This window comes from Mya arenaria, chromosome 14 (assembly GCF_026914265.1).
Source record: "Mya arenaria isolate MELC-2E11 chromosome 14, ASM2691426v1".
Classification (NCBI taxonomy): Eukaryota; Metazoa; Mollusca; class Bivalvia; order Myida; family Myidae; genus Mya; species Mya arenaria.
Window position 1 is genome coordinate 21,751,267 of NC_069135.1, and position 144,179 is coordinate 21,895,445.

Here is a 144,179-nt window from a genome sequence, read left to right on the forward strand (position 1 = left end):
GATCAAAACAAGAAAGGGTTCTTTAGACCTTGGAACAGGAACAGTCAAGCTAGGTCAGAAAATTGTGGATATCCTCCGAGAGATCGAAGAAGGTTCCACAATGATGATAGATATCAGAACATGGGTGGAAACAGAGCTAGGACAGGGTCAAGTTTTGATTTTGGACAGATTGATAAACATCAGCACAGACCAAGGGAAGGGGCAGGTTTCGATTTTGGACATTCTAATAAATATCAGAACTTGAGTGAAAACATGGCTAGGGACGGAGCCCATATTGATTTGGGACACAGTGACAAATATCCAAATAGAGGTCAATACAAGTTGAGTGAAGACTTTGTTTCTTCCCAGTGCGATAACAATGAAGCTGGCAGTCTTGTTAAGCTAAGTAGTTTACCTGATGAAAACAATAATTTTGAGCAAGTTGGTGGTGACTTAGATACATTACAAAAGAATGTAGGCAAAACACCCAAGAGGACTACAAAACCAAACACAATAGAAAGGTGTGTAAACGAATCCTTGGAAACAAATCAAAAATGGGTTAATAGAAAATCAGAAGAGCAAAAAACATCAAGAGGAAAATGGAAAAAACAAGATGTTCATTCCAAACATGAAAAAGTTGTTACTAAGGCTGATTCAACCTCTGAACTAGAGAACAAGACAAAATACAAGATTAAACACAAGAATATCAAGATAACTGATCTCAGACAAAAATTGACACCGAGTTCTGTTTTGATGCCTTTCATTGATACAAGATTTTCTTCCCTAAGTAGTGTTGCATATCCAAAGATAGATACATCCTTTGAAAGCTTGTCAAAAGTTGCTAAGCCTGTGATATCCTTGAAGAATAGAATTCTGGAATCTTACAAGCCATTTGAGTTGAATAAGGGACTTTTTGCTCTGACAAAGACTGATGGTAAGCTGAGAAATTATCATGAATCTATTGAACTGACAAATGTGAAAAACATCCTTGAAAAACGAAAGGGGGAAAAAGAAAAGAAGACTGAGAAGAAGTTTGGTAGTGATAGTTCAAGTGGAATTTCAGATCAGAAAAAAGCAAAAATTACAGTAGAAAAGACTGACATTCAGAAAGATGCCAAGGAAAATGATGCAGTTATCAAAGGCGTTCACCCTAAGCTAAGACATAAACATAACATTACATCAAGAGTTTCCTCTGAACCAGCTAAAAAGAAGCTTGCAGTAGTGTTGGAGAAATGTGACAAGAAAGACCCCACTCCACGTAGAAAAAGTAAAAAACGGGATCATATTGTAGATAGTCAGAAAGAAGTAAAAGCTAAGAAATCTGATGAAGGCCTTAGTGCATTACAGAAAGTTGAGAGAAAAAGAAAGTTGAAAGAAAAATCTTGCGAAGAGGAATCAGAAAAAAGGAAGTATAGCTCAAAAGGTAATGCAGATGATGCAAAAACTATTAAAAGACAGCTAAGTGAATCAGGTTTACTTAATACTGAGATGAAGAAAGCACCAAGCAAAAGAAGGGGAAAGTTTGTCCTGTATGATCCTAATACTGTTGTGATTAAGAACAAGAAAAGGAAAGAGAGAAAAGACAAGAACAGTTCTGATGAAATCATGAAAGGCTGCATATCAGCTAAGAGAGGTTTATACAACAGATGGGTACCAGATTGTGAAAAAGAGGAGAATATGACTGAAAGTTTAAGTATTTCTAAATCAGTATCAAAAGAAAACCCACAGGACATTGAAAAGAAACATGCTCTTAAACTGGGTAATGGATCAGTTGTTGAATTGGACACTCCGTGTACCAAGTACATACCTAGAAGACCTACACTAACCAGTGTTCCTACTCAGTGTATAAAGGGACCAATATGTTCTTCTGAAAGCTTCAAGAAAGGTAAAGAAAACAAGAAAAGTACTGAAAGAAGTGACAATGGATCAAGAGCAAAACATTTTGATAGCCTATCTGGGAAGGAAATGGTAGATGTTGGAAGAGAAATAGTGAACAATAATTCTAGAATGGGAAGAAGGAATGAGATGAAAGCTGCAGGTGAAAATGGATTTGAACAGGGGCTGGCTAAGAGGAAAGATGATGAGGGAGGCCTCCTTACTCAGATTAAGTCTCATCATATTTATCTAAAGGCTAAGCAGAAATGTCATAGTGACCAAAGAGATGATTTGCAAATGCTTCCAGCTTTAATACCAGTACTGGAGTTTGCTAAAAAGGATAACAAAGGAGATGTGGTGTTGCAGTCACCAACAAGCAATGGGATTCCAATCCAGTGCATAAATGCTTCTGCAAGTGTAAATTATAGCCCATCACTAGAAGATTTTGAAGCATACAAGAAATCCTTGAGTCTTAGGTTAGAAACGAAGATTCCTGAGGTATTCAGTCCAGACATTGGGCCTTCCTTAGCAGTTCAAACTAATGCAAGACCAGAGACTGTATCTGATGTACCAACCACAGCTGTTGAAGAAATGTGGTGTTCTGAACTTACTTCAGGAAAAGACTACATTGCAACTCCAATTCATGATGAAGAAGATGAGACAGCGGTGTATGAAAAAGTAAAGAACCTTGCTGATTTGAATGGAAATTTCAATGAAGATCCATATCAGTATAAAACAGATGAGAGGAAAGAAGAAAAGGATGATACTAGCTTAATGAATGACCCTCTTCTTTCACAAGTTTGGGATCAGGAAGGAGAATTGGGTATCCAGGTTTCTGATAGTTATGATAGCGTGAACAAGTCTGTTGTCTTTGGAATTGATCTTAAAGCAGATGGAACATGTAATGAGTCTTGTAGTACTATTGAAGCGAGTTCAAATGTTTCTGCCGATACTGTTCAAGAGGTTATTGAGGGAGATTTAAATTTGATGTCCGCTTCAGGAAATACTGAAATACCAACATCTAGTGATTTTGTTTGCCAGCAAATTCATGATATGCAAAATGCTTATAAAGAAGCGAATGGAAATGCTGAGACTGATGCTAGTCTGTTGCCGAACAAAGACACAAGTTACAATAGTATTGATACAGGGAATTCAGAAGGGCTAGATTTGACTGAGGAAGAGGAGAAGAGTATCTTTGAAGATATAGTTAATGGTTTGCTGAAAGAAGATCTTGTATCCGAAATGTCTACGTCACCAGAATTGTCCACTGTTGGGGATATTGAGCTCAATTTTGGAGAAATCACTGATCATGCTCAGTTTAATATGTATGAAAAAGTTGAGCAAGAGAATTCTCCCCCATTAGATGATGTTAAAGCTCAAGTATTAGATTCAGGACAACAGCTGAATTCTCAACGAACTGAGTACAGATCAGCAAGAGTTCCAAAATCTGGCAGGCTTCCAAGATTTGAGAAGAAATTCCCATATTCTCTTCCAAGAGCGAAACCGAAAAAAGCACAAAAATCTGTTTCTCATACAAAAGGATTGATAGAATCCGCTGAAAGATTCCTAGGAGATTTTGACCACAAACACAAAAGGGCATGTAGGGAAAATACGAGCTCGAAGAAAGAAAGTCAGAAAGAAAACCGGACACCAAGATCTGATGTGGTCGATAAAGTGGAGGAAATTTATGACAGTAGTGGAAGAAGAACTCAAAATATAACAAGTGATTCTGCAAAAGGCATAAGTAAGATTGAAAGTGAAAAGACAGAAGCAGTGGAAGAAATAAATAAGAATTTTGATCAGGAACCAGTAAAAGAAATTGTTAAAGAGCATGACTGTTGTGATAAGGAAAAGAAAAATGATGAGTTAAGTAAAGATGATTTAAAAGCAAGAACAAAGGTATCTATAAAACTGATCGCAAAGAAGAAATACATGAAAAAAGGAGAAAAACATGCTGGAAAGGTTACAGAAGATATGGAAAAGATCCATGTTAGCAAAGTAGACAATGTTCCTCAGAAAACAATCCAAACAAGATCCACTTCAAAGGAGCGGCCGAAAGAAAGACTTTCCATTGAAAAGAAGTGTAGCAAAATCAGAGAAAATGTTAGCAAAACGGGCCCAAACAGTAAGAGCAATGCACCAGAGTTAGGTGAACCAAAAATTCCAACAATAAGACTTCAAACAATCAAAGAGATTAGTGAGCATGGAAAAGTATGGTCTCTGAAGAAATTTAATAATACCAGTGTATCATCACCCTGTTTGGACACTGAAGGAGCAAAAGAGAAAACAAATTCTGGGAAAATAATGAAAAGGAAAGGAATCAAAGCAAACAAAAGTTCAAAGAATACCGATACGGAAACTGATGACTACAAGACTGATACAGATACGGAAAACAAGAACTTGAATAAGACTGTGCTGAAGGATCTGAGAGAAAAGAAAAGGAAGTTTTTGTCAGATCTATTGACCTGTAAAGTTTGTGAGATGAAAGCAGATAGTGTTGATGAAATGGAGAAGCATTATGTGAGCGCCCATCCTACCTGGTGTGTCAAGTGTAGCAAGCAGTTTGAAAGTGAGGTGAGTATCATTGTGGCGCTCAGTAAAAAATTTGTTAAAGTTTACAACATTGTTAAAGTTACCATTGTTATGTTTCAAGACTTTATTTCTCTTTCTTGTGATTGCAATATCATACAAAATCCCCCGGAATTTCGATCCATCCCCCGGTCTCCCGGCGGGAGATAAAAAATCCCCCGGAATTTAAAAAAAAAAAAAAAAAAAAAAAAAAAATTTGAATATGTCTTGCAAATTTTGAGACAACTGTTTCAAATGTGCTTGTTCTTATTAAATATATGAGTATTCATAAAATATTCCACCTTTAAAAGTATCAACATTAACATTTAACCGACAATGTTAACTTTAACGAAGTCCTGAACAATCGGCCGATTAATTAAAAAAAAGTCACCCTTTATATATTCAATGTGTGAAAAGCTCTTGGCTTTCAAATTTTCTTCTCTGATTAAGATACTTGGATTGTTAAATTATATATTAAGCATTTGGGACATGATATTTACATATTTTTGAGGAAACTTAAGCAATAAAATTGTGAGTTGAATGGGAATTGTATGGGAAATAATGCCAACATTTAAAAACTTGATCAGTCTTAAGAAATTAGCAAATAATAACATAAGTATATTAATAATATATCAAAATTGATTAACTCGATATTAAAAACAAAAAAATTCAATGACAATTAATGCAAATAAAATCATTTTTATTGCAACTTTGTCATGCAGAGAGGTATTTTGAAATGACTTGGTACATGTATTCAATACATAAAGACAACATGTTGGTGCAAAAGCCACATCCCTAACCTCTTCCTGAGGTCAAGGCCAATCAAGGCTTGTCAGATGCAAGTCACCTTAGTATGTCCCTACCTCTTACTTCATCACTTCTCCACACTTGGAACAAACATCATGTGGGCCGGCATATGCTTACCGGTATATTTTATGATAGCTATTCCTAAATGTAGACATTAGTAAACGCATAATCCCTTGAACTGTCCGGCACTTGGGGAGTATTTGTCATTTACTGTGACAGCTCTTGTTTTATATGGGAAATTATGTGCCATTGTAATATTCTTATAATTTCAGGATGCAATTGTTGTTCACAAAAAGCGTAACCATGACGTCATGACCTGCTGTACTGTATGTAACACTGTGTTCTGCTACAAGGCTCACTACACGAGACACATCTCCTCCGCCATGCATGAGAAAAACTTGCAGGTAAAGATGTTGTTTTTCTGGCCAATTTGTAGTCTGAAATTTGGCCGTACTCCCCATGCCCAAATTCTTTTTCCTAAATTTTCCTACTTGTAAAATGAGAATTCCCTTTTAAATAGGAAAAAAATCAATGCTCTCTTTTTCTGTTAGTAACAAACCTTTATATGAACATATCAGATCATCATTTATTTACCTGAAGATCATGGACCCATGTGGCCGAATATCATACAAAAATAGCGACAAGTACAAAACGTGTAAATATTCATACATATATATGTAGAATTCTGTTGTTGTTGTTGTTTTTCTAGAAAAGTTTCAAATTTAAAAAAAAAAAAATATTTCCCCCCGAAGAACATGACCCTGTTCACAATGTTGCTAAAAAATGCCTGTATATGATCTCGTTGGCATTAAGAGGCATAATTTGTAAAACCGTCTTATGATACCAGATATTTTCAGTTGCTCATGATTACAGACTGTCTCAAGACCATGTCTAGACTCGGACTAAGATAAGAATTTTTAGTAAATAATAAATTAATAAATACCATAGATGTATACCCTTTCCTATTAAATAAGATGTAAATAGTAGAAAAAACATATAATATATTAATCTATTTCAGCAATGTTGACATTATATAATAATATTATGCTATGCTATGCTAGAAGGAACGTTACAATGAAATGATGATTTGCAGTTTGGAGTCTTAGGTCAGAACTTTGATTGGAGAATTCTCGTAAACATGGGCCTTGGAGTCATACTAATTGAAGTCTGGGGGCCCCAAAGGGGGGCATATAGTAACCAGACTGATTGACTGTTCGTCCTCAAACTTGGTAGGCAGTTTGGAAAAGAAGCCTATTAAATCTGAGGTCAGTGAGTCTAAGATCAAGGTATTAGTGAACCCGAGCTGAAAATCTGTTACTGATCAAAAACTTGAGAACACTTCGGGCCTGAGACCTCAAACATGGTGGGCAGGTTGGTAATGACCAGCAGATGAACAGTATTGATATTTGGGTCATTGGGTCAAAGGTCAAGGTCGTCATGAACTTAAGCTGAAATTTCATTACTCATATTCATCAATAAATGAAGAATGTGTATGCCCAGAAACATGTTGACATCCATTTTATCTTGCATTGAATTATCATTTACATGTACATACTTTGTTCTTTAAAATTGTTTTATGGGAAGTTGTACATGTCACATACTCCAGGCTTATTATCCATTCATGCCCAAATACGAATGATTATCTGTCCAACATGGCCTTTCGAGGGTATTTGTCATACTCCTGTGACTGCTTTTGTTAACTTTTAACAAAAAAAGATGAGCATTAGCAAGTGGTATGATTAAAAAAGAACTAATAGATGGTAAATGTATAAAAAAGGTATAAAATTAAATTTGTGATCATTTTTAGGGCACAGATTTTGCATAAGCACACGACTGATTCCTTTTTGCTGATGATCTATCACATTCTGTTTTGCAGGATTATCAGAAGCGAAAACAGAAGCCTCGTTCGGCAGCGTTGACCGTCACAATCAGCAGTGAAGATGAGACTGGGTCAGATAGCCGCCATAGGGACGTCTACGTTATAGAAGATACGCCGAAGAAACACAAGGACATGATGGTTAAACCAGAGAAAGTGAAGAGCAAGGAGACTGGTGATGAGGGAGAACCATGTAAACCTAAGAAAAAGAAAAGGGAGGAGAAATCTGAAGTAACTGTTACAAAGAAAAAAAACAAAGTGGGTAAATCAGAGGTACATGTTACCAAGGAAGAGAAAAAGGTGAAAGATTTGGATATTCCAATAAAGGGAGAGACGACCGATGACGGGACATACTGTATACCATGTAAGAGGTATTACAAGAAGTTCTCATCACATATCAAGGCTAAATCACATTTTGAGCGAGTCGAAGTGTGGAAGATGGAGCATGGTTTGCTTGATGAAGATAGTGAGCAGGAAAGCCATGAAGTGATATCGCTGAAATCAAGCTCATTTGGCTCGCCTGTTGGATCCCTTGCTGAAAGTATTGGGGAGGATACATGTTCCAGTGAAACATCGTGTCCACCAATGGTTGACAAGGAGGTTGGAAAAGGAGCAAAGAAAGGAGGTTGTGAAACTGGAAAAGACGGTTCGTACTGCAGCATCTTCTCGAACATTCCTTTTAAATCATAAGTCACTTAGTATAACTTTGTCTGAAACTTTAAAAGGTAACACCCCATGGGTCAGACTTTTACAAACATTCCAAGAAATCCTTAAGATGTGTTCAATATACTCTCAAAACTGCATATTTACAAGATTTTTTTTCTAAAGCAAAATATATCTTCAAAACCTTTTAAACATTATCATTTCTATATGAGTTTCATTACTAGAATTTATGTATGTTTCTTAGTAAAATATCTTCTTGTTCGTTCAAAACTTTATTTAAGAATGATTTTGAAGGAAGTTAACCTTTGCTATGAAGACACTCTTGTCGGAATGATGTTGCGCAAGAAAGTGTGGTCTTGTATTGTGTGGGACAGCAGAGTGCTTGGAGAAACTGACTTGTCTGGCTTGGTGACTAACACCAGAGCCCGTTTCAATAAAGTTTATAAGGCTTAAGATTGTAAATTTCCAGGTGTAACTCTGTTTTTGGCATAATCTGCGTTTCAATAAAAAATTTGTACGGACAATTATTGTATAGATTCTGCCAATAACTTTACGGGTGTACCTGAGCAGTCTTAAGTAGCATATGGTTTACGACTAAGATATCTTATTAAAACAGGATCCAGATTCCCACATTCCAAGGCTGGGAATCAAACCTTGGTCAGAAGCAAGTGTGTTAACTGGCAAACTACTTGCAAGAAAAACAATCTGTTTTAATGGATTCTTAGTCAGAAGAAATAAACAAATATATGTTGTTATTGCAGGGAAACGGGAGAAAATCTACAAAGCAGTACAGAATGACGACAAATTAACCATAAGAATGAGGTCTGTATTCCGGTCACCAGTCTATGAGAACAAGTCATCTCTAGCACCTGTATCATCTTCATGGCCAGCAACTCCGCAGTCGTCTACAGTTGTTACACAAGCCTGTGGGGAGCAGTTTGTCAAAGGTCAGTTCTGTGCATCTACGCCAAATGAAGCTAATGATGGCTATGAGATGAACCAAGTTAGGTGTAGTCCGACTTTGCTGGTTAAGAATATTTCGTCTGAAGTGGCAGGGCAGGATAGACGAGTGAGTTATAAGAGGGAGAATGTGTTGGCCTCAATGACAGAGTGCGAGATTAATCTAGGTGATCCGAGTCAATTGGATGAACAGATGAGTGGGTTTAAGATCATGAAGAGAGATTATACTGAGGTGGAGGATGAGGATGATGATGATGATAATGATGATGATGATGATGATGATGATGATAATAAAGGTACTATGAAGATGGCTGAAGGAATTGGCGGTATGAATGATGTGGAAGGAAATGAGTTTGAACTCGTTCATTGCAAGATAGAATTACCGGATACTGAAGCTGATCCGATTTATGAAGGTGTGGATACAGATATGGCCATCTTTGTGGATACTAGTGAAGAGAACTCCAGAAATGATTCAGGTGATGGTGATTGTAATAATGAAGTGGTTCTTGAAGGGTTTTGTGTGATTGAGAATGTTGAGACTTTGACGAAAGAAAGTTTTAATCTGAGCAGCAACACCGCCAACACGATGATCATAGATGATGACAATTATGTTACTGTGGAAATAAGAAACCCTGAAAATGACATGGAAACTGGAGAAAATGACAATAACCTTGCAAATTCTAGTATTCATTCTGTGGATGTTGATATGGGAACTGAATCAATGGTTGAAGAATTTTCCAATAAAGTAGCGACAGAACTTTCCAACACGATGTCGGCAGACTTCCATTAAAATGTCTCTGTGCATTTAGCATTACATAAAATGCAGTGAGTTTAACATTGAAGAAGAGTTAACATTTGAGATGTTTAAAAAGTTGAAGATTTTTTATCTTTTTTTTTTTTTGCTTTTATATTATGTAAAAAACACTATGGTATCTTTGTTAAAGCAATGTTTTGACAGTTGTTTGATTTTTACAGTGTACAGCAGGAAGCTGTTTCAATTGTTTGCACTTTTTACAGTAGTTATTACAGCCTGGTTTTCCGTTGATTTATATTTTTTTGGTAAATGTTGTTGATTCCCAAAGGAAGTTCATCAAAGTTTAAGATATTTCATTGTTCTCTTTAAGAAAAGTTGCTTTTTGATAAAACATTTTGGCAAATTGGTTTTCATATTTTGTCTTAAGGTGCTCTTTTTTACTATATGCTGTATCTTGTTTTTATTGGTTGTGTTCATTTTATGACATATTCTTTTTTTAAAAACATGTCATTTACCGGTATTGTTAGTTTTGAATGGATAAAACAACTTGAGACCTATTTTAGTGCCAAGACTTTTATGTTTGTCTCCAAGATGATTTTAGTGCTTATATTATTTAACATGTATGTTAATGGCCTGGTAGTGTGAAAGTTGACTTTATTCAGATCCAAGAAACATAATTGTGATCCTTAAATAAAAATACAAGTAGTTTTAAGTTGAATCTTAAATTTTGTTTTGAAAGTACTTGTTTTGATTTTAGTTGAATAGGACAATTTTAACCACCCTTCTTATAGTATTTAAAAAACAAAAACTCTAGAAATATTCCTAAAAATGCTCTAGATATTAGAGATATTAACATCAAAATCCAAAAAAAATATGTACTGAAGAGATTTAGTAATAGTGTTTTAGTTTTTGTTCTTCAAATTGATAGCATTACTTGTATTTTTTGGAATATGATTAAATTTCATTTGTAAATTTATATCCTAATACTTGGCTGCAGAAAAATTCAGAGATATGGTCAAATTAGCCATTATTGTTGACTTGCAAAACCTTAAATCTTTGACCATTACCAGTACACTACCCCTCGAAAATGATCAGATATATAATTCATTTAAATCTTGGACTACTTTTTACATTAACAGAAGGCCTATAACCAGCTAAGCCCAAATTCCATATTTCTTTATTTATACTCTTGTCTGAGAAAAGTGGATGAAGTCCACTATTGGGGCATGTTTTGTTTTAAGCCACTTGTGTTCATGCTAGGTCAAGACTACTTGTGTTCATGCTAGGTCAAGACTACTTGTGTTCATGCTAGGTCAAAACTACTTGTGTCCATGCTAGGTCAAGACTACTTGTGTTCATGCTAGGTCAAGACTACTTGTGTTCATGCTAGGTCAAGACTACTTGTGTTCATGCTAGGTCAAGACTACTTGTGTTCATGCTAGGTCAAGACTACTTGTGTTCATGCTAGGTCAAGACTACTTGTGTTCATGCTAGGTCAAGACTACTTGTGTTCATGCTAGGTCAAGACCACTTGTGTTCATGCTAGGTCAAGACCACTTGTGTTCATGCTAGGTCAAGACTACTTGTGTTCGTGCTAGGTCAAGACTACTTGTGTTCGTGCTAGGTCAAGACTACTTGTGTTCGTGCTAGGTCAAGACTTGTAGCTGAGATTATTTTCTGTAATACTGTTATATTATTTGTAATTTTATATTGTTGTGTTTTTATTTGATCTGGAGCTGTTTTGTTAATAACCAAAAGCTAAATCCTTCAAACGACTAAGTCGTTTTTAATGTTGTTGTTGTTTTTGTTTTTTATTCTTTTATATTCTCCTTTAGTTTTATGTTTCTCCAAGTAAAAACTTGTAAAGAGACTCCTTTGTTGTGTTTTTTATATTTTATAAGAATTAATAATTCACATGTAGTAAATTTGGTCGATATCAATGACGTTAAAAATCACATAAAAAACCCTGAACTAGAAATGGGTCTAGGGGTAGATATTTTAAACATAAGGTTTTGTCATCATAGCAAATATTTCTGGTAAAAAAAGAACATACTACCTTATTATCTAACCATCAACATTTAAAAACATGCTTGTTGCAGTTCACCTTTTATCAATCACTAGCTAAACTAATAGCTCCTATTCATATAAACTTTCAAATTGTATCCAAACTTGTGAAAAAAAGATAATAGCGTTAAGCAAGCAAGAAAGATGGCATGAATATTTCGTTTCTAGCTATAACTTGAACCATGAAAAAGAGGATTTTAAAATAACTTGATCACCATCGACTGTGTGTTGCAAGACCCATGAGTGCAGGTCAATGGTCAAACTTACGGGTCATTGGTCAAACTTGCTTGCTACTTGCCATGGATTTTAAAATAACTTTGTACAAATGTTTTATCTGTCATGTCTTGTACAAGATCAATATTGGTATGTTAAAGGTCAAGGTCACATTAAAGGTTAATTTGTCAAATCCTAGCATTTGGCTTGTACGGGCTGTGAATTTGCCCTGTATGTTGACGGTACTTGACACGAATGCTAATAACCATAAGAAGCTTGCTGTGGTATGCAAGACCCATGTCCGTAGTTCTTAGGTCAAGGTCAAACTAAAGGCCCATTGGTAAATTTTACTTGTATTTTAACTTGTCCTGGCTGTAGCTTGGACATGCAGTGGAGATTTTAAAATTACTTAGCACTAATGGTCACCATGAGAAGCCGGTGTATCTTGTTCAAGACCCATCACAGTAAGAGTCAAGGTCACACTTGAGGGACATTTTGTTGAATTCCTTGAATTTTTTTGGCTTTTGCTGGCTAAATCTTTGCCCTCCTTTTGGGAATTTTAAAAACATATGGCACAAATGCCCTCCATGAGTAGAATGCCTGTAGCTTGAACAAAGCCAATAAACAATGAGTTCCATATTCATAAAAACACTGGGGGGTATTTGATTCAACAACCTTTCATAGAACTGTTTCATCATTTTTATTCAGTAATGGGCTTGACAGCATATATATAATTCCTCTTGTCTTTCTGTATGCCTATCCATCACTAATCTTATTATCCAAAACTTGACTACCAAAGAGTCAAACAACCCTAATTGTGCCATATTGTGTAAGCATCAACTACAATAAATCTCTTCTGTTTAGGGCTTCTTTACCCTCCTCGGACCTTGAAATGCAGATTTTCTATGTAATGGCATGATGCTGAAAAACACTCGCTGAAAGGCAGCTAAATTTAAACCACAGGAGACTATGACAACCTCTTGTACAATGAACCGTTTTGTAGGATTTATGTTCTAGAGAGCTCCAGAGCAAACAGCATCAATAATGCCGCCCCAAGACTTCCCTAAATGCCACAGAGGACAAGGATGTTTGTAATCAATCCTGTGAACAGTTACTGTCGGATGGTAGCTTCCAAGCAAAACGTTGAAGGAACTGCAATGCCGAGGTAAAGTGTCTGCAATGCCGAGGTAAAGGTGTCTGCAATGCCGAGGTAAAGGTGTCTGCAATGCCAAGGTAATGATGTCTGCAAGGCCGAGGTAAAGGTGTCTGCAAGGCCGAGGTAAAGGTGTCTGCAATGCCGAGGTAAAGTGTGTGCAAGGCCGAGGTAAAGGTGTCTGCAAGGCCGAGGTAAAGGTGTCTGCAATGCCAAGGTAATGATGTCTGCAATGCCGAGGTAAAGGTGTCTGCAATGCCGAGGTAAAAGTGTCTGCAATAGCATTCTCTTCAATTCAAGCTTCAAAGTATCTTAACAGAATTACGTAAGTCTGGTGCAAATTACCTAGGAAGAAATTAAACAAACTGGACACAATTTTAAACTATTTAATTAAATAGCAAGAACAATAAATCCATGACATTTATTACCCAACATACAGCCAATGCAAGTTTAAACATGATTACAATGTCAGCATAGATATTGTGATTCAAATAACGTTAATGTTGAGTGGTAAATTGTGTATAGTAAAGCATCAGATCGAATGCCAAGGACAAATATGAAGATTACTTATACACATGTAGTTCAGAAGTAGTTAGTGTAAACAGGTAAAGCAACAAAAAACATCCCTATTCCTGGGAACACTACATGGTTAATACTTGATGTGAAAGAAGTTTTTTCCTTCGTTCAAATTTTCACTGCAAGCGAAATTATGAAATTTCAACAATACTATTTCCACACGCTGAATTAGAAAAGTGAAGATTATGCAGAAATCAAACCATCAAATGATTAAATGACCTATAAATTGAATGTGCATATTTGGTTTAAGATAAAAATTCATATTATAATTGATTTAAAAAAAAAAAATGTTTTTGACTAACAAAAACACTGACTAATCGGCATTTATATGTAAATATTTACAATTATGGTAATTATCATTTGTTTTCCATCTATAGGATGATTATCATTATGCTTAACAAAAACACTGTTTGAACATTAACATGGTTATCACAGACAAAATAAAACACAATAGTGATAATATATTGTGTATTGTTCTTGAATAGTTCATTGTCTGACTATTAAACACATCCGACATAATACATTAAAAAAAAATCATAACAGTTCATAATAACAAAATAAAACCAGTGTAACTTGCAATTAATCGTTGAAAAAAAACTACTTTATGTTTTATAATAACAGAATAAAACAAGGGCAACTTGTAATTCATCGTTAAAATAATAATTATGGTACGTTTTATAATAACAGAATACAAGGGCAACTTGCAATTAATCATTGGAAATAAATACTACTGTACGTTTATTATTACCAATAAAAAATGGCAACTTGCAAATTCCATGGATGTTTATTTTGATGCCTAAATTGACAATATGTAACATGTTGGATGTCTTATCCAAATCAATTAAAATTACATGTGTATCATACAAGATTAGGTTGAAACAAATTAAATCCAAGTACATTATAATCCATTTTTTTTCATAAAAATTGGAATAATTGAAAGCATTAATTTTACTACAGATCATTTTAAAACATATATCTTTAATTGTATAAATAGAGACTATTTTATAACACATTATATAAAAACATGTGTCTTTAATTGTTTGAATCGAGACTACATGTAGCTTGCAGCATAATAATTATAATTACAACGGGCGATAACTATACAATATTTAAGTTGGAGTTATATATATTCGTATAACTTGTCAGGAAAGGGCAAATTGTCACTGTAAGTGTATGAAAACATTTTGAGGGGCCCTAATGAACAATCCTGATATTTATCATGAAACAAAAAACATAAAACACCAATGAACTTGACAATAATGCTATGAATCATACAGTTATCATTACAGTCAATGAAATATGAACTTGCGTATTTGATCACTTCTTAAAAAATTACACTTTTACATGTGCGTAAGTTCGAGGTATGAAGTAAGACGCCAACACCAAAGGTTACAAACATAAATGAAACGTGAAGTTTCGTATCAAAGTTGCAAAAAAGTTGCGAAACATTTCTCATACTTTTTCATGTATATGCATCTTCCAGTACAAATAGAAGTTGCAGTTGGACTTAAAGCAGCTGCACTCTCACAGACATACCATTTTTGCAACTTTTTTATTTTTTGTCGTGGAAAGATCAAATTTTTGCGTAAATATCTGCAAACCAATGATATAAGATTGCTGATAAAAAAAAATCAGATTGTAGATTTTAATATTTCCGTTCAAAAATTAATGTTTTATGGCTAAAACCATTACTAACAGTTTAATGAAAATGCAAGAACATCAATTTTTGAACTTAAATATAAAAATCTGCCATCTATTTTTATGTCATTAGTTAATATAACTGGTTTACGTACAAAATATATACCCAGGTATTATATTCACTGGCCTAATATGACCAAATTGAATAACGTGATGTCCTGTAATAATGATAAAATATAAAATAATATTGCTACTTATTTATCATTCGCTACGGATAAAAAAATGTTGCTTAGCATAATTAACATGTCTAAATACATTTCATGTATAGTTATAGTTCATACTTTTCTCCTCAAGATTAATTGTTGTAAAAATTATCTCATATTTATTTCATATCTATATTTCACTCTATTTTGTTGTCATTAAATGCCATCTAGTATGTTGTTTGTGTACTGGCAATGTTCTAATTGAATTTTTAATAAAACTTTGACTTGACTTGGTTTCCATGGATTTTTTCAAAAATTGGCTTGTTCCAAGACATAAAATAAAAAGTTGTCAGAACGTTCAATCTGTGAGAGTGCAGCTTTAAATTTCATTTGCCCAACACTGAATGTGTAGGCTGATTTTGCATACTTCATAACCAATGTGTTTATGTTAAAATGTGATAAATGAAAGCTAGTTTTGTACAGAATTACTCAAACCTGTTTGACCAAGATCACACATTTTTATGTTCTCTCAACCCTGGCCAGAAGTTGAAAGATATTGATTCTAACCATAATATGACGCAATCTATGAAAACCAGGACATAGGTGAAAATGATGAAAAATCAAGGCGTTTTAAAACACTGATTTTTTTTAAGTGTCACTTTGGTTTTATTTAACTATTTCTTTGTTATCCTTAAACATTCTGCGTGTGGAATCATAAGCATAACGTCATTTTCACCTGTGGCCTGGTTTTTGTGATTGGTTCACATACCTGAATCTCATACTTCCAAAAGTTATTTACACGCATGTAACCGTACAATTGGCAACCGCTGTAGTATCAATATACATGTACATTTCTATTCTTAATTCTACAGTTGGTAACCATCGTCTTTCAAATGAAAAATTATGAAAATGTTTAATGGCACTTAAAAGCATATACTGGACATCGTTGATTAACTCGGCTACATATGTCTTGAAGTACTTTTATTTTTACTTCATTTTTAAAACAGTCGAACCCCTTTGGCTCGAAGTCCTAGGGACCGGTGAAATAACCTCGGAAATGTTCACATTCAGTATGTAGAAATCGGTCCTTAACACCCAGTTCGAGCCAACGGCGAATTCGAGCCAACAGGGTTCGACTGTATACCAAGTTAGCAACTACATGTATTTACATAAGTCAAGGGGATAGAACTAAGTGTATAATCGGCGTTGAAGCTGTTGAATACAAAGATGAGAGCCATTCTTTGGTCAAGGTTTGAAGCTCAGAAAAATAAGAATAGTTCCAATACTTTCTTGTAATCTTATCATACAATTTCATGTAGATAAACACACTGTCCATGGCCTCAGCATTGAGAACGCTGTCACTGTGAGTACAAATCTTCAAAGTAATGCAAGATTTAACTGAAGGAGTTTTCCACACTACACAGCAATCAATTTGGAATTGCTAATACTTGTTGAAGTACACATCTGCTAAAATTCTTCTTGAGAAGTTATCCTTTCTATCAGAATTCCTCTGCCCAGGGATTTTGTTCGAGATAATGTTCGATGACCTCTTTCATGGCAAGGTTGGGTATAAGCTGGGATTGGTTGAGGTCTGTGCGTGTGACTGGGTCAAAGTGGCCTACTCTCTGAAATAAGACAGAAAAATTTGGATTTGTGTTCTACGTTATTGTACATATTTATCATAAATGAACGCACACTTATCACAAAGTATTTTCATTAGATTATCGTATTTGATGGTGTGAAAAGATATATATATCTGTCTTTAGCGATGAGATACATCAGTTTTTAAAATTCAATGTGTTGTCCACAACGATATCAATTTTATGTAAGTTTTTGACAATTTTCTCAATTTTTTGCAGTTGTATCATCTGAAGTCAAGTGTAACTGGTATGCTGTCAATTTCTTAGAGGAGATATCATACTCCACTGGGAATTAAACTTATCTTCTCCAAAAACTTTTTCGGATATGAACGTGAAGAGATATGTGTACCATCCGTATGTATGATTGGGCAAAATGTTACCTGTAAATGTTCAAGAATGTCTTTTTTGTCGTATGTAATTCCACTCGGCGTTATCACAGGATCGCGCATTAACTCAAAACTGATACGTCCACACAGACAGTCAGGAACGTCCCTCTTCTAGTAAAACAATGCAGTTTGGTTAGTTTCCCAGGTGAAATATATATACCAGTTATTTCCTAATCAATAAAAGAACTATCTTGTGGTTGAAAGACCAAAAAGTAATTAAGTAACATATTGAAAGGCCTAGTTTAAGGAATGTTTGGCATGACAATCCCCTGCTGTGTATCCCCTGATAATTGCACTAATGTCACAGAAGGGGCCAATTTCCTGTTTATTCGTTTATTGGCTAAGGGCCATTTAGGGTTCATTTCCATAATAAAACGTCCAAAACTGCACAGCAGGATATTCAGATTGGAGATCTGATAAGATTAAGACAATTAGGCAATTAGATTAAGATCAATACACAGAGGTTCACATAGTTTTGAGGGGGGGGGTCACTTATAGAAGGATTAAACTAGGCCTCTAAGACAGAATTGGATTTGTATACATAATTATTATGTACAAGTTATAAACTATCAATGGTTTACACATTTACTAAGGGTACCAACAAGAGGTGCAAAGAGTATGAAAATGCTCTTCTTTTCAGGGGTTTTAAACAAGGTGCATATCTTGACATTTATTAATGTCAGAGATATATGGGCTTTACATTTATTTTCATAGTGTCTCTGGCAACATCCAATCCAATCAAACCACTGTCAAGCTTTTTGGCGACCAATAAGAATTAAAAAATTATATTTAAACTTTCATTATGCTATGGCCAAAAGGTTTATTGTTTAGTTTCCTATTTGAGCCAAATTTGGTGGATGATTTAGGGGAGAACTGTTTAAAAATAAAAAATTAAGGTCAACTACAAATACCTATTAATTATGTAAAACACAGTTTAATAAATTTGTTCATAAACCAATAAATGTGTACATTATGTGTAAATTATTTCACCTACATATAATATAATAATTGCATAAATGGCTTCAGTTTTGAATTTATATGAAAAAAAACAAACTCATTTCCAACCCAGTCTGTTAAATAACTGAAAACTTTAGATTTATTTACTTCGCCTACAGTACCTGTCTTTTTTCTTCCACCTGAGCAAACAAGTCGTTAACCTCGGCCATTTTTCGATCCTGGAATAAAAAGTAAAACCAAGATATACATGTTAGACATATATACATTTATCTTCACACTTGAACCATTTACCGAAAGAAAGGTTCTTACTTAAATCTGAACAGTGTGAGTTCAAACAGCAATTTTTAGAAGAATAGTATATAAGAATATGTGAGTATATCATTCTTTATTTAATATGAAATTGTCAAAAGTTTGAGTCCTAAAACAAAAGTGTAAGTCCATGAGGGAATGCTGTAAATTGTCAAATGATTTTGTTTTGCACAAATACTTGAGTGAATTAGTCTCCCTAGCTTTATACGGTCAAAACTGGCATTTACATAAATATGGAATTAGCTTTAATAACTTAAGCCATCTATCAAAGCGTCAAAATGCCACAGGTAGAGATTTTAACAAAATAAAGGCAAAAATGGTTCTCACCCACATTTATTTTTAGCCTTGAACAATCTAATATTTAACTGGGGCGACCACTCTTTTTTTCGTTGTGTAATGTTTCAGATGTAATTTATCATTGTTACACAACCACTTTTTTGATGTGAAGTCATTCTTTTTTGGCTTTATACCCATTTCAAAGATGAAGGTAAATTTCCCCCTTTTAAGCTCCTTAATTCCTCTTAATATAATGCATAGATAATGTAGTGGGGTCAACCATAATGCAGCCAGTGGGAGCGGGCCAACCTTACAACTTTTACCCACCCACCAATTCTATTAGAGTATGTTACCTGTTCTTCTTCAAAAGTCCTTATGCTTTTATCACATTCATCATTCGACAGTCCCTCTTGCTCAGCACTCTCCATAACAGTCAAGCGACGCCTTCAAAACAAGTATGTACAATTTAAATAACAGATGAATTTATGATAATAAAAAGTCGCTATAAAATGAGCAGCTGAAATCGGTATTCTTTACAATAAAAATAGTTAAACCATTTTTACTCTGCAGTTTATCTTGAACTTTTTATTACAATGTCCAAATAAGTCTGCAATGCTCTTGTAGACAATAAACAAACAAGAGAGTCACACAGTGAATGCTCATCAACTTTTTATAGTTGAGCAAGGGGCATCACTCACCAATTATTAAAGCCAGAGCCTTGTTATACACATGCGCATTGCCTCTGGCTAAAGAAGAACCAAGTTATATTCAACATCTTGGAACGGTTTTTGAGTAATGGCAAAGTCTTTGAATGCCAACAATGACACCAAGGCAATCAAATTTGATTGGCAATAATATCTACATAAACTTACTTTTTCGAAAAACAGATTAAAAAAATAAATATACCTTACACCTAATAACATACAACTACCTTACACAAGTCATGATAATACAGACCATATGGGGATTCTGCATTTTGCACTGAATTGCTACACAAGTCTATACACATCTAGATACATGAAATTAAAATCGCAATTGAGTTTTTATGAATCTGGAGCTGAACTATCCAGTTGAAACTAGGCAGTGTAAAATGTGGAAGCAGGAGGTATTCATGACCATACCTTTCCATATCTTCGCGTATGAGCTTGTTCAGGTATGACTGCAATTCTATCTCCTGTTGGATTCGCTTTTCTTCCAGCTGGTTCCACCGTTTCCGCTTAGCATGTCGTAATGCACTTGTGATGTCATCTCCAAAGTTTTTCTTGGCATCTTTTGCAAGGTCATGGGCTAAAAAGAAAGCAGACTACCATAAAGGTGGTGAAAAACATGGATCAACTGGTTTTCATGTTTTTATAGCTGTTTCCTGGCTATGTTCCAACTACCGTATGCAAAAAGTATGTATTTTTCCCCAATTAAAATGTAAACGTTCTAGCTTACAAACTTATATAATAAACTCACATTAATAGACAAATTGATCGCTACATTCCTTACTGTAATTTTCTAATATTTTTACCAATTTCTAACGAATAAACATGTGCAAGTGAAACTTCAGAAAGGTATGATGAGCCATCTTACTGTAGCCAACAAGAGCACTGAACAAATAACATGTATTAATATAGGATGGACTTTTCTATTCTTAATACTGAAAACAGGAAATAAATTAATTCAAATTTAAATATGTTTAAGTGTGTGTACTACTATTAAGAGTGTTACTAGAAATGTGTTAAAACTTCCAAAATCGATTCCTTGGAAGTACAAAAACTTCCATAATTTTGAAAAAAACTTCCTAAGTAGAAAGATTGGAAGTTCAAAATATCAAGACAATGCGTCAATATTACTTTTATAGTCACACTTTTAATCAGTCTTTAAGTAAAATGAATTATTATAGTATAAGTCATTGAATTTGGTATGTTAAGGTTGCAATTTATATGTTTTTTAACATACTAGTTGAAAAATAGTGGAAAAAGATATCGTTTTCGGGAGACTTAAACTTTCACATTTCAGTGAAAAACTTCCAAAATTGATGGACAGGAAGTTTATACTTCCAGTTTCAAATTCTTAATGGAAGCCCTGTTATGCTTCATATGTATATACTACTGCATCATCATCATCATCATCATCATACACTGAATTGTTTTCCTGCTAAATGTTTTGCTCAAGATATATGACTTTAAAACTGCTGAAAATTTTATTTTTCTTAAAGCGTTGGTAAAGCTTTTAGCTTTAAAACTTCTATTTTCGAACATAAATAAAAAATCTTTGATCTGCTCTTTTGTCAGCAGTCTCATATCACTAGTTGTCAGACATTTACCTACACAACATTGGCTCAATCCAAGACAAAACATAAAAAAGGTTGTCAAACTGGTAAATCTGTGAGAGTGCAGCTTTTAAATATGCATTCAAGCAGATTTCAAAATGAACCGATGCATTTGTATACCAATTTTGATTATTTTCATAAAAGTCAAAAACGAAACCAATATCTATATTAATTCAGTGTTGTTATTTTATTCTAGCACAATCCATTGATTGTGGGTTAGAAGTTTGATGGTAATCATACTAAAATCATTTATTTACTGTTCAAATTACAAATTTACAACATTTATTACCCCTTTTTAAAGATGCAATTGCCTCATCGTGATGTAATTGCTCAGTGAGCGCCAGACCCATGAAGTAGTGTCCCTTTATAAGTAATTTGTCGAGCTCCAGCGATCGGCGACAATCTTGTACAGCATTCTCCCACTGTTTCAGCTTTATGTAGCAGAGTGCCCGGTTTGTAAAGTATGTCGCAGTGTATGGGTTCTTAACCTGAATTGAAGGAATAGTATAAACATTTTGATTACCGGTATAATTATTTTTTTCATTACTAAAAAGGGGGAACTTGATGATTATGTTGAGCACACGATGTTACAAATAACTTAGAAGCGAAACATTAAACAAATTCGCAATATCTAGTCTAAACGTAGACTTGTCATCTAGTACTACATGGACTTGTTGTGTTATTTTCTGAGAAAGTAAAATCCACATAAGCTAGGATGCATTAAGTCTTAGGAATTATACCGAGAAAAACATCCATATTATTTGAGTCTTAATAGGATTGTACTTACTAACAAGCACCCAAGCATGAAAAGTATAAACAACAAGTTTGTCTTTTAGACAAGCACCCAAGCATGAAAAGTATAAACAACAAGTTTGTCTTTTGAAACAAAAATCATGAATTCATTGATAAAGCCTCCCATAAGAAAAAAAACCTGGGCGCCCCTGATCCTAGTGTTAACAGGTATTTGATATTTATAAATTATCAGTAATGTATTTTTAAACAAAAAATTAACAGTACCTAATACGACTAAAGCTAACCTGTTTGTTACCCATCAAATAGCCAGAACAGCCTGTTGTCATATTTTTTTTTCACTTTCAATTATGTGAAAAAAATGAAAATAACATACAAATGGCAGATTTTTTTTTTACAATTGTTTTCCCACTAATGTTATGCTTTTAGCTATAACTGGTAATTCTGTGTCCTAACCCCTTACCTAGCCACAATAATGCAGGTTAACGGAACTTTTTAACATTTGGACATTCATCATGTTATCTAGCATAGAGTTGTCAAAACAAAAATCAGACTCTGAAGCGGCTGTTTATGTATAGTAAGAATCTTAACATTAAACAACCATAGGTTTTACGAATTATTAACAATTTCAGATTATTTTTTTCCTTAAGATGAATTTCATTAAGAAAACAAATGCATTTGAAATATTTTAGCGTTCTTTATTATTTATTGTATCTTTGAAAAGATGCACAAACAAATAACTGATAAACACATCCTGTATTAAGAAAAATCTGCCGACATACTTACGATAGCTTTTGAATAACAGCCTATGGCTTCATCAAATTTTCTTGCAGAGAAAAGCCGGTTTCCCTGCTCTTTCAAATCTGTGTCTGTCATTGTTATTTCGTTGCAATACTGAACTTTGTCAAAAAAAATAATCAAGACAAGATGAGGGATCAGCTATTAATATAAATGTATGAAGCTAACAATAATGATAAAACAGTTTGTAAGATACTGGGATGTATAAGAAATGTTTTTTCTACTTCAATCTTATCATGTCTGTCATAGAGATAATGAAGGTTAATACATCAAAAGTATTTTTAAAAGCTAGTCCCCAATAAAGGGAAATCACTCTGCAGGTGTTAAATTAAAAATCAACAAAGAAAAATGACAGAAATTGTTTTGAGGCATAGCGCTGTTCAGAAGAGGTTTATCACGTTTTGTTTTGTTTATCAAATGTCCTTATATGATATGCTTTTCCGCCTATTTGTGGAGGCTTAAGTTTAGACTCGTAATTCGGTCAAATTTGTTAAATAATTATTTTTTCAAGGAGCAGTCAACAGTTTTTGCAGTTTATTTTGCAAATCAAAATATATTAGGCAAAACGGCGCACGACATGTCGTCAAAAGGCACATCTCCAAAGTCGAACGAGTGCCCAGAATAAGATAATAGATCCATTATGAAGATTTGGTGATGAATAGCGATAGTTGAATAGTGATTGTTATTGATAGTTGAATAATGTCAGATTGTTACAAATTATGTTTGTCGAGGAGACTATGGGGCACAATGTACAACAACTGCGATGTTTCTATGCTCTCAATTTATTACTGCAAATTAATACATTTACCTATATATAGTTGATATATTGTCTTTGAGCATGCATATTATATTCACAACTTAAAAAATGAATGCCAGAACCGTGATTATGGGCGAAATTTCCCTATTCAGAGAAATTCATCATCTCCAAACTCATGTCCGCTAGCCTAGCTGTATTCAACTGCCAAGTTGTTACAATCATGTCACAATGAATATGTGTTTTATTAACTGTTTAATTAAACCTTTATAAATATATTAATTTATAAATGTTATTTGTTTCTTTTATAGCATTGGCGGCTCTGAGGCATTTTACAATGAGGCAATAGAGCAGGCAGCCAACTTCAACCTGCGTATGAAGAATGACAGGAAGATGCGGCTGCCTTTCTTGGACTCTCAAACTGGAGTGGCCCAAAGTCACACTGATCTGTGGCATTCTTACCGTCACAGAAGACCAGGTTGAGATTGAATGTGTTGTGTTTTTTATTGCTTTTTTTTAACATTTTATTTTATGGTGATGATGATGATGATGATGATGATGATATGATGATGATGATGATGATGATGATGAAGATGATGATGAAGATGATGATGATGAAGATGATGATGAAAATGATGATGAAGATGATGATGATGATGATGATGATGATGATGATGATGATGTGCACCTTCCTGCCTTCATAGAATTAAATAAATAATAAATATTTCTTTTGTTTTTATTAATAAAGAATATTTGTTTTCTGTAACATACTGAAAAAAGGTTTCTGTAAACATCATGAACAATCAATGAGTTTTATTTCGAGTGAACAGTTTGGACACGACTAAAACATTTTTATTAGAACAGGCTAGAGATCACTGAATCTGATTGTTCAATTTTTGCTCAATAAAAACTTTTCAGTTATTGGTAAAAAGTTTGGGTCAGTGCATTATACGAAACAGACATTTGAAAAAAAATAGGCCTTAGCGCCTTGTCCTTTTTAAAATTTGACTTAAGCCCAAGTGATGATGATGATTTATGCCTAAGTATGTTCCTCATTGCTCTAAACAGTCATTGAAATTAGACTTTTGGATGAACAAGCCCGAATTCATATGCTATAGCTTGGCATCAAATTTTTGAACAAGCCCTGCTTTATAAAATTCAGAATTTGAGCAAGCCCAGAAGACATTTTACCAGTGCAGGGCTTGCGGGCTTGTGTTAATTTCAACCACTGTCTAAAGCTCAAAAACCTTCACTGCTTACATTGAAAATGAAATTTTAAGAATAAAAAACACACACAAATGATACTGTTACATCTTAGGGAAGTACCCTGGCCAGATCTACTCCTATCCTGAGCGGAGATGGAAGAAGAAACGCCATTATTTCCTATTTCCCGAAGAACGAAACAACAAAACAGGAGACATTGAGACGGGTGAAGCAGGTTGGTTGCAAATGATTGTTTATGGGAAGGAAATGTACTACATTAAATTCTATAAATTTATATCGACCTAGAATTATTTTTTGTTTATTTCATGCTTTTCAGTGGGTTATAGAAAAATGACGTTGTATTAAAATATACTATCCTCACTCAAAAACGCTTGAAATCAAGTGTGTGGGCGATATCGATCAAAACATTCGATAAGACAAATGCATTTAATGTAGGGGAGGTAATTCGTCAGTAATTCAATTAATATAAACAAGAAGCCATCGACGACTACGATGCTTTATTTTGTAAAACAACAAAGGAGAAAAGGTTCAAAATACACAAACTGCGATCAAGCACGAGAATATCTAGCATTTATGTGATATGAGCGATTTTTATGCGAGAAATCCCGGAAATCCCTTGCTAGAATTATCCCTGTGTGTAAAACAGAGTGTTTATCAGAAAAAAATCCACTGTTTTTGATATATTTTAAGCCCGATTCCTCTATGATACATCAACGTAAATACACGTAGTGCTTTGGAGATAAATCAATAATGTGATATCTAGTATGACATCATTAACCTTAAGTAATGCAGGATTAGCAAATAAAAAGTGTATTCAATATCATTTTTACTCAGTTTTAGAGCATGAAATAAAAAAATGTTTGTGTCATTTTTGGATAAGAATATATTTCAATGCATGAGCACTAGAAGAAAGTAATTCTCTCATGTGAAAACCATTTGTGAAATATAACTTTGGTGCTCACACGGTGAAAAATGTTGCTGTCTTACACTGAGACAAACTTTTAACCATTGAGACTATATCTCACTCTGTAATATTTCCTCATGGAATACATCTATATAAGTTCCTTCAGTTAACAAACATTGCCAATGTCATAACCAAAATATACTGAACAAAACATCAGTTATATTGATCATTGTAAGGCCAAAAATAAAATTACATCTGGCTTCATTGAAATGCCTGATGAAATGTCAAAAAAAAAAAAATATTGTAAAATACCATAATGTAGAATTAATTTATTTTATGTTTTTACTACATTTCTGCTTTAGTCTTTATTTGACACTTTTTCTCCTAAGTTAATTCCTTAGTACATCATATTTGATTTGTTTCAATTTTTCACCCGGACCAGACTTATTTTTGGTTTTGGCCTAATGCACCAGTCAATTGTAACCACGCCCCCCCAGGTCCGGGGATAGCTGGGGAAATGGGCCGTGTTTTTACCTTTCAGGTGGCCCTGCAGTGCGGGGTGAATGCGGTGGTCTGTCTTCGCTTTAAATATAGCGGGGAATGGGCCTTACCTAGGGTCCCGGGGGGGGGGGGGGCGTGGTTATAATTGACTGGTGCATAACACATATAAACTGAAGGAACAGATTCAGTGTTAGCATTCTTATTTCTGGTATAGTGTTCAAGATTTGTTTGTAGAGCACTGCATATGTTTGTGTCAATTTGTATGTATATTTAATTTGTTTTAAAGTAGAATGCCAATTTGCTTATTTTTTGGTTCTGTCTGTTGTATTTTAAACTTATGTGACAAATCAAACTTTTGATATTCAATCATTATAAATGTAAAATATTCTACAGTCATGCTGTTATAAATGCATACTTTAAGAATGTAGTAATGCTGTTAACCCCTTACATTTTAAGATCACTGAAAATAAACCTTAAAACTGCACTGTCACAGATTGACCACTTTTATTTTTTGTCTTGGAATGAACAATTTTTTCATTAATGTCTGAGACCAGTGATATAAGACTGCTAAGAAAGTTCAGATCCCATTTTTCAATTGTTACGTTCAAAAACTGATGTTTTATGGCTAAAAGCGTTTCCAATGCTTTAAGAAATAATGAGTTTTCAATACAACAATTGAGATCTGTCCTTAAGTGAGTTATCTTATATGACTGAATTAAAGGCATTGATGCCAAAATCAGCTGAATCTGAGACAAAAAATAAAATAAAAGTCAATCCAGTTAATCTGTGAGAGTGCAGCTTGATTTTGCTGATAAAAATAATAATTATATGATATGTATGTTATAAAACATCTTGAGGGTTTTTAGTTCAGAGTAACGTTTAAAAATATATGTTCACGTTCATCTTTTTCAAATTCACCCCTCAATTTCTTTGTTTACAATGTGTTGTGATTTGTGTGTTTGTGTGTTAGATAGAAGCCTTCATTAGTTACAGAATCAGTGATTGGCGCGAGTAAACGCCGACCCAGGTCGGCTGATGTCTCAACCCCAGGTATAATGTAACCCATTGTTGCTGAATGCTGCCTTGCATCACTATCCCTTAAGACGCGGCTTAAATAAATTGTTTGTTTCCGGTTTCTGACAAAGCCTTTTTTAAGCTCTACTAGCCAAAGACCAGAAGAGCTTATGACATGACGTGGTGTCTGTTGTCTGTGTGTCTGTCTGACGGTCAATAAATAATTGCTTGTAAACTTGATACAGTGTTCAGTTTTGATTGCATCTCAATCAAACATATATATCTCAATCAAACTTATACAGTAGCTCGCTATCAATAAAAACTTGGTTCCTTTTTCAATCCAGCCAGATCAACCCATGCATGAATAGATTATGGCCCTTTAAATGCTGCAGCTCTTGTAAATGAGTATACTCTAAGGGAGACAACTTGTACAGAGAGATGTGTATTATTGTAGTGTTACTCTCCCTTTGACCTTTGTGAAAAACATTTGTTTCACTGATTGCTTCCATTTGAATGTGGGTTTAGTATGTTGCCTATTACTTTGGATAAGTGCTTTGGATAAAAAAATATTCAAAAAGTCCTGCCATTAGAGCATTGGCCCTCATGAGCCTCTTGATTTATTGTCTACAGACACTTTTTGTTCTTGCCATTTTTTTCTCTTACGGGCATATTTTCAAAATTTCTCCACACACTGACCCTCCTTTTCAGTACCCAGGTTATTGAATCAGAAATAAACAATTTTATTTTTTTGCCGAAGTTGCTTAAGCTTAAGTGACTAAAAAGTTTGCACATTAGAAATAAAATTGTTTTAGTTTTGAAAATTAAAAGGATTTTGTATTGTAGTAAGAATGCTAGTATTTAGAATTTCAGCGCTGTTGTTTTTATTGTCCACATCTTTCTGGGGAGAACTTATTATTTACAGTGTACATGTCAATTCCCTTATGTTATTGAGTTGTCTCTGGGCAATTATGGTCAATGATAAGGCTCCATTCCATGCTTAAACACATACTCTTCCCCCCAAAATAAAAAGAAAAAAAAGAAAAATTGCCCTCATTTAAGGTTTTTATGATTAAGAATCATTGTTTACCTTAATAGGAACAAACCTGATCCAAGTTTTTCACTTCCGAAGTCTTTCAAAAAAAATATTTAGCCTTATTGTTCCTTTCTATTTGAAATGGAGTTAAAATAATGCATTTTCCCTATCAAAAAGACCCTTACCTCCTTACAAAATCATTGGAAAAAAACAATGTATAAGATTTAGAGTCTAGGGATAAGATGTTTAATGTTGTTATGGGTGTCATAGTTTATGTTAGTATGTTTGTTGGATAGACCAGCTTATGGAAAATATTACTTAAGCGTAGGGTTTTAGCCAGAAACAACTATTAATGAAATAAATAATGTAATTGGAAATGTAACTTCTTCTTTAGTTCTATGACAACCAAAAATTTAATATAACAAACAGAAACTTAATCATTAGAATTTCACCTACCGGGGTATATAGAAAGTTGCATACAGGCCCTGATATGAAAGGTTTCAAATTCACTTTTATCTGCAATGCATTTCTGTGGTCTTTAAATCTACCCTGCTTTGAGAAGCTTGGCATTTGGGTGTGCATATAATTTGGCTTTGTTTTAGCTTTAATAGATGAGTAAGTACTAAATGTGTTTTATTATATCTGTTATAGTCTAACACACAATTGATACAAAATTATCATAGGTATTGAAAGGTTTGCTTATCTTACAGTAATGAAAGGTTTACGGAATCCAGTGAACAACTAGATTTTCTTTTAGAAATTAGAATATAAAATATTAGCAAATAAAACTGCATGAAAACAAATTATATTTCAGGGTGTGTTGCTTGTTGAATTTTCACCTTTTTCCTGGAATTTTTAACAAAATTAATAAATGAGCTATAGTTACAAATTTAGCTAGTTTTTAAATATCTCTAGTATTGAATAAGAAAATTGTTAAATAAATTAACTTTGCTAACGTTTTTATATATAAAACTAATGTTTTAAAAATATAACTTCTTTAATATTATGCCCCCCTTCGAAGAAGAGGGGTATATTGCTTTGCACCGGCATGTCGGTATGTCGGTCGGTCGGTCGGTCCGTCAGTAGACCAAAGCTTGTCCGAGTGATAACTCAACAATTCCTGGACGTATGGTCATCAAACTTCACATGAAGGTTGGGCCTGACCAGTAGATGACCCCTATTTATTTTGGGGGTCGTCAGGTCAAAGGTCAAGGTCACAGTGACCTTTAATGGTAAAATAATTTTAAAGCTTGTCCGAGTGATAACTCAACAATGCCTGCACCCATGGCCCTCAAACTTGACTTGGAGGTTGGGCCTGACCACTAGATGACCCCTATTGTTTTTGGAGGTCATCAGGCCAAACGTCAAGGTCACAGTGACCTTGAATGGTAAAAGGTTGTCCGAGTGATAACTCGACAATGCCTTCACCCATGGCTCTCATACTTGACTTGGAGGTTGGGCCTGGCCAGAAGATGGTCCCTATTGATTTAAGGGGTCAATGGGCCAAAGGTCAAGGTCACAGTGACCTGGAATGGTAAAAGGTTATCCGAATGATAACTTGACAATGGCTGCACCTATGGCCCTCAAACTTGATTTGAAGGTTGAGCCTGGCCAGAAGATTGTCCCTATTAATTTTAGGGGTCATTGGGCCAAAGGTCAAGGTCACAGTGACTTTGAATGATAAAAGGTTGTCCAAGTGATAACTCAACAATGCCTGCACCCATGGCCCTCAAACTTGACATGGAGGTTGGGCCTGACCAGTAGATGACCCCTATTGATTTTAGGGGTCAAAGGTCAAGGTCACAGTGACCTTGAAAGCAAACTCGACAATTCTTGGACCTATGGTCATCAAACTTGACATGAAGGTTGGGCCTGCCCAGTAGATGACCCCAATCGACTTAGGGGGTCATCAGGCCAAGGTCAAAGTAACCTTTAACGCAAAAAAGTTAACAAATCTTCCCCCACTGATATCTCAACAATGCCTGAACCTATGATCATTAAACTTGACGTGGATGTTAAGCCTGACCAGTAGATCACCCTTATTATACCCCCCAAAACAAAGTTTGGGGGGGGTATACTGGAATCGGGTTGTCCGTCTGTCTGTCTGTCCGTCCGTTTTTTTTGTCCGGGATTCATCTTTGTCGTTATTGAACAAATCTTTTTCAAACTTTCAAATATTAATGACCATGATGTAAACCTGTGCCTCCGTGGATTTGGTCAGAGTCGCATGATCCTGAGTGGAGTTGTGGCCCCTTAATGAGTTAAATTGGGCAAAATTAGCTTTGTCCAGGATTCTTCTTTGAAGCTATTGAGCAAATCTTTTTCAAACTTTCAAATATTAATGGCCATGATGTAAACCTTTGCCTCCATGAATTTGGTGGGAGTCACATGATCCTGAGTGGAGTTGTGGCCCCTTAATGAGTTAAATTGGGTAAAATTAGTTTTGTTCGTCCTACTCCTTCGTCATTTTTGAATGAATCTTTTTCAAACTTTTAGCCATGGTGAGAACATTTGCCCCTGTGATTGTGGTTGGAATCACATGATCATGTCTCCAATTATGGCCCCTGAATAAGTTAAAATAGGCAAAAATTATACAGCTTTGTCTAGCCTAATCCTTGGTCATTTTTTCTCATTTTTTCTATAAATCTTTTTCAAACTTTCAGATGTCAATGACCATGATATGAACTGTTGAATATGTGATTTGGTGCACCTGTATTAATCAGAATGTTTGCATGGCCTTAAAAAGACCTTTAATTGATTTTGTCCTTAAAAAGACCATCAAAAGTCCTGAAGTTAGGTGCATACAGGCCTTAAATTTGTTACAATATTCGCTTTGGTGGCCTACTCCTTTGTCATTTTTCAATATATTTTTCTCAAACTTTCAGCTATCCATGACCATGATGTGAACCTTTGTATATGTGATTTTGTGCACCTGTATTATTTCCTTGGTACTCATGTGTGGGGGGGAGGTGGTGGGGGTGGGTAAACAGAAATTGGGTTGGCAGACTGTCAAATTCACCCGTCCACCTTCATTTTGGAATATCCTGTCAGGAGTCATGACCCCTTTATGGTGAAAATGAGAGAAACAGGTTTGTTATCTCCCCTGAGGTGGGTGGGAGTGGGGTAATATTCGCTTTGGTGGCCTACTCCTTTGTCATTTTTCATCATGACCCCTTTATGGTGAAAATGAGAGAAACAGGTTTGTAATCTCCCAGTGCCATGGCAGTCCCTGATTCAGTAATAGGTATTCTAAATAAACTAAATAAATGTATTGCCTTGTGCTTTCTAATGATACCATAACTAAGGCCAGGGCAAACAACCTAGACAGGGAAGGGTTGGGGGGTATTCGTTAGCCTTTGGCTTACAGTTCTAGTTGATTTTAGGATTCATAGAGCCAAAGGTCAAGGTCACAGTGATCTTGAATGGTGAAAGGTTGTCCGAGTGATAACTCAACAATGCCTGAACCCATGGCCTTCAAACTTGACTTGGAGTTCCATCTGACTTGTAGATGACCCCTTATGATTTAAGGGGTCATCGGGTCAAAGGTCAAGGTCACAGTGACCTTGAACCAAAAAAACTTGTCTTGTGATAACTTGACATTGCCTGCACCCATGGCCCTCAAACTTGACATTAAGGTTTCTGGTGACCAGCTGATGACTCTGGATTTTGAGTTCATAGAGTCAAAGGTCATGACAGTCATAACACACTTCATCCTCACACTTTAATGGTCATAATCTTACAAATCAGCAACAAATCAGCTGTCATTTCGGTCCATGCATATTTCATTCAATTGTCCATATAATCCTGACAACATGGCGCTCAGGGGGGCATAATGTTTGACAAACTCTCTTGTTTTAAATAGCTTTATAAATATTACGTACATTTCTATTGTCTACAAAACTAATTTTCCACAGATCCAATTTTCAATATGTAACCTTCAACATGTGATTCATTTATAAACTTATTCACTGTCCATTCTCTTTTATATTCAGACATGCATCAAATAAGCACTGTGGAGAATCCAGCTGCCACGAGTAAAGCCGATGAAGAGATCCCTGATCTTAAAAGTGAGACGAGCAAGGACAAATGGTACGACGAATACGATGAGTATATGGAGCCGCCAGACGCCGGGGAAATGTGCGATGACCAGTCTGATATCTCGGACTTTGAGGATACCTACATTAAGAAGAAGAAACGAAAGGGAAAGGTAAGGAAAACATACAATGTACCAGGGTTCGAATTTAACTTTGAGGAGCACTCGCAAAATTTTGCGAGTGCATTTTCAGGCAACTCGCAAAATGACAAATCAACAATTTTATTATTTGCTTTATTCCCTTATTATATTGTCTAATTAAAGTAGAAATTAATACTTAAGACATATTATGAATATTGAAAAGTATCAATCTTGAGTGACTCGACTACTAGAACTTGTTGATGGCTTATTCTATTTGGGGAGTATGGAAAGACTCGTCTGATGCTGGCAGCTTTTTGATAACAAAGCTGTCCAATAATTTGACATTGTTCACTTTGTATATTTACCCTCGCCATCGGGTAATTTAATACCCATTTGACAAGCACGCTACAGATTTCATTAAGTCTATAAGTATTAAAAACAATAAAATAATAAATTTAAAATAAAAAGCAACAGTAAATGTAGCGTGGATACTTTGGACCATGAAATATATCATTCAACGAAGTCTATTCATTTTGACAGTTGGGCGGAAATATATTCGAAGGATGAGGGGGTTTACATATAGTGCGCAAAAGCACTAAATTTAGCCTATTTTTGAAAACCTACTAGAGCGTGACTCCGTACTGTCTTCTTTATACCGGTAGTGTAAACATGCCACTTATAGGCTGTTTACACTCGACTACATAGCGGAATTAAGTTCATGTTTATTCTACTTTCCTTTTAACATTTTGTGGTTTAGAAAAAGCCACTCGCAGAATTTTGCGAGCTTGAATAAAAGTCACTTGCAATTTCCAAATGTCGCTGGCATTTTGCGAGTATGCGAGTCTAAATTCGAACCGTGTGTACTCATTCGCAGACTTTCCAGCATTTATACATTTTCGTAAGGCCTCCTTTTTTCCTTCTTTTCGTCAATATTTATTATTATTCTAAACCCTTTAGTGGAAAAGTGCTGATTCAGTTTTAATTAAAAAAATATCTAAGGCATTGAATAATGCATGTTGAGATTTAAAAATGTTAAACTGTCCTTATTTTCCTTCAATTCTAGTTGTTATTAGAAATCCTACTTTTCCTACCTTTTTCCTGCTTTTCTATGGGACAGGGCTGGAAAACCTGTATTAGTATATGTATGTTCAAAATATTGTAGACCTATGCAACACTACTATGGTAATAAACAGATTTGGGGTTCATATTTAATGCGCAAATTAGCCGGTTAGCGCAGTGGTTAGCACACGCTTCTCACCTAGTTGCCCTGGATTTGACTCCTGGCCTGGGCGCATGTGAGTTTAGAGTGTGGTCACCAAGCCCGACAAGTGGATTGTCTCCAGGTTCTCCTGTTTCCCCCGTAACACAAGACCACACTCTCGCCTAAAATCGTACAAGAGTGATTAATATAATCTTGTAATAACTTGTTTCACCATCATTGTAAAATATAAAAAGTTTAAGACAAAGATCTTAAAATACATGTGCCTAGCCAAATCTATTGTGTCTTTCAAAATTATTTTTATTTTATTTTTTTACGGTGTATTTTAAAATCTTCAACAAAGTGAAATATATTTTGTGTAACAGGGAAGTACTCGTGGGAGGAAGAAGAAGATAGACAAAGAAGAAAAAGAAAAACTTGATGAGGAAAAGGAAAAACCTTATGCTTGTGAAGGTACGGTGATATATATTACATCCATTAGTATAAGGTTAGTGTCACGGGCCTGTTTAAATGAAATATCTGAGTTATAATCCTTAAGCTGCTTCAGATTCGTTTGAAACACTATAAAAGTTACGGGCAGAATCTGGACGAAGATATATGTTTGGGGGATAAATGGGGTTATGCCTGGAAATTAAGCCTTACAATCTATGTTGTAACAGGGCCCAGGGGAATGTTTTTATTGGACTGTAAAATTAATTCAAGTCATTAGACAATATAGAATAACGGAGGCATGTTAATAAACTTAAATAAATAAAAATTATATTGAATACTTCCTAAGGGAATATATCGAGACTGGGATCCTCATACATTTGTTTGTATCAGATTTAGCTTTTGATTGAGTTAATAAACAGTTATAATTGTGAAATATAAGGGTTAGTCAGTGTCAAATCATTGAAACTTTTTGCTTTCAAATTATAATATCACAAAAGTGATATAGAAAAATCTACAGTTTCTTCTGAATGTAATTTACGCCATATATGAACATGACGTGTCAGATTCTGCATCTATTAGAACTTTTCAGATAAATATAATTTTATCCGCATAATATAATGCACATTATTAAAGGCTACATGGCCTACCCTGACACAGGTGCTATTTCCATAATGATATACTAAGATTTCTATTAAGTCTAAGATTCTAACTAACTATTTGCTTTTTTCCTGCTGCATGAATTGCATGCTACAAAACGCTTCCAGGCCAGCTGAGCTACTACAACTATTTTTTTAAAGTTGTCTGATAGAGTAAGATGAAGTGAACCTATTAAAGCTGCACTCTCACAGATTGACTGTTTTGACCAAAAAATAATTTGTCCTGGAACGAGCCAATTTTATCAAAAATCCATGGAAACCAGTTAAATAAGTCTGCTGACAAAAAGATAAGATCGTAGATGTTTGTATTTAAGTTCAGAAATTGATGTTTTATGCATTTTTAGCTTGACTATTCGAAGAATAAGGAGAGCTATACTACTCACCAAAGCGTCGGCGTCACACCTTGGTTAAGGTTTTGCATGTAAACACCTTTAAGTCATTAAATATATCATGTATTGCATTGAAACTTTAGATATGTATTCCCAACTATCTAACCTACTAAATTAATGAAGTAAGATAACACTTATTTGAATATAATGCAAATTATGGGCCTTTATTATTTGACTTAGAAATTCTGGTTAAGGTTTTGCATGTAAGCACACATAGGTTAATATCTCAGCAACTACTTGATGTATTGCATTAAGACTTCATACAATAGTACTCAACCATCCAACCTTTCTTATTAACCAAGTTAGATAACTCTAGTTTGCATTAAATGCAAATAATGACCCTTTATTATTCGACTTAGAAAATCTGGTTAAGGTTTTGCATGTAAGCACACATAGGTTTATATCACAGCAACTTCTTGATGTATTGCATTGAGACTTTACACAATGGTACTCAACCATCAAACTTACTTAATTAACCAAGTTAGATAACTCTAGTTTGCATTTAATGCAAAATTATTTCCGTTTATTATTCAACTTAAAAATTCTGGTTAAGGTTTTGCATGTAACCACATTTAAGTCAATATGTCAGTAAATACATCATGTATTGCATTGAAACTTTAGATATGTATTCCCAACTATCTAACCTACTAAATTTATGAAGTTAGATAATACTTTCTTGAATATAATGCAAATTATGGGCCTTTATTATTTGACTTAGAAATTCTGGTTAAGGTTTTGCATGTAAGCACACATAGGTTAATATCTCAGCAACTACTTGATGTATTGCATTGAGACTTTATACAATGGTACTCAACCATCCAACCTACTTAAATAACCAAGTAAGATAACTCTAGTTTGCATTAAATTCAAATTATGGCCCTTTTTTATTCGACATAGAATTTGAATACATCATGTATTGCATTGAAACTTTATACACAGGCTCCCAACTATTCAACCTTCTTAATTAATCAGGAAAGATAACTCTTTTATATTATATTATTTTTGCCCCTTTATTATGTGACTTAGAAGTTCTGGTTAAGGTTTTGCATGTTAGCACACAAAGGTTAATATCACAGCAACTACTTCATGTATTGCATTGACTCAAGACTTTATACAATGGTACTCAACCACCCAACCTACTTGAATAACCAAGTTAATTAACTGTATTTTGCAAATAATGGCCCTTTATTATTGGACTTGGAAATTCTGGTTAAAATTTTGCATGTTACCACATTCATGTTTATATCTCAGGAAATACATCATGTATTGCATTGAAATCTAATCTAATTTTACAGTGATCCATGTTTCGCCAAAACTTTTCAATCCTTACACTGAAAAGCCGCGCAATAGTCGAGTGCGCTGTCTCTGTGACAGCTCTTGTTCTTAAACCGTTAGTAACGGTTTAGGCCATAAAACATTAATTTTCTAACGGAAATATGAAAATCTACGATCTGATTTTTTGTCACCAATCTTATATCATATCCAAGACAAAAAATAAAACAATTGTAAAAATGGTAAATCTGTGAGAGTGCAGCTTTAATGCATTTATGATCTTAAGTGTTCAACCTTAAACTCACTGTTCACTTCAGTATGTAACGCACGCTACAAGACCCGTCCGGGGTTGTCGTACCACTACAACCATTTCCACAATGGTATGATGGAACCAGAAGAACCAGAACCATCTCCCAAGTCCGTTGGTAGGTTTTGTAGGGTGCTTTTACTACATGTGTATATAAACCACGACCAGCAAAGATGGGTATTAAAGGAAATTTTTTAATTACAAGTTTTTCGAATCATATTAATTTTATCATGGGCCGATTGTTCAGAACTTTGTAAAAGTTAACGATGTTGTTAACATCATCATTGTTAACTTTCAAATCTTTACTATTCTTTTAGTTTAAAGATCCACTCTAACTCCCAAATATGATTCACCACAATTGATAATTTTGTTTCAATATTCAAAAAAGGATAAATAAATACCGAAAACAATGGTTCTTATGAAGGATTTGAAAGAAATGAGCATAAAACTCGGTTTTTCTACCATAATTATGAGACTATAGTAAACCGCAGTAAATCTTTTAGCTTTTTGCGCTTTCTGCTATCAAATACATGGTTACAATCTTGTTATCAGTAATTAATATTTTCCATAAATGCATTATTTAGTAAGTATATAAAAGTTTATCACTCAAAAGTTATGTTTGTATTGATTTTGAATAAGATTTTCATTTTAATGGATACATAATATTATGTGATCTGCAGTGTTTTTTTATCAATATTTGTAGTAGCTTTACTTGCTTCATTTAAATCTATGAGCACATCATAAAATAGTTCACCTTTAAAAGTTAACAACACTGTCATTGATTGCAATGTTTTCTTTAACAAATTTCTGAACAACCGGCCCTATATATTAAAAAAGACGCTTTAAATATCTTACAGTATTATAAACCTTTAAACTTGTTATTTGATTGGTGCAGCCATTCTATTCTTAGTCACCGGAAATTATGTCATATCCTGCTGATGTCAAATTGAACATAAGATCTATTTTTGGTTGTTGCGGTTTATATGTAAATGTATATTCTAGGGTTGTACTAGAGCAGTTTATTTTGTAGCAAATAGTGTTCTTTTTTGTCTGATCTTGAATAATGAATTCTGTATCAGATTTTAATGTTTGAAAGTCAAATGCCCATTTTTTTAAGATTGGAGAATTTTGTTGTTGAATCTTATTTGTCTAACGTTTAATTTGATTGTATATAGCTGTTTTTTGACAATGTACGTAATATGGAGTTAAGTATAGATTGATGTTCATATTCATAATCTTTTATAAAATTTATACTTGAAAATCTAAATTTAATGAAAAAAAAATCAGCCATTTCTTTGTTTATTGCAGAAGAATACTAACTGTCAACACCTTTGAGAGAAATCTTTATTTTTTAATATGGTCCAGATTTAATTTTCAAAATATGTTTGTCATGATGTTAAACTTTCCTTGTTTCGGTAGCTAAAACTCCTCCAAAATTGGAGCGTGAAGAGCCAGGTGAGTTTCCGCTCCTATGATGCACCATTGCAGTCAAAAGTCACATTATACCGTAGTTATGCCAAAATTGGGTGTTCTTATATCCACTTTCATGGTTTTCAAAATGAACCAGTAGCTGGGTAAAAAATACAGCTGTCTTTTTAAAACCAGATTTAGGAGGTCCCCAAAATATTCACCTACAGGGATGTAATTTGTCCGCAGATGCGTAGATTTTTGGAGATTTCATGGCTCCACGGACCCAAAAATAAATAATAAGAAGTAAAAAAAACATAATATTTTTTAAATCGATTAAAAAAAGGTAGCTTGCTGCTTTTGGTTTTTACTTCATTTGTTGTTTAATGTTAACACTCTAGTTTATTTAAAACTTGAAGCCTAGAATGTCCTTAAAGGGGCTTTCTTAAAAGCCAGTTTTGCTTGTGTGGCTTGGGGTTTTGACCCCTTTGACTCCCATTGGGGGCCGAAAGCAGGCCCGAAATGCCCCACAGAAATGTTTTCAGCCCTTCAGCTACCTGGTCAATATCCATTACCCCTGACTTAAGAGGTGTATATTTTATATGTTAAGATGCACCACCTCCAAATATAGAGATACACCTCTATAAAAATATAAAGATGTAGAGGAACCTAGGTGAAAGCGAAAAGGTTCTATCTGCTTCTTTATTTAATGTCACTTAGAACCTTTTCGCATTCACCCCTCACCTGGGTGCACCTGGTGCACATATATTTTTATCATATCATTTTGGTATCATTTGAAAGGTTATTGTCTACTGATTACTTATTATTATAGATAAACTAATTGCAACTTCTATTTGGGATCTTTATTGCAAGTAAATTAGGACATGAAATGTCCTTTCATGTCCTATTTTGCATTTTTGTCAACGCTTAAAAAGCGTGATGATAACATTTTTTCTGTAAAATTTTAACATATTCTTTCTCAATTCTCTTACCCTTTCATGAAATGATACCAAAATAATATAAGGTCACCCAGGCCTTCAAAATTCACATTTTTGTACATGTGACACCTTAATACAGACATGCAACCATGTAGTTAGTAGGACCCTGTATATTTTTCTTTACTTTTAATACAATGGGACTTTTGACTCAAATGGTAAATCATACACTCCTAGCTTGCTGACCATTGGTCAGTCTTAAGCTTCAGCTTAATTGACCACTTCAAACACTATTTTGACCATTTGACCAATCTGCTTTTTATAACGCTCCCACAATAACGATATTGTGAAGGGGGTATAAAGGAGTCATGTTTGCGGTCCACCATCTGTTCATCTATATATTGCAATATAAACCTTGTGACGAGAATCACCACAACAGTTCTTGGAATGGATTAACAAGCACAGTGAGAAATAATGCAAGATGTACATTTTGTTGACCTTGACCTTCCAACTTAGACATATATATTACATAAAATGTACCAATATGCACTTCTGGTAACCTCTTCAAAACACAGACTACTTCTACAGTTTTTCATGAAATCACTTTATAATTAATTTTGGTAGAAGTGACAAGTATGAAAAAAAGTATTGCAAAATATATATATATATATATATATATTTTTGTTGCCATTAGAAAATTCGTATAACATAAGATCTATGCAGTTTAAGTGATCACTTTACGACACAAACTACCTCCTTTTCCAGATTTTAATGAAATAATGGTTAGCTGTCATCTTTACCAGGAGTAGTAGTGAGGATATTTTTTCAGTTACATTGACCTTGACCTTTGCAGTGTAAAGTTATTGCCTTTTGAGGTTATCATATAGTACATACTATTTATGCACTAAGGTTGACAACCTTGTGATTGAAACAATCCTACGTTTTTTTTGTGGTAATTACTTACTTTTGTACAGATTTGCAACTGTCTTTCCTCGGATGACCTTGACTGTGTCTTTTTGACCTACTTTTAAAAGTTATTGTGATCAAAATTAGACCATGTGTAAAAAAACTTTCATATTGTCCTTGGATGACTTTTACCATGACCTTTCACATACTTAATTTTTTTAAGACATAATAATGGCATTGAAATTAGGACAATATGTACAATTTTGCAAACAAATTTCAATGTCGTCACTGAATTACATAAACCATGACCTTTTGACCCACTGACTTAATTTGTACAGTATTGAAAATACAACATAATGTGACTGGATGATTTTGCAGCTGAATGACATTTACTGTGACCTTTTGAACAACTTTCTTATTTGTAAAGCTTTTGCAACGAAACTTGGAAGTTTTTAACTGAATTGTAACTGCTTATGAATATTGTCATTGGATGACCTTGACCCTTGACCTTCTTTCCATTTTTTTTCATTTTTGCAGATAAATTTAATTATTTTTCTTTGGTGACATTGTCTGTGACATTTTTACCTACTTCCTTGTTCTTGAAGCAACAGCAACCAACAACTCGCGTTGCGGGAGTAATAAACAGTCCTGTGATCAGTCTAGCTTGTCCATGTTCACCATATGCCTTTGCTTTGATTTGATATCATGCAAAATGATGGTTTTGTGATTTGATTGATGCAATTCGCTTAAATCTGACTTTTGCAAATATTTATGTAAAATGAATTAATGCTTTTATTTTGGCATTTTCTATGCATGGAAGAGTCAATGTATGTTTTGGCTTTTAAGGGAATGCATGCTTTGCTATGTAATAAAAGAACTATTTTGCACCTCCTACACATCAAAGCAGCATCCCAGGGTATTTGTCACTTTCTGTGATAGTTTTTATGTGCATTTTGACTGGCATTGGCTGTGGTTTGTCATTTATCTATTTATTGGATGTTCGTTGGGTTTTTGAAAAGTTTTTAAACTTGTTTTGGTCATGCTAATTTCTCCTTGATGAGGGGTATTTCTTTTCTCAAATTTAGTCCAAAATGTCCCATGTGAAAGGAAGAATGCTTTTTTTTGTTAATTTTCATTCTTTGGCAGCATTAAATGCTTGAAAATTTGCTTGATGGTTGTGTACTTCAATTAAATCAAATAATGATTATGCTGGATAATCTATCTTCTCGAAATCTTTTCTTGATCATAAGTTAAAAAAAAATGTCAAAAGCTTGAATATTTAACAGTTAAATGAGCATAAAGATAATTTTACATGATAATAAGGATAATTTAAAGCTTAATATTTATCATTTCCTTTAATATTATCTTTTTGTAATAGAGCTCTAATAATCTAGTTGACTTAATTTTTATAGATATTTTTAGAGCTGCACTCTCACAGATTGAACATTTTGAAAACTTTTTTTTTTTTTGTCATGGAACGAGACAATTTTAGCGGAAATCCATGGAAACCAGTTATATAAGACTGCGGATAAAAAGTTAGATCACAGATTTTTATATTTAAGTTAAAAAATGGATGTTTTATGCATTTTTAGCTCGACTATTCTTAGAATATGGAGAGCTATACTATTCACCCAAGCGTCGGCGTCGGCGTCACCCCTTGATTAAGGTTTTGCGTGCAAGCACACATAGGTTAATATCTCAGCAACTACTTGAGGTATTGCATTATGACTTTATACAATGGTACTCAACCATCCAACCTACTTAATTAACCAAGTTTGATAACTCTACTTTGCATTTAATGCCAATGATAGGCCTTTATTATTTGACTTAGAAATTCTGGTTAAGGTTTTGCGTGCAAGCACACATAGGTTAATATCTCAGCAACTACTTGAGGTATTGCATTGAGACTTTATACAATGGTACTCAACCATCAAACCTACTTAATTAACCAAGTTAGATAACTCTACTTTGCATTTAATGCCAATAATAGGCCTTTATTATTTGACTTAGAAATTCTGGTTAAGGTTTTGCGTGCAAGCACACATAGGTTAATATCTCAGCAACTACTTGAGGTATTGCATTGAGACTTGATACAATGGTACTCAACCATCCAACCTACTTAATTAACCAAGTTAGATCACTCTTCTTTGCATTTAATGCCAATAATAGGCCTTTATTATTCAACTTAGAAATTCTGGTTAAGGTTTTGTGTGCAAGCACACATAGGTTAATATCACAGCAACTACTTGAGTTATTGCATTGAGACTTGATACAATGGTACTCAACCATCCAACCTAATTAATTAACCGAGTTAGATAATCTATTTTGCATTTAATGCAAAAAATTGCCCTCTTTTATTTGACTTAAAAATTCTGGTTAAGGTTTTGTGTGCAAGCACACATTATTTTAATATCAAAGCAACTACTTGATGTATTGCATTGAGACTCGATACAATGGTACTCAACCATCCAACCTACTTAATTTACCAAATTAGATAACTCTAGTTTCATTTAATGCAAATAATTGCCCTTTATTATTCGACATAGAAATTCTGGTTAAGGTTTTGCGTGTAAGCACACATAGGTTAATTTCTAAGCAACTACTCAATGTATTAAATTGAGACTTTATAGAATGGTATTCAACCACTCAACGTAATTGAATAACCAAGATATATAACTGTATTTTGCAAATAATTGCCCTTTATTATTAGACTTAAAAAATCTGGTTGAAATTTTCCATGTAATCACATTTATGTTACCGGTACTATCTCAGCACATCATGAATTGCATTGAAATCTAATCTAACAGTGATCCATGCATGTTTGGCCAAAACTTTTCAATCCTTACACTGAAAAGCGGCGTAATAGTTGAGCGCGCTGTCTCTGTGACAGCTCTTATTCTTAAACCGTTAGTAACGGTTTAAGCCATAAAACATCAATTTTCAAACGGAAATATGAAAATCTACGATCTGATTTTTTGTCAGCAATCTTATATCATTGGTTTGCAGATATTTACGCAAAAATTTGCTCTTTCCAAGACAAAAAATGAAAAAGTTGTAAAAATGGTATATCTGTAAGAGTGCAGCTTTAACAACACATTTCTTTCTATATATAAGGCACAATTAAACACATCTGCTTGAAAGTTAAAGTCAAAATTATAATTGGACAGCTTTTTTCTGAGCCTTCAAATAACCTTACATTTCAGTGAAGGTCACACCTACGCTAGTATTCCCAGGTAAGGGCTGTGTCGTCGTGACACGTGCTGTGGATGTGGTTCACATTATCTTGTGCAGTCAGTGGGTCGCATTCGCATCATCCATTGCCATCCTATCTCATTTTTCAGATCATGCCTTGTGTACCTCATTTTTTTTCAGCTCTTTTTTAAAACAACATGCAGGTGTTGGGTACACCAAGGGCAAACATTTTTGTCCTCTTAACCCCACCCCAGGAGCAGGGAAATTTGTCAAAATTCCGGGGTCAGCAGTGTCGAAAAACATTGATAGGTGCAGCATGCCTCATTGAACTCATCTTTTTCAGCTTGGTGATCATGCAGGATTGGTGCCTTTGCAATCTGCTTCGATATTTTAGTATTGTAGCCACTTTATCATTGTCAAAAACATCATCGTTCATTTTCCGATTTCCATAAGCCAAGCTCATTCTGTTTATATTTCATTATTTTTAGCCTAATTTATATATATATATATATATACATAAGTCAGGTATTCATTGGTTAGAAAAAAAAAAAATCACTGAGAATACCGGGGTAGGTTTCCATTCATTTCTGATAATAACAGTGTACCGGTAAACAGAACATAGTTTTAACAATTCATTGCTCAAGGTCCATGCGTTGCATTATTTAAATGTAAAAACTATCTTACATGCTTTCGAGTGATTAATTGAGATTTATCAGAGAAATAAAAACGATATGCATATCGGTTTCAAACAAGAGAAACTAAACAATTTGATATTTTTCACTCTATGCTCATTATGATTTTAGCACACTCCCACTTCCAAGTCAAACATCAGCGCACATGGGAATGGGACACAATTTTGATTACGTCATTACCGAAAAAACCTTATATTCACATGTAATTAACTGTCATTTTATATTCTTTTTAATTATCATATCATAAACGAAAATAAAAAATGTTTAATTTAGTGTACCATTTAATTGTGTACAAAGTATCTGCTGTTATATCTTTGCTTGACATTATGTTGCTTAGCAAGTAACCCAATGCAGGTTTACTGTATCAGCTTGTGCAAATTAGAGTATCACATCGTTTATGTAATTATAATATTAACCCTTAGGCTGCTGATGGCGATTTTAAAGGCTTTGCAAACAGCTTGGAACCAGACCAGACGCCGAGTAACTCGGCGTCTGGTCAGGTTCCAAGCTGTTTGCCACTTAGTCAATATATCCCCAAAGTTTCAAGTAAATTGAAAGAAATTTAGAATAAACCAGACGACATTTTTGAGCAGACGACAATTTACCCAGCATGCAAAGGGTTAATATATATCTATATATATATATCAATCTGCGTTTTACCTTCAATAGAAACAATCTTGATTGGTGAAAGACATGATTTATTGCATTTTTTGCATGTCCTCCGACACACCTGATCCACCGTTCTTGCATCATGCCATAGTATCACATTGACATTGTTATCTTTCCATCATATCTGTCACGGATATTTTGTTGTTACATTACATGAATCAAGTCTGATTTAGATTATTTTCAATCTATTTATTTTTGTAGTATAAAATAATAAATATTATCAATTTACATACTTTTTTTAGTGCAATATTTTTTGCTTTGTCCTCTGGTTTTAAAAAGATGATTTCTTTTTTATATTTTTGGTTCTACATAATTAAAGCCTTCTTTCCTGGAACAAAGCGTAATGAATCTTAAGTTAAATTATTGTAATCTTTATAGATCATAAAAATGATAAATATGTTTGCAGTGTCCAGATGACAATCAAAGAATCAAAGCCAAGCTGGCTTTGAAGCTATTGGTGAGGTTGCCTCCCTTTTAAGTAGATTTGCCATTAACATTGACCAATATGGTCTGTTATAATGTGGTTCAATTTCTGGAGCTAACTATGGAAATTTTGATTTTAATATTGCTAGATTTCTGATTACTAAGGCTAGGCTTGTCGATCTACTTGCACTCGGCAAGTAACAAGAAAGTAACCTGGGGCCTGTTTCATTAAAGTATCTTACTTAATAATGATGTGGGGTTTCTTACGATATGCTTGCCGAAGGTTATAGAGATTACTCAGTGAAATAAATAGTTATTTCACAGTGATAATATCAATTTGATATTCTTCACTGTTTTGAAATTGACGCCCGCTCTTGGTTCCAAATTAATCATCAGCATGCACAGGGCTGGGACACAATTTCACCAACGTCTTTTCCTAAATGAGGTTAAGTGCGCATACAAAATTTAATTGGCATGTTTTTTTTCTAGTGGAATTGAATGACTTTTAATTTAAGGCATATTATAAAAAAAAAGTTGTTTATTTCAGTGTTAGATAGCAATATATTTCACCTCATGAACACCAAAAATGAATATTTCACAAGTGGCTACGCTCACTCAGTGAATTATATTACAATCTTACACTGAAACAAACAATTATTTTCTATATATTTAAATACTGACTGAGCATTTTATTCATACAAAAATGTTGCAAAATAGTGAATATATATATATTTATATATGTATATATATATACAACTAAGATTGACTAAGAACTTTATTGAAATGGTACCCAGGGGCATATCCAGGACCTGATGTTATGGGATACATACTTTGGGCCATATCCCTCTTTGAAATTTAAATGAAAGAGATTTGTCTCACATTTGATGCTAGGACTTCTGTAGACCTCCCTCTAGAATGTTTTGTAAATGCATGTTTATGCCTAAAATGGTGCAGTTTGATATATACTCTAAACATATAATTCTACGAATATTGCATAAAAAAAGTTTTCTTGGCAAAATTTTAAGGTGGGTTGGGGTTGGATGTTGTTGCGTCTGTGCCCACTAAATCTGCATATTAACAACAAGACTTTAGTCTTATCAATTAGCTTGCGTCCAGTGCCGAAATCAGCCATGATCTTGTTCAATAGTGTGATAATTATGTTTCTAATACGCTGTGGAATTGCTTACTGAAACCAGACTTTTGATTTTTCCTAATGGCATATGTTTTTCTTTTTAACTTTATTTTAGAAATTGGTATCCATGTGGTTTATAAGGTTGTTGTTTTATTTAAAAAAAAATTAGAAAATTTTAAAACTGGGACTTCAATTCATTGTATTGTTCAGTAGAAGTGGACAAAAGCTAGCAAACATAATGTATAAGATGTAACCCTGTTTCTATACGCCCGTTTTAAAAAAAACAACTGGACATATTATTGCTTTACCTGTGGCATTCATGCGGGCAGACAGAGTCTAGTATGTTGTCTTCTGAATGACTTTAGAAGTCTTTGTCCAATCATCACCAATCCTGGTCAGAATGTGTATGGGCATAACATCTAGTTTAATTATCAGTCATATCACTTTTGTCACTCTAAAGTTATCACCCTTTAGTTATATAAATTACCTAATATTGGTCTTGTCCGCTCAATAACTTTAGAAGCCTTCGTCCAGTCACCAACAAATTTGGACAGAATGTGTATTGGCAAGAAAATTCAATAACTGGCCATATCGCTAAAGTCACTTCAGAGTTATTCCCTTTTTCTTTAAAACGGTCTTGTCCTCTCAATAACTTCCTAAGCCTTTGTCCAATCATCACCAAATTGGTCAAAATGTGTATTGGCATATTAATATCTTGTTCATAGAAAGTACCTAAAAAAATCGGTCTTGTCCTCTCAATAACTTTCGAAGCCTTTGTCCAATCATCACCAAATTTGTCAAAATGTGTATTGGCATATTAATATCTCGTTCATAGAAAGTACCTAAAAAAATCGGTCTTGTCCTCTCAATAACTTTCAAAGCCTTTGTCCAATCATCACCAAATTGGTCAAAATGTGTATTGGCATATTAATATCTCGTTCATAGAAAGTACCTAAAAAAATCGGTCTTGTCCTCTCAATAACTTTCAAAGCCTTTGTCCAATCATCACCAAATTTGGTCAGAATGCGTATGGGCATATTAATATCTCGATCATGGTAATAACCAGTCATATAGCGCTTGTCATTTTTGGTCAAAATGTGTATGGGCATAATATCCTCAACAAGTTTAATAACTAGCCATATAGCTTGAGTCACTCAAGAGTACGGAAGTCACCTTTGAATATATTTTGATTATATGAATAACCTCAAATTGGTCTTGTCCGACCAATACCTTAACAAACCTTTGTCCAATCATCACCAAATTTGGTCAGATTGTGGTATAGGCAAAATATCTTGCTCAGGTTCGTTATCCAGCAATGTCGCCTCCTGAGTTGTGACCCTTGAATCGTCAAAAACTGTAAAACAGAGTTTGCCCTAACTTAGTTTGTGTCCTTAATTTAAGACGGGCGTATTTTGTGACAGTTGGCGCTATTGTTTATTAAGGGAAGCAACCTCATTTTCAAGTATTTTTATTTATGGATAAAGGTTTTTAGTATGTATTTACCAAAATAAATGGGCTTACTGTTTTGCAGACACTCAACCCATTTATTCAGTAATCGCATATTAACAACCCTTTAATCAGCTTAGTGTTTGAGATTATATTTTTACAACTAACACAGCCTCCATTTAATTTAATTGATTCCTGATGATTTACCAAAATAAATTAGAAACATTTGAAAAATACAGACATTTCATTGGACAAAATATAATTTTGAACACTAAATCAGGATAGTGTTCAAATTATATTTTTCTGATGGACAAGCGTCTGTTGAAATCATACAAATTTACCTCATTAATGTCAATAATGGCTGACTGCTTATTTACCAAAATGAATTAAAAGATTTGAAAAACACTACATATTGGACAAAATATAATTTCGAACAAAAATAATGGAATAAATTGTTTACCATTTATGGAGATGGTTTTTTTGTGTCAAGAATGAAAAATTATTTCAAGTTTTTTATTTAATACTTTGAATTTACAGTTTGTGATACTTACTAATAATGGTACCATAGGTTATGGCTTAGTTAATACTAATTTATGTCATGTATACATGGTGATTCATTAGAATGTAGATTTTGTACTTGATATTGTCCTGTAGTTTTATGATAAGGCCATGCCAAATTGATTCTGATGTTTAGCATCATCTGTCTGGTAGGTTTTAGACTTTCAAAAGCTAAAAATTAAACCATTTTTAAAACAATCAAAAGATATCCAAGTAAAGTGCATTTGTAAATCTAAAAATATACTGTTAGTAAAACATAAGTTTAGAAGTATAGATGTATCATGAATCAAACTCGTGTTAAGCCTTCAATGTTTTATAAACATGCATGTGTCTACATTTGTCTTTAAAGGGACTAGACACAGATGATACAATTGCAAGATAAAAAAAGAAAATTGTAAAAGAACTTACATAAAATTCACATCCTTGTGTACAATGCATTGATACTTACTGATGTATCACATTGCTATTGACATAAGCATCTTTCGCAGTTTTTGCACTTTTTCCGAATAGAAATTTACAGGGGTTGAATACCCCTTAAATTCCAGTAAGATTAAAAATAGTGTGGGTATTTTTATCTTTACTATTAAACAGATTTGATTTAAACTGGGAAACCGTTGTGCGCTATTTTCAAACAGGAAACAGACAGAAGCATGATTGTTGTGTTTCTTATTTTTATCATGTAAAACGATGTATTAATATCTGCCTCCTAGTTCGCATTGACAATTCTAGGTTTGGTTTTTTGGGTAATAATGTATTTGCGGATTTTGGGACCATCTGGTGTATAGCCTCTTTAATCTTTATATTGCCGTAAAGCTTATCTGCTGTATATATTGGAAACGGTTTGAATTAAGGATACTATGCACATTTTTTTCATGACATTTATTTATTTTTCCTGTCTGGTAGGTAGGTATTGAAATTAGAACCTGATGCTAAATATAGAATCAAATTGGTCAAGCCTTATGTGATGTACAAGGATAGATAAGGAAACAAAGTCATTTTTAGACTTTAAATTCTAGCCTTTAGTCATAGTTTTGTATTAACAGAGCGTGGTGAAGATGGTAAAGTGCAGAACAGCAACTATTGTGACTTCTGTCTCGGAGACTCCGATGAAAACAAGAAGACTGGGGAGTCTGAGCAGCTGGTTTCCTGCAGCGATTGCGGAAGATCTGGTAACTAGGTTCAAATTGTATTAGTTATAGGGAGAAAACTGGGATATTATTAAACCTTACGTGTCTTGCAGCAACCTCTGTCTGGGGGCTCACAGGAGAAAAAAAGATATTTATTAACTAGTTTGCTGGCTTGATTGCTTTCTGCAGCAATTGGATATTCTATCCTTTTGTTTGACTGACGTAACCCAACCGATGTCATGGTATTTAAACTCTTTACGTCCTTAAGTCTTGGGCACCCCACTTTCATGCAGTTAATAATAAACATGACCATTCAGAACTCCTCGGCCATTTTCCATCAAAACCCACCTCGGATGTATGCTGGTACATCAGTAGAAGTAGTTTATAAGATTTAAATAATAGTATTAATTAATAATAGTGTTTTAACATGAATTTTGTACATCACAGTTTAATTTGATTGTAAGGCGTATTGTAAGGCGTATTATTGCATAAATAATTAAGATTCCTATGAATAAAGTCATTAAGTTTAATTACTAAATTGAAGTTACTACTTTATCAATTTGCAGCGTAGTTAAATGTACTGTAAAGATTTCTGACGAGGTAAACCGTCCATATAAATATGAGGGTGTTTTCAATGGAAAATGGCTGAGGAGTTTCAAATGGACAATCTCAGTGAAGAATCGTCCTTTGCAATGTATAAAAAAAAATTATTGTATATTTTTTTTTACATAATTATTATGCAAGTTTGAAGGAAACTTTTACCATAAACCTAGTCACATGATTTTTCTTTTTCAGGTCACCCAACTTGCCTGCAGTTCACGGCAAACATGACTGTTTCCGTGAAGAAATACCCATGGCAGTGTATTGAGTGTAAATCCTGCGGACTGTGCGGAACTTCTGAGAATGATGTAAGCTTAATAGCAGGGTTAGAAATTCCCATTTTCAAGGACTAGCCTGAATTTTCATATTTTCTTATATGAATTGAAATATACAATCCTGTATACTTCCTATTTATACAAAGTCAATTAAATCAAAAAAATAATTCCAGAATTTCATCAGCGGCTTGAACAGATTTCAATCACTGTTCGAATAGCAGACTTGTACATTTTTTTAGTGATCAAAATTTGCAAAAACCAGCAAGCAAGGTTGTCAAAAAAACATGGGTTTTGTTATATGTTCATATTCAGTCTTATAAGTTCTAATTTTATAAAAATATAAATATGTATTATGCATAGAAATAGGAATGTGATAGGAATGGGATGCTAGTACTATTAATCAGACAACTTTAGTAATCTCCCCTGATGGACTTAAAAGAATAGAAAAATTATTACATTTTACTATACTCTTGTAAATGAATTGTTGTTATTACCTTAAAGTAGACATATGATTTTATAAATTTCAAAACGGTCATCTTAATTAATAATCTTATATCTGTTGCCATGGAAACAAATCATTGTACATTGTTTCCAGGAGCAGCTACTGTTTTGCGATGATTGTGACCGTGGTTACCACATGTACTGCCTCAACCCGCCCCTGGCTGAGGCCCCAGAAGGTATACCATTTTAAACTAAATTAAGCATGTGTAATATCTAGCCAATCTTTTTCTTAAGGGATTTTTTTTTAGCTTTGGTGTAGTATGCGTCCTTGGCTTGGCATACAGAGATTCATACACTTTCATTTTCACAGATTGAAAGTTTTGAAAAGTTTTTGATTTTTTGTCTTCAAATGAGCCGAATTTTGCGTAAATGTCTGAAAAACGGTGATATAAGACTGCTTATAAAAGATGAGATTGTAGTTTATAATATTTACGCTCGAAATATTGATGATTTGGATCTGAAAGTGTTACTAACGCTTTAAGAAAAATGACAGTTTTCCAAACCATTTAGAGCTGTCCTGTGAGTTTTCCTATATTACTGATTTGAAATCATTGATGTCAAAATCATCTGATTCTGAAACAAAAAATAAAAAAAGGTTGTCGATACAGTCAAGTTGAGAGAGTGCAGCTTTAAGGGCAACACACTAGCGTGTAGCAAGGCCCATTACTCTGGAAAAAAACATTTGTCTAATTATGCCCCTATATTAGGTGGGAAAATTGAGCAAGTGTTGGCTGCCATTTGCATTGCTCTTAAGGAATGATGTTTTAACATTTTATCCTGCTTTTTTTCAGGGAACTGGAGCTGTCATCTGTGTATTGAAGAATTTCATGGTGGAAAGAAGCCAGCTGGAATGGCTTAAATCTTGTATTGTCATGGAAACAGTGGTTACCATGGCAACTGTTTTAATTTTGTCTATTTTCTTTGGTGTTGCATTATGGCTTTTGAAACAATTTTCATGGAATGCTTTGGCAGCCATAAAGGGATCGCCATTTTATTGGTGTTGTATATGGCTTAAAGTGGTTACTCTGATAACTACCTCTCATATCTATATGAGGTCACTTTCATTGGTGTTTCATTATGGCCTAAATTCCTGTTTGCACAGAATAATGGTTTCCGTGACAACCAATAAATCAGGCTATTTTTTGTGTTATTTTTTTCATTGAGTTCAAATTCCTGGCCCCTATATCTCAAAAGTTCTTCAGCGTAAAAAGCTTTAGTATCTGATCTCATTAGAACCAATTTCAATTAATGAGCTTTGAGGCCAGTTGTTATGAAAACAGTTGTTACCATGGCAACATATTGGGCCTTTAATGAGTATTGCATAAGTGTGAGATGGTTTAGATGTTATCTTGTGTTTGGAAAAAAGGAGATGAAGATGAAAATTATTTAAAGCTACGTTTTTGTAAAGTGACCTTGTTCCGCATACTATACGATATGAGTATAAATAAGTGATTACTTTCCTTTAATGTTGTTAGTTAATTTGTATTGTGTTTTAGGCTGTAGTTCCGCAAATCAATTATGGTGTTATTTGGAATTAATCATGAAAGTGAATTATAAGACCACTTTATTTAAATATGTTCATATGATTGCAATGTTAATGTTAATTTAAAAGCAGGCTGAAGAATCTTAAATAAATCTTGGTGAGGAGCTGAGGGATATAGATAATTTTAGATAATTACACAGAGAATGGAAATATGTTGATTTACTTTCTCTACAAGTAATCAAAATGTCCTAAACCAATGTCACATTTCATTTCATAAACTTAACACTAGTAATACACTTGTGAGATGAAAGCAATGTTCATATTTTTAAGTACATAGGTTTATCAGTAACTGTTCTGAAACTAATTGTTTCAAAAAACTTATTAATTAACATTACCTATTCTTAGCTGGGACCACTAACTAAGTCCTACTCCCAGTTATAAGGTAATGACAGGCTCTTATCGGTTACATTTTGGGGCCACTCTAAGTATATTTTGTGTTTGATATTTATTGCCTGTGAACAGAAAAATCATGCTTGTTGTGCCTTCATTTTGTCATTTTCATGATGTTATGGTATGTTTGTTTTGATTAGAAAGAATATATTACAAAATATTGTACAATTTACAAAGACTAATGATCATTGCAAAGATAAAAGATTTAGACAACAGAATTTAATTCTTATAGAATATGAAAAGTATGTCATGCTTTTGATATATCAAAGATATATTAAATATCAACCTCATTGCATAAAACATTTTTTTTTTTTTGTATTAATATAAATGTAATATGTGGAAAACCATGACTGAGACATTTCCTTTTCATCAAATTTATCATCAGTTTGTGCAGGCATTTTCATACAGCATTTTCTTAACCATAATCTTCATTTTATCACTGATCTATATTTCATCATTTCCAACAATACAGTATGTCTGTGTACATAAAATGAATGTTGTTCTTTTTAAAATATTATGTACATGTAGAAGAATAATAAATAATGAAAGATATTACTTTTAACGAGTATTTTATCACCTTTATATGAAAAAAGACGCTTTAACAAACGGGACCGAATACACTTTTGATAAGCATACTAGTTTTCCCTTACTAAAGACTTTAATGAAGGGATATATATGGCATTGGGTCCATCCATCCATCCATCCATCCATCCATCCATCCATCCATCCATCTATCTGTCTGTCAGAAGCCATTACTACATACTAGAATGAAAATTATATAACCTATATGTGGTGATGGACTTGCAAGAACCATCTCGAAGTCAGTAACACAAGAGTAATTGCCCTTTAATAAATGAAAGAAATGCTAATATGTGGCATTACTATGTAACTAAGTAACAGCCATTAATGTAACTTACTTAAAGTGTGAATAACCATAAGTTGGTGGAACACAATCATGCAAGATTCATCGCATTCGGATCAGTTGTACTTAAATTGCATTATTATAATAAGGTAAAATTTGACAGTCAAGAACCATTACTAAAGATCTTCTTGACAAAAGTTAATGAATAATATGGCTCATAACATTGCCATTCATGGCGAGATTTAGAAAGGATTTGGCGTCAGTAACCACCATAACCTGACAAGTGGTGTGCCACTCTCTGGTCCCTAGCTTCAATATTGAGGTCACTGCATGCCGCTCAGCAGCATGTTGGGGTAGTCATTGCCTACATCAAGGCAGCATGTTGGGGAAGTCATTGCTTACATCAAGGCAGCCTGTGGGGTAGTCATTGCCTGCATCAAGGCAGCCTGTGGGGTAGTCATTGCCTGCATCAAGGCAGCCTGTGGGGTAGTCATTGCCTGCATCAAGGCAGCATATGGGGAGTGTCATTGCCTGCATCAAGGCAGCATATGGGGAGTGCCATTGCCTGCATCAAGGCAGCATATGGGGAGTGCCATTGCCTGCACCAAGGCAGCATATGGGGAGTGTCATTGCCTGCATCAAGGCAGTATATGGGGAGTGCCATAGCCTGCATGAAGGCAGCATATGGGGAGTGTCATTTCCTGCATGAAGGCAGCATATGGGGAGTGTCATTGCCTGCATCAAGTCAGCATATGAAGAATGTCATTGCCTGCATCAAGGCAGCATATGGGGAGTGTCATTGCCTGCATCAAGGCAGCATATGGGGAGTGTCATTGCCTGCATCAAGGCAGCATATGGGGAGTGTCATTGCCTGCATCAAGGCAGCATATGGGGGAAGTGATTGCCTGCATCAAGGCAGCATGTGGCAAATTTATTGCCTGCATCAAGAAGTCAGCATGTTGGGGTACTCATTGCCCGTGCCAAGACATCATGTGGATGGTAGTCATTGCATGCATCAATGCAACATGTGGTGATAGTCATTGCCTGCATCTAGGCAGCATGTGTGGTAGTCATTGCCTGCATTAAGACAGTATGTGTGGGGAACTCATTGTTTGTATCAAGGCAGCATGTGGGGAAAGTCATTGCCTGCATCAAGGCAGTATGTGGGTTGATCTTTGCCTGCATCAAGACAGCATGTGGGTATTCATTACCTGCATCAAGACAGCATGTGGGGGAATCATTGCCTGTGTCAAGGCAGCATGTGGGTGATAGTTATTGCCAGCATCAAGAAAGTATGTGGGAGTAGACATTGCCTGCATCAAGGCAGTATATGGTGGAAGGCATTTCCTGCATCAAAGCAGCATGTGGGGGTAGTCATTGCCTGTGTCAAGGCAGCATTTGGGGAAGTCATTACTGGCATCAATGTAGCATGTGGGGAAGTCATTGTCTGCATCAAGGCAGAACCTGGGGGTAGTCATTGTGTGTGTCAAGGCAGCATGTGGGGGTAGTCATTGTCTGTGTCAAGGCAGCATGTGGGGGGAATCATTGTCTGTGTCAGGGCAACATGTAGGGGTAGTCATTGTCTGTGTCAAGGCAGAATGTGGGGGTCTGTGTCAAGGCAGCATGTGGGAGTAGTCATCGTCTGTGTCAAGGCAGCATGTGGGGGTAGTCATTTTCGGTGTCAAGGCAGCATGTGGGGGTAGTCATTGTCTGTGTCAAGGTAGAATGTGGGGGTAGTCATTGTCTGTGTCAAGGCAGCATGTGGGGGTAGTCATTGTCTGTGTCAAGGTAGAATGTGGGAGTAGTCATTGTCTGTGTCAAGGCAGCATGTGGGAGTAGTCATTGTCTGTGTCAAGGCAGCATGTGGGGGTAGTCATTGTCTGTGTCAAGGTAGAATGTGGGGGTAGTCATTGTCTGTGTCAAGGCAGCATGTGGGAGTAGTCATTTTCTGTGTCAAGGTAGAATGTGGGGGTAGTCATTGTCTGTGTCAAGGCAGCATGTGGGGGTAGTCATTTTCTGTGTCAAGATAGAATGTGGGGGTAGTCATTGTCTGTGTCAAGGCAGCATGTGGGAGTAGTCATTGTCGGTGTCAAGGCAGCATGTGGGAGTAGTTGCTTGCATCAAGGCAGCATATGGTGAGTGTCATTGCCTACATCAAGGCAGCATATGGGGAGTGTCATTGCTTGCATAAAGGCAGCATATGGGGAGTGGCATTGCCTGCATCAAGGCAGCATATGGGGGAAGTCATTGCCTGCATCAAGGCAGCATACGAAGAGTGTCATTGCCTGCATCAAGTCAGCATATGGGGAGTGCCATTGCCTGCATCATGGCAGCATGTGGGAAGTGCCATTGCCTGCATCATGGCAGCATATGGGGAGTGACATTGCCTGCATCAAGGCAGCATATGAAGAGTGTCATTGCCTGCATCAATTCAGCATACGGGGAGTGCCATTTCCTGCATCATGGCAGCATGTGGGAGTGCCATTGCCTGCATTATGGCAGCATATGGGGAGTGTCATTGCCTGCATCAAGGCAGCATATGGGGAGTGTCATTGCCTGCATCAAGGCAGCATATGGGGAGTGTCATTGCCTGCATCAAGGCAGCATATGGGGAGTGTCATTGCCTGCATCAAGGCAGCATATATAGAGTGTCATTGCCTGCATCAAGGCAGCATATGGGTAGTGTCATTGCCTGCATCAAGGCAGCATAGGGGGAGTGTCATTGCCTGCATCAAGGCAGCATAGGGGGAGTGCCATTGCCTGCATAAAGGCAGCATGTGGGGAGTGCCATTGCCTGCATCAAGGCTGCATATGGGGAGTGCCCCATTGCCTGCATCAAGGTAGCATATGGAGAGTATCATTGCCTGCGTCAAGGCAGCATATGGGGAGTGTCATCAAGGCAGCATATGGGGAGTGTCATTGCTTGCATCAAGGCAGCATATGGGGAGTGTCATTGCCTGCATCAAGGCAGCATATGGAGAGTATCATTGCCTGCATCAAGGCAGCATATGGGGAGTGTCATGGCCTGCATCAAGGCAGCATATGGGGGAAGTCATTGCCTGCATCAAGGCAGCATATGGAAAGTGCCATTGCCTGCATCATGGCAGCATGTTGGGGAAGTCATTGCCTGCATCAAGGCAACATATGGGGAGTGTCATTGCCTGCATCAAGGCAGCATATGGGGAGTAACATTGCCTGCATCATGGCAGCATGTGGGGAGTGCCATTGTCTGCATCATGGCAGCATGTGGGGAGTGTCATTGCTTGCATCAAGGCAGCATATGGGGAGTGTCATTGCCTGCATCAAGGCAGCATATGGGGAGTGTCATTGCCTGCATCAAAGCAGCATATGGGGAGTGCCATTGTCTGCATCAAGGCAGCATATGGGGAGTGTCATCAAGGCAGCATATGGGGAGTGTCATTGCTTGCAGCAAGGCAGCATATGGGGAGTGTCATTGCCTGCATCAAGGCAACATATGGGGAGTGTCATTGTCTGCATCAAAGCAGTATATGGGGAGTGTCATCAAGGCAGCATATGGGGAGTGTCATTGCTTGCATCAAGGCAGCATATGGGGAGTGTCCTTGCCTGCATCAAGGCAGCATATGGGAAGTCATTGTTTGTATCAAGGCAGCATATGGGGAGTGCCATTGCCTGCATCAAGGCAGCATATGGGGAGTGTCATTGTCTGCATCAAGGCAGTATATGGGGAGTGTCATCAAGGCAGCATATGGGGAGTGTCATTGCCTGCATCAAGGCAGCATATGGGAAGTCATTGCCTGCATCAAGGCAGCATATGGGGAGTGTCACTGCCTGCATCAAGGCAGCATGTGGGAGTGTCATTGCCTGCATCAAGGCAGTATATGGGGAGTGTCATTGCCTGCATCAAGGCAGCATATGGGTAGTGTCATTGCCTGCATCAAGGCAGCATAGGGGGAGTGTCATTGCCTGCATCAAGGCAGCATATGGGGAGTGCCATTGCCTGCATAAAGGCAGCATGTGGGGAGTGCCATTGCCTGCATCAAGGCTGCATATGGGGAGTGCCCAATTGCCTGCATCAAGGTAGCATATGGAGAGTATCATTGCCTGCGTCAAGGCAGTATATGGGGAGTGTCATCAAGGCAGCATATGGGGAGTGTCATTGCTTGCATCAAGGCAGCATATGGGGAGTGTCATTGCCTGCATCAAGGCAGCATATGGAGAGTATCATTGCCTGCATCAAGGCAGCATATGGGGAGTGTCATGGCCTGCATCAAGGCAGCATATGGGGGAAGTCATTGCCTGCATCAAGGCAGCATATGGAAAGTGCCATTGCCTGCATCATGGCAGCATGTTGGGGAAGTCATTGCCTGCATCAAGGCAGCATATGGGGAGTGTCATTGCCTGCATCAAGGCAGCATATGGGGAGTTACATTGCCTGCATCATGGCAGCATGTGGGGAGTGCCATTGTCTGCATCAAGGCAGCATGTGGGGAGTGTCATTGCCTGCATCAAGGCAGCATATGGGGAGTGTCATTGCCTGCATCAAGGCAGCATATGGGGAGTGTCATTGCCTGCATCAAGGCAGCATATGGGGAGTGCCATTGCCTGCATCAAGGCAGCATATGGGGAGTGTCATCAAGGCAGCATATGGGGAGTGTCATTGCTTGCATCAAGGCAGCATATGGGGAGTGTCATTGCCTGCATCAAGGCAACATATGGGGAGTGTCATTGCCTGCATCAAGGCAGTATATGGGGAGTGTCATCAAGGCAGCATATGGGGAGTGTCATTGCTTGCATCAAGGCAGCATATGGGGAGTGTCCTTGCCTGCATCAAGGCAGCATATGGGAAGTCATTGCCTGCATCAAGGCAGCATATGGGGAGTGTCAATGCCTGCATCAAGGCAGTATTTGGGGAGTGTCATTGTCTGCATCAAGGCAGCATATGGGAGTGTCATTGCCTGCATCAAGGCAGTATGTGGGGAGTGTCATCAAGGCAGCATATGGGGAGTGTCATTGCCTGCATCAAGGCAGCATATGCGAAGTCATTTCCTGCATCAAAGCAGCATATGGGGAGTGTCATTGCCTGCATCAAGGCAGCAAATGGGGAGTGTCATTGCCTGCATCAAGGCAGCATATGGGGAGTGTCATTGCCTGCATCAAGGCAACATATGGGGAGTGCCATTGCCTGCATCAAGGCAGCATATGGGGAGTGTCATTGCCTGCATCAAGGCAGCATATGTGGAGTGTCATTGCCTGCATCAAGGCAGCATATGGGGAGTGTCATGGCCTGCATCAAGGCAGCATATGGGGAGTGTCATTTCCTACATCAGGGAGTGTCATTGCCTACATCAAGGCAGCATATGGGGAGTGTCATTGCCTGCATCAAGGCAGCATATGGGGAGTGTCATTGCCTGCATCAAGGCAGCATATGGGGAGTGTCATTGCCTGCATCAAGGCAGCATATGGGGAGTGTCATTGCCTGCATCAAGGCAACATATGGGGAGTGCCATTGCCTGCATCAAGGCAGCATATGGGGAGTGTCATTGCCTCCATCAAGGCAGCATATGGGGAGTGTCATTTCCTACATCAAGGAGTGTCATTGCCTACATCAAGGCAGCATATGGGGAGTGTCATTGCCTGCATCAAGGCAGCATATGGGGAGTGTCATTGCCTGCATCAAGGCAGCATATGGGGAGTGTCATTGCCTGCATCAAGGCAGCATATGGGGAGTGTCATTGCCTGCATTAAGGCAGCATGTGGGGGATTGTCATTGCCTGCATCAAGTCAGCATATGGGGAGTGTCATTGCCTGCATCAAGGCAGCATATGGGGAGTGTCATTGCCTGCATCAAGGTAGTATATGGGGGAAGTCATTGCCGGCATCAAGGCAGCATATGGGGAGTATCATTGCCTGCATCAAGGCAGCATTATGGGGAGTGTCATTGCCTGCATCAAGGTAGTATATGGGGGAAGTCATTGACTGCATCAAGGCAGCATATGGGGAGTGTCATTGCCTGCATCAAGGGAGCATGTGGGGAGTGTCATTGTCTGCATCAAGGCATTATGTGAGTGAAGGTATTGCCACTGTTCTGTGAGCTTTGCCTTTTAAAGTAAAATAAATTAAACTGACAAATAGCCGGAGTGTTGTTGACTTCACATTTAACGTGCTATAAGAAAAAATAAATGCTCACTGGTACAAAAGCCCATACTTACTGTTGAGTTATGCCCTTAAATGACTGAAAATCCCCAGTTCTTTTGATATAGTTTAACTTACATGTTATCTCTTTTTTCAAATCAAGGCTTCCAATATTTGGGTAATAAATTGTGGTGTGAAACAAATATGAAATCATACATTAGCTTGGCTACTACGTAAATACAAAAAAAGTTTATGCTACTGAGGGTTTTAAGTGTAATATTGGGACAAGGCAGGGAGATTTATATTCTCCAATTTTATTTAATCTTTTTATCAATGATCTATGTCAATATCTTAAAGATAGTTGTAACCAGGGTGTTTTTATCACGGACAATATTCCTGATATGTATACACTGTTTACTGTACGCAGATGATGTGGCAAATTGTGCTGATACTGCCATAAATCTTCAACGACAATTAAACGCTATTTCCGACTTCTGTAATGAATATGGGATGCAGAAATTATTGTATTTAGAAACGGAGGCCCATTACGCCAGTATGAAAATTGGACACTTAATGGTAACATCGTCAGAATTACATCGATGTACAAATATATGGGTTTATTGTTTACTCCAACATTATCTTGGTCTGCAGCTAAATCCAAATTAGCAGCTCAGGCAAGGAAAGCTATTTTTTTCAATTAAAAACTATCAGTTGTCATTTGGTACGTTTAATCATAATGAATTTTTTAAACTTTTTGATACAATGGTCTTCCCGATACTGATATTTGGCTCAGAAATTTGGGGATTCAAGGAATGTAATGAGATTGAAAAAGTACAGCTTTTCTTTTGTAAATATTTTCTCTGAGTTAAGAGTTCTGTAAATAATTGTGTGGCTTTAGGTGAATGTGGTAGATTATCAATGTCCACTATTTATGTCTCGAAATGTGTAAAATATTGGTGCAAAGTATTACAAATGCCTGAAAGTAGATTTCCTAGAAATTCATATATTATGATAAAAAATCTGGATAGTTTAGGTAGGCGTACTTGGGCAACTTATATAAAAGAAATATTGTTTACATATAGCTTTGTGTATGCTTGGATTGCCCAGGATGTGGGAGATATAAATATATTTATGTGTCATTTTAAAATAAGAATTGCTGATTGTTGTAGACAAACATGGCTTGGTGATGTAAATAATTCCTCACGTTGTGATACTTATAAATGCTTTAAGTCTTCATTGAATGTTGAAAGATACCTTAATATCAGTTTACTGTTTCCTGTACGAAAATCATTGGCAAGATTTAGAACATCTAGTCATAAACTTCATATTGAAATTGGTCGAATTTTTTGTATTGATAGAAATGATCACTTTTGTATTTATTGTTTATTGGATAAAGACATACTTGTTATTGAAGATGAATATCATGTATTTTTTAAGTGTTCAAGATTTAATGACATCCGGGAAAATTATTTGTTCTCTTGGTATTTTGGAAATACTGACATTTTTCATTTCTATAATATGATGGCATCGGAAAATGTTACCCATATTAAATCCATTGCTCTTTACATTCATAAACTCATGTTAGCTATAGATAACACTTAACTTGTTAACCAAGAGACACAACTCTTATTAAGTTACATATATGCATTTTGTTATATTTGATTTGCATTGTAACATGTATTATGGGCTGGAGGCCTTTCATTGAATAAACTTTCGTTCGTTCGTTCGTTAAGGATAATTACAGTAAAAATGCTTGAAAAAGAAGACTCCAGATAATAATTTTATTGCACTTCTTAGTACAAATTTGTTACACATGTTTTATACTCTGCAAACATAATTCTGTAACAAAGGAAAAAAGATATATTGAGTACCAGGGTGATAATTTAACTACTTGAAGTGTATCAATTTACAGTCTAATATTCAGTAGTACATTTATTTACAAAATTGGATTTAAACCTTGCCTATTCGGCATGCATATAGGTGTATATTGACTGTTGCAATAAATTTCACTTTTAAAGCAATAACAACTGTGTATGAAGCCATATGTCCACTTCCAATAATCTTGCTAGGTGTATACTTGTATACATGCAAACACATCTTTATGGACAAATGTCTTTTCAAGTTATATTTTGCACCTGAATTGTTCACAATGTCGGTGTTTTTTGCACAGTTAAGTTGTACCCACTACCCGGCCTAAATCATCTAAAGCGTCTGTAAACGTGTTGTCCATGTCTAGCAAAAGTCCTGAAAACAAATTAAACGTAAAATAAGATAATTAAAAAAAAAATGCCATCAAACATGTATTGGGATAAAGTTGAAAAATTAGATATTAATACCAATTTATGATTAAGAAGGGCAAATATATCTTAGCTATTAAGATTTGACATGATTTATATTCTTACTAAGACATAATAAAACATGTTCAGTAAGAGAAGCAAATATAGTATCATGTTTATTATTATATGCAACTGAATTTTTTAACAATGAAGCATCATACTGAATACATGATACTTAATGAAAGCTTAATCAGCCATTTCATTGGCTGGAAATAAAACAAGAGCATCATGGCACAAACACCAACACTCGTCTGTGATTCTCAGTCTAAAGACAGGCATTACTCAACAATTATGAATTATGGGCTTTGCTTTACATTTGTTCAAATGTCTCTCGCAACATATGTACCAAGAGTTGAACAATTCTGAGTGATGACCAAGTTTAAAGTGTTTTTAAGCCAAAGTTAACCCTGAGACTATGACAATATCCAAAAAGAAATTCTCAAAAAAAGCAGATTAGCTAAAAATGTTCTGTGGGATATACCTGTACTTGTTTCACTGGAAGCTATGAATGTCAGAAGCAGGGGTGATTTGTTGATTTGTACAACCTGCAATTACAACATATGTTCAGCAGAGGTTCACATTTTAAAATGCATAGTTAAACAAGATTTCCTAAGAATAAATGAGACAAAGTTGAGGTACGGTAGATTTAGATTCGTAGAACTAGCAACAATTTGGAATATTTAAAATCTCTACTAAAAACATATGCTGGTGTTTAACTTCACACTGTCATCTATCAATTTTCTGAGTTTCACCAAATGCAATCTTTGAAGCATAAACTGGACAAATACCAAAGTTTGAGGGGAGATAACTTCTTAATTTCAGAAGAAAGCACCCTTGCATTGTGTAATTTTCACATTGCCATCTATTAATGTTCCAGATTTCACAGTAATGCTACTAAAAATTTGTTTGTGTTAAAAAATAAACAAGTGAACATAACAAAATGCCCAGAAGTCATATTTCTTGCAGTGTGCACAACTTCACATTACCAATTAGTTATCAATTCCTTCAAGAAAATTTCAAGTTCTGCTCTGGACAAAACTTAAATGAAGAAGGGACAAAATAAGAATGAGTGAAAACAGTTCTTGAATTCACAATGCCTTTCCTCACTATTTTTTTCAAACATGTGCCTGGCCTGGCATACTAAAGAACATTTTTTTTTTACTAACAATACATTAGTTCATATGAATATTTACTTACCTGGTAATGCTCGTAGAAACAGACGATTGACTTATTAGAAGACATCCCAAGCTTGCTGGCTTGACTTGCAGCCAGGCCGAATGTTCCAAGAAAGTTGTGCTTTAACACTTGGTCTGGAGCCTGGTCAGTGGCCACTGTAATTGTAAAGAAAGATGTATAACCATAATGTTAATAAAGTATGGACTTTTTTGAACTGATAATGTATGTGCTGTTACAGTGTAATCATCTAAGAAAGTCTTGTACTACATGTACTCTATTTCTGATGTATTAAAACTTTAACAATAGATCATGATTTATGCAGGCTGGATTGCAAATGTTATGTGTGTGGCTAAGAATCAGCCGCCCGGTTAGCTTAGTTGGTTAGAGTGCTGTGCTAGTGTTCCGGTGGTCTTAGGTTTGAGCCCCACACCAGGTGCACTTTTACTGCCAGGACCAATTTACAAAATACGAAATTGATCAATAGATTCATCTGATGCTATTTCAAGCTCACTTGCAAAATGTACTAAATATTTGTAATTAAATATTATACATGTACTATTTCTCAGCCAGTAATCATGATATGTATTCACTTTATCCTTAGTAAAATATCCTTATCGTGATAGAAAGGCCTCATGTATTTTATTTAGGGCATTTTACTATAGGTCAAAAGAAAACAATTTAATATGAAAACTATTGAATTATCATCCCATAAATAGTCCTTTTTCCAGATACTGCTTGTTTTAAACTGCACAGTTTCACACTGCACAGTTTCACTCTCAATTCAAAACAATGACTCTCGTAAAAAGAGAATTTAGTGCAACATCCAGCTAAAATCGTCTACGGTAATATATTTTTGTCATACCTTTAAAGACAGGTACTCCATCTCTGTCTGTGATCACAATTGCCATCAGACCTTCAACGCTAAAACACAACAAGCCAGACTACATTGTTTAACAATTCCGAAAATAAATAGTACGCATAGTCAAAGAACAGCGCTAAGGTAGCGCAAAATAGAGCTTCCGTTTTTTCAAAAATCCTTATAGCATAATTTAAGACTTTTAACTTCTTAAAATATTTTCTTATAAATAATTCAATCTAAAGACTTAATACCTCTTCATGAGCCTGGTGAAATAGACTTTTAGTTCCTGTAAAAGAGTACATACATATTAACAGGGGAGAACTGTAATTTGCATCCATATTTTTGCCAGGATAATTTCATTATATCATAATAACATGCAATGTACAAAATGTACATGAACAGCTGTGATGTGCACACCCACTTTTCATTTATAATAACATAATTAAAATGTAATGACAGCTTTAACATGTGGGATGGTTCATACCAAAATCAGTAAATAAAACTGTCAGGATTATGATTGTTATTTATACAAATTTTAAAACTTGGTTTGTTTACAATAATTAGAAAATATTACCTCAGTGGCCATTGTGACACCAATTTCTACTTTCATTTCCTGGTATGAGTTATTTCCCTTGAAATATCAAGAAATAGTCCCTAACAACATCGTAGTAATATATAAAGAAATAAAATATATTTTCGCATATTAAAGCCTTAAAAAGTAGCAAAATTATAAGAAAAATTGATGTTAAAAATGAATTAAATATTCCTGTATAGACTTAATTGTGCCTTCAGATAGAACCAGTTTTTTATTTCGCCCTATTTTTACGCGGAATTGTTTACATCAGTTGTTGTTTGGCTGTCAAGATGTCAGTCATCACAAAAGTTCCCGAGCCAAATATATACGAAGAAATATGTAAAGGTATGATGCTAGTTGATTCAATCACATTTTTATTTATTTTCAAGTCGTAAAATCTAGTTAGAACTAATTTATTCTCACTGACATTTCGGAAAACGTTTAGGTTTATATACTCGCGAAAATACATTACAAATAATGAAATATTTAATTTACTTTTCGTATGTGTTTACATCGTTTGTCGTTTAAGTTGTATGATAAAACAATAGTCCAAATAAATGTAGATTAAAATTTTCTTTGGTTATTTTTGATATGGCAATAGTTTTTATATGACATGCTTTTTGCAGAGTTCTCTGGATACAAACAAATCAGAGAGGACGATGAACTCTCAGTGGCTACAGACTACCAGGACTATGATCCTTCAAAACACAATCCAGTGTTCTTCGGGAAAATGTACAGCCACATTCCGACTGATACACTGGCATATGAAGAAGTTGATGTTGCCCAGACTCATCCATCAGTAATTGGTTACGCTTTCACAGAGAAGCCAACAAAGTCACCATCTCCACCGCCTACTCCTGTGCCTTCAAAATATGAATGTATGTTACTTATGAGCCAATTGGCTAGACATTTATGAAAGCTTATGACATTGTTAACTGTAAAGAATGTGAGAGAGGTCTAATGGTATCGTCGTCTGCCTCTCACTCAAGAGGTTGTTTGTTTGATCTTCACCATGGGTACTTTTTAATGACCTCTCAAAAAGGACACTTGTACTAGTTTTATCCATGAAACAGACAGAAGGTTGTTAAAATATCAGTTTTCAACTGTCTTAACAATCAAGCTTATGAAATTACTGGTAGTATAAACGAACAACATTGTTGTTAACTTTTTCAAGTGAAATCTAATAATGTGTTATTTTAAAAAAAAATGTATTTAAGATAAAGATTTAAGTAAGCTGATTACAAGTGTGTCCTTGAAACTTCCAGAGTGGTAAAGATTTGAAAGTTAACAACGATGTTGTTATCAACATTCGTTAATTTTAACGTAGTATTGAATAATCATTCCAATATGTACTTCTGTTAATTGTACTTGTTTGTAAGTATGCAGTCTCTGTACCAGTTTATTGTGACAATTTTGAAAGTACTCTTATTTTGGTAACCATTATGTCCATACATAGTCCTTACCATTATAAACTCTTACAGAGTTCACAGTTACCATTTTAAAAGTAAGTTTAAAACCATTGGTATGATCATATGGCCATATGTGTTCAACATACAAAGACAAAGCGTCCATGCAAGACCCATGTCCCCAATTTTAAGAACAAGGTCACACTAAGTGTTTGTTCCCAATGGAATGCTGCATATAAGGACATAAAGTATATGTGGTTGTGTCCGGGCTGTAATTTTCCCTTGTTTTATTATTTAAGGTAGCCCCAGTGAATATCTAGAGCACCATGTTTTCCCAGTTCTTCTACCTGCAATGGAGAGAATGCTTGAACAAGCAAAGAAGGAAAAGTGCTTTGAGGTATGTTATAATGAATTTGTTTGGAATTATCTATAATAAATAAAAATAACAAGGAAAACAGCAGATCATTTCTTACTGCAAGTTTACTTTAATGATCAATCATTCACCAGAATCTGAATCTACCAAACCCTTATCATAATATAAATTGAAACTGCACAAGCACAACACAGAGTCACCCTGATTTTCTAAGTTCTTGAGAAGTATATTGTCTTTATTTATGAAATTATTCAAGATCTTGAGAAGTATAAATTTTTCGTTTTGTTGAATATACTTAAATACCTCGATCTTGATGTTGTCAGTCTTTCATCATGAATTCAAAATAAGGTAGCAATGGTCAGGTGCTTATCCACATCTATTGATGAATGGAATTATTTCTAGTTATACATCTTTTTTGTGTTTCATGACACCAGAACTTTATGTTGTTATCGCTGTATGGAATGTCAATTTATTTTCAGAGAAAAAGAACAAAATTTGATGCCCTTGACTACGTAACTGAGTTTTTATACAAGTAAGTTACATCAAATTCCACTTAATTTTGATATAAGTATAAGAAAATTAAAAACCTGTTTACAGTTATAGAAATCAAAAACATATTATTAAAACCCCCAAATAGTTACAAATCTTTCTTTTTACATATTAATAAAAAACTTATATAGTAACGAATATATTTGTTGACACATTATTAAAAAAAATAGTAACAAATAGAATTGTTGACATATTGTTAAAAAATAAAGTGACAAATAGAACTGTTGACATATTATTAAAAAAACATATAGTTACAAATTAAATTGTTGAAATATTATTTAACAAACATATAATTGTAAAGTTAAAAATCTGTATAGTTATGAATTAAATTGTTGACATACTCGTACTATAACAAAAACATATAGTTACAAGAATAATTCTCACTTGTTTTAACTATTACAGCAACAATTCTGCTAGAAAAGATAAACCAAAGACAAATCTGGAAGACATTCCGTTTGTAAAAGATTGGCTGGAAGATCAGTAAGTAGTTTGATGTGTTTTGTTTATTAAACTACTTGGCTTGGTGGACACTCAGTTACTGCATTTATGGTATGTCCTGTGTAGCCAAACAAAAAACAAACATGTGTCAGGATGTCCAGTTTCACGGAACAAAATGAATGTGTCAAAAGTATGTCCTTTATAAAAGTAAATGCTTTCATGTTTTTTTTAAATTCTACATGCTATATATATATATAGCAACACTAAAAAAATGTTTTGTATATGTGCAAACATTCTTTATTTTTATATTTTAATATATCTATATATATATACATCCTTTATATTTACACTATGTCCTTCATACTTCAGTCCACGGCCACCATTACCACTGTCTTTGATCTGGACGGAAGATGAAGCTGCTCTCAAAATCCAGGCTTTTTGGAGGGGTTACCAGGTACATGTAGTTTACATTCAGATTAGTTCAATGGAAATCATTTAATTTTCCTGATTTTTTTAATGTTATTCAATCATGTTGCAAATTTACAGCCTTGCAAATTTTCAATTTACCAAAGCTTTAAGTTGATTAAATGATGTCATCAAAAAAGTTCAACCTGACAAAAATGATTAAAACAAAAAATAAGATTAAAACGACCATGCAAAATTAAAATAATTTACATTTACATAGAAATTACATTTTAATTGATTTTAATTCAATATTGAAGACAGTAATAAACTGATATCAATCAAGTTTGTCTAAGAACATTTCTGTGATAGTAATCAGTAGATCATGTACTACCGTAATGCACCAGTCATTTGTAACCACGGCTCCCCCAGGTCCGGGGAATAGCGGGGACTTTGATTTTAGGTCCAGCTAACCCCAGGTAAAATCCCCGCCCTGAGGGGACGAACTGCTGGTAAAATCCCCGCTAAATGCCCCCGCACCCAAGGGACCTTGGTAAGGCCCATTCCCCGCTAGTTTTGGCGCGAGGACAAAACCACCGCATTCACCCGCACTGCGGGGCCACCTGGAAGGTAAAAACACGGCCCATTTTCCCGGCTATCCCCGGTATACCGGGGCCGTGGTTACAATTGACTGGTGCATAATTGTCCTTTCTGAGAAGACCAAGAAACTTCCTACTTGTTGTTCTTAAACCAACATCATCATTGGTTAGAGGCTGACAGCTATACAATAAAACCAACCCATTTATTCCAGATGAAAGTTAATGTTCATAAACTATTTCAGTTCCTAACTTGTGCACTTTAAAATGTCTTGTTTTGGTATCAGCAGATTGCCTAACCATTTATTAAAATTGTTTTGAAAAATGATCAAAATATGCACATACACATGACTATTCATTTCAAATTTACTTCAAACAATTTGATTTAAACATATTTTATTATTGAAAGAAACATACACAGTATGCAAGGCCATATATACAATATCAAGATATAGGATTAGACTGGAGGATGGTAAACAACTTATGAAAGTCCTTTCCAAAAAAAAATTGAAGCATATCTTTTTAATAAATAGAAAGGTACTATTCAGAACAAAGTTAATCAAATTTTGGACTGATTTCCTGGACTTTTTCAAGCGACCAATTACTCAGCATAAAAAAATAATATGTTAAGGACATGGAAAATGTAAAAATAAATTTATGAAAAACATAAAAAAATTCATTTTATACCAAGTTGTTTCATGATGCATTGGTTTCATCTCTCTTCAGGTTCGCAAAGATCCAGAGGTACAGGAGCTGCGCCAGTGGCAGGCCGAATGGCGCGAGGAAAAGGGTGATGTTTCGCGCCGTGTAAGCGACTTCTGGGAGAAAAAGATGCCAGAATCTCCAAACAACACCACCGAAAATATAACCCCAGAAAATAAATCGACAGAAAATAAAACAGACACTGTAAAGACTCCACCTGTGTGATCCAGACTCTGAGTAAACATGTTTACTTCTAGTACTGTTGCATTTTGTATAAAATGAAATATTTGGTTCAAATTTTCTTTTCATTATTTTTTGGCTATCAATTAAGTGTAAATGATGCTTTTTCTAATATCCCTGTACTGAACGAGCTATTTATTATATAAAATGGACGTATGGCACTTATTGTACTGCACCTGGACATCTATGGAAGTCTGTTTAAAATATATTCTATTTTAACACAAACAATTTTGCAATCTTTTATTTGTCTGGGAATCTGTGTTTTTGTCATTAATTGATACATTAAATTGCTTGTGATAATCTTAATTTTCATTTTTGTTTTAAAACGCATATACACAAATATATTCTGTGATACTTTTTATTTATATTTTGAATGGAATTTCACATGTGCATGACAAAATAGTACTTGTTTGGAATATACATTTTTGGTCATAAATCTTCGGACAAAATACTTCATAACTGTTATCAATACTGATAAAAACAGTACCTTTAATTGCAATTTTTTTTTACTCCTCCCACATAAGTTAACCATAGAAGTAAGTAATTTATATGCGATTGCATATATGTCATCAAAACTCAGTATTTGATTGGCTGACAAGTCCTGTCTATCAAATGGCTTGTGCTGTTATGACACTCCTTTTGTTGTGCTTACTGATATTAGTGCCAGTGGACTTTAAACAAGGTGCATGAGATTGATAAAAACAATATCAGGATGTTTTTATAGAATGATTTTACCATGATGATTGCATTTTTTTCGTTGGTGTACTCTCTTATTGTCAAATCTTATTTGCTAAAACTGAAAAATTGTCAATGGTCAGTAAACAAAAAAGAACACATTGTATAGATTTTGTTTTTCTATTTGAAAGTCTTCTATGACCACTGATGTTAAAAATTTTGCTTTCCTTGTTAAAACCTGGGTTCATAGAATTAGTTATTGTATGGGAATAAATAATTTGTCAGAATAAGTTTTAGCCTGTTTTTTTTTCGAAGAATTGTCATAGAATGGTGTCAGCATAGCCATTGTGCTACAACTTTTTCCCCAGCCTTAATAAAAAGAATACTTAACAAAACATGTACACATATTGGTTTAATTTTGCTGTGGTTGATCAGTCGCTGCATGAGGTTTTAATTGAATATCTGTATGTGTTTTTTGTGATGATGTGTGTATCCCTCGGCTACTCCCAGCTTATGCTTATTTAGTGACTTACTTTAAACCCGATACACATTTTACAACGATTGTGAAGAAAGTTATGATAATTTATACTAAGTCACTCTCGTTGGCACAATGTTGAGCGAGAGTGTGGTCTTGTGCTCTGGGGGAAACCGAAGTACCCGGAGAAAACCCACGTGTCCGGATTGGTGCCCACTAACCAAATTCACATGCGCCTAGGCTGGAATTGGAATCAAGGTCGCCTTGGTGAGAAGCGAATGCTCTAACCACTGCGCTAACCGGACAACTGTCTAGTGGCTTAGTTTCGGATTCATATTTGAACATCGCTAACGCATAAGGACTTCAAACTTTATAGGATGGTTGGTCATAACCAGCAGATAAACCGTATTGCTTTTGAATAATATAAAAGATAAAATAAAAAAAATGCTTAGGCATAGAGTCCTCGAACTTGGAAGAGGTCACTCAAACATGACCAGCACCCTATCTATTTTGACGTCAGTTGGTCAAAGGGCAAGGTCATGGTGACTTTGAGCTGAAAATTCAATTCCGTTCAATAACGCAAGAATGCTTGTATTCAGGTACCTTAAACTGGGTATGCTGGTGAACTGCATCTGCTTCCATAAAGTCATGTTTCGAAAACATTCGGGGTGGGTTTGCATTAAAATTAAGTTTTCTTCTTACTTGTTATTATATATAATTTTACATATTTTTAAATAACTTTTATTAATACCCCATATTCCACATGATTGATATAATATAGACCGTACAAAGGCATAAAAAACTGGCAAAGTATATGAGGTTTTAAATTATATTCTTTACATTTGTATACTAAATCATGTAAAGCTTCAAGAGCCTTACCCGCTAAATATTCCTGTTTTAGGCGTAATTATCAGTATAACTATATACGGCACCTTAGTAATTAAAATCATTAACGAATTGATATTTTGGCCAGCAAAGGTCCCGTTTCATGCGGCAGCAATCGTCCGCATTTACAAAATACCATTACTTTGGTTTTTGAGGTATCAACTTTAAGACCCCATGCATTTCAGCATGTATAAAGAATATCTAAATGAGGTTGAACCTCAGTAGGTGACTTTTCTAAAATGGCCATATCATCAACAAACATTAACACAATAAATACAACATTGTCTGTATTTAAACTAGTATTAACGCTTTCTTGTATAAATAGTTTTAGGTCTTCAACAAATAAAGAAAATAATATCGGGGACATTACCTCCCCTTGAACCATGTTGAAAAAAGTTTTCATCTAGGAACTGTAACAATTAAAATCGGTATCACGGTTCTATAACTTGCGCTATTTAAAGCGAAGCAGCACAAGAGATGTGGTCGTAGTTAAAACATCTTTTTCATTCAAACATCAGTTCGATAGATTGAAAAAAATACTTGAACAAACACAAATTTATATAACAATAGTACATTTTATAAGTTTGCTATGTTTTCATATTTAGTATGTACAACAGAAACAGTGACAAAAACAGTTGGCTCGATATCACAATCTTAATTGGCTCGAACTAGATTAAAAGGACAAATTTATCTTTAATATATGTTCATATAAAATTCTATCGGCTGTCTCGATTTTCTCTACGGCAAAATACTCAAATTATTTTCCTTCCAATATAGGAGTCAGGCAAGGAGAAAATCTTTCGCCTCTTTTATTTTCATTATTTCTTAATGATCTACATGAATATTTGCAGTCAAAGCCAACTGTAAACGGAATTACAATCCGACTAAATGAAGACAATGAACTTCCCCAGATCCTGAAGCTTTTTATTCTGTTATATGCAGATGACACACTTATAATGGCAGAAACGGCACATGACCTGCAAAATGTTCTCGATGCCTATTCTAATTACTGCACTGACTGGAAACTTACGATCAATACAACAAAATCAAAAATACTATTTTTTTCAAAAGGCCGACAACCAATTTTTTTGTTTCACTAAACAATCAACCGCTTGATAAAGTGAAAGAATATAAATACCTAAGTGTGTTGTTTAGTAGAACAGGTTCTTTCTATAAAAACAAAATACATGTTGCATCGCAGGCAACTAGAGCAACTTATAGTCTCCTCAGTAATAGACTCAATCTACCGATCGATCTTCAAATTGACTTATTCAATAAAACAGTTAAACCAATTTTACTCTACGGTGCAGAAATCTGGGGTTACGGGAATCTTGCTATTATAGAAAGAGTTCAGCTGAAATTTTTAAAGTATATTCTCAAATGAAAAAGTGCAACTCCAAATTATATGGTTTATGGCGAAACTGGAACAACACCAGTAGCGTTAGATATAGAAAAGAAAATGATGTCATACTGGGTACGTTTGTGTAATAATAATAATAATAATAATAATAATAATAATAATAATAATAATAATAATAATAATAGTAAACTATTGTCAATGATATATAAATGCATATACAAAACAGTTCAGACTTTACCTCCAGACATAATAAGAACACGATATCAATGGTTCTTCAATATAAAGTTAATACTAACAAAGTGTGGATTTATAGGAACTTGGGAATATCAACAAGATGTAAATCCTAAATGGCTTAAACTTGCGGTAAGCGCAAGCTGAAAGATCTATTCTTAACATCGTGGTACTCCCTTACTGAAAATGCCACCAACAGTAAATTTTATAAAATCTTTAAAACGTCATTTGGCTATGAAAAGTATCTTCATTCAACACCCAAATCATTATTATATCCACTTATCAAGTTTAGAACAAGAAACCACAGACTACCAATAGAAACGGGCAATTGGAATAGAACACCAGTCAATGAAAGGAAATGCCAAACATGTTACAAACTAGGGGATGAATTCGATTTTTTATTCGAGTGTAACATTTTTTATAACGAGCGTAAGCAGTATATAAAACCATATTTTAACAGACATCCAAACATATATAAACTTGAACAGTTGGAAAACACAACTAATAAAAAAGAATTTTTGAATATGTGTAAAATGGTATCTGTTATTCTTAAACAATTTCGTTAAACGTTACTGTTCTTATTTATCTTAGACATTTCTGCATATATTAGTTGACTCTCCCATTGTACTTAACACATTGTATAACTCGTAAACTATAACACTGCTTGAATCCAATGATCCACGTGCAATGTTTATCCTGTTAAACGGGACTATCTGGTCTTTAAACATTTGATACAATTGAATGTATGTTATGTCTTTGAATCCTCAATTTGAGCCTCTGAAATATATTTTCTTTATCAATTACCTCATTTTTTTAATTTTGTGCATGAATTTGAGTGAATAAATGTGTTGAATTTGACTTGACTTTGACTTCTACGGTCGATGACATTTTCGCGGTTCCTGGTAAAATGTTCCCACTGCAGCGGCCCGCTATATTTAATACGTGGTGAGTAAAAGATTTATGGAGACTTAAGAACTTGTTTGAAAATATGCGTCTCTTTTTCCTAAAAAATCAAGTACTTTTGAGCTGAAAATGTAAACACAGTCAATGTTTCCCTTGAATACATAAGTTGTCGTTCTTACCATAATGATTGTCTCGTCATTCAATAAACGGTGTTCCTTTCGACATTGATAATGTAGACACAGTCTATTTTTTTTACAGAGTTGTCTTTTGTACGTTTGTTTTCGCAACGTTTCTGTGCAAGTACTAAAGTGCTGACGAGTTAGCTGACGATATAGAAATAGAGTAGAGTTGCTAACCAATTGCTGACCATATAGACAAAGAAGAGGAAAAAAAATAAGTTTTGAAATTAAAGACTTATTTTGTTTAATTTATTTTATATACTCCTTTAAGTGTACGTAAAGACGGATTTTTGTGTATTTTTATTGAAAATAGCGGTTCATTAAAATGAATTGAGTAAGTTATTATTTTTTTGGCTGGTTTGGTGAAAAGATGAGAAGATATCACGGATTAAATTACTTTTTTAGGTGTTTCATTTACAATTGTTTGCACCAATTATTTAATTGTAAATGTAGCTTTAAAGTTAGCCTCACAACTTGTGGAAAAACTTATAGTTGTACTGAAACCTGGAAGAAGTGTTTAATATAAACTGTAGTTGTGCATAGACTAACGTTTTACCAAAATAGGTCTCTTTGAATTCTTTCATAGCCTTGACTCGACATCAGCCATCACCAACCTCAAAATATTTACATGGTAGATCTGTTTGTGGGCCCGCTGTGATACTTTGTATCACAGTTTTTCTTGTATTTGCTTGTCTCGATATCAATTTCGCGGTCCTATGGAAGAATTTCACAACTTGTTTTTTTCCTTGGCTTGATTTCAAACAAGTCGTTTATCTATTAGATTTGCTTGATTGGAGCATAATTGCATGAATTATCAAATAAAACTTCCTGATCAGTTTGTGCAGACATGTCATTTCTTTAATTGCTGTTAGTTGGCACGAGTACGAATTAAGTTTCCAGATTTATTAAAGTCAAAGTCATATATTAAATATAGCTCATGTCACAATTCATGACAAAAAGGTTTGATTTAATAAACATTTCACAATATTGAGAACGTTTGACAACGAGACAATCTACATCAGAAAATAATTACATACCACTACATAACATGTCATAATTTCACTTGTTTATCAATCTTCTTAACATAAGTTAACAAGTGACACATTTAGATAGAGGATGCATTTAGAATAACAATTGCACATCAACGAAATTTAAGCGTTATTTCTTTTATCAATTTTCATAAGTTTTCATACTGTATAGTATAGTCTAGATTTATCCTTTGCAACAGTTACTTCGGCGTGGATATTGACGTGAAACAACGCTTCCGATAGCATTTAGGATTTTCACACATAATGGCCGAACTTTTGGACTGTTTCTTGCGATTCTCCAAAGAGGGGGGCATTTATTTTCTTGCACAGCATTTTCAATTGCTAGGTTACCCCCTACGCTCACTATATCCACAAACAATTTATGCTTTACCGGTCGAGTAACGTTATTGTCAAGTAATTTCTTCCATGCAAACTTCGACGGAACTATGGCACCATGACACATATGTATTTAAATAGTACAACAGGTTATTTTTTGTTAATAGTCGGTAAACATCAGGTATAAATCCAAACTGTTTATCTAATTTCAGAAATCGCACTAGCCTTTTCACAAATAACTCTTTGGTTAAAAACTTGCACGGGAACCGACATAATAAAGTTTTATGACGTACTTTTGCGGAAGCCGTACATGTGTTTAACACTGTGACTATTGACAACTTCTAACTTTCTCATGTCATTTGCCGAGTGCTGATTCCACATTTCACATCAATATAACGCTTTCGGGGGGATTTTACTCTGGTATAGTGTCCTCAATGTTATCGCACTGATCTTTTCAGGGCATATTAAAAAGTACGAATAAAAGATGTAATCAAAATTATAGCAATAGTTTCTCATTGAAGTTATGAAAATTGCCACTAATACATATGTTGAAATAAGTCCCTTTTAGCTTAATACACGCGTCCCGCATTGATTCTGTAGCAGATATATGTTTTACATACAATATCCAAGTGCGTGTATTTGTCAAACTAAACTAGCACAAGAGATGTGGTCGACCAAGTGAAAGTGTTTGGCATTGCTGAAGTGGTCTGGTAATGCTGCTTGAGAAATTACACACACCGACTGAGTAATTTCCGCAAACGACTCCACCGCCTCTGTTATATGTTCTTTCAAAGTCTCGTCAAACTCGGGTGATTCTAATGCAGAATAAAGTGACTGAAAAACAAGCCCTAATGCTCTGTAATTTCTCCCGACCTCTGCATATCTCCCGATTAAACTTTATTCCATCACCAATCTTATTCACAGAGCTATTCTTTCGCGCTTTCATTGATTTCAAGAAATAAACAGAATCTGATTAAGCCGCCTTTTCAAGTATCTGATCCAGATTTTGCAGAAATTTTCAACTGTTCTTCTGTGTTTACGTCTAAATGCGCATTTCGCCTTTTTGTACTCACCATAATGTTCGCCTCTTGGCCTACCAGCCCGGCACCATCTATCACGTAACACCTCATGTTGTTGCTTTTTTTCTGTAGAATACAGAGCTCTTCCAAAAATTAGGTTTAAGGTGTCTCTTTATGATACGTTCCGGAAATGATTATCTCGAACATTCTAACAGTCTCTCACATACACTTTCATACAGTTTGTCAATGCCCCTTTCGTCACACGGTTCTATAGAACACTGGTTAAACTCATGATGCAATAAAGATATATGGCAATAAATATGATTTACCTTGACTTTTTCGCAGTTAGTACAATTAGTCATGGATGCATTAAATTCATTATCAATCCATTATCAATCCATCAACAATTTTAAGCGACAAGCAACAAATTTATAATAGTATATGTCGAGAAACGTTTAAACAATACTCATCCGCAACTTCTCAATGTGTCACACAGTCTATATTCTCCCGTGGTATACATATATAGTCTATAAGTGACGTACAGCAACCGTCATATGATGCGTAGGTTTTAACAGAACGTACACAAGATGACATTGTATTTACAGGACACATGTAACAAGCATTTAAAAAACGTATTTCGGCTGTTAAACAATGGCACGCGCACCTTGGCGTTAAAGTCACCCATGAAAATCGTTTGGCCAATTTCGCTGTAAGTGTGATACAATATCATACAATATGGAAATAGAGTCATGATATATCTCAAAAGAGTGGTTCACACAAGGCAGGTATACTTGAAAAATATACATGCATTGTCCAGTTACAACTTGGAATTAAATACCTACAATACGATCATCATTTATATCCAATAGTGAAATAAAATGGTCAAAACGTATATGCCAAAGTAAAGAGACACCGCCCTTTCCTATCCTACATTGCTTCAGAGTTTAATACAACATGTATAGTGATTGTAATCAATTGATATTAGGTTTATGAAATGCGAGTTGGATGGCAGCAGCCAATGTTCTGATATTCCACAAAAACCCTGGGCTAATACATCACAAAGATAAGTTGCACTGGCACATACTCATAAATATAGTAAAAATTATTAACAAGGTTCGCATAATCATAAGTACAATCACAAGTTTAACTATTAATGACTTATAAATGTCCGTTTATAAGTCCACTAACTCAGACAATGTACTGAATGGGTTTATCCACTCGCGCTCTCTCTCTGTGTGCCTCCATTCGCTCGCCGTCCATCCGCCATTTGTCGCATTGTCGCTCTAAACCTGGGAGGAATAACACGAAGAGGCCCCGACGGCCGACTCGCCAGGCGCGCGCTTGGTTCCCTGAAGGTTCCGTCGACACCTTTCGCCCTAGATGAGGCGATTCGATTGCCCAAATTCCGGCGGACGCCGGCACTCCTATCCAGTCTTGTGGTTGTCGACCCATTCCTAGATTCCCGGTGCGACCTATGTGACCACCACAGCTCACATGTTACGAAGCTCGGCCAGCACATAATGGGTGTTTTCATCTGACGCGAGAGTTAGTTTTACCAGCCCCGACTTGCGTTTTCCGTACCGGAAACACACTGATGCCTTTTACAAAAGAACCCTTCGTCGATATGACAGTAGATAACAGTTCCGTATTCACCTCTCTACTAAGTCCAAGTACACAGAAATGTTTAATTCCGCGCGCGTGTTGCACAACATGAAAGTCTTCCCGCTCGGTGACCCTAACATGATTAGGGTGAGATTCCGTTTCAATGTGCGTTGTGTTGTTGCCGCCGCTCTCTAGGGTATCTCACTAACATACACAAGAAAACAATTAAAATGATATCTTTTCTATTTTGTATGTGTTGCAGAATAATGCGTGTAACTTATCCATAAAAAAATAACTAGATGGGTGGATGCCGTAACTATGATATAATGCATCCATTGTGAATAAATCTTAAAAAAGCGAAAACGAACCTTTAAAGCACACTTGTACGGTTTCTCGAAGTAGTCCTTAGATCTAAAGAAAAGAAAGTTCATAATTATTACAACAAGCGATAACTTTTTGATAACGTTAGGAAAAGATATGCTTACACAAAATGGTGATACATGGAATCAATATCACATACAACAAAGTATAGAATGGTGCGGAATACTAATCAACTTACAATCCAATGAATATTTCTTTGAATTAATGCCAAACTTATTTTTCTTGTCTATTTTATGTAGAAGAGCAGTATACGTGCTATGTTTAGACACTCTAGACCAGGGGGAATCTAATCCGAATATCATGAACAAACCTCTATATATTTGCCAATCCTGCCGCCGAGCCAGGTGCCAATCATTTTACCCACAAAATATCCGGAAGGCCCACCGATCTGGCTACCCACTGTTGATCCAATCAGCTGCCCTAAAGCATAGCTTCCAGTAGCGCCCAGAGCCGCTCCTCCTACACATGCAGATAACCGCTGGATTTGTTCAAGAATTTAATCTTTTTTAGAGATCCCTTCATTGGAGTTTATCTCATCAATGTCTACGGAATACATTTGAATTTCACCTAGGACCAGCAAAAAAGCACCTACGCTATTTTCACCGCCGGTCAATGCTGCTATACCTTCATACGGGAAGCAGTGTGCATATTGAAGCCCAATCCCAAGGTGCATTGATTGTTTCACCTGTGATATCAACCACTCAAGCTGGTCTCTGATGATAAAGCCGGTTTTACAAAATGTCGCAAAATTTTCACAGTTTTTCATGAAAAAGCAGTATTCGCCGATTGTAGACAGAAATCGAAAAACTTTTGTTCTCGCGACCACCAAATCAGCAGAATTTTCATCTGGAATGTTGCTGTAATTGATTCGGTAGAGGTCACCATTTTCCTCTAGAGGACCCATTACTTTGTTTTTGATTATCGCTTTAGCTTTCAATCTCGTTTTGTCTGAAGCAAAATGACAAACTTCAATCTGCCCCGACGAAAATGTTTATACCACAATCGCGTGGTGCCAGATTCCATAAGTCCTATGCCAAGTAATATGGTCCCCTTTTCTCAACGATCTCACATTCTCTGGTGTGATACGGGTTCTCTCTGGCCTGGTCATTAAGAAGCCACTATCCACGCATTCTTTATAAGTGTATTTGCCCAATTCTTGTCCTTTAAAGATAATTTTCTTCGTAGTTTGTGTTGTTTCTTTCAGCCACTCTTGACCACACGATGTGCAGTTTACCCCCAGTATTTTCTTATCGTCGTCCAGATATTCATGAAAGGTCTGCCCCTTGCACAAACACCTGTCCATTGCGGAAGTCCTCTATGCGCTCGGTTAATGTGCCAGAGGAGTATTTAAAGCGTGCCTATCCTTGCTTTCCATAATGAGGATAATGATAATACCGTAGGTAGTTTTGTGAAATCGATTTCTGAGGCCTCTATTTATACCATGACATATTGTCTACTTAAAGAAAATTTGGGATTCCAATTGGAAAAACCAATTCATTAGTCATGCTTCCGGTAATTAAGCATATGTTTTTATTAGAAAAAAAAACACAACAAAGACAATGATATTAAATAATTATATTCATAAGGCTTAAGTGAAACAGCACATTATCCTATAACGTAATATCACAGCATAGTTGGTTGTAATATGAATAGTTGCGATCGTATCTTAAGGTAGAAAAAGAGTCGTTAAGGTTATTTTTCATGGATAGATTTAGAGATCAGATGATTACATTAGATTGATAAAAACACAACGAACAGTATGCTTAATGATCAACATGGTTTGCTGAAACTGATACATGGTCAATGATCAGTACATTAATCAAAGTGCTGAAAGCACTGATGGACTAGGGCTTCATTTAGGGGAATGTTGACAACCATGTTCTAAGCATTGAAAGAATCGGCTCATATCACAAGGGGTCACTGTTTAATGGGCTAGCTTAAACTTTATACTTAAACTGCTTGCAAGCTTCAAAGGAAATTTGAAAAATCTAGTTAAGTGTGTGTAGAGTGAGGGGTTGGGGGGCTAAAGCGTTAAATCAGATAAAGTCATAGTTCTTTTGAATTTCTCAAAGTCGTTAATTCACACTTGTACAAATTAATTTACGTAGTTGGCACACATACTTCTTTAATTTGATCAAATCCTTTTATATCAAAGGTCTATTATTTGCAGTTTTAGAGAAGATTTTCAATGATGTAATTATATACTATATAGAAAACCTGTCACCTCTTTTTCAGGGGAGCTTTAAACCACAGGACCATACTTTGAACAATCTTTGTAAAAGACATCTGCATTGTACACCTATGTCAGACTGCATACACAATGCTATTAGGAAGTAGTTTTTATTTAAAAAGTGAAGAATTATTTTCTCCCTCTTAATTTGTGCTTGGTATTCAATTCATATAACATGTTACCATGATAATTTAGTGCTGTTGATAAATATTAGAATTATGAAATATTGACATGTCTTTTAAATACTTTGACAATTTCATAACATCGTGTCAGCAGTTCATCACACTGCTAGTGAGAATGGAATACCAAACATAATTTTATTCTTTATTATATACCCATCATCAATCCACATGCAATACATATCACAAAATACTTTAACCCATATTCCGCTCCAGTGCAATACGGCCATATACCACTCTTGTGACGTCACGTCATAACAAGTATGTTGCGCAATATTAAATTGACGTCATTAAACCAATGAGTGCATCCTTAAAATGAAATTTATTATGCAAAGATGTGGCTTCTAAGTGATCTAATCAGTAATGTATAGCTTTCTTTTCAGGCACTCCAAATTGAATAGTACTGTAACATTTGGAGTGCCAATAATTTGTTGGATTCCTAGGCAACAGGTATCAGGTGTGGCAGTACATTTGGCATATACTTTTCACCCGTCCTTGTAAATCTAAAAAAGCTTTCATTTCGCAAAAGTAGTTCATATAACGTTATTAAGGTTGCTAAATCAGAGTGTGAATAATTCTGAAAACTAGATGTGCCTTTAATTGCAGCAATTTGAACTCCAACTCATAATGTCAATTAAGCTGGTTTAAGCAATACTGCAGTTCCTTGGTGTGGGGACTGCTTTATTTACTTGAATAAACAAACAGTTCTTGCGTTGGAAAGTACAATGTATTAACATGCATTTTTCTTGTCCTGACTCCATCCAATGGTGATGTGAGAATGATCTCATAAGTCTTTAAAACCCCTTTTGGTATTATGAGTTTTTTGCTCCAGTCTTGTTCAGTTTAGCTTTTGAAGATTTTCAAAGTAACTGCTAAACAAGTCCAGCTGTCTAGAAAGACTATGTCAAAACCTGACCAGATATAATTTCTTGCCTTTTCAAATTACCAACTTGGCAATGGTTTTATCATAACATAGGATATTGGTTTTAAAGAACATGTTAGTGTTTTTGTATGTAGAATGAAATATCATAAGTGGCACTAAATTGAACATAATTTATAGTTCTCATTGAAATTACACATAGCTCCAAGTACATGTTGATCTAAGATTTAAGGCTTGGATGGAGTCAGGACAAGAAAAATGCATGTTAATACATTGTACTTTCCAACGCAAGAACTGTTTGTTTATTCATTTTAATTATATTAAACAAATCTGAAGAATTAGCAGTTGTGCTGGATTATAAACTACATGTGCTACAATAATCCTAAATGTGAGAGGTTAGAAGTAATCCCCTTTGTGTGTTTGTATAATAGAATGATATGCTTACAAACTCTCAAACAGTATATTGTTTTAATTCAGAGTTAGGTTAAATTTCTGACATATAAAATGTAAAATTTAGTGTGTCTGGTTAGACAGATGAAAGGTTGAAAAAGTACATACGAATATAAGCCAGATACTAGAACTGAATTGGAATGATAAGATGGAAAAAAATAAAAGTAAAAGTTAATCAATGGAGCAAAAGAACACTAACATTTTATGGAAAATTAACGGTTAAAATTAATCAATTCTCATATCTAAAATACCATATATAATGCAATTCCTTAACGCACCATAGAAGGTACTTGATGAATGAAAACATTATGTTTTAAATTTCTATAGTCCAATAAATTTCTCTAGTCCAATAAAAGTGAGAAATCAAACGAACAACACTAATCGGTAATAAAGTAGATGGAGGACAAGAAATGGTTGATATATTTACATTCTACAAAACTCTTCATATTAAATGGGTTAAAACACTCAAGAATCAAGAAATAGCAAACTGGAAAATAAGACCGCAATTACATCTAAATCAATACGGCAAGTAAAATTAGAACTTCCACTTTTTTATAAACGTGTTTTGGACGTTTTTATTGAACAAAAAAACTGCTTTTGTTAATCTTTACAAAAATAAGAAGGCAAATCGTATGGGGCAAGCGCTTTATTAAAGAAAAAGGGAAATCCCTTGTATTCAATAATTGGATTAAATCTAATTTAAAATATGTTGGCGATATATTCAAAGATGGAAAGATTAATGAAGCATATACCTTTAGTAAATTAAAATCAAAATATAATTGGATATCTGAAATTCACCGCTTAAAAAGGCTATTCCAACAATTTGGAAACAAACATTTAACACGCATCATTCAAGTAGATCAAATGTTTGAACAGACTTCACTATAGTTTTTACCAAACAAATTTATGTTTATGAATAGCTCTAAGAGCATAAACAACTTTTAATTGGCAAGAAATTCACAAAACCATACGCACAAAAGCCATTGGAAGTAGAACTTGATGATACTCATATTGTTGAATGGATTCTTTATTTTGTGTTAAGTAAAACAATATAATCGAATCAAACAATTTAAGTTCAAATTGATTCATAGAATACAAATAAAAACATATACACCTGGAAAATACGATCTAATCCAATGTGTTCCGTGTGTAATAAATGACATATTTCGACCAGATTTTTATTCAATGTATATATGTAGAAAAAACCTGGAAAGTTATAACTTGTATATTCTGTTCTGTTCAGGTCTGTTATATTCTAGAGTTTTAAATTTCACCATTCATTTGAAGCACTTGTTTTTTTTTGTTATGTTTTTGTTTTATTTTGTTACCTTTAAAATTTCCTTAATCAAGCTATTTAAATAGTTATATATTGTTAAATGATATAAACGACAGTATGTTTTATTTGAAGAAACAAACACAAATAGTTTTGATACCTATTTATTGTTTAATTGTTTATTGCCTTAAATGTACTCCGAATTAAAAACAACAACAACACTATGTATACACATTGTTTATGGTCAGTAGATGACCCCTAATGAGTTCCGAGTCAATTGCTCAGAGTTCAAGGTCAGCTTTACATAGAAAAATAACAGGCGCTTTCGTTTCCGTCCAATAACTTTTGAACAACATCATATATATGGTATGCATAATGGTCATGGTCAATAAGACGAATGTTGATTTTAAAGTCAAAGGCCATACTGATATTTACTAGAAGAAATAAAGGCGATTCCGACAGGTGACGCATCCAATTTACGGGATAAGTGTTTAGTGAATATTTGATGTTTTTTATGGCGTGTGTCTCTCAACCATGCTAGTTCTTAAAACAAAAAAAGGCAATAACTTTGTCTAAGATTACATTTAACCACTGAAAATTTACATGCCTGTATCAAGTATCATAATTTTAATTATAATAATGTTGATTATGTCACTTGAACGTCTAAAAAACTAGTCCTGAAGAAACTGTAACATTCATTTTATTCTATTTTTGTGATTTTTATGTCACCAAACAATACACGGAAGGATTAAGAATTTCAAACATAACATTATGTAAAGCTTGTGAAGAAACTTTTTTAAATAAATAAACATAATGAACATAACAGGTTGGTCATGACCATTAGAGGAATCATATTTATTTTGAGGTCAGTGGTTAAAAGGTCATGGACGTAGTGAACACTATTAGCAGTGACCCCGACTGAAAACAGATACCGGAGTAACAATACGGTAACATGATCAGGACATTTATCTTCACATTTCACTTAAAAGTAATCCACTAACCTTGTTTCTTTATTCTCCTTAACATAAAAATACAACGTTTTCCTATTCTAGGCTTTCAAAAACACCCAACAATTTATAATCTAACATAAGAGTAAAGTTCAATAAACATACAAGTTTTATAAAGGCAACCAATCTCATTTAAACTTACAACATGCACGAGTTGACATCCACTCTATCGTGCAATGACTAATAATATTCGTGTTCATAGTTTGCTCCTTCAAATGATACCGATTCATGTTTCTATGGAAATAAGTTGTATACATTTCTTTGACATTTCTGTTGCATATAGTAAGTGAACAGTCCGTCTGTCCATCCACATCATTTCCGATCAACATCGTGTGAATGTTTAAGCACAGAGACCTCGGTAGGCAGGTTGGTCATAACATAAGGAATGAATTGCGGACTTGATGTCATTAACGGAGTATGAACGCAACTGGGCTGGTCAAAGTGTGTGGAGTCCGAAGGACTCCATGCGTACTTTGACAAGCCCAATTGCGTTCATATCCCCGATAATGACATCAACCCCGCAATTCATTCCTTATATTTACACCAATAGTTCATTATTTCATTCAAGAATTGTTAAAAAATACTTCATTTCATTTAGGATACCGTTTCAGTAATCCTTTCTTACACATTCTGTAAATAGAACGACCCGACTGTAACCGGAAACATTTTTTTTTTAAATAACGTCACAATACCGCGGGAAAAGATCAAACACTTAAAATCACTTTTAAACGTAAAATTGAAATGCTTTTGGCAACAATTCTTTTAAGATATAATAAATTTAACACTTTCTAAAATGTTGATTAATATTTTACGGGACCTGCTAACACAATACAAACAATAACAAGATCAATAGTTGTCATGTATTGTTATGCGATGAAGTGAGATCCGAACATATCCGAAGGTGTACGCAATTGCCGCAAAGAAGTTCATTTAAGGAATGGAAGTTAAGGTGTAAATATTAGCAGATGAACGATATATAGTTTGAGGTCAGACGGATAAAGGCCAAGGTTCTGATATATGTTTTGGTTAATAGCTAGTGAGCAACATTATATTACACTCTTGTGAAATACATTATACTTATATATGTATTAATTAAAGAGGAACCAAAGTTTTGTCTATGATCAATATATTTATCAAAGGATAGCCCATGAAGTTTGAGAACTTATTTCCAATGGGATCTTGTATATACAATTTCAAAGTTCAAAATAGTTTCATTTTTAATAAATCATTTTTCACAATACAATAACAGAACTCTTTATTTGAATATCAAATAACCTTGATACAATGACATACGCGCATTTTAATGTTGACTTGTACAATATATGCAGAAGAATGTCAAATATATGCATGTTTGAAATTAATAGGAACAGACAATCCGACTGTGTCTCTTCACCTTAAAATACTGTTAAAAAAAGATTTATTCGATGTAACACTAACATGTTTTAAGCAAATGTATTATATGAGCAGTACAATATGAACTTTTAAACTTTTATAATCATGGATTTAATGCTATTTGTTTTAAATCGCTCACAACAAATGATGCATGTACACCTCACTAACACTATGCATGAGCACAGCGCGTGTGCACACACCTCTATTCAATTTTTCACTTGTTGCACGCAGATCACCGACCGAGGTGCCAACCATCTTACCAACAAAAAGTTCCATTTGCCCACCGATCAGGTTACCGAATTTTAATCTGAAATATCCCCTCGAGTAGCTACCAACACCCAAAGTAATCACTCCTCCTACACATTCAGATATCCGCTTGAAATTTTCAAGCCAGAGATCTTCATCTGATATTCCTGTATTTGAGTTTATTCTACCTATGTCTTCGTAGCACGTCTTGACTTCACCTAGCACCAGCACAATAGAGCATACGACATCAAAAACGAGACTTAATTCTTCGTCACTTTCATACAGTATATGTCTATGCAGAAAGGACAGTAATTTAATACAAAATGTTGTTCGCGGGTCATTAATTGTCACTCGTTGTACCCTTGATATCAACCATTTAAGCTGGTAACTGATGCTAAAGCCCGTTTTACAAAATGTCGCAAAGTTTTCACAGTTGTTCGTCAAAGCGTTATAACAATACTAGCCAGTTCTTGACAGTGACTGTAAAACCCTTATTCTCGCGACTACTAATTCAGCAGAATTTTCTTCAGGAATGTTGCTGTAATTTATTTTGTACAGTAAACCATCTTCCTTCAGCGGATCTATCTCTTTGGTTTTGATAATCGCTTTTGTTTTCCATCCATACTTGCCTGAATCAAAATGGCATATTTCAATCAATCCCCTTTGAATTTTTTTAACACAATAACATGATGCCAGATTCGAGACTTCCTATGCCAAGTAATATGATCCGCTTCTCTCAACGAATTCATAACGCTGGTTGGGATTTGGGATCGCTCTGACCTAGTCATAAAGCAGCCACTTTCCACGCCTTCTTCATAAGTGTATTTGCCCATTTCTTGTCCTTGAAAAATGATATTCTCAGTCGGATTCCTGGTTTCTCTCAACCACTCTTGATCGCATGTTTTGCATTTTAAGCCTAATAAGTTGTTATCGTTGCCCAGGTATTCATAAAACGTCGTTGTTCCGCACGAACACCTATCCATTTTCAAAAGTTGTGCTTCTACGTGCTCGGTTGTTGTAAAAGAGCAGTAACCGAGCGAACCCGAAATGTGTTCGATCCCTCGACATTAAAACAACCTGTAATATAAATTATATGATATATTTTGCGTTCATATACCTTGGAACCAAAATATCTTATAAATCTTTAACAATAATAATAAGAAGAAGAAGAAGAAGAAGAACAAGAACAAGAACAAGAACAAGAACAAGAAGAACAAGAAGAACAAGAAGAAAATCATTATAATTAGTATAAAACAATAAAGATACGGAATGCAGTAGTAAGCAGTATAAACTCCATCCAAGTTTTTCAAGCAATATCACATTAATAATTACTTTCTTTACTTGAATTAATAATATCTTAATAGTGTCAATAATCTGTGATATCTTATTATCATGCTCTTCTCCTGAATGTAAATAAAATGTAACCGCCAGAAGTAAAGGCGATCAACGTGAATGTTTGTGCTAATAAATTATTAAAATTGAAATTGAACGTTATTTATACCATGACATATACTCTACTTAAAGAACATTTGGGAGTCCCACGATCTGCGATGGAAACACCAATTCATTTGTCATGCTACGGTAATAGTAATTCTATTCAATGCTACTAAAGTAAAACTATAAAACAAATTACTAACGTTAATGCTGAATTAGAATAGCCAAATCAAGTCAAACAACGTTTATTCTCTCATACCATTTTTTTTGGCAAATGAGGTATATAAAATAAACATAAATGACATGGCGGAAGTTTCATGTTTAAATTTAGAATATGATACCCAACATGGGTAATGCAACCTACCTTTCAGAAAATGCAATTAAAGATAAACAATCAAGAAGTACTACACTAAATCCTAACGAGTTTCAACTTTCGCCGGTTTTAAAAGGTCCGCCGAATGCTTCTCATCCAATACACACTCCCTACGTCAAATTTTGCGTTTACAATGATGACAAGGTTGTACTTTAAATCAGTCAGATGCCCTGAAGTAATATTTTAATGATTGAGACGGCCTATTAACTATTACATAAAATATACCATTCAAATAGTTATAGTAAAGGAATCTTAAAATTAATAATTTCATATACATTTATGAAAAAAAGAAAATTGAAATGAAGAAAATAAATATCATTGACATGCAAAAAAAGCAAGTATGACAAAAATTACCCTTTCAAACATTCATTGCGCATTAACACTCACTGAAACTCATGATTACATGTACTTAAAAGTATTATTGACTAGATTTACTCATACAACTTAGTGTTTTAAATTTAAAACCTTGCATTTGAATAATATGTGTATTGAGAACAGTTTTGCAATGTATTCATTTGTATAGCGAGACAAAAACTAGCAATGGGAATTACTCGGCCATTATCCAACATAATTATCTATTTCGAAGCTTGCCGGAGATGGCCGAGCTATTACGATTGAAAAACTAGTATACCCCTGCAGCTTCTTGAGTGAAATTAAGCTGAAAATTGGTGAAAATGTTCTACTTTCGTTTGTAAACATGCATGTGTTTGTTGAGAGAATTGGTTTTATAACTCCATAAACAATATGTTTACAAACTAACTGAAATACGCGTGAAGATTATACATATTTATATGGCACTGCATTCCCCGATTTCTCAAATAAGCTTTCAAAATTGTGATACTAGATAAAATAACGAGTCATACATTTACGTTTTATGATGATATCCGTTCTTTTGCGCTAGCTCGGAATTGTCATTGGCTCTTTTTATACACAGCTCCTAAAAGAGCTGGAGCCACTGTGTCGCGTTCGTGATTTAAGAGATATATCAGCAAATACATCATGTACTGCACTGAAACTTTATACGAGGTCTCCAAACCATCTTAATTGTCTTAAATAATAAAGTAATATATATTTTGCTTCTTTATTATTCGACTTGGAAATTCAGATTAAGGTTTTGCATGTTAATCAATGAATAAAGAAATACTTCATGTATTCCATCGAAACCTTATACAACCAAGCACAATAGTTATTTATTGCATATATAATGCCAATTTTGCCCATTTATTATTTGACTTAGAAGTTCTGGTTAAGGTTAATCTGGTAAATCAAATTCTTTAGTTATCCATGCATATTTCACCAAAACTTAGCAATTCTTAAACTAAAAATCGGCGGAAAAGCCGAGCGCACTGTTTTTGTGACAAGTCTTGTTTATTTCACACGCATTATTCGCGTACAAGTTTGGGCGCAACAATGTGAATGAAAATTTTGCAGTCAAAAATCAATAAACATAACAGGAAAATGTACACTTGGCCGCTTTATGAGTACTTGCGATCGTAACTTTGGGCCGGTTTGGTAGGAGCGCGTTAAAGCTGCACTCTCACAGATTTACCATTTTTACAACATTTTTTTTTGTCTTGGAAAGAGCATGTTTTGGCGTAAATATCTACAAACCAATGATATAATAATGTTGACAAAAGATAAGACCGCAGATGTTCATATTTCCGTTCGAAAATTTTGTGGCATAAAACATCAATTTTCAAACTTAAATATAAAAATCTGCGATCTGATCTTTTGTCAGCAGTCTTATATAACTGGTTTCCACGGATTTTCGCAAAAATTGGCTCGTTCCAAGACAAAAAAAAAACAAAACCAGTTGTCAAAACGCTTAATCCGTGGGAGTGCAGCTTTAGGTTTATTCAGAAGGATAGATTTAGAGATCAGATTATTACATTAGATTGATGAACAAACGAATAGGATATCTTCGTAATTGACAAAAAAATCACAAGGAACGTATTTTGTTCTATTTCAAAGATATGAAACCGATAATGGGTAACAGCATGGTCAGTAAACCAAAATATACCCATATTATAGGCATGTATATTGTTGTTCCATATCAAAGACAATCATTGGGCCATTTTATCAACGTGCGTACAAAAAATATTGTCAAATAAGTATTTAGTCAATGCCTTATATTTCATTCAATGTTTTATTTGCAAATTCAAAAACACTGAAATATTCTTATTCACAGCAATATCGATTAAAAAAATCGTACGTTCCATTGATGACAAGATAGGAGCATCCGGTGTCGTTCGCGTCGGCTAATCAAGTACTCTTGATTATCTTAAAACTATAATATCATGAATGAATGATAAAATAGTACATTTTATATCCCTGAATGAACAGGGCCTTAATTAGAGATGAAAGTAAAAGAGCTAGACTGCTTCAGTGGTCACTTCAACAAAATGCAGATATTTTGTTTTTACAAGAAACACACTTCACGCACGACATAAATAATACGTTAAATTCAGTGTTCAAAAACTGGTAATCACATAATGCATAAGGTTATTCATCCAGCAGAGTTTTTCTCTATAATATTGAAAGATAACTTTTTTTATAAAGTCGTAAATACAACATTTGACAAAACCGGTAGATATATTATTATGAATATTGAAATCAGTGGGACTGTGTTTGTATACAGTAATGTGCTATACCTTTTTAACTAAGTAGAGTAACGTTGTTTTCGATAAAAATGACCGAGGAGCTCCGTATGGCCTCGGTTTTGAAGTTATTCAAATACAACCCGGAAACGCGATTAAATTTATTAATTATGTTTAAAATAACAGGGATATCATTTTCATTTTTTGCAAATACTGTAGTATCATCTGCAAGTTGTTTTATCCTAATGCATGCATTCTTTGACACTTTAATGTCGCTAGCCTTTTTTAACGAGATATTTTCGACAGCAATTATAGCAATGTTTTCGATAACAAGAGGCACATCAGTGCCTGTGCTCCACTGGCCAAAAGGTTCAAGCAAAGACCACCTAACGAACATTTTCGCCAAGTTTCATAGAAATACAATCATCAATTTTTGAGGAGAAGTTATTTAAAAAAAAATTTTACTTTAATAGCTCTGGCTGCCATGTTGTGCAGTGGACCGAAATGATTTGGGCAATTTGAGTAAAGGAGCACCAAACAAACATTTCTGTCAAGTTTTATCGAAAAAAGGTCATCGGTTTCGACGACAAGTCGTATAAAGTTTTTTTTATTTTTAGCTCTGGCAGCCATGGTGTGCAGTGGACTGGAACCATTTAACAAATTTTGGTTAATGACCACCCAAGGAACATTTCTGTCAAGTTTCATCAAAATCTGATCATCGGTTAACATTTAATCTGAATAGATTATGAAGCAAATATCTAACCTGAACAAGAACTGACGAGATAGAATCGACTTGGTGTTTCACTTACACTTTTCGGCCATTTAAGTTACTAAAAATAGCTGTTTCATAAACTTTCAGAATGTCACTTAAATGAAAATTAATGTTCAGTCTATATATACTTTCCTATGTATAAATGTAAGGTTTTAAATTGATCTTTTTGTGAGAACTTTATGCTTATATGTTTACTCATAAATTATTATTGTTTAAAAATTATTTAAAGATGCTATACGTGAAAAATTAAGACATTATTTTTTTTTCTATTAAAGGGAGGTAATTCAGTAGTAAAATGTAATCAAAGCTATTAAAGCATGGCATTTCTTTTCTAACCATGTTGATATTATTACAGTCTATTCAAGCAAGATGCCTTTTGTTTTTACATAGTACCCATAGGTTCTGAAAAACAAGGAGCACTATTCCCAACAGAAGGATGTCACTCCCTATCACTGCATGAGCATCATAATAAAGAAATGTTTACTCAAACTGCAAGCTGCTCAATTGAAATAGGTATTTACCTCAAGCATACAGTTTTATAATGTGGCAAAATAGTCGGACTACTAGATTGTCATTCGGACTAGTAAAATATGCCATTATGCTAGTCCAACTGGCTAGTAGGTTAAAATGTTTTTCGTGAAGACTGCGGACGAGAAGTCCTTAAAGGTTTTTCTATTTTTAACTCTCGCAGCCATGTTGTGCAGCGGACCGGAACCATTTGGGCAATTTTGGTTAAAGGGCATCCCGATGAACATTTATGTAAAGTTTCATCAAAATCTGATAATCGGTTTCTGAGAAGATGTAGTTTAACGTTTTTTTCTATTCTTAGCTCTGGTGCCCATGTTGTGCAGCAGACCAGAACTGTTTGGGCTATTTTGGTTAAGGACTACCCAAGTAACATTTCTGTCAAGTTTCATTGCAATACGATCATCGGTTTCTGAGGAGAAGTCGTTTAAAGGTTTTTCTATTTTTACCTCTGGGGGCCATCTTGTGCAGTGGACCGAAACTATTGAAGCAAATTTGATAAAGGACCATCCAAGGAACATTTCTGTTAAGTTTCATCAAAATATGATCATCGGTTTCTGAGAAGATGTTCTTTAAAGGTTGTTCTATTTTTTTGCCCTGGCAGCCATGTTGTGCAGCGGACCGGAACCATTTGAGCAATTTTGGTTAAGGACCACCCAAGAAACAATTCTGTCAAGTTTCATCAAAATCTGCCTATCCGTTTCAGAGGAGATGTCGTTTAAAGATTTTGCTATTTTTAGCTGTGGCGGCCATATTGTGCAATGGACCAGAACCATTTGAGCAATTTTAATAAAGGACCACCCAAGGAACATTACTGTCAAGTTTCATCAAAATCTGCCGAACCGTTTCAGAGGAGATGTCGTTTAAAGATTTTGCTATTTTTAGCTCTGGCGGCCATATTGTGCAATGGACCGGAACCATTTGAGCAATTTTGGTAAAGGACCACCAAAGGAACATTCCTGTGAAGTTTTGTCAAAATCCGCTTATCAGTTTCAGAGGAGATGTCGTTTAAAGTAAAAGTTTACGCACGCACGCACGCACGCACGCACTCACGACGGACAATCTGTGACGACATAAGCACCATGGCCTTCGGCCAGTGGAGCTAAAAATGTCCGAGGAGTTCCAAATGAACCGAGGCAATATGTATAGGTAAACTTAGCTAATGTGAAACTGAAAACGTTTCTGGTATCAATTTTAAACATACATGGAAGCACTAGGTGTTTACTTCGGTACGTTTATAAGCCAGATGCTAGAACAGAATTTGAATGGTAAGATGGAAAACATCAAAGTAAAAATTAATCAATGGAGCAAAAGAACACTGACATTTTCTGGAAAATTAACGGTTATAAAATAAATTATTATATCTAAATTATCATATATAAGGCAATCCCTTATCAAACCATAGAAGGTACTTAATAAATGAAAACATTATTTTTTTAATTTTCTCTGGTCCAATAAAAGTGTGAAAATCAAACGAAAAACACTTATCGGTAATAAATTAGATGGAGAACTAGAAATGGTTGATATATTTACATTCTAAAAAACTCTTCAAATAAAATGGGTTAAAACACTCAAGAATTAAGAAATAGCAAATTGGAAAATACTACCGCAATTATACCTAAATATATATATAAATATGCGGCAAGTACAGTTAGAACTTTTATAAACGTGTTTCGGACGCTTTTATTGAATTAAAAACCCTGCTTTTGTTAGTTTTCCAAAATCCTTTACAGTAATAAGAAGGCAAATCGTATGGGGTAATCGCTTTATTAACGAAAAAGGGATATCCCTTGTATTCAATAACTGGATTTAATCTAATTTTATATATGTTGACGATATATTCAAAGATAGAAAGATTAATGAAGCATATATCTTAAGAAAATTAAAATCAAAATATAATTGGATATCTGAATTTCACCGCATTTAACACGCATCTGTCAATAAGAGCAAACGTTAGAATGGACTGTACTATAGTTTTACCAAATATTTATGAATAGCTCTAAGAGCATAAAACAACTCTTAATTGGCAAGATATTCACAAAACCATACACACAAGAGTCATGAGAAATAGAACTTGATGATACTGATATTAAATGGAATTCGGTTTATTTTGTGTTAAATAAAAAAATGAGAACCGAATCAAACAATTTAAGTTCAAATTGATTCATAGAAAAACAGCTACAAATAAAAACAAATACACCTGGAAAATGCGATATAATCCAATGTGTTCCGTGTGTAATTTAACGGAATATTTCGACGACTTTTTTTATTCAATGCAGATTTATAGAAAACTTCTGGAAAGTTATAACTTGTATATTCCAAAGTTGTAATTTTCACCATTCATTTGAAGCACTTTAATATATTGTTATATGAATATTTATGCAAAAAGCTACAGAAACAAGCTCAGTAGCAAAAAGTATAAACATAAACCCGGTTAAGTGGCACTACATAAAGATTATAGTGATATCAATATACTGCTAGCCTACATTGGAATAGCAATATATAAATCATATATGATAAGTAATAGTCGAAGTGAAAATATAAACATAATTAATTCTTAATTCTTAAGGCGAGTTTAGAGACGCTTGTTTTGTACTTGCACAAAAAGAATGAAAATCATGATATGATAACTATTTTTTCGAAAAGCTAAAACGTTTGGAGAAAAATGGTTATTTTTTTCTTTTGTTTTTCTGTTTTTTGTTGTTGTTTTTTTCTCTCTTTAATCACATGTTTATATTTAATCGATTGTTCTACTTTTTCGCTTATGTAAGAACTCCTATAATTTCAGTAGATATCATACTCATTAAGAACTTCTAAGTGTTAATATAGATTTCCATTTAAAGTGAGTATTTGTTGTTGTAACATCATATAGAGTCTTTAAACTTGGTATGCATAATGGTAATGGTCAATAGAAGATCAATGTTGATTTTGAAGTCAAAGACCATAATGATATTTACTAAAAAAAATAAAGGCGCTTCCGACAGGTGACGCATCCAATTTGCCGGATAAATGTTTAGTGATTAATTGATGCTTTTAATGGTGTGTGACTCTCAACCAAGCTAGTTATTATCAAAAGCTTGAGCAAATAAAAAATAGGCAAGAACTTTTTCTAAGATTACATTTAACCACTGAAAATGTACATGCCTGTATCAAGTCTCATAATTCTAATTATAATAATGTTGAATATGTCAATTGAACGTCTAAAAAAACTAGTCCTTAAGCTTTTTGCATAAATACTGAAGAGACTGTAACCTTCATTATTTTTATTTGTGTTATTTGTATGTCACTAAACAATGCACCGAAGGATTAAGAATTCCAAACATAACAAGAAAGGTAATGATATAAAGCTTGTAAAAAACATTTTTTAAATGAATTTAGATCATGAACATGACAGGTTGGTCATGACCATTAGAGGAATCATATTTATTTTGAGGTCAGTGGGTCAAAGGCAAACATGATCAGGACATTTATCTTCACATTTCACTTAAAAGTAATCTACTATTACCTTGTTTCTTCATTCTCCTTAACATAAAAATACAACTTTTTCCTATTCTAGGCTTTCATAAAAAAAACCGTCAGTTTATAATCTAACATAAGAGTAAAGTTCAATAATCATACAAGTTTTATAAAGCCAATCAATCTCATTTAAACTTTCAACATGCACGAGTTGACATCCACTCTATCGTGTAGTGTCTTTTAATTTCGTGTCCATAGTTTGCTCTTTTAAATGATACCGATTCATGTTTCTTTGGAAATAAGTTGTATACTTTTCTTTGACATTTTTTGTTGCTGTTTTTCAAGGACTTCATATAGTAAGTGAACAGTCAGTCTGTCCATCCCCATGATTTCCGATCAACATCTTGCGAGTGTTTAAACCAAGGGACCGCGGTAGGCAGGTTGGTCATTAATAGCAGATGAACACCATAGAGTTTGAGATCAGAGGGGGAAAGGCCATATATGTTCTGATCAATAGCTAGTGAGCAACATTATATTACACTCTTGTGTTATACATTATACCTTGAGGTTATATTAATAAAAGAGGGAACTAGGTTTTGCCTGTAATAATAATATTTATAAAAGGATAGCCCATAAAGTTTCAGCATCCAATGCGATTTTGATAATAAAATGTCAAAGTTCATTTTCAATCATTTTCACAAAACAAGAACAAAAAGAAAAACATGAATCGAAAAAATAACATAACTATTTATTTGCATATCAAATTACATTGATACAATGGCATACGCGCATTTTCATGTTTACTTGTACAATATATGCAGAAGAATGTCATAAATAATTATGCATGTTTGAAATAAATAGGAACAAACAATCCGACTGTGTCTCTTCACCTTAAAATACTGCTCAAAAGAAAAGATTTATTCGATGTAACACTAACATGTTTAAAGCAAATGTATTATATGAGCAGTACAATATAAACTTTGAAACTTTTAAAATCGTGGCTTTAATGTGATCTGTTTTAAATCGCTCACAACAAGTGATGCATGTACACCTCACTAACACAATGCATGAGCACAGCGCGTGTGAAAACACCTCTATTCAATATTTTACTTGCACGCAGATCACCGACCGAGGTGCCAACCATCTTACCAACAATAAGTTCCACTGGCCCACCGACCAGGCTACCGAATTCTGATCCGAAATATCCCCTCGCGTAGCTACCAACAACCACAGTAATCACTTCTCCTACACATTCAGATATCCGCTTGAATTTTTCAAGCCAGCGATCTTCATCTGATATTCCTGTATTTGAGTTTATTCTACCAATGTCTTCGTAGCACGTCTTGACTTCACCTAGCACCAGCACACTAGCGCATACGGCATCAAAAACGAGACTTAATTCTTCGTCACTTATATGCCGTATATGTCGTAACAGAAAGGACAGATTTTGATTATACCGTATATGTATTAGCAAATTGAACAGAGCTTTAATACAAAATGTAGTTTGCGTGCCATAAATTAGCGCTCGTTGTAACCTTGATTTCAACCACTCAAACTGGTAACTGATGCTAAAGCCCGTTTTACAAAATGTCGCAAAGTTTTCACAGTTTTTCTTGTTAACACTATAACTATACTTGCCAGTTCTTGACAGTGACTGTAAAACCCTTGTTCTCGCGACTACTAATTCAGCAGAATTTTCTTCAGGATTGTTGCTGTAATCTATTTTGTACAGTTCACCATTTTCCTTCAGCGGATCTATCTCTTTGGTTTTGATAATCGCTTTTGTTTTCCATCCATACTTGCCTGAATCAAAATGGCATATCTCAATCACTCCCGACGGAAATATTTTTAACACGATGGCATGATGCCAGATTCCATTCGCCCTATGCCAAGTAATATGATCCGCTACTCTCAGCGAGTTCACGTTTTCTTGTGTGATTTTGGTTCGTTCTGGTCTGGTCATTAAGAAGCCACTATCCACGCATTCTTTATGAGTGTATTTGCCCAGTTCTTGTCCTTGAAAAATGATTCTCTCTCTCGGATTCCTGGTTTCTCTCAGCCACTCTTGATCGCATGTTTTACATTTTACGCCTAATAAGTTGTTATCGTTGCCCAGGTATTGATAAAACGTTGTTCTGCACGAACACCTATCCATTTTTAAAAGTTGTGCTTCTTCGTGTTCGGTCGTTGTGAAAGAGCAGTAAGCGAGCGAACCCGAAATGTTTTCGATCCATCGACATTAAAACAATCTGTAATGTAAATTATATGATATATTTTGCGTTCACATACCTTTGAACCAACATATCTTATAAATCTTTAACAATACTAATAATAAGAAGAAGAAAAAGAACAACAACAAGAAGAACAAGAAGAAGAACAAGAAGAAAATCATTACAATTAGTATAAAACAATAACGATACCGAATGCAGTAGTACGCAGCGTAAACTCAATCCAAGTTTTTCAAGCCAGTAGTGTCAATAATCTGTGTTATCTTATTATCATGCCCTTCTCCTGTATGTAAATAAAATTTAACCACCAGAAGTAAAGGCGATCAACGTGATTGTTTGTGCCAAATAACTATTGAAATTTAAACTAAACGTTATTTATACCATGACATATACTCTACTTAAAGAACATTTGGGAGTCCCACGATCTGCGATGGAAAAACCAATTCATTTGTCATGCTACGGTAATAATAATTATATTCAATGCTACTAAAGTAAAACTATAAAACAAATTACTAACGTTAATGATGAATTAGAATAGTCAAATCAAGTCAAACAACGTTTATTCTTTCATACCATATTTTTTGGCAAATGAGGTATATAAAATAAGCATAAATGACATGGCGGCAGTTTCATGTTTAAATTTAGATTATGATACCCAACATGGGTAATGCAACCTACCTTTCAGAAAATGCAATTAAAGATAAACAATCATTAAGTACTACACTAAATCCTAACGAGTTTCAACTTTCGCCGGTTTTAAAAGGTCCGCCGAATGCTTCTCATCCAATACACAGTCCCTACGTCAAAATTTGCGTTGACAATGATGACAAGGTTGTACTTTAAATCAGCCAGATGCCCTGAAGTAATAGTTTAATGATTGAGACGGCCTATTAACGATTACATAAAAATACTAGTCAAATAGTTATAGTAAAGGAATCTTAAAATTAATAATTTCATACACATTTATGAAAAAAGAAAATTTAAATGAAGAAAATAAACATCATTGACATGCAAAAATTAGTTTTTCAAAGTAAAAATATGGCTAAAACATTACACTATAAAACTCTCATTGCGCATTAAAACTCATTGAAACCCAGGATGACATGCTATACTAAAAAGTAAAAGTATCCTTATTGACTAGATTTACTCATACAACTAAGTGTTTTAAATTTAAAACATTGCATTTGAATAATATGTGTATTTAGAACAGTTTTGCACATTTGTACATTTGTATAGCCAGACAAAAACTAGCAATCGGAACAACTCGGCCATTATCCAACAGCATTATCTATTTCGAAGCTTGCCGGAGATGGTCGAGTAATGACGATTGAAAAATCAAAGTGCTGAAAGCACTAATGGACTAGGGCTTCATTTAGGGAAATGTTGACAACCATGTTCTAAGCATTGACTCACATCACAAGGGGTCACTGTTTGATTGGCTAGCTTAAACTTTAGACTAAAACTGCTTGCGAGCTGCAAAGGAAATTTGAAAAATCTAGTTAAGTATGCGTATAGTGAGGGGTGTGTGGTGTGTGTGTGTGTGGGGGGGGGGGGGGCTAAAGCGTTAAATCAGATAAAGTCATAGTTCTTTTGAATTTCTCCAAGTCGTTAAATCAGACTTGTACAAATTGATTTACGTGGTTGGTACACATACCTCTTTAATTTGATCAAATCCTTTTATATCAAAGGACTGTTATTTGCAGTTTCAGAGAAGACTTTCAATGATGTAATGATATACTTTATAGAAAACCTGTCACCTCTTTTTCAGGGGAGCTTTAAACCACAGGGCCATACTTTGAACAATCTTTGTAAAAGACATCTACAGTGTACACCTATGTCAGACTACACAATGCTATTAGGAAGTAGCTTTTATTGAACGGAGGCCCTTCAGGGCCACGTTCATAGTAGGCACATCAGATCGTTACTACAAATGATTACACGGTGATTCGGTCGAAATAATGCGCTCATTGAATGCTTGAATACACATGACATCTTTAAACTTCAACAAATCTGAATTGATATATAGAAATGTACACTTGAACTCGTACATTTTGCATATCCCTGAAAATGCAGCTGAAAAAATCACAAAATGAATACAACATATTTATACGCAACCGCTCGAAAACGGCGAAAAACTATGTGTATTGTTACAGGTGTGAGTCGGTTATAAGAAGTAGTTACCATAATTGATTAATCGATTCCAAACAATTCTCAAATTTCCTTAAAAATGAAATGATATGTAAACACTATTCCATTTATCAATAAACAAACGAACGAAGTGAATGCTTTTTGGAAACCGTATATCGAAAAAGTATATTATACAGATTACTACGCCTATATTTAGCATGGCCATTTCAACTTTCAATCGTCGCCATTTTGTAAGCGCCCTGCCTAAGTGTGTCTCATTGAAATCAGCTGGATTAAATGTGTATAGTAAGTATTTTATAACCAGATTGTAACTCACGAACGGCTTTACGTGTGCGTGGCATGACAGTTATTGAAACTGCTTCATTATTTTCACTGTATATTGTTCTTTGTGCAAATATCAGTGTGCGTTGTTTTATATGTGCGTGACCTATATTAATTGAGTATCCTAAATCATGAACCTGCGTGTTTATTATATTATTTAATTTGTTAAGATTACGTTGTGAATTTGTGTAGTTCATCTAGCTTATTTTGATGACGTACATTATGCCTTTGTCCATATATGCATTCGTGCCGTTCTTGGCTCATACAGTTTCTTGGAACCTGGTAAAATAGCCCCCCAGTCAAATAGCCCCCATTTTGGTCAAATAACCCCCACACGTTTGGTCAAATAGCCCCACTTGGAAAAAAATGGTCAAAACGCCCCCAATTTGGTCAAAACGCCCCCATTTTGGTCAAATAGCCCCATCCTCTTTTTTTATTTGAAATTATATTTGAAGGTAAGTTGTAATATTTTTAAGATATTTGAATGTAAGTTGTAATATTTTTAAGATATTTGAATCATAATGAATATATATTTAAAGGTAAGTTATAATATCTTTAAGATATTTGTATTTATATTTGAAGGTAAGTTGTAATATTTTTAAGATATTTGAATGTAAGTTGTAATATTTTTAAGATATTTGAATCATAATGAATGTATATTTAAAGGTTAGTTATAATATTTTTAAGATATTTGTATTTATATTTGAAGGTAAGTTGTAATATTTTAAAGATATATTGCATTTACATAATTGCTAATCAAACAATTGCATTTGTTGATAATTAAAATGTTAAAATATAAAAAATAATTTGCACATATTAAAGATTTATTAATTAGAGAAGATAGAGCATCTAAATTATCACATTGTGCAATAATTACTTTTCACTTATATTGCTCCCGAGAATTCCCCTAGTCATGATATGAATAATATTGATGTATTTCAAAAGATAGAAGAGGAAATTACACATTTTCATTCTCTAGGCTCTGTATATGTTTTTGGTGATTTAAACTCAAGAATTGGGCAAAAGGCTGACTTTGTAAGAAATGACCATATATTAGGAGACGAAACTTTATTGGACATTGATACGCAGTTTCCGCGAAAATCTTCAGATAGAACATCAAACCGGTTCGGTGAATTTCTACTTGATATATGTAAATCTCAGGGCTAATGTGTTTGCAACGGACGTCTTGGAAATGACGCCGACGTTGGAAGGTCAACATGTTACACACATAACGGGGAGAGCGTGGTAGATTATCTATTAACTAGAAGCTCTAATTTTGATTATATTAAAAACTTTAATATACACGACTTTACACCATTCTCTAATCACGCCCCGATTTCATTAAATCTTAAGGTATTAACGGTAAAATCCGAACAATTGAATAGCAAAGTGATCTTCAAATGGAATGTAGAGCATAAAGAACAGTTTTTAGAAGATATAAGTCGAGATATTGATATTTTATGTGGACAGTTATTAACAATGAAAAGCAATGATTGTTATACGGATGAAATGGTACAAACATTTACGGTATTTTTAAGCTCTAAAGGAAATAAGTACTTTGAAAAGCGCACTTAGGTAGCAAAAAATACTTATTTTACGCAAAGCGACAAAACTATGAAAAAATGGTTTAATGAAGAACGTTGTGTCAAGAAAAATATTTATACCGTCAATTTAAATACTCATAATTTGAATAAAACTAATGAAAGTAGAACTGAATTACTACAGGCAAAAAAAGATTATAAATATCAATGCAGATTAAGTAAACGCAAGTATAATCAGGCACAGGCACAAACAATGAATGATATGCTAAATAAAAAACCAAAAGAATTTTGGAAAATGTTTCGACGGGCGCCAGTAAACGATAACAGTGAAAATGTCAATATCAGTTCCTTTTTTGAGCACTTAAAAAAATTATCAAGTGAAACGGTAATTGAAGAAGAAATTTTGTTGAAAACTTTTCTACTGAGAATTTAACAACATTCGAAGAACTCGACTCTCCATTTACAAAGGATGAAATTAGAAAAGCGGTGAAATTACTAGGAACAAATAAAGCATGCTCTTTTGATAATATTATTTATGAATATTTTAAAGAGGGGATTAACACATTGCAAAGCCTTCGATTCGTGCAATAATTTTAAAAGAATACATAAAAACAAATTAAAACTGTTCCATATTTAGGTACTCCAAAGACGAAAATGGCAGTCCTTGATTGTGCGGTTAATAAAGTACTTTTCATGCAGATTGGTAGTATCTTGAAAAAATGCCATTTATATCAACCAATTGGTCTTGAATCCTAGTATGCTGATGGAAAATTTTGTAGTTGTGGTGCAAGTCTAACTAAAAATATTTCAAAAATAGTGCCGAAAGTGTTCCTATTCAGGTACTCATCCAGTACATTCAATGGTTTCAAACAAGAATTATACATAGGATTTTAGCTTAACTCACATTCTGTTTGTCTGAAGAGGAAACTTTGATTCATAGATGTGAAAAAAAAGTAAATTATTTCAAAATTAAAAAAAAAAGTTAAATTATATAAATTCTTGTTGTAACTTAATTTTGATGCGTAATCAATATTAAAATAATAAAAAAACACACACAAAAAAAAACTTAAAATGTAGATTTGATGTACTAATATATTATTTATAAGTAATATTTTAAAACGTTTGATATTCTTACTTGGTAAAATTGTCAGATTTATTTATATACAAATAACGTTAATTGCACTTCATTTTGAAAAAAAAATAAAGGTTTAAAAATGTTTTGGGATAAAATAAGTATGCATTCATACATATAAAAAAAAAAAAAAAGTGGGGCCGTTTTTTGGGGGCTATTTGACCAATTTTAAAATGTGAGTGGGGCTATTTGACCAAAATGGGGGCTGTTTGACTTGGGGACTATTTGACTAGGAAGCCAGTTTCTTGACCTTAGGTGACCTACTACGTAGTTGTAGTGATGCCAAGTCGATTGTAGTAATCTCCCCTTATGAATCTCATGAATATTAATTTTTCACTGACGGCAACCAAATGCTGGTTCTGGTTTTACATACCCTTTCAAGCACATCAACATTTGCGGAGAACCATGTGGCTATTTATAGTTAATTAGATGATGAAATATTCTGGGAACCAGCCAGAATTCACTGAAATCGTGGTTTTTCTAAAAGAAAAAAGAAAAACGAAAGTGAAAATTTGATTAAACGTTTTTTTCCTGTTTTAAGGCAAGTACAAAGGATTATTTGGTTTGTTTTTAAGCATGGGAGGGGTCTCTCATAGTTTTTTTATCACTTTTGATACGAAAATAACTGGACTATGAACGTTCTTAGACCATTTTTAGACTTTGCCAAAATGTAAACAAAAATCCGAAATGGCTGCCGCGAAGTGAAACCACAGTTTTCACTTAGTCAGATGTTTGATGATTAATGCATGAAGCAGTTGCTGACAGCTTCAAACTGCTTGTTCACCTTGTGTTAATAGGTGTAAACATTAAGAATGAATACATTTTATGTATATTCTTTAAATATTTGTAAAAAAACAACAACATGTTTTTTTCACAAAGTTTGTGTTCGTCCCCAGTATCGTACCGTTTTGTTCTCAAATATGTTTACAGTATGTAATAAAGACGTGTTTATATAAAATAAAGGTCGTGGTGCAACACTTAAAAGTTGAACCCATCAATTAAACTGGTATTCCAGAGATGTGTTAATTGAGTATATTGTATAGGCTTTAAGGGCGTCAATGATTGTATGTTTGATAAGGTGTTGTTGATTTATTTATTTTCCTTTCTTATTATTTTAAACAGACCCAGGAGGAACTGTAGAGAATCAGCCAGACAGCCCGCCCGCCGAGATGCCCACCCGGCCGAGCTGTACTTTGTGTATGCCAACATGCCGACATGCTGTAATTTGTTAGTACTTCAAGATCATAGAATGGAAAATTGTATCCAAACTGAAGTATACTGTAAAGTGAGAAAGTTTGGGTACTGTTTGTTTCATTCCTAAATGAATTTCTTTCATGTTGTTTGCCAATCATTTCTGGTGCGGCTTTGATAATAATATTATTTTCTAATGAAACTGCTGACTTGTATTAGTCTTTGGTCTGTATTGTGCATCTATTCGAACATTTTGTTTTTAAGCAAACATTACATTAATTTAAAATTCTATAAGCAATTAAACAAAACTTACTGCACATTTGATGCAGACTGATGTTTTATTTAGCGTGCATATGATTTTCAGCTTATGGACAAGAAAACATCTACTTCAAAAATCACAGCAACACAATGAGATCCCTATTTTAAAGAAATAATGCCACCTTTCATTAATTCATTCTATCAATCATTCATATATATATATATTCATTCAGTTTATACAGTGAAAAACTTGACATTTCTCAAGGCAAAAGAAATAAAAAGTGAGCCTCTTTCATAAAGATTAGAGCCTTACCTTCATGCATTAAAAAACCCAACCTTAATACATTATAAATGTCTTAAAACCCTAATGTATTGTTTATTTCAATAGCCAGCATGGTTGCTGTAGCCACAGGGGAATTTTCAAGGACAGGAACCAGTGCTGTAAAAATGTGGCCTCGTGTGGTTTTCCATACCGGCTCTCAGCAAGGATCTCCAAGAAAGGATTATCGTCTCCAAGTAAGAAGAAATTCTAAGCATGTCTGGTTTAAATGATTTCAAAATGCATCTGGTTACTCAATAAGATGAGATTAACCTTTGAATTGTTAAAAACTGATAGCAAAATGTCCAAAAGACTACATATTTCATAAAATTTGTCCTGAACATCTTTCAATTCATGAGCTTTTCTGCATATTTATCACATTTATGACTACATATAAGGTTGTGTATGCCTCAAATGAGTGTTTACAGGCCTTTTTTCAAACTTTAACAGTGGTGGCAGATTGTTTTATAAGTTTTAAAGCAATGTTTCTAGCAATGTGTCTTGCTTGCAGATCATGATGTGCTAATAAGCTCCAGTTAGCTGCGCCTTTTTCCTGCCAGCGGTAGTCCTGCAATCTGAATCCAGGAGATGCAGCTCTGAATCCAATATTTCAGAAGAATGAAGATGTGAATCAACTCTGTAGTACTTGTTTGTGTGTAAATGATCAAAAGAGTGAGATTTATAGCAAATCAGGTGTAAATAAGCAACTTATAGACAATGGTGAAGTGCTGTACTCTGAATTTAATGCCAAATCTAGCCTTCAAAACAGATACTTAAAGTAAAAAAAAATAATTAAAAAATGGCATATTAATGCTATCTCTGCATTTTCTACATCATGTAGCCACCTCATACATGAAAACACTAGCAGTTGTCTTGAAACTTTCAGTTTTGGTGTTTTTTTATCATTTCTGTTGATGCACCATGTGTCCCGGAAGCAAACAATTTGGCATATATTGGTGTTTAGACTGTCTATAAACACATGATCACTAAATTTCTTTTGTTAAACTAAACAGTTCTGTTACCTTTGTATAATAGTGGATAAGAAAAGCAAAATTTTGACAAGTTGAAGCATTTCAGTTGGCTCTATGTCATTCTTTATATAAAACTAAAAATCTAAGCGCAAAAAAGTGCAAAAACCTTATTTTGCTTAGAAAAAAATCTTAAAATAGTAGGCAGGCCATTTGTGGTGCTGTTCTATAGGCACCATTGAAAGCTACAAGGAAAACTTTACTTGGTCAAATTATTCCAATGCATAAGGAAATAATGGCTCTTCAAAGGTTTGCTGCTTTATACCATTAGAGGGAACTGGCTGTTTCTGCTTTTTATGAAAATACCACAGGTGCTAATACATGTCTCATTCATTTATTGTTTAATATATCATTTCCAAACTTTCAGTATGTATTGCATATAGCCTGAAGATGAATATAGGAGTTGCTTAAATAGGTTCAAGACACAAGGCACAGTTATCTGTCCCCCGTTGTCCAAGATCCGGATGTGAAAACAGAAAAAAAGAGTGCTTGTGTTAAAGTATCAATATTTCATTAAAGTTGAATGAAAGAGAAGACACAGGTGGCCTTTTTGCATAGAGCTTAACATAACTGGACACTGTATTGCAAAAACTGATAGTTTTCAGTGTAAAAAATGGAAAAATCATTGCCTGTGGAACTATATAAATTGGTTGTTTGTAGCCTTATTCTGTCCTGACCTCAGTGTCATGTATTACTACTCAATTTTGTGAGACAACGCATTGATCAACCCTATGTTTTCTTGTGATTAAATTTTGTGTCTTGGATTGTTTAACAGCAGCCAGTTACTTGTTTTTCAATTGGGTCTGTTTTAAAGTGAAAAGCCAGGTTAGTGTCTATATGAAACATAAAGTAAAAATAACTGTGGTCTCACACCGTTTCGTATGGAATTCTATTACCACCTATGCAATTCCGTCACCTTAATGCTGATTAAACGTGTAGTTGCTATCCTTGCCTATGTTTCATACGCAATTCCGTTACCTACTATGCAATTTCGTCATATTAACGCCCTATGAGCATGAAGTGGCTATCATTGCCTATGTGTCCGGTGCAATTCCGTTACCTCCTATGCAATTCCGTCACCATAACGCTCATTGAGCATGTAATGGCTTTCATTTCCTATGTGTCCTAAGCAATTATGTTAGCTCCTATGCAATTCTGATGTATTAACATTCATTGAGCATGTAGTGGCTATCATTGCCTTTGTGTCCTATGCATTCCGTCTAGGTGGCTGTGTCCACTCTTTAACTTTGTCATATATGTATTGTTAGGGTTTGGTATATTTTTGATCAACATTAAAAGTTGACATGTTGCATGTAATTCAGATACCCACAGGTCGGGTTTTATTTACTATTTATTTTCATACAATGCTTTACATTGCATTGCATATATATATATATATATATATATATATATATATATATATATATATATATATATATATATATATATATATATATATACAGGCAATGTCAATGAATTCATGTCCTGTCTCTGAATGTGTCAAGTACGGGAATCAAGGGGTCTTTAAAAAATCAAAATTTCATTCGGCCCATAATGGCTACTTATCATGAGCAATGCCCGCATTTCTTCCCAAAGGTCAAGGTATATCTCACATTGTCATCACAACAGAATCAATTCCGCAAATCTGTTCTTTCACTTAATCAATTTCTTTTTCCATCATACCGAAATTCTTTAAATGCATGCCTTTTTCAGAAGTGAATCAGTTCCCAACATTTCACCTTCAAATGACATCTCTTTATCATCTAGACCTGTTTGTGTGTGCATATAAAATGAACAACTACTTAGAAATTTCAGACACATAAAATCAAGTTTCTAAGTCACTTCCTAATTCTATCATGCAATGAATATTAATGACTATATATGTGGTACATGTACTTTCAGAAAACTGAAGCCTTCAGGAAGTCAACGCCACCATGGTATCGATTTACTCAGCTTTGATGTACTCAGCTGTGATGTAACATGCCTTCAAGCCACTATCCTGAAGAACATTCAGATGTTCTAAATGGACCACTGCCCTGTTGCCTTGGAAATCATTATGAGGAGGAGCACACAAACTGTCACTTGTTTTGAATAAGAGATGTACCACAAACTGACCATAAACTTTTCGGATGCTCTGTTTATTTCATCAGCCAATTTCGATGTATATTTTACTGAATAATGACAAACAGTCTTTATTAACAATGCTTAGCTCTTACTCATAAGCATCTCTTACTCATTTGTATTCCACAACTAAACATGCTTGCAATTACACTGTGCCAGCTTTCATAATATAACAATGCTGCAATGACCATATTTTTTTTGTACCAGTTGTTGCTTTATCCTAAAATTTTTATTGAAAATGGTGCATAAACATTGATAACACATAAATATTTCATTCATATACTTGTTCATGTTCTTTCAGTGTATATGTTGATAATGTTAATACATATTTGATGTGCAGTTACACATGTATTTGTTGCCAACCTCATCAAAACATGCATAGTTTGCTCACATACATATTTCCAACACAGACATTTACTGAATGTATTACTACTTTAGGTTGATTTTGATATGTAAATAAAACATTGTACTACTCGTTTGTACAAAACACTTTTCATTTGCAATGTTGTTTGTTTCCATGTTCTGTCTGCATACAGATGGTATTTTCATATCAATTTTTAGTATGACTATTCGAAGAATATCGAGAGCTATACTACTCACCCAAGGGTCGGCATTGGCATCACATCTTGGTTAAGGTTTTGCATGCAAGCACACATAGGTTAATATCTCAGTTACTACTTGAGGTATTGCATTGAGACTTGATACAATGGTACTCAACCATCCAACCTACTTAATTAATCAGGTATGATAACTCTACTTTGCATTTAATGCAAATAATAGGCCTTTATTATTCGACTTAGAAATTTTGGTTAAAGTTTTGCGTGCAAGCATGCATTATATAAATATCAAAGCAACTACTTGATGTATCGCAATACAATTGTACTCAACCATCAAACCTACCCATGTAAGAAAACTCTAGTTTCATTTAATGCAAATAATTGCAACCATCCAACCTACTTAATTAACCAAGTTAGATAACTCTACTTTGAATTAAATCCAAATAATAGGGCTTTAATATTCGACTTAGAAGTTCTGGTTAATGTTTTGCGTGCAAGCACACATAGTTTAATATCTCAGCCACTACTTGAGGTATTGCATTGAGACTTGATACAATGGTACTCAACCATCCAACCTAAATAATTAACCAAGTAAGATAACTCGACTTTGCATTTAATGCAAATAATAGGCCCTTATTATTCGACTTAGATATTCTGGTAAAGGTTTTGTGTGCAAGCACACATTATATAAATATCAAAGCAACTACTTGATGTATCGCAATAAAATTGTACTCAACCATCAAACCTACCCATGTAAGAAAACTCTAGTTTCATTTAATGCAAATAATTGCCCTTTATTATTTGACAAAGAAATTCTGGTTAAGGTTTTGCGTGTAGCACACATAGGTAAATTTCTCAGCAACTACTCGATGTATTGCATTGAGACTTTATAGAATGGTGTTCAACCACTCAGTGTAATTGAATAACTGTATTTTGCAAATAATTGCCCTTTTATTATTAGACTAAAACATTCTGGTTGAAATTTTCCATGTAACCACATTTATGTTAATATCTCACCACATGAATTGCATTGAAATCTTATCTTACAGTGATCCATGCATGTTTCGCCAAAACTTTTCAATCCTTAAACTGAAAAGCGGCGGAATAGTCGAGCCCGCTGTCTCTGTGACGGTTCTTGTTCAACATGAACATGATCTTCATTTCCATTGTGAAAGTTATCCCTTGGGAACAATATTAAAATCTTTAAGCACACATGCCTGGATGAGTTTTAAAAAATGACCACATTATGGATACTTACTGCATGAAAATATGCAATGACATGCATTTCATATCAACTCGTGTATCTGTATTTCCCTTTCAACTACTTCGAAATAACAAACGTCCCAACCCTAAAATGTTAAAAAATATTCTACATACATTACTTTTTTCTTACGCTGTATATAAGTTCTATATGTATATACCACACCTAATAAAATTGAAGCTTGTCAACTCGCACGTTGTTGTAAATCATATGAACCCCACCTCTCAACTTCCCTGTGTGTTCTATCAATTTGTTTTTGAAATGCCTGTCATCTTTGAAATAAATTGCTTACTCTGTCGGGACCACCGTTCCTCAGCGCTTTCAGCGCTTTGATTTAAAAATTGAAGAATTATTTTCTCCCTCTTAATTTGTGCTTGGTATTCAATTCATAGAACATGTTTCCATGATAACTTAGTGCTGTTGATGAATACTAAGCACTGCCTTCTGTCAAATGCTATTCATATTACTGCTGCAGACTTTTGTACATAGCAAAGCAAGTTGAGTAGACTAAGATGAGATGAATATCGTTTTTAAAGTATGAACTATTGAACTGTCTTTTAAATACTTTGACCATCAAATTTCATAACATGGTGTCAGCATTTAATCACACTGCTAGTGAGAATGGAATACCAAACATAATTTTATTCTTTATTATATACCCATCATCAATCCACATGCAATACATATCACAAAATACTTAAACCCATATTCCGCTCCAGTGCAATACGGCCATATATACCACTCTTGTGCCGTCACGTCATAACAAGTATGTTGCGCAATATTAAATTGACGTCATTAAAGCAATGAGTGCATCCTTAAAATGAAATTTATTATGCAAAGATGTGGTTTCTAAGTGAACTAATCAGTAATGTATATAATAAAAGGGTTATGAGTACTGCATTTTGATTCGAATATGGCCGAATGTCATATTTGATCCTGGTAGTTTTTTGTAGATTTTGATTTTACTCGGCTTGGGCCTTGTAAAATCCAATTCTGCAAAAATCTACTTGAGTTGAATACAACCTCCTGGATCAAAATGCAGTACTTATAACCCTATTATGTACAAAACATGTTACCCTGTGGACAGATCATCTTTAACCCTATTGTAACTTTGAACAATCATTGTAAAAGACAACTACATATTTCATGGCTTTCATCATTCAAACTACAATGTAACATTTTGCTTGTTATTTTAATATTCAATGATTTTGTAAACATTCATAAATGATGGTTAAAATGAACATTCATGCTTATAATGCCTAACAAAAGCACCTGACTGACCAATCAGTATCCAATTTTGGCAGGGCTTATTGGTGGTTCATTGAAATCAACCATGACCTCCCACAATCAGCACTGATCAACAGTAGTTAATGAATTGTTTCAATTGTTCTTATTTTCATAAACTTAGAAAACAACTGCAGTGAATAAAATGTATTCCTCATCACTGAGAGAAAGTTTAGAAAAAAGAACGAAGACGAGTTACATCTAGTAGGATATCAAATCCTACAAATGTATTCATCATTTTAAATAACCGTATTTAGTAAATGTTAAATTTTTGAAAGTCTAAAAAGTTTCATTTTTTTGTATATCAAAGAACATGTGTGTGTATAAATTTGATGATATTTTGTGATTCATTTAATTTCATTCTTGTTTCATTTAGTGTTCAATCCCAAGCTTTGACTTGTTCACATTTAAGTGAAAGAAAAGTCACTTAATTATGATCTGAATAAATATATTATAATGAAAGGTCACATAAAGGATATATTGTGCTTTTTAAAAATAACATTTTTTCATCTGTTTAAAATTATGTCAAATGCAGTGCATTGAAATTTTATTATGAGTTTAAAGCTGCACTCTCACACATCACTGTTTCTCATTAACTAGGTCCACAGCGGATTTGGAAACATGTAAAAATAGTTTCAAAAGTATATGATTAACATTTATTATGTTTGCAATATAAATACACATTTTTGGATGCATATCTTTTCTTGTTTTCATTGTATTGGGTTTGCTAACGAATGTGTGTTAGCACTTTAACTTGGTCAAAATTGTTTCATGCATTTTTGCATAAAGTAAGACATGATAGCCATAAAGCATTAATACTTTCAGACATAACTACGCATTTATATGTCATTTTGAATGTGTTTTCTTACAAACACTGCATAGGGTTTTTTGTTTGTGTAATGTATTTTAAAATAATTAAGAGTCAAAAAGCATCCAATGACGCAATGGTGTTTTCCTGTTATTTATCCATATTTACATCTCTTCAAAACATGCATCTAGAATGCTAGGCAATTTCTATGCAATAAAACAAGTTTTTAATGCCACACATTGCATTTGCTAACCATTTGATAATTAAAGGTATGCAACCAACATATTCTGATAGGACAATTATGCGTTAATAAGCATTGGTGTTTTGGTAACGGAAGTTTTACTGTTGTGATGGTTATTGCTACAATGAATAGACATATAAGATAAACGAAAAACTGAAACTGAGCTGTTTTGATCAAATAAAACAATAGTAACAAACACAAAAAATCATTTTGTTCAATCCAATCTCAATTATTCCACCTTATTTTTAGAAATCACTAGTTTTCACCTAAAAGTATTAAAAATTTAATCAGTAACAATATTTAGAATGTCTTCATGGTCACATATGTTTTAATTAATACATTTGTGAAGGTTATGCATGTACTCTAATGTACATATGTTTTGTTTAGTTTTAATGAATGTTAAAACTGAAAACTTTAAACAATGTAACGGAAATTTATGGTAACGTAAATTATCCAATATAAGAATATCAAATAAATGTTCACTGAAGCGAACAACAAAAACATTGATTCTTCCATTTTATACACTTCTTCATCGGTAACAACGCTGATGAGTTTGAAACTGAGAATACATAGTACACTACGACCAATATTGTGACTCCTTTTGTATCAGTTACATTAGCCACTGTTAAAGGATTTCAGCCTTGAATGTGTTTCTTCCGAGAATTTGAACATTCACTTGTTTTTGCATGTAAGGACAGGAACAAAAATCTACCTTCAAACTGATATTTGCTTTCTTTAAACATTCGAAACGTCTCTGTTCATAGGTAGCTGGTAGAGCGCCGTTTTGGCCTCCATAAAATCAATTTCAAATTCAGACAAATCTTCACTTATAATCTTTCCTACATAGTAATTGCCTTCATACTCCTTCTGCAACCACGAAATATCCTTTTTCATAATATTTTTGCTTGTTTGTTACTTCCTCTGTCTGATTTGTTGTGAGTTTGTGGTTGTTTAATGTTAGTTTTTCTGATGTATCATTGGTTTGCTCATTTTTGTTCATGTTTTGCTCTTCTGCTTTATCAAGTGTTTGTAACTTTTTCCCATTTACAGATTGTTTGTTCCGTGGGTTCTTTGGTTCAGTTGCGGTTGTTGTTGATCTTCCCATTACACATCTCGCATCATATACACATTTCGCAGTAACAGCTTGTCCCTCTAGTTAATATGTAACTGCCCTTACTGACAACAGCATGGAGTTCATGGTTCCTTTTACAGGTTTAATCACCATCTTGCAAAGTTCGTTATTTTTCTTCTGACGGTCGCATGATTTGACTTAAACGCAACATTCTTCATGGTAGACGACTTTGCCCATTCACAGAACTCTGTTGCTTCCTGTATGACTGCTTTTCCTGATCTTACATGTTCATCCGCAAGATTCTAACTCTGTTGCTTCCTGTATGACTGCTTTTCCTGATCTTACATGTTCATCTGCAAGATTCTTTCACATGCCTCCTAAACTGTCACAGGAACCTTTACCATGTCCACTTTCCCAATAGTTCAATCTTGCTTCTTCTCCATATTTTTCTTTGTGTCTTTCTACAAGACTGAAGATGTACTTGTTCCTATACTGACTTGATGGTGAATCATTCCAGTAATGTAAGGTTTGTAATGCATTGTTAATATTTAGCAGTTCCGGAAGCAAGTCCTCAAGAGTGCTACAACTGTAGCTGCTTTATGCGATAATTCCTCGGAAACTGTGATTTATAAAGTATTTGTGTGCCAGATCCCCAGCTTTTGTCTTGTAGTAGTCACCCATTGGTTGAATTATGAGCCCCCCCCCCTTTATGCGTTGGCCCTTGTTCATAATTTAAGGTACTTTCACATCCACTTGTTTCTTCGTCTACTCAGTTCCTTGCCTGTTGCTCTTTCCGTCTTTTATAAAAAAAACGCCGTAAATTGTTTCTGTTCCCATAACGTCGTTTCTTTTTGTCATTGTCTGATAGTGTGCTTGTTGGTGCATATAACCCCTATTCTTTCTCTCCATTTCTATACACAAATACTCCTCTTTGTTTTTCTGTTTTACCCCTCTTTGTATGACGTTGAATTTCGGCTCCATTTGTGCCCATGATTACCCTGTAAGAAAAAAGTATAATTTCCGTTACCAAAGCGAAATTTCCGTTACTGTTATTATACAGCGTGTATTTAAAACAATATTAAAATAACATTGATAAATCTGATATTCTAAGTAGGCATGAATATCTAGAAATACAACACAATATATGGCGAATGGACTTTAGTCAGATTATTGTTAAACCATCAAATAAGATGGTTTATAAATGAAAAGCATATTATTTCAATAACATATTGTTAATTTCATCTCCATTTTTGTGTAAACATAATCTTTTAAAAAAAGTTTTTATATCACAAAGAGGTTATCTACCATTGTTTTATTGTATAAACGCATTATCAAAAAAATCTTATCTTCACTGAGCGGATATAACACATCATTGTAAGACCCATTTGGTTTGAAATTTCCGTTACCTGTTGGTAACGGAAATTTTGTCAGATTTAAAAATTGCTGGTTCAAAAACATGCCTAGTAAATGATGTTTAAAATAATGCTGTAACCTCTCGATGCTGTCAACCAATATTTGGCAACGAAATTTTATATTCCCGAAAATCATTTCAGATAAAAATGCAAATGTAAAACGGTACTTACTTTTTCCTCAAAACAGACAAACTGTACTTGTATTTTCGCCATAAACTTCAATTGTTTTTACGAAAAACGCGTGATAAAGAAATGATCGATGTATTATCTAACATTAATACTTGATTAAATCATAGATTTGAACCATTAATCTACCGCATATTGAAAACAAAGAAAAACGATGACGGAAATTTGGGTATCGGAAATTTTATTATATTGCAAAACGGATAATTAAGAACGCAAAATTCATAGAAAAAAATACAAAATCAATTAAAATCAACATTGTATAATATGTGTGCAGTTATGAGTACCATAATAAACACTAGTTAATTTTTATATAAGGATAACGGAAATTTTAGTTATTTACTTTTCAGCCACCCGTTTCCTAATTTAATTGTGAAAACTCGGCTGGGTCTTGAAGACAGTTTCATTTTGCATAGGCAACATAAAAATATATTGTTTCCAATATTGGAGATGTGTTTTTAATCTTAAAAAATGGTATTTAACCATTCATACTCTCGATGTTTTTGACATTGTAACGGCAATTTTATTCATAAGCCGAAATGCGGCGACACCGACATATCTGTTAAATAAAAAGTCTTATCTAATAAAGGACATCTTTTAATGATAGTTTGTGTTACAATGTGCATTGAACCACCCATTGGACATGAACAATTGTTTATCAATGGTGCATTTTTAAAGTAACAGTGGTTAAAACAATGTACCTCTCACTTGGGGACAGTAACGGAAATTAGAAAAATGGTAGATGATTTAATGTTGCGAAATTACTGCAAGTCGTTTTGGGCTGGTATTTGGCACAAACGACGGTGGTATCACGTCACACATTTTGGATTATTAAGGTTTTCAATAATGAACGTTGTTGTAGAGAAATCATGAATTACACGGGTTGGACCTCCTTATTGAGAAACAGTGCTGAACGATTTGACAACCTTTTTATTTTTTGCCTTGGAACAAGCCAATTTTTGCGAAAATCCATGGAAACCAGTTATATAAGACTACTGACCAAAATTTAGATGGCAGATTTTTATATTACAGTTAAAAAAATGATGTTTTAAGCATTATTCTTAAACTGTTAGTAACGTTTTAAGCCATAACACATTTATTTTCGAAAGGAAATATGACAAACTACGAGCTGATTGTTTGTCAGCAATCTGATATCATTGTTTGAAGATGTTAAAGCAAAAATTTGCTCTTTCCAAGACAAAAAAAAGAGTTGTAAAACGGTAAATCTGTGAGAGTGCAGCTTTAAACTATGACAGGAAAAATTCAAGGGAATGATTTTTAGTGATTTCTAGCATTAAAATTGTCTGAATCGCATGCAAATTTATAAATTATGTAAGGTATTCTCACATTAGTCACACTTTTTGAACTTTGTGCTGTCTTCTTTTTGTTTGTCCAAATTAATACAGCATTGGCTTCACTTGTTGTTTATGAAAGGGACTGTACACCAGATTGGCACCAAAAAGTTGTTATTTTCCTGTAACGCATCTACGGACACTTTTTTAATAAAATATTTTACTCTTTGATATCGTTATTGTAAATAAAATACCAAAATGAAAAGAAAATTGCAGTGAAGTGTCGTATCTACTATGCTATGAAGACTTACTTTTACTGGGTGGAATTTTCTAGAACACGCTAATATCATGTAATAACATCAACGGCAGATCATGCATAAGGAATGAATTCTACTCGGTAGACATACCTTGTAATCTTTTTTTAATGAAAAAAACACACGAAATAACTGGTCATCAGTTAGTAAGTTTCAATGCATTAATTGTACACATCGATACCAAGTTTATGTCAATTTTTTACAATTTTCTTTAAATTTTTGCCCTTATTATCATTAACTGAGTACATCCCCTTAAAACTGTACCTTATAATGTCTGTAACTTATCAAATATTTAATAGTTATGGTCTACAACCAAGATTTGTTTTAATTATTCAGGTTTCAAACTGCATTGTGTATGCGATTGGAAAGGTAATCTTGAAAGCTCACTTAGTATAATTTTAACAAATAACATTCACCCTGCAAGGTACTCATATTTGGATGATACATAAAGATTTGCACAGTCATTTATGTATACTTGCATTTATTGATACAGGATACCTTTTTCAAATCTTTGATTTAGATTGCAAAGTATAACTTCTATAAATAAATATATATTCTTAACTTTATCTGAATACACAAGCTAATGCATCAGTCAATTGTAACCATGCCCCCTGATGGTAAAGTCCCCACCAAATGCCCACGCACCCAAGGGACATTAGGTTAAGCCCCATCCACACTGTATTTTCCGGGAAGACCCGGCACTGCGGTGCCACCTGAAAGGTAAAAACATGGCCCATTTCGCCGGCTATCCCCGGTATACCCCCGGATGTAAGAGCCATATTTACAATTGACTGCATATGATACATAGTGATCCAATCTCATGCCAAGATGATTTCTGGTCTGACATCGCGAGGTTAGTTATTCTTAAGCATACAAAAGCCTGGACAGCATTTGAGAAAGACTGTTGTGAGGTTGAATCTTCATTACTTCACTATTCCACAACATTGGGTGATAAGGGATCATTATTGAATATTTTGATTTAATTTTGTTCCCTAAACGCCGCAAGTCAACTGATTAATTAATACAAATTCAATTCTATCCCCACAATATTCGGCACTGCATTGTAAAATAAAACTCAAAAGTTACACTTGTAAATTATTTAACTATATACTTTTCCCTCAAATATTTCACAAATTTATATTGATCTATCAACAACAATGCATCACCATACTGTATCTCTGACTGATTTTTGATTTTCATCCTTGGCTAAAAACAAAAAGTGAGCACAAAGCGTCTTCAGAAAAAGAACTTGTAAAGTATGCACCAGTCAATTGTAACAACGCATAGCAGGTACTTTGACTTACGGTCCAGCCAATCCCCGGTAAAATTCCTACCCCGGGAGAACGAACTGGTGGTAAAATCCCGTGAATAACGTCCCCGCACCCAGGGGATCTAAGGTAAGAGCAATTCCCTGATATATTTTGAGGGAAGACAAAACAACCGCAATCACCCGGCATTGCGAGGACACTAGTTCTGGCTTCCATAACTTAAATGTTGATATTTATTTTTTTGATGTTTACAAGATGTCCAAGAAGGTAATATATAATGTGTTCGCTAAAGTTCTTTTATATAATAGCTACGAGGACACCTGAAAGGTAAAAACACAGCCCTTTTCCCCGGTATATCCCCGAGGGGATGTGGTAACAATTGACTGGTGCATTATAAGAGAGGAAATCAAAATTGAGCATGCAAGATGTTTTATCAATGGCGATGGCTTATCACCATATCATTGAACAAAATGTATTAAGTAAGTATGTACTTACACTGAGAGTGGCTCCAAGACTTTTCTATGCACATAGGTAAACAATTATCTTATTCACAGATGCTGTGTACATATTCATACATTTGGCCTCATTTAGAATGAAACTTCATAAATAAGTATGCGCATATTTGATATTTTTATCTCCATTTTGCGAAATTAAAATTACATGATTTTTTCAAACGAACTTGTATTGCGTGTCAAATTAAAAATGCTACCCACGGTAAGATGAAAATAAATCCGTTTGATGGTGGTAATCATTCAATGTCGGCTTTATTTCCTCAATAAAACACTATAAAATTCATATCATCAGCATCCGGAAGTAGTGATAACATACATTGTACATGTCTGAATCATTCGGACGCTCTGATCAGAGTACATTTTGAGGTCAATAAGTAGACTGGTACCCTGATTTACTTTTCCTAAAAAATATAAAGTTATACAGGTACGCGGCATATGGTTTTTAGTTAACATTAATAGTATTTGAACAATAAATACCAAAAATCATGTTGTATTTAAAAAAAGTGCTGAGTGCCATGAGATGATTAGTTAAAAAAAAACTTTGTATCGAAAAGAAAATATCACGGAAACATGCAAATTATGTCGAAAAAAAGAACAGGGACCGACTTCGGAATACCAACATTCTATACCAAGGATAACAATACTTTTTTAAACCAACTTTTCTGGTTGTTTTCTATTTAGACCGCACGCTTTATTCGCTTTATGTATGAATTCACAAGACATTTCGAATGCGCGACGGGCACCGCGATTAGCTGATACTCGTTTCATTTCGGATAAAAGAGAAAGAGGGTACTAGTCTATCAATACAGAGCATTGAACGGAAAAATTTCGATGCGTACTTTACCAATATGTTCATATTCTTATTGCATATAATCTGACCGTATGCAAGAACATTCATGTAGCTTACCCGATTAACTCACTCGCTACATATGAATTTCTTGTGCATCATTAAAAGAAAATACAGTTAGCTTGAATTGTTAGGAGAACTATTTTTATTGGATGTTTTCATTGTAATCAGTTCTGGTACTACTTTGATTATTCAAATTCGCTCACCGCAATCCAATCAAAATACAGCGTATGTATACATTACGTCAGTGAACCCCCAGATGCAGCTTGAGAATGCAGGTATCGTGTATATGGCTATGAACTAGGCCACAAGTCCCCTAGTAAATATTCGCGTACTAATTTGTGTTAAAATGTGAACGAGTCCCAATAACACAAAAGGACAATTTTGCAGTCAAACATCAATAAACAAAACAGAAAACTGTACACTTGGTCGTTTTATGAGTACTTGCGATCGTAACTCTGGGCCGGTTTGGTACGAGAGCGTTAAAGTTGCACAATAACAGATTTACAATTTTTAAAACATTTTCATATTTTGTCTTGCAACGAGCATTTTTTGCGTTAATATCTGTAAACTAATGATATAAGACTGCTGACAAAAGATCAGACCGAAGATGTTCATAATTCCGTTTGAAAATTAATGTTTTATGGCTTAAACCGTTACTAACGGTTTAAGAAAAATGCATTAAACATCCATTTTCGAACTTAAATATAAAAATCTGCGATATTATCTTTTGTCAGCGGTGTTATATAACTGGTGTCAATGGATTTTCGCAAAAATTGGCTAGTTCGAAAACAAAAAAAAAATGTAAAAACGCTTAATTTGTGAGAGTGCAGCTTTAGGTTTATTTAAATGGATAGATTAAGAGGTCAGAAGATTACATTCGATTGATATACAAACGAAAAGGATATCTTCGTAATTGAAAAATCACAAGGAAAGTATTTTGTTTTATTTCAAAGATATAAAACAGCATTGTCAGTTCACCAAAATATACACATATTATAGGCATGTATATTGTTGTTCCATATCAAAGACAATCATTTGGCCATTTTATCAACGTGCGTACGAAACAATATCGTCAAATAAGTATTTAGTCAATGCCACATATTGAATTAAATGTTTATTTTCAAACTCAAAAACACTGAAATATTCTTATTCACAGCAATATCGATTCAAAATACGATCGCACTGTAACCATTGTTGACAAGATGGGAGCATCCGGTGGCGTTCGCGTCAGCTGATCAAGTACTCTTGATCATCTTAAAACTATGTATACACTCTTGAAATCAAAATATAACAAACAATTAAATTGTATCCTTAATTAATGATAAAATAGTACGGTTAATATCCCTGTATGCACAGAGATAAAAGTAAAAGAGCTAGATTGTGGTCACTTCAACAAAATGCAGATATTTTTTTTTTACAAGAAACACACTTCACGCACGACATAAACAATACGTTAAATTGAGAGTTAAAAAAACTGGGAATCACATAATGCATATGGTAATTTATCCAGCAGATGTTGTCATAATATAAAGTCATAATTGCAACATTTGACAACACTGATAGATATAGTATTATGAATATTGAAATCAGTTAGAATGTTTATGTATACTGTGCTAAACCTTTAAACAAAGAAGAGGCATTAAACAGGGACGTCCACTCTCTGCTTTGCTATTTATAATTGCTGTCGAAAAATAAAGACTAGAGAAGATATAGAAGGCATTGATGTGTCAAAGAATGCATGCTTGATTCCCGGGCGGACCACCTCACTTCTGTTGTGATTGGTTATAAAATCCTTTCTACGACCATTCCCACTTTGCCAGTCCACTGCCCCTGGCATGTTCAGTATTTGTCAGTTCCTTGCAAAAGTGAGGGCACATAGTACTGTTTAACCGCCTGATAGTTTGCACAGGAAAGGTGTGGGGTGGGTGATCTTTCACTCTGGGACCCTTCGATGTGCTCACGCCGGGGCCCATAGTATAAACTTCTAACACCACCAAGAATACAGTGCCATTAAACCGGGTTTATGTTTAAACTTTTGCTACTGAGCTTGTTTCTGTAGTTTTTCGCATAAATATTGTATTTGAATAGCTTCAAAACCGAGGCCATTCGGAGTTCCGCAGCCTTTTTTAACGAAAACAACGTTGTTTTCGATAAAAATGGCCGATGAGTTCCGAATGAACCGATGCAATATGTATAGGTTAACTTAGAGATGTAATACTGAAAACGTTTCTGGTATCAATTCAAAATATACATGAAAGCACTAGGTGTTTACTTCGGTACGAATATAAGCCAGATGCTGGGACTGAATTGGAATGATAAGATGGAAAAAATCAAAGTAAAAATTAATTAACGGAGCAAAAGAACACTGACATTTTATGGAAAATTAACGCTTATAAAACCAATTCTTATATCTAAAATATCATATAATATGCAATCCCTTATCACACCATAGAAGGTACTTGATGAATGAAAACATTACTTTTTTAATTTTCTCTGGTCCAATAAAAGTAAGAAAATCAAACAAACAACACTTATCCATAATAAAGAAGATGGAGGACTAGAAATGGTTGATATATTTACATCTTTCCAAACTCTTCAAATTATCTGGGTTAAAACACCCAAGAAATAGCAAACTGGAAATAATACCGCAATTATACCTAAATCAATATGGCAAGTACAATTAGAGTTTCGGATGATGTTATTGAACAAAAAAACCCTGCTTTTGTTAGTCTGCCAACATCCTTTACAAAAATAAGAAGGCAAATCGTAAGCGCTTTATTAAAGAAGAAGGGAAATCCCTTGTATTCAACAACTGAATTGAATATAATTTAATATACTGACGATATATCCAAAGATGTAAAGATTAATGATATATCTTAGAAAATTAAAAATCAAAATATAATTGGATATCTGAATTTCACCGATTAAGAAAGCTATTACAACAATTTGGAAACAAACATTTAACACGCATCATTTAAGTTAATCAAATGTTTGAATAGACTGCACTATAGTTTTACCAAATATTTATGAATAGCTCTAAGAGCATAAAACACCTCTTAATTGGAGAAATTCACAAAACAATACACACAAAAGTCATTGGAAATAGAATTTGATGATACTCATATTGTTGAATGGATTCTTTATTTTGTGATAAATAAAAAAATAATATAAACGAATCAAACAATATAAGTTCAAATTGATTCTTAGAATAACAGCTACAAATAAAAACATACACATGGAAAATACGATATACATCCAGGGTGTTCCGTGTGTAATAAAACGGAAGATTTCGACCAGTTTTTTTGTATTCAATGTAGATATGTAGAAAACTTCTGGAAAGTTTTAACTTGTATGTTCCATAGATGTAATTTTCACCATTCGTTTGAATCACTTAAATATATTGTTATAGGATACAAAGTATACATAAAGAATATAATGATATCAATATACTACATTAGATTTTGTTTATTTTGTTTTTTGTTGTTTTATCTTTGTTTTCTCTTTGATCACATGTTGATTGTTAATCGTAATTCTACTGTTAATGTTTGTTTGTTTGTTTTTGTTTCGTCTTTTTTTGTTACCTTTAAAATTTCCTTAATCAAGCCAATTGAATAGTTATATATTGTTACATAATATAAACGATAGTATGTTTAATTTGAAGACACAAACACAAAAAGTTTGGATACTTATTTATTGTTTAAATTTTAATTGTCTTAAATGTACTCTGAATTGAAAAAAAAAAACACTATAGTATGCACATAGTTTATGGTCAGTAGATGACCCCTAATGAGTTCCGGGTCAATTGCTCAGAGTTCAAGGTCAGCTTTACATAGGTGCTTTAGTTTCCAACCAATAACTTTTGAACAATATCATATGGGGTCTTTAAACTTGGTACGCATAATGGTCATGGTCAATAGAAGACCAATGTTGATATTGAAGTCAAAGGCCATAATGATATTTACTAGAAACAATAAAGGCGCTTCCGACAGGTGACGCATTCAATTGGCAGGATAAGTGTTTATTGAATATTTGATACTTTTTATGGTGTGTGTCTCTCAACCAAGCTAGTTCTTATCAAATGTTTGAGCAAAAAATAAATAAACAAGAACTATTTCTAAGATTACATTTAACAACTAAAAATATACAGGCCTGTATCAAGTCTCATAATTTTAATTAAAATAATGTTGAATATGTCACTTTAAGCAGTGACCCCTACTGAAAACAGATACCGGAGTTACAATACGGTAAACATGATCAGGACATTTATCTCCACCTTTCACTTTAAAAGTAATCTACTTTAATTTACTTTGTTTCTTTATTCTCCTTAACATAAAGAAAACAACTTTGTCCTATTCTAGGCTTTCATAAAAAAGAATCCCGTCAATGAATAATCTAACATTATGTCCAATTAACATATAAGTTCAATAAAGCCCATCAATCTCATTTAAACTTACAACATGCACGAGGTGACATCCACTCTATCGTGCAGTGACTTACAATATTCGTGTTCATAGTTTGCTCTTTTAAATGATACCGATAAATGTTTCTATGAACATAAGTTGTATTCATTTCTTTGACAGTTCTTGTGGGTTTTTTTCCATTCCCGTAGGACTGCATATAGTAAGTGAACAGTCCGTCTGTCCGTACCAATGATTTTCGAACAACGTTTTGCAAATATTTAAGCAGGTTGGTCATTACCAGCAGATTGACACTATTGAGTTTGAGGTCAGAGGGATAAAGACCAAGGTTCTGATATATGTTCTGATCAATAGCTAGTGAGCAACATCATAGTTGTGTAATACATTATACTTGAAGGTTATATTAAAGAGGGAACAAGGTTTTGCCTGTTATAAACATATTTAAAAAAGGATAGCCCATAAAGTTTAAGCAACGTGCATCCAATGCGATTTTGTTAATAAAGTGTCAAAGTTCAAAATAGTTTCATTTTTAATAAATCATTTTTCACAAAACAATTACAAAAAGAAAAACAGAAATCGAAAAGATGACAAAACTATTTATTTGCATAGCAAATTATAATGATACAATGACATACGCGCATTTTCTTGATATATATCTAGAAGAATGTCAAATATGCATATTTGAAATGAATAGGAACAGACAATCCGACTGTCTCTTCACCTTAAAATACTGTTCAAAAGAAAACATAGTATTTATTCGATATTACGCTAACATGTTTTAACCACATGTATTATATTAGCAGTACAATATAAATTTGAAACTTTGAATCCATGACTTTAATGTGATCTGTTTTAAATAACTCAAACAAAAGAATTCATACACACCACATTCCAACTATACATAAACTCAGAGGCATAGGCATAGAGGGGTCATCTAATCAACGAATGTACGCCAATATATCCTCAGGCCAGAATGTTTGTTGAACATTGAACGAATGTTACAGAGAATGAAGTTTTACTTGCAAAACCAAATAAGCATTGCATAAACTGACCATTAAATATAATAGTGTGTTTTTAAATAATAATGCGAAATCTTTGAATTAATGCATCATAGGCGCTATGTTTAGAAAATCTAGACTATGATGTACTTAAACCTAAATTTAGTTACGAACATATTCATTGTTTCCACTTGATGCAATCAAACCACCGACCCAACCGCCAATTATTCTACCAACAAATAATCCCAACGGACCACCGATCAGGCTACCCAATGTTGATCCAATCTACAGCCCCAAAGCGTAGCTACCAACTGCCCCCAAAACCATTCCTCATGCACATGCATAAAGACGGTTGTGTTTTTCAAAAAGGCGACCTCTTTCTGACATTCCTTCCTTTGCGTTGATCTCAGTAATGTCTTTGTAACAACTGTAAACTTCACCTAGCATCAGCAAAGAAGCATCTACGGCATCCCCGGCGCCGCTCAATCCTTCGATACCTTAATACAGTGCAATTTTTCTAAAGTCAATCGCAAGGACTTTTGATTGCTTTGCCTTTGATTTGAACCACTCAAGTCCGTAACTGAAGCTGGAGCCGGTTTTAAAAAATGTCGCAAAATGTTCACAGTTGTTAATTAACAAATCATAACAGTAACTGCCGATTGCAGACAGTGACTGTAAAACCCTTTTTCTCGCGATTACCAATTCAGCAGAGTTCTCTTTAGTAATGTTGCTGTAATTTATTCTGTAGAGCTCACCATCTTCTTTCAGCGGATTTATGACTTTGGTTTTGATAATCGCTTTTGTTTTCAATCGATCCTTGCCTGAATCAAAATGGCATATTTCAATCAACCCCGACGAAAATGTTTTTAACACAATCGCGTGATGCCAGATTCCATAAGTCATATGCCAAGTAATATGATCCCCTTCTCTCAACGATCTCACGTTCCTGTGTGTGATACGGGTTCTCTCTGGCCTGGTCATTAAACAGCAACTTTCCATATTTTTATACTAATAATTATACTAATACCAGCCATGGCGATGATATATTAGTAATAATAAAATATCAAAATCGTACATAGTTTGCTATGTGAACGTGGATGTAACCTTTATTCTACCATGACATACTCTCCACTTTTTTGGAACGTTTTGGAGGTTCTAACATATCAGGACAACGTCTCGCGTGCAAGACCCGTGTCGCTACCTTTAAGGTCCGTCTATCTGTGCGTAGGTCTCAATTGTTTGTTTGTTTTTCAATCCATTCATTTTATTGTTGTTGTTTTTTTTCCTTTTTGGAATGACCTTTGAATCCCACTTGAGAACCATTTCGGGACATTCGTCACCTACCATGACACAACAATTGCCAGTTATTACAGTGACAATAAATTGGGTCATTTCAACAGTTACTGCAAACTGTTATACATGTATACAGTGTGTGCATACCACCGGACGTGATGAATTACGTCGGAAGGCAATATCTTGCTTCAAATGAAGTATTTAAACAAAGATAACATTACTATTAATTCACCATTTTAATTGGAACATGACGCAGTCTAGGCCGATTACATTGCCCTGCCTTGGTTTTTTCGGTAATATTTGCTTTATTATTTATGCAAAAAGCTACAGAAACAAGCTCAATAGCAAAAAGTTTAAACATAAACCCGGTTAAGTGGCACTGGGCAAACGCCAAAGACACAGAACACAAAATCACAGTCATCATTCCAAGCAAAATATTGCCTTCCCATAATGCATTTATGAGATTAAGATTCATTTAGGTAACAAGAGCTGTCAACGAGACAGCGTGCTCGACAATTACGCCGCTTTTCAGTGTAAGGATTGAAAAGTTTTGGCGAAACATGGATCACTGTAAAATTAGATTAGATTGCAATGCAATACATGATGTATCTGCGTAGATATTAACCTATGTGTTCTAACATGCAAAACGTTAACTAGAATTTCTAAGTCGCATAATAAAGGGGCAAAAATGATATACTATAAAAGATTGCGTTATCTTTCCTGATTAATTAAGAAGGTTGAATGGTTGGGAGCCTGGGTATAAAGTTTCAATGCAATACATGATGTATTAGAATTTCTATGTCAAAAAGAGCCATAATTTGAATTTAATGCAAACTAGAGTTATTTGACTTATTTCAATAGATTGGATGGTTGAGGACCATTGTATAAAGTCTCAATGCAATACACCAAGTAGTTGCTGAGATATTAACCTAAGTGAGCCTACATGCAAAACCTTAACCAGAATTTCTAAGTCAAATAATAAAGGCCCGTTATTTGCATAATATTCAAAAAAGTGTTATCCAACTTCATTAATTTAGTAGGTTAGATAGTTTGGAATTAATATCTAAAGTTTCAATGCAATAATTATGTATTTGTTAAGATATTGACTTAAAGGTGCTTATATGCAAAACCTTAACCAAGGTGTGACGCCGACGCCGACGCTTGGGTGAGTAGTATTGCTCTCCTTATTCTTCGAATAGTCGAGCTAAAATGTTGGCCCAATAATTAGATAATTTATCACAGTACGATAAAAAACCGAAATCGAAAAAATAACAAACAATATTTATTTGCATATCAAAACACATTTGTACAATGGTATTTACACATTTTCTTCTGATATGTACATACAAATGTATGATATTGTGTCAAATATATTTGAAGTTAATATGAAAAAAGACATTTCTTTCGTGGTTCTTCATCTTGAAATATTGTTGTAATGAAAAAAGTATTTAGCTGAAACTTCAAATAAGGGTACAAGATAAGTCGTAACATCTTATGCATCTTTTTATGATGTTCTACAATATTGTAGAACATAAAACTCAGACTGTTCGTTAACATATCGTTGAAAGAATGGATGATATACTGACAGGTCTATATAGTAAGAAACATCTAACTTGAAACGCACATCCCAACGCACCAATGTCTATATGTGCACGTGTTGCAAGGCTAAAAACAGGCTATTACCTTGTGTCTCTTAACATAATTTATATTTAAATATTTGACTATTGGGTTTGCTATCTTATTGTATTTTTGATATTATTATTGTTACGCCCCTTGATCGCCATACAGAAACCATATCACAAAAGCTCTTCAGCATTTATTACAGTCTTTTTTTAATAAACGTGCATGTGTTGCAAGCCCCATAACTTCGAATGGTATGCCCCATGGATCGATTGAAATAGCATGTGAGCGATGACATCCGCTTGCAGTGCATTTTGTAAACATCTAGATGAATGGCCCAATTGCTTGTTACTTTAAACTTCGTTTGCATCAAATAGCTCAGTCCAAATGTATATATATATAAGATAAAATGAAAGCAAAAACAATGGATGCAAATACATACCTACAATCTTATCAATACATTTTTTGATATGTATAGTCAAAACTGAAATATATCGGAAATTAATAGGAAAACATACATACCGATCATGTCTCTTCATTTTTTTTAATAACTCTTGTAATAACTATTGTAAAAGGAAACTAACATAAATTGAAACATCACGACATCGTACCATCATCATAGATGATTCTTTTAACTATGTTTTTAAAACATTATTAACTATTTCTCAAAAGCTTGACGAGCTCACATTGATACAAGAGAGAGGGGAAAGCAAAGATCCTTGTTTAAAACCTCAAACAGCTACCTAGAAAATGAATTTAATTTAACACAACACTACATGCACAGCAACTTGAGTTTTTACCATAGCGAATGTATTTGTCATGCAACGCCTTTAATGTCATTATATTGAATAACGTTTGATAGACATTTATATAATTAACACACATATAAAGAAATGCATAAACAATAATGAAAAGTTACAATAAAACATACAATATACATTTGTATTATTATCAAGGTTCATTTGAAGTTTATAATCTGTCGCATGCAAAACTATATGAAATATATATACAGTCATTGTAATCCAGTGATTCATAAAATCCCCATACTATATATATATATAGTAAAATGTCAATAATTGGAAGTTATTTGAAGAACAGACATGCCGTTCATTTCTCTTATTTATTATTTTTTAAATTACTGTTAAACGGAAATTAACATGAATTGAAACATCACGACGTCGTAATTACATATATGATTCTTTTAACTATAATAAACTATTTCTCAAAAACTCTGAAAAATACAGTCATTGAAATCCAGTGATTTAATTAATCCCCGCACAGAGCACCTGTTCCTTAAACAGGTTGTGTGCATCATTGTTTTACTACTGGACACGCCCCTGTTGTTTTCATGGTATTCGTAAAAGAAAATCGTGTATGGTTTCTCACATCTTTTGATCGAAGCTGTCAGTTCATCTAAAGAAAATAAAAGAAAGATCATGAATATAACAACTGGTTCACAACGGTAAAATCAATATTTTACATTAAATAAATGTACGGTTTAAATACCATATACTTGCTTAATTCGCCAATAATATGTATAAAGTATTTCGTAAAACAACGATTTGTGTTGCTTTTTGTATGTATAAAGGCATCAGTCATGGCAAATTTAAACTAGAACGTATTTAATTCAAATCTTATAAGCACACCTCTACAAATTTTCCCAGCTTACTGCCAATGAAACCACCAACCCAGCCGCCAATCATTCTACCTGCAAAAAGTCCCAAAGGACCACCGATCAGGCTACCCAATGTTGATCCCATGTACTGCCCCAAAACGTAGCTACCAACTGCCCCCAGAACCATTCCTCCTGAACATACACAACGACGGTTGAATTTTTCAAACATGCGATCTTTTTCTGACATTCCTTCCTTTGCGTTTATCTCAGCAATGTCTTTGTAACAACTGTAGCATTCACCTAGCATCAGCAAACCAGCACCTAAGACATCTCCAGCGCCCGTCAATGCTTCGATACCTTCATACAGCACAAATCGCAACGGGTACAACCACCTTAGAACACTTGGGTTATTTCCAAAGTCAATCCCAAGGTCCATGGCCTGTTTCGCATTTTTTTTCAACCACTCAAGCTGGTAACTGATGCTGAAGCCTGTTTTACAAAATGTCGCAAAATTTTCACAGTTGTTTATGAAAAAGTTATAGCAGTATTTGCCGATTGTAGACAATGATTGAAGAACTTTTGTTCTCGCGACCACTAATTCAGCAGAATTTTCGTCTGGAATGCTGCTGTAATTGATTCGGTAGAGATCACCATTTTCCTTTAGAGGATCCATTTCTTTTTTTTGGATTATCGCTTTAGTTTTCCATCTCGTGTTGTCTGAAGCAAAATGACAAACTTCAATCAGCCCCGAAACAAATGTTTTTACCACAATCGCATGATGCCAGATTCCATAAGTCCTATGCCAAGTAATATGATCGCCTTTTCTCAGCGAGTTCACGTTCCTCTGTGTGATTTTGGTTCTTTCTGGCCTGGTCATTAAGCAGCCACTATCCACGCATTCTTCATGAGTGTATTTGCCCATTTGTTGACCATTAAAGATAATTCTCTTCGTAGAATGTTTTGTTTCTTTCAGCCACTCTTGACCACACGATGTGCAGTTTACACCCAGTAATTTCTCATCTTTGTCCAGATATTCATGAAAGGTCTGCCCCTTGCATAAACACCTGTCCATTGCGGAAGTCCTCTACGCGCTCGGTTATTGTGCCAGAGGAGTATTTAAAGCGTGCCTATCCTTGCTTTCCATAATGAGGATAATGATAATACCGTAGGTAGTTTTGTGAAATCGATCATCACGTTGAAGTTAAATGTTGTTGAATAATCAAACAGAATCCGTTAAAAAACAAAAACACTGAGCACCGGTTGTTCAAATATCACAGGAAAGTTGATTGTGCAGTCATTAAGGTAATCACAGTGACTTCTTTCAACAACATGGTTTCTGACCATGAACAAAATGTGACAATGTCCTCCAATTTCAATGGAAGGTTAGTCATGACCAAATTATTATCCCTATTGTTTTGACGCCAGTTTATGTTCAAGGCCAGAATGATTGTTTGCAATAACATACACAAAATAAATGTTTTTAACAGTCCTATGTCTTGCCTATTAAAATGAATACGCGTGATTTCTCAAATTACAGTGAGCGCCAGACTGAGTGAGATACAAGGAAGTCCGGTGTAATACCCACGCTTTCTGTGAAGATGACTCTTTTAAGTTCTGTTTAACATATTCGATTAAAGGCACCAATACATTGGATTTTACTATCCTGCATTTAAACATAATAATTCATCGACATCCGCACCTGTAAATTGGTTTCTTTGCCTTCGCTGTCAAATCAAAGTCAAGCAATTGTTTGCGACTTGAGCAGTTAAAATTGACCTTTTAAGATGACGTTGTGCATGTTGCACCATGCTAAATAGGTAAAGATTATACAAAATACACCAGATGAATTCATACCATGTTTGGCAGACACTTGTAATTTCCGTGCGACATGACTTTAAATACATTATGTCTAATAAATGTATATCTAGCTCCGTACATTTAGATTTTGGGATCATTTATTAAAGCGAAAGTACTGGAATTCGAAATTCTGACCACGCTCTATTTTTAGCTAAAGCAGTCCATGAGGTAAAGCTAAGGCCACACCAAATTGATATTTCGTTCCGCGGATTTACCGCTCCTATTTTTTGAAACAGTTTTGAACAAATATCTTTTCACAAATAGCGATATAAACACTGGTCTGGATGTACCTCAACATAAGTAAGCCTAAGTTTATCACCTTATATTTTGTTTTGTTTTTGCAGCATAATCCGGAATTGTAATGCACTTTTCAATTGTAACCACTGCCCCGCACACCCCTCGCCCTTATTCCAGGGGTATACCGGGTACAGCAGAGGCAATGGGCTGTGTTTTTACTTTTCAGGTGTCCCCGCAGTGCCTAGTGAATGTGGTTTTGTCTTCATATTGAAAATAGAGAATGGGCCTCACATAGGTATTGAGAGTTGCGGGGCCATTTGGCAGGGATTTTACCAGCAGTGTGTCCCTGCAGGTCGGGTATTATACCCGGGTTTTGAGAGATCGGAAGTCAAAGTCTCCGCTATTCCGGACTTAGAGGGGTGTTAATGTTCATATACAATTGGCTGGTGCATAAAAACATCTAAATAACCAAAACAAGTACTCTGAAATATACCTTTGTTCTCTTTGTTTTAATAACCACATGTCATTGCATTTCCTGCGATAATAAAAACAAAATTTAGTCTTATGTTATATGGAGTCTGATGTTTGACGATGCCTGTTAAGTGATCATTTTTTACAAATCCAAAATCAATCAAGTTATGTCTAAATACAGTTCATATGATGTTAAACTGATTCAAGTAGATTTATATAATTCGTTTTAAATTTTTTACTAAAAGCAGGGTTATTTATTACTATAAATGATCGTCATATTAAAGTACGTTTAAATTATATGAGAAATTAGATTTATCCATATAATGTTTGTACTAAACGCGGATGAATAAATAGTATGTATTCCGACATTTTCCCAATGTCCATTAGAGGTACAGTTCAAGATGGCATTAAAATGGGTTTAAGGGCAAATATTTCTTTCTTATTTATATTGTATATAAGGAAAAATATATTTTTCGCTCTTCGCTCACTTCGGTTTTTGAACAGGGTTGTTTTCAACCCTGTTCAGTATAGCCACAAACTCGACCCTCACAACAGAAAATTCCTATTAATAGTAACAAATGTCGCCAGCCGATTTACCATCAAAAATATAGTTTGAGAAAGTGCAGACTATATAAATTGCAAGCTATGTTTGAAATAACCGAGGTAGATTTGACAAAGCAAGAAGCAATAATAACGCAATATCTATTTAAATAATTTAATATGTTATACTTAGATAAAGATAACATTAAAGTAGTATCCCTGCACCAAAAAAAATGAATGAACATCGAAACGTAAACAAAGAATTACTACCCACTCTAAGCGCACCATTCAATCACGTGACACAATGATGAACCCAAGTGAATTTACAGTCGAAGAGAGATAGTCATAATAAGATAATGCAGTAAGTTAATCAGATTTCTCTCCCTTGCCTTTGTACAGAAGAAGCGGGAAATCCAAGTTTGATTGATTGTCGTGCACAGTTGAAGTCTACAGAGATGTTTGTTTTACTTTGTTTTAAAAAACTTGATTGTTTTACTTGGAATCAGATGTTGTGATGGTTAGTATTGATTTGCATTTGTAGTCTTTTGTGTTTGTCTTGGGTTAGCAATGGATTGGAATGATCATTATTTCATTCAGCTGCATTTATTTAATTTTGTCATGTATTTTTACGACATCAGCAGATTTTGTATTTAAACCGAGAATGGCAGTTCCGTGATATTCTTTTAGCCTCTTTCCATACACTAATACAAAGGTGCTCGTCACATTGCCTGAATACAGTTTTTTTTTGTTTTTGTTTTTTATTTTAATTATTATTTATTTTGGTCAAAATAGTGAATATATGTCATTTAAAAAATTATTCCACAATTTTTCATGAAAGAAAATTAGTATTATATATAAATAAATATAAGGTAAACATGTGCAAAAAATCATCAATTCCAAACGGACCTAATCAATAGAGCATAGTTCCTAAAATAACTGAGATAATCTAATAATTTTTACTCTTCTGATAAGGTAAGATTCCCATCTACAAGAAAAATATAACTTTTATGCTAGTATGCTAGTAAGATTGCCCTTTACGGCATATTCCAACAAAATGCACCGACCAAAAACTGAAATTTGCCATTACGAAAGAACCGGGAGGTTGAAAAACAACAGACTTCCCCCCCCCCTAAAATACGTTAAGAAAAGACTGACATGCAAACTTTGCGCATGCATTACAAAGAGAAGTTTAAAATATCGTTCCTACCGTTAAAAACTCGTTAAATAAGACGCGTATTTATCCAAATCGAACGTTTTTTTTTGTTGCAGTATTTCTACTTTCACTTTGGACCACATTTGAATGTTTTTTCCAATTACGTCATTAAAACAAGGAAAGTCGATGGTAGCCGTCCAATGAAAACGCTTCGTGTATTTAAGTCATAGCCGAGTGCGCGGTCAAGGTCAAAATTGCAAATAAGTGATTCGAAGTGAAAGTAGAAATACTTCAACAAAAAACGTTCGATTTGGATAAATACTGCTGGTTTGGTGTAATATGAGAAAATATCGAAGATTTAATAACTTTTTAGGTGTTTCATCCACAATTGTTTGAAATCCGTTATTTAAATTTTCATCATTTCAATTAAGAAACTATTTTACTTTAATCTGTTGTATTTTCGAAGTTTTTTTTTGTGAATAACAAGGCAAACATAGGCAAACTCTTTCTAATGAGTAAAGTTTTATTAGCATATATACACTCATATCATATGAGTCATATGTAACACCATATGAGGGAGTTCTGCTTGGATTGGTTACATTTTCCATCCTTGTTTGCCTTCTTACACAGCGACATTAATTTTATTTACAATTAAATATTAAATTTTCATTTACCATCATGCTTCAATAAGCCTGGGGCGGCCCCTGTGGTTGTTTTACACGGGGACTCTTAGATTCACTGTGCAACATATCAGCACCTTATAAAAACACACGTCATCGTGAATCATAATGGTGAAAACCCGTATAAAACCCTGTTCATGCAGCGCTATCAGCGCTTTGATTATGAAAACTGACCAAATTTTTTTTTTTTTTTTCGCTCGCTCGCTCCAATTTTTTGCAAATCCGAGGAACTAAACATTAATTTCGTGTGGCCTAAAGCACTTTTCGATAACATTTTAAACAACTTCAACCTTGTAACTTGATATATATTAAGAAAACCCTGACAAGTTCCTTACGGTTAAGAACATGTAATGAAACACAAACAATTTATCACCGGGAAAATAAAACCGTCTCGTTGAAACTGATGATCTCGAGTGTGAGTTTCGACGTGATGATAGTATGCGAACTGTTCGATGTACACCCCATGCTATTCAGGCTTATATATAGCCGCATGGTTAATGCAAAATATCAACACGTTTTCGTCTAATATCGCTGATGAAATATGGTTTATAAATGTTATAATTTAGAGTGGCAATAATAATCATATGTTTAAAAATGAAATTAGGATTACTAATGTTATATCCGAGTACTATATTTTTATCTTTTTTTACATTTTTATTTACCCCATATTTTTAAAAGGCATTTGAATGATCTGCCAAACAGAGTTAACTGATGAACAATCTATGAACACATGTTCGTATGCCTCGTATGCCTCAATATTGTAATTTTGGGAGTCAATCATATTCCACTTGATTTTCGTAACGTTTCAAGGTATTTTTTTTATTTAAAACCTTATATCTTAATTGTACAATCATTGCCGTCTGGTATCGCATTATTATATCAAAGTTATGTTTCCAATAGCGATGAACAGAGGCTTAATAACCTTGTCTTCAATCAAATACGTGTATGTTTCCTTGTTTGTGAATAAAAAAAACTGGTTTATTATTGATTGTAATACTCTTATTTATTGACACTCTTGAATTTTTGTATTTGGTTAGTATTATTCCTAACCAATTTTTGGGGTTTTCCGGATATCCAATTTTGCCTATATCGTTATTGGTTAAATATTTGTTCCTAGCAAATATTACATTCTTCCTTAAGATGGCGTTAACATGAAGTATGTTGGAGTAAATACAGCTAAAACATGAGTAATTTGTTGCCACCAGAACTTGGTTTCTGATGGCATAAAAACATCCTTTGACGATTCATTTTTCAAAATATTTTATATTTTTAATATCTTAATTTGATTACTTCAAAGCTTTACCTTTAATATTTGTAAAATAGAGACTTCCTGCAATAAGATGTACATTGAACTTGAAATATTTTGAGTAAAAGTGAGACTTTCAATGATTTAAACTAAAATATCGGATTTTTACTGGTAAGACATACCTGACCGATTATGTTCAAGTTCATTGTTCTTTACTCTAGAAAAAGAATTGATTCATAAGCGGGCTATACATGTAATCAAAGTAAATGAGATAAGAGACTCATTATTCATCATTCCAGTTTGTTCAACAGTATATATATATATATATGTATATGTATAATATGTTCGCTCTTGTTGTGTGTGGTTTCCTTTTTATCCCATAACGTGTCTATCTTTCTTATCACATTATTTTATATACATGCTATTATGTAAATGGTTTTGAATTATCATAAGCAATATATTCAAGAATCTATAAATCTTCCGTAACATTGAATATCCTATATGAAAATAAATAACATAACTAGCAAAAACAACAACAAATATAACACCAATAAACAAAGATTGTTAAAAATTATTGTTTAAGAACTTCAATATTCACCCTTACATTTGAATTTATGTTGCCCTATTTTGCTGTTATTTATCCGATGAGAACTTTAAACAACAACTTTATTGAAGTCTTAAAGCATGGATTGGACATTGCTGTATTTGTTTGTGTATATATATGCATTATGTTTCTTATTAATTAACGATTTGCTTTACAATATGGTACCAAACAAATACTTCAACAAACCGTCGTGATTGGAAGTATACATAACTCGCTGATCGTGCTCGTTGTGTGTCAAATACGGATAGTGGGTGCAGAAACTTAACAAACTGGACAAAAGCAATGGTTATTTATTTAATGATTATTTAGATACTAAGTGAGGGAAATGTGTAAAAGCCAAGTGAAATGTTATGTTGTTTATTTAAAATGTGTTATTCATGCATTGAAAATTTAGGAAATAATGTAGAAAAAAATAAACTTTTAAATAGTTAATTTAATCTTATTTACTGCATTATACTTGACATAATATTTCATATATACTTAGTATACAGTTTTATCTCTAACCGATACAGCCACTTTTGGGTTGGAAGTGTTAATACACGAACTTGATCTGCTATGTTTATGAGTACAAACATAGACACATGCTACTTTAAACAACTTCCATTTGAGTATTATTCGAGGATTGCTAGTACAATTTTGTGGACAATATTGATGCGAAAAACTACAAAAACAAGCTCAGTAGCAAAAATGTTTAATCATAAACCCGATTTAATGGCACTGGGTAAACGCGAAAGACATATAACATTTACTGGGGGTTTAAACCAGTTTAAGTGCACAAACCTCACTCTTATCCCAACAATCCTAAAAAAAGAAAAAAAAACTCAAAAAGTAAATCGTATCAAAGTATGCATTAACTTGAGGAAACTTAACAATAAAACAAATAATAATAAACTTATAGGTAAACCCCAAGTATTTCTATGATACGAGATCCCAACTCTATCTTTAGACGGAGGAATACAATTCAGAGCTTCTTATGCAAAAACTTCAACGATACGATGCAGTCATTGTTTGAAACTATGAGCATCACAAACAATCTGCCTTATAAAATAAAAGTTTTAAAACTGTATGATCATAGAGTTTCATAATAAAAAGCATCATTGTACTAAAACTAGGAACGCATAAAGAAAACATTATTAATAAGAGAGCCATGATGGCCCTAAATCGCTCACCTAAGCAAATGGCCACAACTCTGTGATAAAGCATTAATAAAAATGTTGCAATTTAAAAATATTTGATGACGATGCCTTCTTATATATTGGTAAAGGGTCATGAAATGAAGCTTCCTGTAAAGTTTTATTGAATTTGGCCATGTAGTTTAAGAGATTTTTTAAGCAAAACAGTAAGTCGGCCATTTTGTTGTTATTGTTGTTGTTGATCAATCTCAATACCTTGTTGTATTTTTGTAGAGGGTCATGCAATAAAGCTTCCTGTTATGTTTCAGTGAATTTGGCCTGGTAGTTTCAGAGGAAATGTTTTTTAAAGCAAAACAGGAAGTTGGCCAGATTATTGTTGTAGTTGATCAATCGCGATCCCTTGTTGTATTTTTGTATAAGGTTACCCAAGGAAGCTACCTGTAAAGTTTCATTGAATTTGGACTGGTAATTTTAGAGGAGATAAAGCAAACAGAAAGTTGGCCATTTTGTTGTGGTTGTTGTTGTTGTTGTTGATAATCAATCGTGACCCCTTGTTGTATTTTTGGTAGAGGGTCAGCCAAGGAAGCTTCCTGTAAAGTTTCATTGTATTTAGAGGAGAAGTTTCAGAAGAAAATGTTTTTTAAAGCAAAACAGGAAGTCAGCCATTTTTCGTTGTTGCTGTTGTTGTTGTTGTTGTTGATCAATCGTGACCCCCTGTTGTATTTTTGTAGAGGGTCACCCAAGCAAGCTTCCTGTAAATTTCCATTAAATTTGGACCGGCAGTTTTAGAGGAGATGGTTTTTTTTTAAAGCAAAACAGGAAGTTGGCCATTTCGTTGTTGTTGCTTTTGTTCTTGTTGATCAATCATGACCCCTTGTTGGTTTTTTGTAGAAGGTCAGTCAAGGAAGCTTCCAGTAAAGTTTCATTGAATTTGGACTGGTAGTTTCAGAGGAGATATTTTTAAAGCAAAACAGGAAGTCAGCCATTTTTGTTGTTGCTGTTGTTGATGTTGTTGCCGAACAATCGTGACCCCTTGTTGTATTTTTGTAGAGGGTCACACAAGGAAGATTTCTGCAACGTTTCATTGAATTTCGACTGGTAGTTTCAGAGGATATGTTTTTTAAAGCAAAACAGAAAGTCGGCCATTTTGTAGTTGTTGTTGTTGATCAATCGTGACTCCTTTTTGAATTTTTGTAGAAGGTCACCAAAGAAAGCTTCCGGTGAAGTTTCATTGAATTTGGCAAGGTAGTTTCAGAGGAAATGTTTTTCAAGCAATTGTTGACGGACGGACTGACGGACGGACGGACGCCGGACAAAGACCGATCACAATAGCTCACCTAGAGCACTTCGTGCTCTGGTGAGCTAAAAATAAAAATGTGAATAAGTCGAATAATGTTATTAAAACAACAATACTTTTAATAAAATCCATATCATATTTATCATAGATTTAAAAAGTATAACACCGAACAATGGGGCGTCTTTCATGCTTTGCATTAAAACATTTTGTTATAACTTGTAATAATCTTTTACAAAATTTCAAATGACATTATTACTATTGTTATTACTACCAAACACTTCAAATAAATAATTTAATGAAGAACCTACAAAGGTATCGAAGAACTGGCAAAATAGATAAGGTTTGAAATCATATGATTTACATAAATGCATTAATACATTACAAGCTTTAAGAACTTTACCCGCTAAATACTCCTGGTTTAAGGCGTAATTATCAGTATAATTAAAACGACACCTCAGTAATTTAAATCATAAACGACTTTATATTATTTTTGAAACTAAAACCTCTACGGTTTTTCACTCAATGTGAGCGAAGCCTTCAAAATATCCAAAGAAAAGAAGAAGAAAAACCCAGATAATGATTAATAAAGCCTGCAATATAAATGGTTAACTAAAGATAAAGAAAATATATTTTAAATAAAATGACAATGCATGGAATCAATACCATCCATTTGGTTTCTGTAGTTTTTCATATAAATTTAAATCACGAATACTCAATATAAAGTAATACGAAACTTATGATTTTTGTTGTGAATTGCATGTAAGAAAGCATCATATGTGCTACATGCATGTATGTTAAGTAATTTACACTAGCAGGACTCGAATTCAATATCATTTTGTACAAACCCCTATTCATTTCTTTTTCCGCTTGATCAGACCACCATCCTAGACGCCAATCATTTTACCAGCAAATAGTCCCTAAGGCCTACCGATCAGGCAACCCAATGTTGATCTAATCGAATATCCTATCACGTAACAACCCAAACACCCAATAATCATTCCTCCTACACATTCAGATATCGGCTCGTTTTCGAAAAGCAAGCGGTCTTCATCAGATATTCCATTTTTTGAGTTTATATAAGAAATTTTTTTGTAACATGTGGAGCCTTCACGTCGAAGTAACCGCAGCAAACCGGTTCCTAAGACATCGTCAGCGCCAAACAATGCTTGAATAGATTCATACAGTAAAAATTGCACCAGAAAGGACTTACATCGACTATGTGATTTTTTTCCACAGTCACGGTCATAGTAAATTGATTGTTTCTCCTTTGATTTCAACCACTCAAGCTGATAGCTTATGCTGGTGCCTGTTTTTCAATATGTCGCGAAGTTTTCACAGTTGTTCATGAAAACGTGATGGCAATACTGGCCGATTGTTGACAGCGAATGTAAATACCTTGTTCTCGCGACTACCAATTAAACAGTATTTTCTTCAGAAATGTTGCTGTAATTTATACTGTAAAGGTCACCATCTTCATTCAGCGGATTTATCACTATTGTTTTGATAATCGCTTTTTTTTTCTTTTTTTTTCTGATTTTCTAAATGAAAATGGCATATTTCTATCAACTCCGACGGAAATGGTTTTACGACAATAGCATGATGCCAGATTCCATAAGTCCTATGCCAAGAAATATGATCCCCTCCTTTCAACGAGCTCACGTTCCTCGGTGTGATTTTGGTTCTATCTGGCCTGGTCATTAAGAAGCCAATATCCACGCATTCTTCATGAGTGTATTTGCCCATTTCTTGTCCTTGAAAAATGATTCTCTCTCTCGGATTCCTGGTTTCTCTCAGCCACTCTTGATCGCATAATCCGCATATAACGCCTAATAAGTTGTTATCGTTGCCCCGGTATACGTTTAAGTTCTTTGGTTCGCACAAACACCTATCAATTTTCAAAAGTTGTGCTTGTACGAGCAGTAAGCGAGCGAACCCGAAATGTTTTCGATCCCTCTACATTAAAACAAGCTGTAAATTATATGATATCTTATAAATCTTGAACAATAATAATTAATAATGAAAAGGATGAGAAGAAAAAGAAGAAGAAAATCATAGTAATAAGAATTAAAAAAAATGTTACCGAATGCAGTCGCACGCAGTATATACTCCATCCAAGCCTTTCAAGCAATATCACATTAATAATTGAGTTTTATTAGGGATGGAAACCGGATACCAAATCGATATCCGGATATTCGTATCAAGTATTCGAATACTATCCGGATACTCGTATCAAATTGTTTTAAATTGTTGATAAAAAGTTTTTATACTTGAATAATTAATATCTTAATAGTGTCAATAATCTGTGTCATCATATTATCGAGCTCTTCTCATCTATGTTAATAAAATGTAACCGCCAGTAGTAAAGGCGATGAACTCGAATGTTTGTGCTAATAAATTATTAAAATTGAAATTGAACGTTATTTATACCATGACATATACTCTACTTAAAGAACAATTGGGAGTCCTATGATCTGCGATGGAAACTCCAATTCATTTGTCATGCTACGGTAATAGTAATTCTATTCAATGCTACTAAAGTAAATCTATAAAACAAATTACTAACGTTAATGATGAATTAGAATAGCCAAGTCAAGTCAAACAACGCTTATTCTCTTATACCATATTTTTTTTGGCAAATGAGGTATATAAAATGAACATAAATGACATGGCGGCAGTTTCATGTTTAAATTTAGAATATGATACGGGTAATACAACCTACCTTTCAGCCAATGAAATTATTTTCTAAGATTAACAATCACCTTAAATCATAACGAGTTTAAGCTTTCGCCGGTGTTTAAAGGTCCGCCGAATGCTTCTCATCCAATACACACTCCCTACGTTAATTTTGGCGTTGATAATGTGTCAGTCAATAAGGTTGTACTATAAGTTAGTTAGATGCCCTGAAGTTATATCTTAATGATTGAGACAGCCTATTAACTATTACATAAAAGATACTAATAAAAAAGTAAAGGATTCTTAAAATTAATAATTTCATATACATCTATGAAAAAAGAAAATTGAAATGAAGAAAAATTAACATCATTGACATGCAACAATTATTTTTTTTAAAGCAGAAGCATGATTAAAAAAATTATACTTTTAAACATTCATTGCGCATTAACACTCATTGAAACTCAGGAGTACGTGCTATACTAAAAAGTATCATTATTGACTAGATGTACTGATCGGCTTAGTGTTTTAAATTTAAAACCTTGCATTTGAATGTGAGAACAGATTTGCATTGAATTCATTTGTATAGCGAGACAAAAACTAGCAATCGGAATAACTTGGCCGTTATCCAACAGAATTATCTATTTCTATGCTTGCCGGAGATGGCCGCTTTATTACGATTGAAAAACAAGTATACCCCTGCAGCGATTTTGGGCGGATGTGGACACAGTTTGTGGTCACCAAGCCGGACAAGTCGGTTTCCTCCACGTACGCTTTCCCCCACATCACAAGACCCAGTGTGTGTATACCACGTGATAAACACAAACACAAACTGAGACCGCACTCTCGTGAAACATGGTGCCGACGTGAGTGATAAACATTAGGCCAAAAAAATATACCTGTGTTTCCGGTAACCCGACCGACCCTATTTTTTCCTCGCCGACCCTAACCTTTTTTTAGACATAAAAGTAAAAAAAAATTTTTTTTAATTCTATCGTAAAAAAATATATGTCTATAAATATATCGTTATTATTTTCACTGTTTGTCTTTAAATGTCCCCGGAGAATATACTTTCCTTCCTGATTATGTATTACCGATACGGGAAAGCAAAATGGCGGAGGGCGGCGAAGTCTGTCCGATATCTTAAAATTGGCAAACGCATGTTTACGGTTTAAACAGGGATTGATCACCGGAGACATATTTTGCTGTCTTTTTGATGAAAGTATTTTGAATTATACACCCTTTCAATTATACCGTGTTTGAAATTATCTGCCCTTCGATGACGTCACTTGAGGATAGCCGATACCAGAACGCTATTTATGCGAGAATCAAGATAATCAATTTTCAGGTGTGGAATGCGATATAAGGTATATAAAAGATTTGATGTCTTTTGAAATACGTTAATTAATTGAAGAAGAAAACGTTTCATGTATTAATTAACAGAAAAAGCCGCACATTGAAGCAAATAATCGGTATGTCACATATGTTCGAGTTCTTTGATTGTTTAGTATTAAACATTGATCAATCCAAATCGCAAATATGTGTTATCACATCATCATATTCTTATGTTTTAATTTGAAATGTGACATTTATCTTAATAAAAGATTTGAAGTTTTTCTTCATTTTTGTCTTTTGTTTGCAGTCAGAATATATGTCGTTTTCCAGAAAGCAATGAGCGTGCTAGGATGAAATACCTGCCAAAATGACTGATATTGAAGGAAAAAGGGTCCAAAGTATTGCAGCTGAAATAAATCATGTGGAAAGAGCAATTCATAAATGTTAATGTTTAGTTTAAAGAATGTTTGGCAGGATAATCTCCTGTTTATTGCACTGGTGTCACAGAAGGGGCCATTTCCTTTGTGTTTGTTTATTGGCACAGGGCCATTTAGCGTCGAAACTTTTCGAGAAGATAATCACATGTTCTCATTAATTCATATAAACAATATCTATAGCCAATGTATTTATTAATTAAACCGATTGGAAATAAATTAACAACAAATAATAAATAAACCAAAAAAAAAACACTTTAAATGGAACTTGTATCAAAGAACTTTGGCAACACAGCCTTTTTAAGCGAAAAATGATGTTTAGCAAGAACTTTAATAAAAGGTATATGAATATGAGTTTATTATAAGCACAGCATGAACTTACCAACAAATTCATCAAATTGCATTATCGTGATTACAGTTGTAATTCATGTACATGTATTTGATCAAAATTTAAAAAAGATGAGACTATTATGAATATGTTGAAAATTATTATAATTGGTACCATAAACCACATACACATAACTATATATTCCAAATCCAGAATCATAAACATTTAATTCCAAAAAACAAAACAATTAATGAGCAGACAGGAGAACTGACAGTAAAATAGTAATCGAAAATACAGATTTCAGAGAAACAACTACAGAATATACAATTTCAGTAAAATAATAACCACACATAGACATTCAAGTAAAATACAAACAGTACATTAGATTTCAGCGAACTTTTTATAGCACACACAGATCAAACATTGTTAAACCAGAAGGGCTAATTTTTTAACCAGCTATTCATTAATATACCATACGATCGAAAAAATAATTCCAAGTTATTTTTTCACCGGAATATCTTGAGCAAGTGCATTTTCTTATAAACATGCATCTGTCATGGTTCTAGATTTAATGCAAAATCTGGGTTACATCACGGTGCATTATGTAACTATTCAGTGTGACAATAATTGTTGTAATATTCCACCATGCAGCGCTGTGGCTCTGCGTTGCTATGTATTACAGGCTAGCATCATGGCTGTAAAATTAAACATCGCTTAAGTTAGTGAATGGCACTGTTTGGTACATATAACAAATGTGTTTAAACATATTTCTCCAAATACAAAACCCGCTTCACTCAAAATTATTCAATTTTTTTCGTTAAAATCCAAATGGAAAAGATATAGTCGAGAAACTATCCGAAATTCACAACCCACATCGATGACGGGATTTCTGATAAAATACAGTATTGCTTTTATTTGGAGACGTGTTTTATTGTAAGTATAATATACTAGCAAAATAAAAGTAACGCACTTACCAAATTCGACAAGATATACAGCGCATATAATTGATTTCCTGTAATGTACAGCGATAATCAAAGCAGAAATCACCGTTTCGGAAAGTTTTTAATCATCAAACTACGTCATTTCCGGTAAGGGGCGCAACTCTTATGTGTCAATTTAGCGATTAAATGAAAGGATGTATAGTTCGCGCTGTTATTTATCCATGTCAATGTCCAAAATAAAACTTACTTTTTTATGATTAGGCATTGCGTATATCAAGCAGGCTTTTTACGATTAGGCTTGGCGAATTCATGCAGGCTAACTGCCAGGTTCCAATACACATTTCATTAATCGTTATATTAATCTTTCTGCAATTATTTATGTTTATTTATTTCGCCTTATTTAAGTCCCATCAACTGAAATCCAAACAAAAACCTGCGAAAGTTATGCACCAGTCAATTGTAACCACGCCCCGCCCCCCCCCCCCCCAGGTCCGGGGAATAGCGAGGACTTTGACTTTCGGTCCAGCCAACCCCGTGTAAAAACCCCACCATGCGGGGACGAACTGAAAAGTAAAAACACGGCCCATTTCCCCGGCTATCACCGGTATACCCCCGGACCTGGGGGGCCGTGGTAACAATTGACGGGTGCATTAACAACACATTTATTGGAATGTGTCGGCTGCAGATCAAACAGTACAATTTGTGACGTCAGAGCACGAGCGGTGATAAGATCAAAGGCGCGTCAGTCGGATACCGTATGATCCCATTTGATTGCCAGGATTTCGCCTAGGCTGGTACGAAAATACCATACGATCGAAAAAATAATGATCAATAATCGTTGTCTGGGAATCTTAAAACAGAAACCGAAATGTTTGAATTCACTACAGATATGAGTTAAACTTTGATTGTATTAATGTATGAAAATAAGAAACGTAGAATAAATCCATATCCGCGTTTACTTGTTCTTTTATTAACCTACCTCCACTTGAATGCCTAGTTAAAGGAGCTCACAGTTG

At 34.3% G+C, this 144,179-nt stretch overlaps 6 protein-coding genes and 1 long non-coding RNA gene across 13 annotated transcripts; 2 read left to right on the forward strand and 5 right to left on the reverse strand.

Moving 5' to 3' along the window:
* Positions 1 to 13,284: 13,284 nt before the first annotated feature.
* LOC128217152 (E3 ubiquitin-protein ligase CHIP-like) lies at positions 13,285 to 22,969 on the reverse strand. Its single transcript, XM_052924085.1, has 7 exons — positions 22,751 to 22,969; positions 21,504 to 21,702; positions 20,019 to 20,184; positions 19,251 to 19,341; positions 18,474 to 18,530; positions 17,350 to 17,466; positions 13,285 to 16,954 (listed from the first exon to the last, which is right to left on the reverse strand). Exons 1-7 carry the CDS (start codon positions 22,838 to 22,840, stop codon positions 16,829 to 16,831), a joined length of 846 nt encoding a protein of 281 aa, XP_052780045.1. The 5' UTR covers positions 22,841 to 22,969; the 3' UTR covers positions 13,285 to 16,828.
* Positions 22,970 to 23,046: 77 nt separating this feature from the next.
* Positions 23,047 to 52,989, forward strand: LOC128217151 (zinc finger protein DPF3-like). Of its 6 annotated transcripts, none has more exons than XM_052924078.1 (13): positions 23,047 to 23,151; positions 23,828 to 23,994; positions 24,835 to 24,954; positions 27,133 to 27,195; positions 32,185 to 32,399; positions 33,951 to 34,038; positions 36,652 to 36,759; positions 38,061 to 38,096; positions 43,093 to 43,122; positions 49,045 to 49,170; positions 49,924 to 50,036; positions 50,599 to 50,680; positions 51,296 to 52,989. In XM_052924078.1, exons 1-13 carry the CDS (start codon positions 23,111 to 23,113, stop codon positions 51,361 to 51,363), a joined length of 1,257 nt encoding a protein of 418 aa, XP_052780038.1. In that variant the 5' UTR covers positions 23,047 to 23,110; the 3' UTR covers positions 51,364 to 52,989. The 6 variants fall into 6 exon arrangements, with proteins under 6 accessions (XP_052780038.1, XP_052780039.1, XP_052780040.1 ...); XM_052924079.1 differs by having other exon boundaries at positions 27,139 to 27,195; XM_052924080.1 differs by lacking the exon at positions 43,093 to 43,122.
* Positions 52,990 to 61,180: 8,191 nt separating this feature from the next.
* LOC128216500 (ragulator complex protein LAMTOR3-like) lies at positions 61,181 to 64,443 on the reverse strand. Its single transcript, XM_052923077.1, has 6 exons — positions 64,359 to 64,443; positions 64,036 to 64,070; positions 63,788 to 63,846; positions 62,947 to 63,080; positions 62,231 to 62,294; positions 61,181 to 61,657 (listed from the first exon to the last, which is right to left on the reverse strand). The coding sequence occupies exons 1-6, from the start codon at positions 64,392 to 64,394 to the stop codon at positions 61,584 to 61,586; spliced, it is 402 nt and encodes a 133-aa protein (XP_052779037.1). The 5' UTR covers positions 64,395 to 64,443; the 3' UTR covers positions 61,181 to 61,583.
* Positions 64,444 to 64,566: 123 nt separating this feature from the next.
* Positions 64,567 to 70,023, forward strand: LOC128216499 (IQ domain-containing protein K-like). Its single transcript, XM_052923076.1, has 7 exons — positions 64,567 to 64,703; positions 64,985 to 65,236; positions 66,064 to 66,161; positions 66,617 to 66,669; positions 67,089 to 67,166; positions 67,494 to 67,578; positions 68,849 to 70,023. Exons 1-7 carry the CDS (start codon positions 64,649 to 64,651, stop codon positions 69,047 to 69,049), a joined length of 822 nt encoding a protein of 273 aa, XP_052779036.1. The 5' UTR covers positions 64,567 to 64,648; the 3' UTR covers positions 69,050 to 70,023.
* A 6,547-nt stretch (positions 70,024 to 76,570) lies between these two features.
* On the reverse strand, positions 76,571 to 79,129 carry LOC128217833 (uncharacterized). Its single transcript, XR_008258275.1, has 3 exons — positions 78,449 to 79,129; positions 78,126 to 78,168; positions 76,571 to 77,961 (listed from the first exon to the last, which is right to left on the reverse strand). It is a non-coding gene; the product is annotated as an uncharacterized LOC128217833 (long non-coding RNA).
* Positions 79,130 to 95,686: 16,557 nt separating this feature from the next.
* Positions 95,687 to 97,528, reverse strand: LOC128217834 (uncharacterized). The gene is made up of 2 exons (XM_052925239.1): positions 97,373 to 97,528; positions 95,687 to 97,201 (listed from the first exon to the last, which is right to left on the reverse strand). Exon 2 carries the CDS (start codon positions 97,105 to 97,107, stop codon positions 95,980 to 95,982), a length of 1,128 nt encoding a protein of 375 aa, XP_052781199.1. The 5' UTR covers positions 97,108 to 97,201; positions 97,373 to 97,528; the 3' UTR covers positions 95,687 to 95,979.
* A 30,273-nt stretch (positions 97,529 to 127,801) lies between these two features.
* On the reverse strand, positions 127,802 to 129,105 carry LOC128217836 (uncharacterized). 2 transcript variants are annotated; one of them, XM_052925240.1, is made up of 2 exons: positions 128,331 to 129,105; positions 127,802 to 128,035 (listed from the first exon to the last, which is right to left on the reverse strand). In XM_052925240.1, exons 1-2 carry the CDS (start codon positions 128,908 to 128,910, stop codon positions 127,845 to 127,847), a joined length of 771 nt encoding a protein of 256 aa, XP_052781200.1. In that variant the 5' UTR covers positions 128,911 to 129,105; the 3' UTR covers positions 127,802 to 127,844. The 2 variants fall into 2 exon arrangements, with proteins under 2 accessions (XP_052781200.1, XP_052781201.1); XM_052925241.1 differs by having other exon boundaries at positions 128,269 to 129,105.
* Positions 129,106 to 144,179: the final 15,074 nt, after the last annotated feature.

Bases quoted from the DNA above. Each gene is read 5' to 3' on its own strand.
- LOC128216500 (XM_052923077.1), bottom strand. From the start codon at position 64,394: ATGAAAGTAGAAATTGGTGTCACAATGGCCACTGAG. The intron at 64,071-64,358 runs GTAATATTTTCT...ACTCTTTTACAG, and splicing joins GTGTCACAATGGCCACTGAG to GAACTAAAAGTCTATTTCAC. The intron at 63,847-64,035 runs GTATTAAGTCTT...GTTGTGTTTTAG, and splicing joins TTCACCAGGCTCATGAAGAG to CGTTGAAGGTCTGATGGCAA.
- LOC128217836 (XM_052925240.1), bottom strand. From the start codon at position 128,910: ATGGATCCTCTAAAGGAAAATGGTGATCTCTACCGAATCAATTACAGC. The intron at 128,036-128,330 runs GTAGAATGATTG...TATTTTCTTTAG, and splicing joins TCCTTTGGGACTTTTTGCAG to ATGAACTGACAGCTTCGATC.
- LOC128216499 (XM_052923076.1), top strand. From the start codon at position 64,649: ATGTCAGTCATCACAAAAGTTCCCGAGCCAAATATATACGAAGAAATA. The intron at 66,162-66,616 runs GTATGTTATAAT...ATTTATTTTCAG, and splicing joins AGAAGGAAAAGTGCTTTGAG to AGAAAAAGAACAAAATTTGA. The intron at 67,579-68,848 runs GTACATGTAGTT...ATCTCTCTTCAG, and splicing joins CTTTTTGGAGGGGTTACCAG to GTTCGCAAAGATCCAGAGGT.
- LOC128217834 (XM_052925239.1), bottom strand. From the start codon at position 97,107: ATGGATAGGTGTTCGTGCAGAACAACGTTTTATCAATACCTGGGCAAC.
- LOC128217151 (XM_052924078.1), top strand. From the start codon at position 23,111: ATGACAGAAATTGTTTTGAGGCATAGCGCTGTTCAGAAGAG. The intron at 34,039-36,651 runs GTACGGTGATAT...TGTTCACTTCAG, and splicing joins AAAACCTTATGCTTGTGAAG to TATGTAACGCACGCTACAAG. The intron at 50,681-51,295 runs GTATACCATTTT...GCTTTTTTTCAG, and splicing joins CCTGGCTGAGGCCCCAGAAG to GGAACTGGAGCTGTCATCTG.
- LOC128217152 (XM_052924085.1), bottom strand. From the start codon at position 22,840: ATGACAGACACAGATTTGAAAGAGCAGGGAAACCGGCTTTTCTCTGCA. The intron at 19,342-20,018 runs GTATGGTCATGA...CTTGTTTTGAAG, and splicing joins ATACGCGAAGATATGGAAAG to GCGTCGCTTGACTGTTATGG. The intron at 17,467-18,473 runs GTACTGTAGGCG...TTGTTTTACTAG, and splicing joins AGGTGGAAGAAAAAAGACAG to AAGAGGGACGTTCCTGACTG.